The sequence below is a fragment of the Equus caballus genome, chromosome 16 (genome assembly GCF_041296265.1).
Source record: "Equus caballus isolate H_3958 breed thoroughbred chromosome 16, TB-T2T, whole genome shotgun sequence".
NCBI lineage: Eukaryota > Metazoa > Chordata > Mammalia > Perissodactyla > Equidae > Equus > Equus caballus.
This window is the reverse complement of record NC_091699.1, coordinates 6,558,158-6,702,336: the sequence shown is the minus strand read 5'-3', so window position 1 is coordinate 6,702,336 and position 144,179 is coordinate 6,558,158. Positions and strand designations below refer to the sequence as shown.

At 44.0% G+C, this 144,179-nt stretch overlaps 1 protein-coding gene and 1 long non-coding RNA gene across 7 annotated transcripts; one reads left to right on the top strand and one right to left on the bottom strand.

The window, feature by feature from the left end:
• Window positions 1–69,912: 69,912 nt before the first annotated feature.
• LOC138917975 (uncharacterized) lies at window positions 69,913–140,547 on the top strand. Of its 6 annotated transcripts, XR_011426693.1 has the most exons (14): window positions 69,913–70,029; window positions 71,117–71,288; window positions 71,436–71,640; window positions 72,194–72,249; window positions 89,693–90,165; window positions 91,006–91,058; window positions 91,882–91,961; window positions 93,309–93,403; window positions 93,570–93,752; window positions 102,639–102,908; window positions 128,153–128,308; window positions 129,556–129,681; window positions 134,154–134,203; window positions 139,586–139,977. It is a non-coding gene; the product is annotated as an uncharacterized lncRNA (long non-coding RNA). The 6 variants fall into 6 exon arrangements; XR_011426691.1 differs by lacking the exons at window positions 91,006–91,058; window positions 139,586–139,977 and adding an exon at window positions 140,505–140,547; XR_011426692.1 differs by lacking the exons at window positions 91,006–91,058; window positions 139,586–139,977 and adding an exon at window positions 135,646–135,662.
• LOC138917968 (spermatogenesis-associated protein 31D4-like) lies at window positions 120,619–126,955 on the bottom strand. Its single transcript, XM_070237021.1, has 4 exons — window positions 126,684–126,955; window positions 125,895–125,940; window positions 125,245–125,305; window positions 120,619–124,966 (listed from the first exon to the last, which is right to left on the bottom strand). Exons 1-4 carry the CDS (start codon window positions 126,879–126,881, stop codon window positions 120,760–120,762), a joined length of 4,512 nt encoding a protein of 1,503 aa, XP_070093122.1. The 5' UTR covers window positions 126,882–126,955; the 3' UTR covers window positions 120,619–120,759.
• Window positions 140,548–144,179: the final 3,632 nt, after the last annotated feature.

Below are 144,179 nucleotides of genomic sequence, written 5' to 3'. Positions count from 1 at the left end.
CTATTTCCTTTGTGTATTTTTTTTTATTTTCCAAATTTTCTATAATGAATGTGTTATTTTATATGCCTTAACAAAAAATTGTGATTAGAAAAATTGCCATTTAAAAAAATTGTAGAGGCTGACCTGGTGGTGTAGTGGTTACATTTGCATGCTCTGTTTCGGTGGCCCAGGGTTCACCAGTTTGGATCCTGGACGCAGACCTACATACCACTCACCAAGCTACGCTGAGGCAGCATCCCACATAGAAGAACTAGAAGGACCTACAACTAGGATATACAACTATGTATCGGGGAGCTTTGGGGAGAAAGAAAAGAAAGAGGAAGATTGGCAACAGATGTTAGCTCAGGGCCAATCTTCCTCACCAAAAAGCAGAAAAAAAATTTTTTACATTTCTGGTCCTTAAATAACTTGTAATAGGAGATCACTGACATATTCAAAATTATAGAATCACATGAAATTACCATAATGATAATTTTAGACTTAATGTACCCAAACCAAATGCTTAGTTATTTGTTCCTTTCTCTTCCCAAACGTCCTCCAACACTGGCTTCCCCATTTCAGTAAGGAGCTGCTCCCATTCACCCCGTTGCTCAGGTCAGAGGCCTGGAATCATCCATGACCTCTTCTCTCACCATGTGTATCCAGTAACACAGCAGTGAATCCTGTCTTCTCTGCTTTTGAAAAATATCCAGAAGACTTCTTTCCACTGTAACCACACTGGTCTGAGCCAGCATCATTTCTCCCCCAGAGTATTGTGTAGCCTTCTAACGGGTGATCTGCCCCGCCCCCAACTTATTCTTTGCATGGCGGGGAGAGAGACTTTCTAAATGTCCCTTCTCTGTCAGATCTCTCTATGGATTCTGATCTCACCCAGAATAAAACTCACACATTAAATAGCTTCAAAAACATGATTTTAAAAAATGGCTACGTGGGCTGAGTAGTACGATATAGGAAGATAATTTATTTTACTATGAGTGGACCACCTGTATTTATTAATAGCATTCCATGATTCGCATAAACAGTGTCTTTCTTTACATCTCAGATCATTTATCGAAGATGGATTCTTAGAGGTAGAAGTGTTAAATAAAGGGAACTAAATAAAAGAAACTTGTCTGGTTTCATTAGGGAAGAAGTTGAATAATGCTGCCAGTTTAATTTCTGGAAAGTTTGTTCCAGTTTATATTTCCACCAAATGTGTATAAGGGTATCTGGAAAACCATACCCTCAGCAGCAGTGAATTTTACAGGTTTGTCCTGTATTCCAACGTCATCATTTAAAATCTTAACTTCATAATTTAAAATATTATATTTATTTGTTTTAATTGCATTTATTTTATTACAAGTGGCTCATTTGTCTTTTTTACAAACCATTATTGATCGTTTGTGAATTATCTGTTGGAGTGTCCTGCCTGTATTTCCCCAGGAATGTCAGTTTATGTCTCGACTGTCCTCATCACCGAATCTTCAGAAGAGTTTTGGGGCGTCCTGCAAACATACATGGGCAGGGGCGGTCGGTGGGAGGCAGTGTGGGGGCTTATTTAGAATGGGGTGTCTGGGATCCCAGTACTGGTTTCTAACCACCGTTCTATTGCTTACCAGCTCTGAAACACAGCCAGAGAGGGTGCTCCCTAAAATTCTGTTTCCACCAGTAAACTGGGTCTAACAGGAGTGCATACCTGTCTCCTGGGCTAGAGTCAGCAAATTCTGAAGGGACAGGAGATAGTAAATATTTTTGGCTCTGCAGGACGTCTGTTCTCTGTTGCAGCCACGCACCTCTGCCGTTCTGGTTCTAAAGCAGCCACAGACATGTAAACAGATGAGCGTGGCTGTGTTCCAATGCGCTTTATTCCATGACACTGAAATTCGAATTTCATGTATTTTTCCCATCACAAAATCTCCTTCTTTTGCTTTTAGTTTTTTTTCCAACCACTTAATAATGTAAAAACCATTCTTCGCTCACAGGTGGGGTTCGGCCCATGGACTGCAGTGTGCATCTGACCCCTCATTCAGGGTCTTGGGCCGATTGAATGAGCAGATATTTGCAAGTAACTTGGCCTGTTGCTTGACACAGACTAAGTGCTTAGCATATATCATTATCATTATCATCATTATTATTATTATTATACGAACACGATTTTGTAATGTACTGTCCGAGTTGTCATTTTTTAAATGAGGGCTAATTCTCACCTCACATACTTGCTGGAGCATGACTAGGATGATCAATCTAATTTGTGTGGACATCCTCAGTACATCATAGGCATTTAATGCATTTGTTTCTCTTGCCCTGTGTAAATACGAATAATTTGTCTCCCACCTCATTCGTTGCTGCTCCCTACCTGTATTCTGTGCTCCAATTGACTGAAACTTTTTAGTTCTCTGAACACACCATGCTCTCTTTCACCTTTAAATTCTCATCACATTCTGTATCTTAATTCTTTCAACATGGCCCAACCGGTTTCCTGTCAATACTGAGACGATAAATGATACTAACAGAGCCCCAGGACCTAAAAGGTCTTTACACCCAGTTATTTATTATCCAACCCAAAGTCTCTTTCTTTTTACATAGTTTCCCCCAGAGAATCACGTCCAAGTTTTCTGAACCTGCCCTTGAATGATTTTGAGAACCCCATGCCCAAATTGTTAACACTGCAGCCAGTTGCTGGCTTCTTTGGAATTTCAATCCCCAGTCCCATGATACTCAGCCTATAAAGGGAAAGTGGAAGGACATTGTGTATTCTTTAATGAAAGCAGGAGCAGTTACAGCTGTTGACAGTCTGATTCAACTCCTCTGTGGAGAGGAAGTGGAACTCCAAGCTCTTCTAGGCAACGCCCTGCTGTGTCCACTGGCGTCAGACACAGAGTGCTGCCCCCCAGCCTTGAGCCCTCTTTCTTGGAGGTCAGCAGATTGGAGTGGAAAAAGCAAGGCTTTTGAAGAGCGTCTGACCCAGGTGTGTAATTGGCCTCATCGCTTACTAGCTGTGTAACCTCGAGCAAGTACCTTCAAAGTTTTGAGCCTCTATTTCTTCATCTGCAAAATGGTGAGGAAAATGTCTACCATGCGAGAAGGTGGGAGGAGAGTGAGGCTGCCCTTACTGTGTCTGACGCACAGTAGGTACTCAAGCCTGGTAACTGCCAACTAGTACTGTGTCAGCCAAAGCTAACTTTGAATTAAAGATGGGAGAGTGGATTGCCATATAATGTGCAGTAAGCTGGGACAATGACAGTTGGTTTTCCCAGTCTCAGGAGTTCCAGTCATTGGAAGAAAGAACAGAGGTATTTTCTAGAGAAAGGGTCAGCAACCTTTTGTATAAAGGGCTCAATAGTAAATATTTTAGGCTTTTCAGGCAATATAGTCTCTGTTCTAACTATTCAACGCTGCCACTGTAGTACAAAAACACTCATAGGTAATACCCTATGCATGGCTGTGTTACGATAAAACTTTATCACTAGATGGCCACTAGATTTGGCCTGGGGCCGTAGTTCCCCTCAGTGATGGTTAAGTTTACATGTCAACTTGACTGGATCATGGGGTGCCCAGATATTTGACTAAACATTATTGTGGGTGTGTCTGTGGGGGAGTTTCAGGATGAGATTAACATATTGATTGGTAGACTCAGGAAAGAAGATTGCCCTCCCTAAATGTGGGTGGGCCTCATCCAGTCCATTGAAGGCAGGAATAGAACAAAAGGCAGAGGGAGAGAGAATTTTCCCTCTCTGCCTGTCAGTCTTCCAGCTGGGATGCTGGTCCTGTCTTGCCTTCGGACTTGCGTTGAACTTACACTATCAGCTCTCCTGGGTCTCAGGTCTTCAGACTGCAGGTCTTAGGGCTTCTCAGCCTCCATAGTCATGTGAGCCAATTCCTTATGATAAATAAATATATATACAGATGGTCCCCTGACTTACAATGGTTCAACTTACAATTGATCAACTTTACAATGGTGCAAAAATGACACATATTCAGTTGAAACCATACTTGGAATTTTGAATTTTGATCTTTTCCCAAGCTAGCTCTAGACAGTATGATGCACGTGATCCCGGGGCGAAGACTGAGATACTCACAACAAATTGCACGAGATATTCAAGACTTTATTATAAAATAGGCTTTGTGTTAGATGATTTTGCCCAACCGTAGGCTAATGTAAGTGTTCTGAGCACATTTAAGGCAGGCTAGGCTAAGCTATGGTGTTCGGTAGGTTAGATGTATTAAATGCATTTTCAACTTACGATATTTTCAACTTATGATGGGTTTGTCAAAATGTTAACTCCATTATAAGTCAAAGAAGATCTGTGTATTATATACACACACATATATATAGGTCACATCTCATGTCTTTTCTTGGTCCAGTGGGTGGTTCTGACCTGGCCAAACCTCAGTTTCCTCATCTGAGAGCATAAAAGTCACTATTCTCTTTATGAATCTTGTGCCAAAATTCAGATCAACACAGGCAAGTCTCAGCATTCTCATTATGTCTTGCATGACTGACTTCCTCAGGATTAGAAACAGAAAATGTAGAAAAAAGGCAGAAAAAACCACAGCAAGGCTCAGGCAAAGCCGGGAAGAAGTTTTGAATGAGATACTTTAGGACCTGGAGACATACGTACCAAATGATAGTGATGGAGAGAGTGTACAACTGTGTCTAAATGAGGTCTCCGACTTGCCGTCTTTCTTAAGCTCTGGATCCTGCTTGCAGCTTTGCGTGGGGTATGTCTTTTTGGATGTCCTGTAAGACTCTGAAACTGAACTTGGCACTTCCCCTCTCCTCACCTGCGACTGGCTTCCTCTCTTCTGTGGCTCATCCCTCGGTGGACGGTGGTACCACCTTCCAGAGGTGCAGATCATAACCCCATGTCGTCCTTGACCCTCTTCCTCTCTCCAGCCACTCTCTTGAATCTGCTTCCTCCATTCCGTTTCCATTGCTGCCACTTCAGGCCCCATTAACTCTCCCTTGGACCATCCCACCTGCCTCCTTCCTGGTCTTCCTCTCTGCTGTCTTGCCCTCCTCTGATCCGTTCTCCACACAGCAGGTGTTTCTAAAACAAAAATCAGACTTGTTCCTCCTTGCCTAAGACTTCAGTGGCTCTGGGTTGTCTCCAGGATGCAGTCTAAACCACAGGTGTGATGTTCCAGGCCCTGTGTCCTCTCCAGCTTCATCCATGTCACTCCGCCTGTGCACTTTGCCCACTAATTCCCTAACACGTCATGCTGTCTGCTCTTGTCCTGGGACACACCCGTCCTCACCTTTTCCTGCTTCTCCTGGGTAACTTTTCCGTACCTTTTGGAACTCCATGTGGGTGTCATTTTGTCTGGGAGACTTTCTCTGATACTCTTTTTCTCCTGTGAGGCAGGATCAAGTCCCCCTCTTTTTGCACTGTGAACACCGCGTACTTCCTGACTACACCATTTATCACAGTGTATTAAACAGTGGTTCCACGAAGCCAGCCGCTGCTGGATGCTCTTTGTACCCGGCATGGTGACCATCTCCTGTGGATCCTGGCAACAGAAGTTCAGTGGAATGGTCAGAACCATCCACCAAGGTTTAGGCATCCCTGAACCATCTGCCATCCCACGATAGCTCCCCATTTTTGCGCATACCCACCTGACAGACCCCTGCTGCTTTAAAATGTACCCGGGATTTATTTTAATCAGGTTTGGTAAGACCCACAGACATAGAAATGACTGTCATGAAGGAAGAAGTTTTTATCCTCACAGATCCCTAGAAACAGGAGGCAGGGCACACCACGGAGGGCCACACAGAGCAACATCAGTGTGGGTCAGGAAGCAGAAGGAGCGAGGGGAAAACGTGGGTGAGAGCCTTTCTTGTGGATTGCACGGGGAGGAAGGAATGAGGCAGGCGGGGTAGGCAAGCTTAGCAAGTTTGGGATTGGCTAGTTTGAATCCTTTCGGCAGGACTGTCCCTGGTTGTCTGGTACCTGGCCTTCGAGTCATTAGGGCAGAGGGATAGTGGCTGGGCATGTAAGAGGTAGTGGGGGGCTGGGGGGGGCCCATGTTGGTTTGCATATGAAAGATGTGCTCCAGGGTGAGTCATTTGCTAACTCTAGGAATTAGCCGACCCCTGGAGGGGCAGTCCCTTCCAGCGTCAGCAAGGCCCCAGGATGTCAGAGCAGTAAAATAAAAAAAACACATATTCAATTCACCTCCCCATACTTCACACTTGAGCTTAGATCGCTTCCTCAGGCTAGATTATTAATCATACATAGCACGCTATGCATCTTCATCATGCAACTGATGTAATTATGGGATTATTAGGATAAATGTCTGTATCCCACATTGGACTATAAGACAAGTGGACAGAGGCTCAAGGTGTATTTCTCTCCATTGTGTTCCCAGCCTGGCATGTAGGAACCACTCAATAAATATTTGCTAAATGAATATATGAGATTAATGGCACTATCATTCTTCTATGAAAAGAAAAGTTTATTGAATTTTGCTTCTATCTTGCTTCTTTCTTCTGCTTTTATTTAGCCTATTTATATCTATATTCATTCACATGGGAAGAGTTCTGTAATATATTGTTCAATGCAAAAAGCAGGTTACAAAAGAGCATGTGTAGCATGATGTTATTTATGTAGAAAATATATATACACACACATACATGTAAATCTATACACATATATACATGTGTCTATGTGTGTCTGGAATGGTGTCCAACAAATTGTTAACAGTGTTTATCTCCAGATGGTGAAAATTCAGATGATAAGTAATTTCATATAAACGCACACTCATATATATATATATACACAATATCAGTTTTTTTAATTTGAATTTTCAACATGGAATTTTATCAGAATAGGATTGTTGCTTTTGCTTTGGGTAAAAGAAATAAAAACTCTCTTAGGAGTTTTTAAAGACATAGCAAAAAGTAGGTACTCAAAAATACTGGTTCCTTCTCTTCAACCAGCCTGAGGACTATCCAGTAGATTACAGATTGGCAAATTCGTCTGTAAAGGGCCAAATAGTAACTATCTTAGGCTTTGCTGGCCATACAGTCTCATAGCAATTACTCAGCTCTGCTATTGTAGCCTGTAAGCAGCCATGGATGATACAGAAATGAATCGGTGTGGCTGTATTCCAATAAAACTTTATTGACACAGACAGGAAGTGGCTGGATTTGGCCTGTGGACTGTAGTTTGCCAGCCCCTGTAGTGGGGAGTTAAGGGTGGCACTGTGGTGGTGATTGTTCGCAGATGACAGGTCAGAGAAGCTCTGTTCCATGAGCACACCCCAGGCCCACAGAGGGAGCCAGGTAAATGCCAGAGCAGGGGCCCATGCAGCAGATGGCTTTCACCTGTGGTCTGTCCAGAGTTGCTGTATGGAGGGCACAGAGTCCACAGGCTTCCTCTGCCACCTCATCCTACAGGTGACAGTGGGGCTTTTCATTAAAGACTGAAATGAAGGGGCCAAGCCCCCACGGGGAGGCAGTCTATGCAGGACAGCTCAGCTCCCAGTCTTGGTTCTCCATGTAGTAACTGCCCAGTCTTGGAGCCTCAATCCCTTATTAACAAAATGGGGATAATGATAATGACGCCTGTCTCATAAATGGAACGTGCTCAGCCTGGCCGTGGCACACAGTTAGTGCTCAACAAGTGACCCTTGGTATCATCACCTCATCAACAGCTGCAGTCATGTTCCCCTGGGAATTTAGAAGAACGTACATGAGTGCACACCAGCATGTGTTTGTATATTTGCACACACACATGCCCACACATGCACGGGGTTTCCATCCGTCTCCCCAGTGGCCCTCGTTTGTGCCTACACACCCCACCTTCTGGAAAGCTTTGCTAGAAAAATAAGGACCATCCTGCTTGGCCCAGGACACAGCTGAGGCTGGAGGAGGATGTTAGGGGAGATGAACTGAGGGTATCCCACTTTCATTGTGTTCTGTGCTCTTCACTCACCCAGCTGGGTTCCCGATTTCCTGGTGTTCTTTGACAAATAGCCATCCCTCTGCCTTCCAAAACCCCCAGAAAAAAGTCAGACCATGTGTGCTGATAAGGCCTTGATTTGGAGCAACATCTGGCAGCCTGCGTAGGGTCACCTTGACTCTGTTGCCTCAGCCACCATTCCCTTGTCACAAACAGGTGCCTGGCTTTACTTTCTGGAGCCAAATGCCTCCCCAGCCACAGCTCTCTTATTAAAATAAAATCGATCATGGCCCTTCTGTTTAAAACTTTCAGTCTCCATATAGAAACCTGTGTCTACCTGAAAGTCCTAGTTGTTAGTCTGCAACCATCTCTTCTTTATTCCACAAATATTTATTGAGCACCAGCTGGGTAGCAGGCACTGTTCTGGGCACTGAGGATACAAGAGTGAAGGAAACAGGCAAGAACCCTGCCCTCACGGAGCTCCATTCAAGTGGAGGGAGGTCAATGATACCAATAAATGATGAAATATGTACTGCGTTGCGTGATGGTAAGTGCTAGAAGAAAAATGCGCAGAGGAAGGGAGAGGGAAGGACAGGACGATGAGGCTGCTGTTGCAGTCCTTTCACCGTCAGCCCAGCTTCCTTCTTTAGGCTCTCTTTCCACCATAGCCCCCTGTGCTCCAGCCTCACCAACCTTTCCACCCTTCCCTAAGCATGTCCAGGTTTCAGAAAGAGGTGGGACTGCTCTCCCTGCTTTACGTGACCGTTGGCTTCATCTCAGCTGTAGAAGGAGGATGATAACAGGACCTCCATCCCAGGATTTTGTGCAAAATGAATGGGATGAAGCATGTCAGACCTGCAGGGCGAGGCTCGACCGGCAGTTTGCACGCAGTGCACGTGTGTTCATAATGCACATCCTGTGCCTTGAATCCTCCTCTCTCCTTTTCTGCCTCCTTCAGCAGCCTTCCTCTGCTCCCTCAGGTAATCACTCCCTTTTATGAGCTCTCTAAACAACCTTTTACTGCTTTTCTGGCCACAGTCACCTGTGTGTGTTATAATTCGTGGTGGATGCCACAGTCCCTGGAGAGCAGAGACTCTTAGTCAGCTCTGACTGCCCAGTCCGCAGCAGAGTCTGGTATATATGTAGTCAGGGCTCCGTCAAAGCGTGTTGACTGAATGAATGAAAGTGGGACGTACATACTGTGTGACACACAGGATTCACCAGCCTGTGAGTCAGGTTTCTGGAAATCCGGAGGAACAGACTCACACAGATGGTGCTTTCAGGGCTGGAGGTTCATTAAAGGATGACATGGTGGCCTGGGGGTGGCATGGCTTCTGTTATCTTCAGCCTACAGTGACTCAGGATCCTAGTGAGACACACAGCATGTTTCATAGAGAACTGGAACAGCAGTTCAGCTTTGGGCCAAGGTGGCAAGGTGTACCAGGTAAATTCTGCTAACTGAACTCCCAGCCTCATCAATTGAGGGGGAGACTCTTAATCTTGGGATAGAAGGTCTTAGCGCAGTGTAGGCGTCATACTGCGGAGGTGGAATGTAGCGGTGAAGAGTGTTGGCTCAAATTAGGCTACTGGGTTTACGTTCCTGGGCCACCAATGACCAGTTCTACAAAACTGGGCAGTCACTTGAATGTTCTCTGTTTCAGTCTGCTTGTTTACAAAATGAATATCTCGTGCTTACATGGCATGGTAGCTGTGGGAATTCGATGAGGTGACACACGTGAAAATACCTACTTAAGTGCCCGGCACTTAAGAGTCGCTCAGTACAGGTGACCTGAGACAATGTGAAGGAAGAGTCTCAAAGAAGCTAGAGTAGCAGTGGTTGGGGGAGATAGGAAGTTCAAGGAGAATGGGAGATGTACCAAGACTGGAGGTCCAGTGTTGAGATGCATGCTTGTAGTTCTGCAGAGAGTGATTTCAGGGAAATGGCGGAGCGTGAAAAATGTTCCAGAGACACGAAGCTGTTGGCCTGAGATCGCCAAATTGGTCATGGTGGAGGTGGAGCCTAGGGAGGAAGCGGGTCCTCCTACTTCAAGTTCATTTCTCCCGGAGCTTCCATAATAAGACACAACTCTTCTGTTTCTCCTCGTACTCTCTGGCTATTCTTTAGGTGTCCATTTGTTTCTTCCTTTCCTCTTAGAAGCTCCGTTTGCTAAGGCATAGTTCTCCGTTTTCATTCCTTCATGTCGTTTTCCTAAATTTTACCCATCATCTTGGTTTTATTCTCTGCTCTGAGAGTGAGCCACAGATCCTAAGCCTAACCCCTCATTTCTTTCTCGAAGCTCCAACTTGACTCACTTTCTGTTGAAAAGCTTTTCTTGGGGAGGCAAAGTGTATAGGGTGAATCACACAGTCTGTCTGTCAGTGAGTGGTTCTCAAACCCCAGCATGCACCAGAATCACCTAGAGAGCTTGTTAAAACACAGATGGCTGGGCCCGTCCTGCTGAGTTTCCGATGCAGTGCATGGAATGGGGCCCAAGGACTTGCATTTCTAACACGTTCCCAGGTAACACAGGTGTTGCTAGTCTGGTACCACATTTTGAGAACCACTGTGCTAGAGTGAGATTGACAGAAAACAGTGAGAGAAGAGAAACCTTTCTCTCCACTGTAGCAGGGGAGAAAGCCTGATTTCACATCACACTAGACTCCTGGCAGTTATCAGAGATGTTATGTGTTCATGAGGAGGGAGGGTGGGAAACAGGGACGGTAGTGCTACTAAGATTAGGTCATTGTTGTCAGTTTCCACAAAAGATAGTCTAAAGTCTGGAGAAGTTAACCATTCTGAGTTCACAGAAAAGATGACCCAAGGGTAAGTAAGCCCAGGGCAAATAGATACTTACATTCTGCAGTTTGGGACATTTCAAGAAACAGGTGTTTAAGGTGAGTCCAGGAAGACTCCTTTCTGTGGCTTCCAGTTTATCAAGAAAAGGGACATTTTAGGCCTGAGGAATGCAGTGCTTTTATGTGCAAGGGTTACATAAAGATCCTAACTCTTCCACTGCCTGAGTCCAAATCTGGCTTTGCCATTTATCAGCATTGTGATCTGGAGTAAGTTACTTAAGCTCTCTGAGCTTCCTCATTTTTAAAATATGGTTGCCTCATTCATTCAGTACCTATTGAGTGCTGACTTTGTGCAGCCCTATTGAAAGGGCTGGAGAAAAATGGCACACCAACAAGGCATTTGCAGTGTTCAAGGAAGAAGGCACCTATAGTTTCCACCCTCATGGGGTTCAGGGTCCAGGGAGGGAGATAGAAATTCATCAAAGAATCAACAAATAAAGAAAGTCAGCTCTGGGAAAGATGCTGTAAAGAGATGTATAGGGCTTGTGAGAGTCTGTCACAGGCCTTTTAACCTGGGGTGGGCAGATGTCAGCTGAAGCCACGCCGAGCTGAGAGCTGGAGCAGAGACCTCAGAGGTGGAATTCATGAGACAGGAGGCACAGGGAGGGAGGGGGCACTGCACACAGGGCAGCAGGTGTAGGGAGCCTGAGGCAGGAGGAAGCAAGGGGCTTTGGAGGAACTCAAAGCCAGCGGCCTGACACAGGGAGAGTGAAAGGATGCCTAGAACGAGTCAGGGATTTCGATGTACATCATAAGACAACTGGAAAATCAAGAAGATGTTTTAGCCAACATGGGGGCATTGGAGTCAGGGGTCAGATTTGCATCTTGAAAAGATCAGATGTGAGGTTTAAATATGATAATGTAGGTAAAGGGCTTGTTACCCGTAATACACAGAAGCTTCTTCACAGTAATGATTGTTAAGTAACAACGGTGATGATGATGATGTTGATGATAATGATGGTGTTGATGATGGTAGGGCCAAGGTCTGAATGTTTGTGTCTCCTGAAAATTCATATGTTGAAACCATAAGCCCTAAGGTGATGGTATTAAGAGGTGGGGCCTTTGGGATGTGATGAAGTCATGGGGGTAGAGCCCTCATGAATGGGATCAGTGCCCTTAGGAAGAAGCCTGAGAGAACTCCTCACCCCTCTGCCCCATGAGGACACAACAAGAAGTCTGCAGTCTGGAAGAGGGCCCTCACTCGAGCATGGTGACACCCTGATCCTGGACTTCCAGCCTCCAGGACTGTGTGAAATAAACTTGTGTTGGCTATGAGCCAGCCAGTCTGTGCTATGTTGTTAGAGCAGCCCAAACAGACTAAGACAGGTGGCATCCAGTACTTCCTGAGCACTTCCTTGGCACCAGGCATTGTAGTGTTAATGGAAGTGAAACTGGGAGAAGTAGAACTAGCAACAGCATTAGATGTGGCACTGTTCGCCTGGCCATGTCAGGTGGGACGACACTGAAGATTATGAGAAGCATCTATATTAGTTATCTGTTGCTATGTAATAATTATCCTAAAATTTCTTAAAACAGCGTGTATGAATTAGCTCACAGTTTCTCTGGGTCAGAAATCCAGGCACAACTTACCCGAGTCCTCCATCTCAGAGTCTGCAGGCTGCGTTCTGGGTCCAGCTGGGGCTGTGGTCATCTCAGGCTCGAGATGGGGAGGGGCCACTTTCAAGCTCACTGCCATGGTTGTTGGTGGGATTCCATTCCACGCAGGCTGTTGGGCCGAGAGCCTCAGTTCTTTGCTGGTTGTTGGCTGGAGGGTTGCCCCCAGTTCCTGGCCACAGGGACACCTCCCCAGGGCAGCTCTCAGTGTGGCTTTCCTTAGAGTGAATGAGTGAAAGAGCCACAGTGCCAGCAAGAGGGAAGTGAGAGTTTCACATCCTCATCTCAGAGGTGACATCTCATCACGTCTGCCGTGTTCTGCCAGAAATGAGTCAGAGGGTGGAGTCTACACCCAAGGCCAGGGGATTCCACGCGGCATGAGGGCATGAGCACCAGGAGGCGTGGATGACTGGGGCTCTTAGAGGCTGCCTGCCATAGCAGCAAGCTAGTTCCAAAGGCTCACTGTGGGTGGAAACGAGGCCGCTCAAGAATGACCCAGAAGTCGGGTGCGGCTGGGACTGCAGAGGAAGGACAAGGCTGGTGATATGCCCTGGGAGAGCCTGGGAAGACACTGAAGACACTTGGGAAGACTCTGGCTTTCCGGCTCTCTTTCTTTTTAAACCATGTTCTTATAACCCCCTTGAGTTGCTTCCTCCGAGCTATGGGATCTGGGGATAATATCCGCCTTCATTTCTGAGGTAATGATCCGTGTCATTGTCCTGAGTTAATATTTATTGCACGGCGTGGGTCAGCACTTGGCACTCAATGGACCTCAATACATATTAATAAAGATGAGCCAAGTGTATTATTCACCCCTTGCTGCTACTTGGTTTCATCTGTGGTAGCGACATGGGCAGTGTGCCAACACTGGAGTCGATGGTGGAGAATGCCAGGAAAGATCCTCCTGTCAGAGCTGCCCCCGGGGTTTGCCGAGTGTGCATGAAGCTCCATGTGAACCCCAGCATCCAACTAGAGAGAGTGGGGGAAGCGTGCGTGTGACCTTGAGCCTCAGTTCCCTCATCTATGAAGCAGGCAGGGTGATTCTTACCTCACCGGATGTCTTACTTCGGGTTGTCCCAGTGGCTGACCCTGAGACAACAACTTAAGTGCAAAGAGTATATTCAGAAAGTGTTTCCAGGAGACAGCGATAGGGGCGCACGGCCAGGGAGGGCATCTAATAATGGGTAGGTTGCCACTGTGGGTTCATCATCCCACTGGGAGCTCTGGGAGCCAATGGAGAACTTGATCTTCAAGGTGATCCCACCCAAGAGGCGAGGGAGCTATTTGTATACCACCTCCCTTCAGCCACTGGTACGGCTAGTGTGTCCCAGAGTGTGGACAGGGACTGACGGCGTCTGCTACCTGGGGCGTCACTCAGGACCCCGGACGGCCTCTCTTGGTGCAGTTGTGTACAGCCTCCTCCTCTAGTCTGAGCTTCCTGGGGCCATTTCTTTAGCCTCCTCCCCCCGGTGAGGCGCATCTAGCCAGGACTGAGTGCATGTCTTTTGAATAAATTGTGACGGTTAGAAACATGTATTAAATGTTTAGTGTCGTTTCCAACACTTAGAACGCACCCCATGAACTTTTTGGCATTTTATGGCACTTTATTGGGCCAGTGAAGAAGAGTGTGTACTTAGGTTCCTTTGACCTTTGAGAAGGATCCGTAGCCCCTCGCCGACCTACAGAAAGCTTATCCCCTTTAATTCCCTGATTGTCTGAGGCACATCCATATAGTGATTGGCAGTTTCCAGAGGGGTTCCCTAAGCATCATGCCCTTGAACTCTCGCAGGAGCCCTTGTGGGAGGGGGTGATGGTGCTTTTCCTCTTGTGCGACGTGAGCCAGTCCAGCAGGCCTCCATTGTGTTTCCAAGCAGAGCTGACATGTCTGCTGGCAGATTCATTCCCACTCGTTCACTTGCCTGGAACAGTAGGTACATTTGCCTGTGTGGATACAGACAGACTTGGGGACCAAGGAAAAGGGAAGGGAGAGGGAGAAACTGCTTGCCTTTCTCAAGAAATGAGTGTGATCACTTCACTTTTACACGCAAAGTCCTGGACATTATTATTTTCTCCAGTTTATATGAGGACACTGAGACTTAGATGGATGAAAGGACTTTGCCAAGGTCACCCAGTTAGTAAAGTGTAGAATCAGTATTAGAACCTGACTTTATATCCCCATCTCTGTGCATAGTGCCATAGGTGCTAACCAGGTTGTTTTAATTAACGTGATCAGGCACAAAGTACCCTGAACTCTCTTATAAGTTCTTGGTCCCTTAGAAAAGGAATCTGCTGCTGTCCTTAAGGAGCCTATAAGATCTCTGGGGTAATAGAATACATTCTTTGTAATAGGAAATTACGAAAGGGTGAGTCTGCAGGGCTAAAATGTTGAAGAATGTGTGTGCATTAAGAGTCTTTTAGTTGCAAGTGGTAGAAACTCAACTCAAAATGGCTTCAGGAGAAAATAATACATGTATTGGAACACTTAACTGATTCAGATATGGCTGGATCAAGGAGTTCAAATAATGCCATTGGGTATATATCTCCTTTTGTTTTATTCTTGATTCTTAACCAGTCTCTCCTCAGTAAGGGAAAAGATGGGCACAGGCATCTCCAGGGTCTACACCCTACCAGCTTGTCCACCCCAGAATAAAAATTGTGTCTATTTCCCAACATAGGTTTAACAAACATCCTGAGGTACGGTAGTTGGCCCAGGTTGGGTGGTATCTCATTCTTGGAGCCTGGGGTTGGAGTTGAGCTTCAGATAAATCACCTGGACTGATAATTTGGATGTGCTGGCTCCCTTAAGAGAAAATTGGAGGTTACTTCCAGAAGGAGTGATTAATGACATAGGCAGGCAATAAAACAAAAAACATACTCTCCCTACAGATAGAATATTTGGAGTTTCAGATTAACCCATTTGTCCCGTTGTGATCCCTGTGGGCTTCCTGGAGGAAGTAGATCTTCCCTTTGGCCTTGATAAACATGGAGGGTATTGTGGTGAGGAGAGAAACAGGAAAGGTATTTCAGGCAGGGAGCCCCTTCTTCGCAAAGACCTAGCTGTGGGAAGAGGATCAGTGTGCAGGGGCACTGAGGAGAGGGTTTGCCCTCAGAGAAAGGTTAGGGCTAGTGTCTCTTGATTAGGTCCCTGCTGTGTGCCCACAAGTGATCGAGCTCCTCGAAGGTCTATGGATAGTCGAGAGTCATCGCACAGTCTCTGGAGGCGGATGCTTGAGTTTCATCGTCATTTTCAGGCTGTGTGATGGGCAAAATCTTCACGTTCCAGGGCTCAGTCTCCTGTTCTGAAAAATGGGAATAATAGTACCACCTCGCTGTAAGAATTAAAGCCAGTGGGGGCCGGCCCAGTGGCACAGCGGTTAAGTGCATACTTTCTGCTTCTCGGTGGCCCGGGCTTCGCCAGTTCGGATGCCAGGTGCGGACATGGCACAGCTTGGCAAGCCATGCTGTGGTAGGCGTCCCATGTATAAAGTTGAGGAAGCTGGGCAAGGGTATTAGCTCAGGGCCAGGCTTCCTCAGCAAAAAAGAGGAGGATTGGAAGCTCAGGGCTAATCTTCCTCAAAAAAAAAAAAAAAAAAAAGAATTAAAACCAGTGATGCCCAGAGAGTGCTTAGCATTGTGTCTGTCACATTAATATTCGATAAACATATTATTTTTATTTCCCTCAGTGACATGAGGTTAGTTTGACTCCCCCCTTTCAGATGAAGGTAAGTAACACGTGTAATGTGCTCTGAATCCAGAGACATGGCCCTCCTCTTATCAGAAAGCTCTTTGTTGGGGGGAAAGACAGTTAGATAGCTAAGGCAGGGCTGAATCGTGTGGAGTCTTACCTTGTCCTAACAGAGCTGTGCTCCCACCATCCCAAATCCATGTCAATGTGGGGTTTTTAGTCAGAAACACTTGCTTTTAGGTCCCACTTCTACCCTGTACTGGTTTTGTGACTCATGAGCTACTCTCACCATGCGCATTTTAGGATAAGTGACATCTTTCAATATCACACAGTTAAGAAGATTCAAAACCCAGATTTGAATGTTGGTCTTCTGATTCCAGACAGGGGAAATCACAATCCAGGATGTTTAACTCTAGGAATCTCTAGAAATTCAAGGGCTAAAATGACATGGTAGCAACCTCCTCCATCCATAAAAGCCCTTAGGAATTCAGGTAGCTCTTGGGGAAACCAAGGCCCCTCCTTGTCTCTCCACACCCCTTGGCCTCGTTCAGTCTCTGGGCCAACAGCTGAGCGCCCACCACATGTGGACGCTGTAGGAGGTAGGAGGCCGCCTGTTGTTCAACACATGACTCAGGACCCTCTGGCCTTCCTGGGGTCAAACGCAGCTTTTCCTGCCCACGGCATCCATCTTAGGGTCGCTCTTGATTGCAGGATGGGGTGTCAGAAGTCTACTCAGTCGTTCACACACATTAACCCACTGATCTGGATTATACAGGTCTGCCGTTTTGAAAGCTCTCTCATATATGTATTTTCGTACCATTCTCCTGGGAACAGCAATACCTACCATCTATTGGATATTTACTGTGTGAGTCTGGCTCTCTGCTCAGGTCCTGATGTATGTAGACCCACCAGGTTGTTTAAATGTCACCTTCTCAGTATGACCTTCTTGACCACTCTATTTAAAATTGCCTGCATCCTCCACCGCCCATTAGCATCCCCAGTCTCCTTCTTTCAGTTAATTTTTCTCAGTAACAGTTACCTCTCCCTAACGTGGCATCCAACGTAATTATTCATTTCCTAGTGTCTGTCTTCTCCCACTGGGATCTAAGTTCCACACAAGCAGTTGTTTCTGTTTTGATTACTTCCGTGTGCCCAGAACCAAGCCTGGAAACTGGCATTATGGATGAATGAATAAATGAGCTTAATATTCACAATATCTCTGGGAGGTCAGTTGTATTATTACCCCACTTTACAGACGATGAGGCTGAAGGTTAGGGGGAGTGCTTTGTTTTCATTTTCGTTTTTAGTTAATTTGCCCCCAATGTCACAAAACAGGAGAGACCAGAAGAGAGACTCACAGCCAGGGTCTCTGGTTCCCAGTCCCCTGCTGTCTGAGCAGCCACGCGGAGGGAAACAAGTCAATTCAGTGGCAGTCCTGTTTGAGTCAGCACTGCTGTTTATGCTTGCAGTGTCCATAAAAATGTTATTTTAGTCCTTACACTGATGCTTATGAATAAAATTTAGTCCTCATTCAAAAGCACATTAGCTGAAGCCATTTGGTGTCCTGTTACAGCGTTAATTTTTATGGAGAAGAATACACTGGCGAGGAGTACCTCTTCCACCTTCAAACAGAACAAGCACCTCGAAGGCCAGGCCTGGTGACGCTCCCTCTGATCATAAGGCATTCCGGCATGTTGCTGCCGCTTTACTTATGGGACCCGGGATGTAATTTTCAGATGCTGGTTTGTTTTGCCGCCGCGTTACATCTCGGGCTTGGCAATTACATTTCATTAACAGGGAAACATCAGCCGTAAATCATTGATCAGAAACAGGCTGTTAATCGGTCTAGTTAAAGCGGCTGCCGGCTGGTAGGGCGCGGACTACAAATTGATGGATGCCTGGGCTCAGAACTTGCCCAGGTAGCCCATTAAAGCAATACTGCTAATAATTTTCACTAATATTTATTGAGCTAGATTCCTATGTGCCTGTAAGTGCTTTATCCTCACAGCAACCCTAAAAGGACTATTCCCATATTACAGATGAGGAAATTGAATTCCAAAATGGTTAAATGATTGGCGGCAGTTTACACACCTTGCACGAGGCAGGGTTTGGACTCTGAAGCTGGTGCTCTTAGTACATTCCTCCTTCCTGAAGTTCACCATTGGAGGGGGAAAGGGGACCGCATTTGAGGCCACTGGCCAAATGTCTGACTTGCACACTGCTCCCCGTGGCGGCCCCTTTCTGGGGAACAGACCTAAGGCAACCACGAGGAGGTTTTGGGAGAAACGTAGAATTTGCAAGACTGAATTTTAATTTGTGCCTCCAAACAGCTGAAGTTGAGCACCACGGCCAGGCTGCAGGCTAATTCGTCTGACTTCGTCTCCACGCCTGTCGTCCGCGAGCAGAGTGGTGGCAGCTGGGCCCGTTCACATCCTATTAACTTTGTCTGTTGGAATGACACCTGGCTGTGCTGAAGCCTTGGTTCCTGTAATTAGGAATGTAAACAACTCCAGCTTCCTCCCATCAGCGCTGGCTCTGTGCCTGCCTCCAGGTCTCCCAGCCCCAGGCTGTGCCTCCTGAAACAGGTGCCCTCCCCAAGCTGAGGCCCCATGGAACTGTGGGTGCCTTTTATTTTGGGTCTAACAGTGACCTGTTGGTCCCCTTACCCTTTCTAAGGCATGACCTCAGTTAAACTCATAGAGACCTCACCTGGGTTATTTATTCCCATTTTATGGATAAGAACATGACTTTGGGAGAGATTGAATGCATGAGCTAAGGTGACACAGCTACTTGATCGCTGGGACAGGTTTTTTTTTTAATTATCAAAAGTCCAGAGTATACATTAGTGTTCACTCTTGGTGTCGTACATTCTGTGTACAACATAAATTTGTTTGGACACATTTCTAAAGACATATACCCACCATCGTAGTATCATACAGAATAGTTTCACTGCTCTAAAAAATCTCTATACTCTGCCTGTTTCTCTCCTGGTCCCCCAACCCTGTGGAACACGCATCTTATTACTGTTTCAGTAGTGTTCCCTTTTCCAGAATGTCATATAGTTGGAATTATACAGTATGTAGCCTTTTCAGATTGGCTCCTTTCACTTAGTAATATGCATTTAAGCTTCCTCCATGTCTTTTCATGACTTAATACCTCATTTCTTTTCAGCACAGAATAATATTCCATTGTCTGGATGTCCCACAGCTTATTTATCCATTCACCTGTGGGACGACATCTTGATTGCCTACAGGTTTCGGCAGTTATGAATAAAGCCGCTGTAAACATCCACGTGCAGGTTTTTGTGTGGACATAAGTTTTCAGCTCCTTTGCATAAATACCAAGGAGCACAATTGGTGGGTCCTTGGTAGGAGTATGCTTAGTTTTGTGAGCAGCCGCCAAACTGTCTTCCACAGTGGCTGGACCATTTTGCATTCCCACCAGCAATGAACAAGAGTTTCTGCTGCTCCTCATCCTCACTCGCATTTGTTGGTGTCAGTGGTCTGGATTTTGGCCAGCCTAAAAAACTTTTGAACCCAGATGTTTTGGCTCTTAATCCAGTGAACCTTCTAGTGGGATAATAATGCGTATCTAATAGAACCAGTGTGAAGATGAAATGACATCACACATGTATTAGGAAAAGGAGAATATCTAACCTTTGGCATGTGCCTGGCGCTGTGCTAAGTGACAGGTGGACTTCATCCTCACAATAACCTCAGGACTCAGGTGCTGTTACTATCTCCATTTTTCAGATAAAGACAGCAGCTCAGCGAGATTAAGTGCTGTGCCCAAGGATGTGTAGGGAGTGGCAGAGCCAGATTGAAACCCAAAGCTGCCTGACTCTGGAGTCAGTGCCTTTAACCACTGGGCTCTGCCTTGCCTCGTATATAAGATAGGTGTTCAATAACAGTGTTGTTCTCCCTCAGGCACACAGCAGGATCAGTTTCCATTCATTGCAGCAAAGGATCCACTGTGATGCCAGGGTCTCCATCAGGTGGCCTGTGGTGGTGGTCCTTGCAGCTTTTGTTATAAGACCCTGCGGTCAGCTCGCCAGCACACCCCAGCAGAGCCCCGAGTCCGTGCCTGCGGAGAATACGGAAGCCCAGAGCATCACCCTCCTCACAGCCTCAGCATGCGCTCTGAATGCTCGTATCATCAATAACATTGATACCAACTAATTTAAACCCACTGAACCAGTGAACTTGGGCTGCAGATGTGTTTATGAGCAGGATACTAAGTAGCTATTTTAACTAAGTGGAACATTTCTTGCTTCAATTAATGAAAAGGTAGCAACTCTGAGGAAATATTAGGGGCATTAAGTTTTATATTGGCGCCATTGATTATATATGATTTTTAACACTTTTAATCACTTTATTCCATGTTGACAGCTACTGAGAGAAAAAGAGCTTTCCACAGTGAGTGTGACCCAGGAATTACTGTCAAGCTGAGATTGACAACCCCTGAGTTGTCTTGGTCCTTTGAGGAAATAGTGAGGATTTTATTAGTTTTATTAATGGCACTCAGGGATATCAAGTTATTGATTAGCAAAGAATGAGTCCTTAACACGCACATTTCTTGGAAAGGGTAAACGAAGTAGAAGGGAATTAACATTTATTCAGCACCTACTGTGTGCCAGGTGTGTGCTGGGCTATCTATATACTGAATTAAATCTCCAAGCAGTCCTGTGAGGCTGGCTACAGTGATGTCCATTACACAGAGGAGGAAACGGAAAGACTGAGATACTTACTCATTCAGTAAAACTTTTGCACCCTGCTAGTTCACGACGGGGCTTAGATCGTGAATACTATAGTACACTCCCTGCCCTCAGGAAGCTTCTATTCTGGTGGGGGAACTAGATATTTATGATTGTTTTTGATGATTATAATAGTGAAACAAGTGCTGGGACAAGAAGAGAATGGAGGTTCTCTGGGAACCTGGAAAAGGCAAACTTAGTTTAGACCTTAGGGTGAGAAGTTAAGGAGGGCTTCCTGGAGGAAGTGATGTCTAAGCTGAGATCTGGATGATGACCAGGCTCAGCCAGGCAAACAGGGGAGGTGGAAGAGGGGTGGAAGCGTGTGCCAGGTAGAGGGAATATTATGTACCAAGGCACAGCAGTAGGGCAGAACCACTAACTTCCCAAGGCTCGTGTCTCTAGTATGTGACAAAGCTAATGTCTGAATCCAGGTTTATCTGATGCTTTCTATTGAAACCCAAAACAAAAGGGAACCCGTGTTCTTCTTAGCCACATAATTAAAATATCTAGTCCTCAAAGCAAGCATCCAAGTAGTCCGAGATATGCCAGCGGCTCCTAGTTCGTGCCTTGGTGGTCTGACAGTGACGTCCGTGGTCCCAGAGAGTCAGCATCTTAGGGCTTTGAAGCTAGGCGTGAGAATTGTTCTTGGCTTCCTTCATGGTTTCTCACACAGCGATTTAAGGCTTCAAGGGGATGTCTCTGTAAATGTTAGGTTGTGAGGAAGGAATCCCCGGGCTCGCCAGCTCAAGCGCTTGTAAGGTGCGGGGAGCATTTTGCCTTCGCGTTGGCGTGACTGAGGGTAAAGCAGTGCCAGCAGAATGGTGGTTCTTTCTCCACTGCCTGGCTCCGTCTTGCACCCTATGTGGCCCATTCCCAGGCAGGTGCTCCCCCTAGTGGGGTGGATGGCTCTCGCCGTTGTGATTCTTCATATTGTCGGTTGAAGTCCCGACCATACACGCAGGATGGGGTGGGATGCGAGTGACAACCTAAGCTCAAATGGAAGCCCTGCCATCTGAGACCCCTGGCTCTGATTGGCCGGCTTCAGCCGTCTGCTGTCCCTGGAACACTCGCTGTTGTGAAGGGAATGCGATAAGCTGATTGGCTGAGGCCGGGCTCGGGCACTCCACGCCAGCTGCACAGGGGCTGTGCGTGTCCAAGACACGGTTCCGGTGGGGGGAAATGGGGCTGTAACTGAAAGGATGGGTGGTGGATCCCTGGCTCTTGCGAGACTACCTCATGCCCTAAGGATATCAGTCCTCTCTGAAATCCCAGTGACACCCACGACAAACACCAGCCCTGGGGAAACGCTGAGGGGGAGCCCCAGCTGTTTCAGGGGTCGCGTGGAAGGAAGCCAGTCTGCTCTAGAAACCCCAACACCGGCGTTCCCGTCGAAGCTGCACTTCCACACACTGTGACACCTCAGGCACATCTTTTAGTCACTCCGGGCCTCAGCTTCCCTCTTTGTGAAATAGGAATGTTGATCCTGGTTTGCAGTGCTATTGGTAGGATAGATGGGTTATGGGACATAAAACCCCCGGTACCTGTCACACACCGTCCACGCGGTAACCGCCAGCAGATCCAGTGAGCTGCCTGGCTTTGAGTCCTTCTGCTCCTCTTAGTACGTTATTCAACTCCGTTAGCTGTATGATATCTTCCTTTTTCCTATTATTACCTTATCATATTTTTCTTTCTGTTCTATGTAGTCTTGTTTGGTATTTTTAATCTTTTAGATTTATTTTTTAAATCTTATTATAACTTATTCTCTCTATTTACCCATTTTATCTTATGTTATCTACATAGCTTACCATTTCGTACGATATTGTAAAGAGAACATGATATACAGTGTTTATTTTCTAGTCACCATTTTTATCTTTCTAAGACTGCCTTTGAGCGAATTTCTTCTATTAGTAAATGCAATTAAGTTGATCCTACTTATTTATTTTTTAACCAATATTCGTTTCTTTAAATATCTTATTTGTTTTTAATGCTGGGTCTAAATGCTTGATGATTATCTGTTGTAATAATGGCACTGGAACTCTAAGCTGTACCCAGATACCCCAGCAACATTTAACAATATTACATTAGAGCCCTTTGCAATTAAAAAAATAAATAAAAGTACTGTAATAGCCAAGATCTTATTTTCGTCTCACAAAAGCTCTGCCAGGAGGAAGAGAAAAAATTAAAGTTCAGAAAAGTACACCCTCTTGACTCAAATTGCATAGCTGAATGGTGGAAGCAGAATTCTGTTTCTTTTCTTTTGACTCAGAGCCCATTGTTCTTTCCATGTTAACATGTTCTTTTGCTTCAGGACCATGCACCTGTTGAATAAAGCCAAATCCTTGGGAACTGGACTTCACTGTTTTTTTCAGGACAATTGAAATCTCATTTCCATTAAATTTCCCAGAATGTTCTTCACTAATCAAAGACAGTGTAGAGTTCACAGCAGGCTGAGGACGTGTCAGGTATCACAGCAGATTCTTGAGTGAATTATACTATTTTCCTCCAGCTAAGAGTGTTTTACCAGGAAACAGGGCCTTGTAGAAAGATCATGACCTTTGGAGTCAAGAAGAAAGACGTTTATATCTTGGCTTTATCATTTCTTAGCTCTGTGGTGACTCGGTTAAGCAAGACATTTTCCATACCAGGGACAGCAGCCCAATGTAAAGTGGTTTAAGTAAATAGAGGAATTTATCAGTCTATGTATATGCAGAGTTCAAAGGTAGCATTTGCTAGGTCTCGTGCCTATCTCTGAACCAATCTCTGTGTCCAGGGAGGGAAACACAGTGATTGGCTCTGCCTCAGCCATGTGCGCATCCCTGGATGCAGAAGGACTCAGAATGGGGGTGGATAGTTTCTCAAAGAGAAATCAAGAGTCCTGAAAGGAGAGAACAGTCAGGAAGCTTCATCAAGAAAGTTATCACAATGACCTTGAGCAAATTATTTCACCTTGCTGAGCCTTAGTCTCCTTATTTATGAGACAGGAAGAATGACATACTTACTCTGCTTGTGGTTTGGATGAGATGTCAAAAATATTTTGCATGTAGTAGGTGAACAATAAGTGTGAGTTTTCTTACTCTCTTCTGATGCTTCCACCTCCATTTTTCCCAGACTCTCCCAGGAGTATGTATTGGAACAGCAATGCTGTGTCACCTTAGTAAGAAGCGTAGTTGCTTTAGTTGATTTGTTCTTCCTCCTTATAAAAAATGGTATATTTGTAGATAAGATGGAGCAGGAGATAACCAGTAAAAATAATGATACAGGAAATTCTTTCCTTGCTGAGAACCAAAAAAGAAATGTGATCTGAGACCAGATAAGATTTGGGATGAAAATGCTTTCTAATTGTTGTTTATAGCAATTCTCTGCAGACATTGGTGGTGGTAACATTCTACCCTGATAGTATGGTAACATTCTTCCTAGGTTCTCAGGAGAATCCTTAATTAGTTGTGTGACTGATTGCTTTATACCCGTCCTCTTCTACCAGAGGGCTGGGATACGACTGAGGACAAGAGAAAGTGCTAGGAGAGAATTTTAGAGCTGTTTTGTGTGGTTTAAATATCTAGAGAGATGCATATCATTTAAAATTATAACATAGGATTTAACTATATTATTTTTTCTTTACATTTAGATTTTTAATCTATCTAAAATTTAATATACAGTATAAAGTAACAGATTTCATTTTTTTCCCAGATAAAAGGCAGTTGTGCCAACACTATTTGTTAAATAAAAGTATGCTTTGGTTACTGGCATTTTTCATTATTTACAATTGTCATCTATAATGCAGTTTATCTCAAGGTTCACCCCCCCATCTATTTATTTATTTATGTTAATACTGCATTGTTTTTATTATGATAATTTCATTATATGTTGTAATACCTTCAAGGCATGTCATTCCTCACTATTCTTCTTTATTGTATTTTTGGTTTTTTGGGGAAATTAGTTCTCCAAATGGAAATCACCATCACTTTATAAAATTGACAAAAGTTTGGTATCCAAATTGAAATTATATTGAATTAATATGATAATTTTCAAATAGTTGATATTTTAATACGTTGTCATGCCATCCATGGACATTTATCTTCCCACTTACTGTATCTACATTCATATTCTTAAATACAATTTTATAGATTTCTTCATTTAATTCCCATATCTTTGCGTTTAATGCATTTCTAAATATTTCCTAGCTTTTATCATGTTTATGAATATGTTTTTTCCATTTTTATTTCTGAGTGCTCAATTCAGAAATGTATTGATTTTTGTGTATTTATATTACACCCAGCCACTTTATCAAATTAAAATGTTTTTGTTTTTTTTGAGGAAGATTAGCCCTGAGCTAACTGCTGCTAAAATGGTTTTTGTCTGTAGACTCTTAGACTTTCTATATTTATAATCGTATCAGCAAAGATAAAAAAATTTTCTCTTCTTTTACAATAGTTCAGCAAGCATTTATTTTTCTTGTCTTATTGTATTTTATAAAACCTCCCCCAAAATGAAAAATAATGCTCGTGTGCAGAGCATCTTTACCTTGTTCTTGATGTCAATGAAATGGTTTTTGAGAGTTTAAGGAGAGCAGTCATGATGTCCATGTGCCATTTCAATTTCAAAATTAACAGTTCCTTTACTCGTATCTCATAAGACATGTTTTAAGGTTGAATTAGGTAGAAATCTTATGGCGGCAAATGGCAGAAACTGAACTTAAACTAGGTAAGGAACATTTGTAAATTCAAATAATTGAAAAGTTCATGTTGGCTTCAGGAACGATTGGACCAAGGTTCTCATTCATGACATCAGGAACCTCTCTCTCTCCATCTGTGATATTTTCTCCACTGGCTTCATGGCCACACTGTCCTCTAGTAACCCCGGACTTACGTCCCATCAATGCAGCAAGCCAAACAGAAAGTGCACATTTTCCTAATAGTTCCAACTGAAGTCCTGACCTGATTTGGTGATCATGAGCCTCAAAACTAATCAGTCGCTTTTGCCCAGAGGATAAAACTGTGACGGGACATGCCTGGATTATATGCCTATTGCTCTGGCTGATTTTAAGGCCCAGCATGGGCTAAGAATGGGGATGGGAGAGATGATTCCCTAAGGAAAAATGAAGTATTCTTCCCTAAAGAATCAGAATCGGCAAAACAACACTTTCCACCGAGTGACTCCTCATTATCCTAGTCTTCCTCTGGATATGTTCTCTCTCTTTTTAAGAAATTAATATTCCTTTAAAACTGAGTACTATATTAAGGTGTACTGACCAGAACACTGTGGAGGGAGACTATCATCTTCTTCTTTCCAGACAGTATACTTTTGCAGTATAACCTAAGATTCTTCACGTTTTTGCTAACCACATCATATTTCTGAGTCCTTTTGAGTTAGTGTTGAATAACTGACATCACAGATGTGACTACTTTCCCCATCTTATCTACCAAAGTTTAGTACCATATTTGGTATTTTTAGAATCAGCTCCATCACTCCAGATTATTGGACTATTTTCCATTCCTAGTCCTGACATTTAGTCCTTTTTTCATTCTTTTCAGGCTTGTGTCATTTGATGAATATTTATTTCCTCCATGTATTCATCCCTCCGAGCCTTTGCCCTCCAGATTCCCATTGCCTGGGATGAAAGTCCCTCTCCCATCCATTTGATGAATCCATAGTCTAATTTTGAGAACTAGAAAAATGCTCCTGCTGAAGTGCCCTGATAAGTTTTTAATATTTCTCTGTGAGCATTTATCACATTATGCTTTAAAAGAATGTTCTATAACAGATTAAATGACATAAGACTTTTCTATTTCTTGAAGATTTGACAGAATTCACTTCTGAAGCTTTCTAGGCATGTATTTTTTCTTGCAAGGTTGGATTGCCTCTGTGTCTGAGACTCTTTCTCCATTCTTCAATATTGAGAATTTGAATTTTGTTCTTCTTCTCTTTATTAAGTGAACAGATTTTTTTTTCCCCAGAAAACCATGTTTGGAGTTGTATTCATCATTTCAACTTTTTTTTTTCTATTTCCTAATCAGGTAATTTCTGCTTTGATCTTTGGAAAGTGCTGCCATCTGTTTTCCTTGAGTTAGGTATAATTTATTTTCATTTGTATAATTTAAAATTCATAACATTGAGAACTATGAATTTTCCTCTGAGACCTCCTTTGATACATCCTAGGGGTTCTCAGGAATTCATGTTGAACTTTCTGTTTAAAGTATAATTTTAAATAATTATGTACTTACATCTTCTACCTGACTAATCATGAGCAAAGCTGAACAGTGTTTACAGAAATATGTGAACGCAGAATCTAAGAAATGTTGATCTGTTCTGTAGATAAATGTGCACAACGTTGAAGAGTAAGTGTGTGTATTATCATCTGAGTCTGTTACCATGCTTGGACTTCAGCAGCACAGGCCAGTATGAAAAAAGAGCATCAAGTCAGATTCTTGCAGTTGACAAGTTAGCTTAATCCACACGAGAATATACCCACTCATGCAACTGAAAAGTCCTGGCTAATGAAGGATTCAGGCATGACGCAATCAGCTGCTTAAATGATGTCATCACATATCTCGTCCTCTCTTTTTCTCTTTCACACACACTTCAAGTTGTAGCTATGTTTTCCCTTATTATCCTCTCTCTCTGTATTGTAATAAGCTGCCCTTCCTCTACAGATCCGCACATGCACTCCTTATAATTCACAAGGCTTGAGGAAAAGAGGTACGTCCTGTGAAGTCCGGAGAAAGCCCAGGACAGCTCAACGTGGGATATGTGCCCATCCTTGCATTTCTGTGGCTAAGGAGAGGAAGGACCTTGATTGGCCATTCCTGGTCCCTGATGATATCTCTAGAACCACAGAAGTGGGATCTACCCCATGGAAAAAATGAAGATTGAGCAGCATTAGTAAGGAATTCAGGGTTGGGGGGGCGTTCCCCAAAGTAATGGATGTTGGACAGGCAAACAGATTCCACAATGGCTGATCCCTAGGTGTTCAGTCAGACAGGGTTCATGGGTAATATCAAAAGGAGGAATGTGTGGACTCTAGGAAGAGTCAAAATTTAGAGACCTTGAATGCCACATTGAAAATATCTGGGCTTCCTAGACATGTCACCCTAAGGAGGACAGGGTTTTACTTATGTGGCATCCAGTCGGGGAATGGTTCATTTAAATCTCATCATGAGGAAACATCAGACAAACCCAAATAAGGAAAGTTCCATTTAAAAGAAAAAAATGGACTCTACAAAAAAAAGGTCAATGTCATAAAAGATAAAGAAAGGTTGTAGGAATGTTCCAGATTAAAGGAAACCAAAGAGACACAGCAACTAAATGCAATCTGTGATCTACTACGTCCTGTACTAGAAGGAAGAAAACTGCAATAAGGGACTTTATTGGGTCAATTGACGATATTGGAATTCAGACGGTAGATTAGATAAAAGTATTGAATCAGTGTTAAATTTAGTGAAGAGGATAACTGGACAGTGGTGACATAAAAACACCTCTTATTCTCAGAAATACACACTGAACTATTAAAGGTAAAAGGCCGTGATATATACGACATACTCTAAAGTGGTTCTGGAAAATAATTGTGTGGTGTGTCTGAATATTTACATAGAGCAAATGGTAACATAAAATGTTAGCAATAGGTAAATCTGAGTAAAGCGTATACAGGTATTCTTCGTAATATTTTTATTCTTTCAATTTTTCTGTAAGTTTTAAATTATTTCCAAATAGAACGTTTAAAAATATATTGGGATTTGTCTTTCTTTAGGCAATAGCAAAGTAATTGAAGTTTTTCAACAAGCTTGTGATATACGATACGTTTTTAAATCTATTTCAAAAGACACTGCAATTAAGGTCAACTCAGCCCTGATTCAGAACGTGATTGATTTCATCCTGTTGGCAGAGATATCACACCATGCTCTTATTGGTTATTTGAGGGCATTTTAAAGGGAATTCAGGAAAGGGTTTCCTCACTGCTTGTATCTGCTGTGCCCTTTTCTCTAAAAATCGAAAACACCTTTCAAAGAGAGATTGTGCTGTTTACGATGGCGAGGGCACATTAGAATGGAGATGACCTGGAGGTGGGAGGGTATTTAGTGGGCTCTTGGCAATAGTTCTGCCGAGAAACAATGAGGGGAAGAGAAGAGAGACTGTCACTGGGAGATATTTAAGGGAGTGTTGTCAGGACTTAGTAACTAATTGAACATGGAAGCCGGTGCAAGGATGATGAAAAAGCCAAGTCGTCTGCTGTCGAATCCTGAGTGAATGATAATGCCGTTAGCGGAACTGAAATAGAGGTAGAGAAGTGGGTGGATGGAGCTTCTGGAGCAACGTGGAAGAGAATGAGGTTGTTTTGGCGTTGTTGCCTCTAAGGGATTTCCAATTGCACGTATTGAGTAGGAGATTGGAATGAGAGGTATGGTGTTGAGAAGAAGAGTCAAGACGCCCTGTGAAGTTTGCGGGTCCTCAGGGCGTAGGTGGTCATGAAGCCTTGGGGACGGCTGGAATTCCTCAGGAAAAGTGGAGGCATGAAAAAGGAGAGGACTCTGGGATCATTGTTTTTTATGGATCACTCCAGAGCTCCTGGGACAATAAAAATTTACCACGCTTGAAATATATCTCATGAAGCCAAGTGGGACAAGTTGGGCAAAGTCCTAGTTTGTTTATTATCGAGGAAATAACTCAGAAATAGTGGAAGAGGTTAAGACTTAAATTCCTTGCTGACCAGAAATCTGAGTAGCTGGCAAATCCAGGCGAATGGTGGAAAGGTGGGCCTAGGTGTTGGGGGCTATCCAGAAATAAGAGCTGTTGAACATATGCCTTTAGAAAGAACACAAGAATTGGATTATTCCATTTCCAGAGAAAGGACTTTAGCTGCCCAAATGCATTGCTAGAGTTCCTTACTTGAAAACGAGTCACAGAAGTGTTTATTAAGGCTTTTACACAAATAGTCTTTCTCTGCTTGTCAGGTTCCCATCAGTAAAGATTTCTGGGTAGACGAGATAGTTGACTGGTTAAGTCTGTCTCTAACAGAAGGGACAGAAATCCACCTCCAACTGACTTAAATGAGTGTGTTGACTCACGGAACTCACCACCAGGGATTATACAGTATAATGTTTAAACTTTTAGGCTCTGGAACCTGACACCCTGAGTTAGAATCTTTGCTCCACTACTTACTTATCCAAACAGTTTTCTCCTCAGGAAAACAAAGACAATTATAGTACCTACGTCATAAGGCTGCATGAGGGTTAATTGATTTAATATCAGTAAATCTCTTAGAACAGGGTCTGACAGAGAGTAACTGCTAGTAAGCGTTGGCTAATTTTATCCCGGAGTAACTGGTGTTCCAACAATGCCCTGCATGAATCTGCCTCTGCTAGTTTTTGGACTGGCTCTCCTGTTGACATTGATCTCAGGCAAGCTCTCCCCTGTGCAAAGACCACCACCAGAAGCTGCAGGCTCGATGCTACCGGGTTAGCAATCCCGGCAGAAGGAATGTGTCTTTTGCTTAATATTTCCAGCAAAAGTTCCGAGGGGCCGGCTCTGTGGCTGAGTGGTTAAGTTCGCGCGCTCTGCTGCGGCGGCCCAGGGTTCGGATCCTGGGCGCGGACATGGCACCGCTCGTCAGGCTACGTTGAGGCAGCATCCCACATCCCACAACTAGAAGGACCTGCAACTAAGATATACAACTGTGTACAGGGGCGATTTGGGGAGATAAAGCAGGAAAAAAAAAAGATTGGCATCAGTTAGCCCAGGCGACAATCCTTAAAAAACATTAAAAAAAAAAAATTGGCAACAGTTGTTAGCCCAGGTGCCAATCTTTAAAAGAAAAAAAAGAGTTCCGAGGGTGACTTTCACTAGAACTAGGTAAAACGGCCATCTCTGAACTGGTCACTATGGGCAGTGGAATGAACTAGACTAATGTTCCCTCTGGAGCCAAACACTGTGTTTGCTTCTCTTTCATCTTGAAGGTATTTTCATCGTGACACTTGAGAGGGTAGGTTGGAAGCGGGTGAAGGGATGGCCTGGCAGTGCAGGACGAGAAAAGTAGACTTTTAACCAATCCTGCTGTATTTAGCTTTATGCCATGCACTCACCTCTTGCAAGTGCCTGGTACCCCCAAGTCCCAGGCCTTCCACGTTCCTTTGGAACAAATTTGCTTGCTCCTTTTTCGTGTCTGCCAGTGTGGATGCTTAGTTCCAGCTTTTTGCATCCTGCCAAGTCAGTTTTGTCACCCACTCTTGTCCCCTCTCAAGTTCAGTTTATCCGTGTATATTTACGCTACTTAACGTGTATTTACAGTCATGTTAGTGGACTTTCTGGAGAGAAAGGAGAAGAATGCACCTGTTTATTCCACCTTGTAATCTTGATGCCCTACAGAAAGTTTTCTTAAGGCGGTGATTCCTGCCGTGCTGACAAATACTGTTCTTGAGTTTAACGGTTTCCCTCAATAAGATGTGTTGGATAAATAGGAGAGACTATGGATTCTGCCTGCTTCCCTGAGCAGTGAGGACGCTTCATTCTCTACCAGTGATAGGAGGCACAGCAGAACTATGCTTTAAGAGCAGCTGGTGAAGAAACTGGTTAGTAAGTACCCTTAAAGATGCTGTGGTAAGGACAGCATTTGGTAGAGAGATGGTACAATGGTTAAGATCATGTGTCCAGTCTTATTAATCATAAATAAAGGTAAAAGAGCCCTTAAATGAGATCTGTGGGGAAACTCAACACAAGAAGCAGATGCTTAACTTCTGTGGGCACTTCTGGAAGCATCCATTTCATGGCCAATGTCTCTGCGTTACATATGCAACAGTGTTTCTAGGTGCCAACACCTTGGGCCAGCATGTGGGATATGAAGGTGAATAAAACAGAGCATCCACGGGGGCTTTGTTTCCCATTAGAAGGACTAAAATATGTGGGTAAAATGTGATGGCTGCCAAAATAGTAAAATGCCCACTGTGGGATATGACATATAGCATGTTATACAGAATAAATTAAAATACCTGGTCAAAGTGATTTCCTGATTACGTTTTTTCAGACTCTTCAGTCAGTGGTTTCCACCTGAACTGGGAAGATATTTCTGTTTTTTTGTCCATAAGCATCAGCTCAGTGCCTATGGTTAATGTTCAGAGTTAACCCATTTTTATTATAATGCCTGTGGTTTTTGTATTTGTTGTTGTTACTTAATATCCGAGCTCATCTTCCCATTTAATGTCTTTTCTTTCAAGCATAAAATTTCCCCGCCTATGCTGAAATAGCATTTTAAAGAAAAAGGGTTCCCATATGAGTGTGTATTTTTAGGGCTAAAAGCAAAGATCCTCTTAAGGTGAATACAAAAACTCCACTCTCTAAGTTAGCCTTGGGGCTGGTTAAGACCCAGAAGGTGGCAGGTAGAAGGAAGTGCTCAGGCCGGTTTGGGAAATCAATGGGAAAGTGTAAAAGTGGAATTTCTTAATAATACCCCATCCTGAAAACTAAGGTGACTTTGTTTTTACTCAATAATATAATGAGTTTTATTTTGAGTGATGCTGGATTTAATGGCTAAATCAATATGTGTATTTAGCCTTGGGCTTTATTTCCACAGTAAGTGACAGGAGATAAGCAGCCTTAGAGTGTGTTAATTGGTTTGTGTTTAGCATTTAGGCTAATCAGCAGTAGCAGAGGTGCCCCGGGCCACTTCGGGCCTGGTAATGGGCTTTATCTAAACCAGGCTTTGTTTACGTTATTGACTGGAGTTGAATTGCTCCTGTTTCTTATACACTTGAATGTTAAGCTGGATTTGCAAGTGTAACTCAAGAATTAGCCCAGGTCTGGAACAAGGCAAACCGAATGAAAAGCAAGTATCATGCCATCCCTGGCATAGGACAGCTGTGAGGGGTAATAAGAGCTGGAGAAGACTTAGCTGGGTGAAGAAAACTTTAAACCAGTCATCAGAGCTCGAGGGACCACATGCGAAACCAGGATTTCTCAAATTCAGCACTATTGCCGCTTGGGGCTGGATAATTCTTTGGTGGGGGTTATCCTGTGCATGGGGGGGATGTTTAGAAGCATCCCTGGCCTCCTTCCAGCAGAGGAGAGTAGCACTCCTGCCCCAAGTTTTGACAAACAAGTGTCTCCAGACATTGCCGACTATCTCCTGGGAGCCAGCATCACACTGGATTGAGAACCACTGGGTTAAATGAGGGTCAGACATAGCTTTGGTCCCTGCAGAGGTAGGCATGTATGTATGTGTGTATGTATTTCTATTAGATGCTAGAATTTTAATAGTTTGGAGATTTCACGTAATTATCTGCATTTTGGGGTTCACCTGAAATATGAGGAGATCTTTCCTCAGTGCCACATGGTAATTACCAACAGGAAGTGGTTAGTAGCTGTCCCTTTTCAAAAAGACACATGCTGTCCAGGCCCCCCTCTGCTGTGTCTCTCCCAGGCTGCTTCTCTCATTTGCCTGCACTGGCTCCTGGAGGCATTTGCTTTTCTAACTCCTGCTTTAACTTTTGCACTGTCAGAAGCTTATCCCTTCACGCCAGGAGGATTTGGGATCAGATGGAACTGAACTTGGGTCTTGGCTTGACCATTACCGCTTTTGAGACTTCTCTCTGTCTCAGTTTCCTTATCTGTTGTATGGTTTAGCCTCAGGAGCATCTGCAAAAGGGGAATGTTAACATATTCAATTTAGAGAAGTTAGAGACTTAAAAGGGACCATATCTGAAAGCCCTAGAACTTAATAAATGTTGCTCCCCTGTCTCATTTTTTCAAATGCCCCTGGGCTTCTGTTCCAAAGGTGCGCAGACTCATAAGATTAGGCCATTTCCTCCCTTTCTCATTTGCATCTTTTCAGGCCCTGGCGACCGGAGCCTCTATCCATCAGCTGACAATGGCCGTCAGGGCCGCCACACTTTGTTTTTATGAACTATGAGGGGAAGTGGGGGTTAATGAGGCAATATCAAGGGAAGCTGCTTCAACACTGCTTTTCTCTCTTTCCCTTCAAGGACAAACTTCTGGGGACCAAGGCAGTTAGATACGGTGCCCCCGTTACACACACACACACACACACACACACACACACACACACACAAATCAAGCAGGAAGTCAGGCATTCAGGACATGCAGCACGGATTCGGACTCAGCTGGCATCTGTGAATTAGCTCCTATGACCTTGAGGCCCTGAGTAATTTCTCCTGTACTGTCTCACTTGGCAGCTTCCGTCCTGTTGGTGGTCAGAGAAAGTGGGACGTTCTGAGTTAGTTTCGCTGGTGCTTCACTGGCCTTTACGCAGCTCCTTAAACCGTGGGGTCTTGTCCTGGAGTCTTTGCACATGCTGTTCCCTCTGTCTCACGTGTGCCTCTCCTCTCCCCCAAACCCTTTATCTAGTTACTTGTTCCCTTCCTTCAGCTCTCTGCTCAATTGTGAATTCCTCAGGGAAATGTCTGCTGATCACCTGATTCTGTTAGTTTGTTTCATGGCCTCATGCTCCTCCTCTCAAAGCATCTGTCATTGTTACGCTGTAGTCTCTTTAATAAGTATTTGTCTTCCCCAATAGACTTGCACTTCTCTCAGGTCAAAGGCCATATCTGATTTTGCACACTTTTATATCCTTAGCTCCCAGCATAGTGCCTAGAACATATGAGGTGCTCAATAAATATTTGTCAAGTGAATGAGAGAACAGGTTTTCCTGGAGTAGCAATCTCCAGATTCCAGTGGCTTAACACAGCAAAGGGGTCTTTCCCCTTCAGGCACGCTTCTTGTCCACAGCAGTAGGCTCCAGCCTCTGCCACATGTCATCCTTGTTCAGATCTGTAGGCAGAGGCAGCCTCTGCCATCTGGACTGTTGCATGGTCAGTGTGGCCAAATGTGCACCAGCTCTTAAATAGCCTTCCACCCAGAAGTGACATATTTCACTTCTACTCACATTGTATGGGCTAAAGCAGGTCACATGTTCTTGCCTAACCTCAGTGGGGTGGGAAGTGCAATGCTCCTGTGTAAAAACCAGTTTAACCATCTTGGCTATAAGACCTGTGTGAACTACAGCCACTGACCTTGGGGAATCAACTCTGCCAAGTCAGCCTTTCATTTTAGCTTAATTTATCCTGGCAGCGTGGGCCACATCTCCCTTGTTCTTAGGAAGCCCACATTAGCATCCGTTCTTCCATTCCTTCAACTAACATTTTCAGAAACTGCATTCTGGGCCAGGCCCAAGGTGAGCAATGAGGCCAAAGATGAGTAAGGCGTGGTCCCTGCCTTCAAGAGGTCTATAGACTAGTATGGGTGGGAGTTTTTAATGTGTTTATAGTCTAAGTGGCTTTACAGTGTGGAAAGTGTAATTTTTAAATATAGTTTGTTTGTTAAGGTAGGGCTTTTAAATTGAGGTTCAAGGAAACCTGGCAATCTCTGGATATATTCTTGGATGTCTGTCACTGTCAAGTCTGAGAAGTATTCGTCTAGGGGGATATTTACATGGAATCAAATAAATGCAACAAAGTCTGATGACTTCACAAAGACACATTATGTATAGTGCTGAGGGAATACTCAAGAGGGAATGACTGATTCTGCCTGTGGGAAGTGAAAGAAGCCTTCAGAGAGGAGAGATTGTCTGAACTGGGTATTGAAGAAGAAGGCAGAATGACTAGATAACTTGTTAGAAGAGAGAGTATGTTTTGGAGCTGATAGCTGATTCCTAGTCTGGGATTTGCCATTGATCAGCTACATGATATTAAACAATTCTCTTAATCTCTCTAAACCCGGGTTTCTCTTCTGTAAGAATGGACATGACAACACTCCCTGTTGTGAGAACGGTTAGCACACATACCACATTCGCAGCTATCATTAACAGCTTGAGAAGGAAAAAAGAGTCCAAGTATGGAGGTACGTGTGCAGTGGCAGAAAGCTAAGACACAGCTTGGCATGGTTAGGAAAGTGGAAGTAGTTCAGTGTGACTGGAGCTATGGATTGCTAACTCAAATTCCTCCAGGGGCCAGGCAGGTAAGATCAACAAGTGAAACCAGAGAATAAAGATGGGTAGAGACTATGGCAAACTGGAGAGTCCACCTATTGCCTAAAAACATTGAAATTTAACTGTTTAAAACATACGAGCAGGTACAATAAATCATGACTTCAGGCTGGGTTTGGCTGGTGGACTGCCAATAACAGCCTGATAACAGGTATGTGTGTGGTCATGAGTGTGTGTGCTTGTGTGCGTGTGCATGCAGAAAACGGGCTTGGACTGGAGACAATGTGAGGGATTATAATAGAAAGGGAGGCAAAATTACAAGGGCTATATGAGGTTGAGATCTGAGTTACAGAAGTGAGGATATGAAATCTATAGATTCCAGGCTTCCCTTCCCATGTGTTATTCAAACCAAAATTAATGAAAGCCGGGCCAGGGTCAAAGAGCCTTTGGAGTTTCTGGAAGAGATTGAGAGGGCTGTAAAGTTGGAGAACAGAGTAGATTCTAGACCTGAATAATCAGTTAATGCCTTTCTGATGATTGTGAAGGAGATATGTACAAGTTCCAAGTCAGTCTCAAGGATTAATTAACCAAGGCAACAGGGCCTGTGTCTCAGCAGATAAGCCAGCAGAGAGTGGCTTGCAGACAAGCCCATTTTACCGTCAAACAGGAAGACACAGATTCACGTCTTACCTCCTCTCACGTGGCATCTGCGGAAAGGACTCAGCATTTTCCTGTCAAAGTGTATGAGTTTGAGGAGCAGGGAGAGGAGAAATGATATGCAAGAACACTAAAAAGAATGGAAGGTTTGTTCCTCATCCAATGAGCCAAATCTAATAAAGAAATCTCGAGGGAGAAGAAAATCAAGATTCAGGCAGCTGAGAAAACCTGGTTAGCGGAATCTTTTCTAAGTGCTATTGGAGATTTCCTGAAATTTGTAATTACACTACCATAGCTTTTTGTTTCTCAGAAGCCACTAATATTTTTTCCATTGTTTATGAAAATGTCCAGGTACCCTAGCAATAAATTTTGTACATCACAGCCTCGGCCGACATGTCCCTGTTGGGAAGACAAGCTGAAAAGCATGAGACAGTTAAATGGCATTTCGAGGCTTGAAATAGTACATTATAATTTTGCCCTTGTCTCTACCCCTGCACTCCAGGAGGTATAGAGGCTGGGCCACATTCTTTATATTCCCTCTGCCTGTTCAAGGGCCGGGAACCTGGCAGGTGTTTGATCAATGCTTGTTGAATAAATAAATTTATTAAATAAGAAATTCACAGTAAAAGCCCAAGTGTGTTTGGAGAGGTCGCAACAAAGAGACCAGATCTTAGATTGGAGCTATTGTTAAAACGTGCAGTTCAGCAGAGTGGTCGGGGGCACGGTCATCGAGAGCCAACTGCCCAGTTCCTATTCCTAGTTTTACCACTTAAAAGCTGTGTGAATTTGGGCAATTCACTTAAGACACTTGCCTCAGTTTCCTCTTCTATCAAAATGGTGAAGAGAACATTATCTCCCTCAGGAGGTTGTTGTGGGCATCACATACATTAGTTGATATTAAATCTATGGGAAGCACACAATAGAATCCAATCAGTATTATTCCTGGAGTGTTTTCTGGTGACATTCAACACACATTTATGCAGATACCTAAAAGATCCTTGAATTTTCATTTAAGTGCCAGGTACTGAGTTCATTAATTTTGTAGGCTTAATTTTCTTTAATCCTTGATGACTGTGTTTATCTGTACTTCAGATATGCCAAACTTGTTCCTACCTAAGGACCTTTGCACAAATGATTCTCCTCAGGTGTTCTCGAAGGGCTCTGTTGAAAAGAACATCCACTCCTACTGTCCCTTTCTCTTCTCTTACCTGCTTCATTTCCTTGGTGGCACTTTTCATCATCTGAAGTTGTTCATTTGTGGTCCATCTCTCCTACTGGAATGTGAACTCCCTGAGGGCAGGGACCTCGTGTTGTTCACTGCTGTACCCTGGGGGCCAGTTCAGTGCCTGGCACATGGTGGGCACTCCCTGAATACTTAGTGAATGGATGAATGAAAGTTCTGTCATCACCATTTTACACATGAGGACAGCATGTCTCAAAAAGGTGAAGTCACTTGCCCACTATATATAAGCAAAGGGACAGAATTAGGATTTATAGTCATGATTCCGAGGTCCGGGCTATTTCCACCACACCTATGTGACTTAATGTGTTGGAAACTACTCCTGGCTGTTACAGTGAGCTAAAGCTCTTGAACACAGCCCTTCCCCCAAAGGAGCTATGCTGAGCCACCAGAGAAAAGATTTTTAAGACAAAATTAATAAAATTGATGGTTAAAAATAGATGACCCTATTACACCTGTACTTGGAGTTAGCCAAACGGGAAGTTAAGGATATAGTCTTCTAGATGCCCAGTCTGCCCAAGATTTCTGACTCCAGCCCCAAGTTCAGGGATCCTCAGGGCCACTCTCACTTCAGACCAGCTGGTTACAAATTTTGGGGTTCCCACGACTACCCTCGGGTGCAATATTTCACTAGAATGACTCTCAGAGCTCAGGGAAGTGCTATACTTATGATTGTGCTTTATTAAAGCAAAAAGATAGACATCAGAACCAGCCAAAGGAAGAGGCGTATAGGGCAGAATCAGGCAGGCAGTTCCAAATGCAGAGCTTCTGTCCTCCTCAGAGATGCCTCATCCTCCGGACATCAAGTGTGGCCATTCACATGTGATATTACCAAGGCAGGACGTTCCTCCAAGCTTTGTTGTCCAGAGTTTTCATTGAGGCTCCATGACTTCGGCATGACTGATTGAATGATTGCCCATGTGGTTGAGCTCCATCTCCAGCCCTCCTCCCCTCCACCCATGTCAGGCTGCTGCTGCGAAGCTCAAAGCCTCTGAGCACACGTTGGTCTTTGTGGTCCGGGCAGGGCCAGCCCCCTCTCAGGCAGTTGGGTAACAGTTTATAAACTATCTCTGGGCCCCCTTTGAGGAACTTCATTAGCATAAACTATTCGGGTGCAGCCCCTCATGAAAAACAGAGACATTCCAGTCACTCAGGAAATTCTCCCAAGAGCGAGGACAAAGGTCAGACCTCTCTCTAGAGGCCAAATTCCTTACTCCTCAAGCTGCCTCTCCAATTTTTTGGATTTAAGTTAAACCAACATTTCTCAGCTAAGAGTTCTTGGAATCCCACCCAGGAACATTGTCAGGTAGGAGAGACGTTTTTGGTTGTCACAACTGTGGTGGGAGGTGGAGCGACTGTTACCAAAATATGAACAGACCAATTTTGCCCTCTCACACGCTGTCTTGCTCCTGCAAACACAGCAACTCTGATGAGGCTGTCCTTATAGGTAAGGATATAGGAATCTGCCTGCAAATGTGGCGGTCAGACCAGGCCCCAAATATCTGATTCTGTTCACCTAGACGTGCTCTAGGTCAGAGTAGCTCACAGGTGTGAGTACGGCTGGTATATACTACATCATTCTAGAAGCTACGTGGACAGGGCATTAAATAACACCGAGTCACATAATTAGGACGTTACTCACATTTTACTTCTCTTTCTGTCTGATTTTGCCAAGGAGAGTGTCTGAGTTTGGGGCTAGTGTATCTTTAACACCTCTCTTTCGTTAGCTTACCTCCTTGTTTTTTATAAAGAAAGAGTGGTTTTCCACTTGGACCCTTTATCGACAATGTCTATGTAAAATTTTAAAGTGTACTTCGTTTCTGTTTCTGATATATTTGTGCTTACCATCTATTTTTGGCAAATGATACCAGCTATGTTAAGTTTCCTTATACATATAATTTCTCTCAAGAAGTACAAGTTCTAATTTAAATGAGAGCTTTTTATGTAAAAGTCATTCAATTGAAAGACGATATTAAGTAAATGTGGTAGAAACTTGTGGTGCTCACTCATATCTGGTCCTCCCTTTGGGCATCCAAGGGGACTCTGTCCTGTTTTCCTGCAGGTAGACAGGGCCAGGACATTAGTCCTGGCTCAGAGGCAGGCTGAGGCAGGGAGTAGCCCGCGTGATCTCCCCACTCTCACTCAGCCACCATCCACCCAGAAGCCATGTGCTGAGAGGACCGTAAGCACTTTCTGGTGGAGCCTCCCTGAGGTGGGGGCAGAGCACAGCTCCTGCCAGCCAACACTGGGCACGTGGCATGAGCAAGAAGTAGGCATTGTCTGTATTAGACAATTGACACCTGAGGATTCGTTTGTTATTACAACATAGCCTAGCTCTCTTTGCAACACAGAAATTAGTACCAGGAGTGGGGTGATTTTATAACAACAACTGAAAATATGCAGCGTTAGCTTAGCAGTTGGAAGATGAGGCGCCTGGAAACTGCTGTCAGAGGCCACTGGCATGGTTCTCCCTGGTGGGCAGCAGCAAACATTTGGTCACACTGTCCCTTGTGATAACTTGGGAGGCAGACCATGCACCTGATTGACTGATGGCTCTAAGAAAGAATTGGAAAATAAGATATTAGGAGTGTGTGTTGGCTGCATGTGGCAATATATTGTGTGAAAGCAATGAGCTAGGAAAAAATTGGTCAGTTTGTAGTCAGAAATAAAAAAATAAATGAATAAAGAGATTCCAGCAATTGTTTGCATAATCATAGTCATAGAACAGGAGGTATGTAGTTCTGGCCAAAACGGAAAGCCTTCATGGCAGCGCTGTCCGGAGCTGACTCTTTCTGTTGAGGAGTTACTGTTTAAATGAAGTCCCCTGTGTCAGGAGGGCACGTCTCCAGGATCAGTCATCAGCAGAATCATGGAGTTCATGTGAAATCAGAACTAGGGTTCTTCAAGTTGGAAAGAGTCTTCAAGGAACTCCCTTGATGAATAAGGCTAAGATATAGGTTTAGGATATTTAATGCTGAAGGGCTGAGGGAGGCAAGAGCCTTGAGAAGAAAACACAATTTGGAAGGAAAGGCAGGCTCCATGGATGGTACCCAAGGGAGATTGGGACAGCCAGGATTATGCTGAGAAGGACTGTCAGGAGGGAGCAGAGAGGGACTTCTGACATGAATTTTCAGAAGTCAGGGAGCAGCACCAGGATTCTAGAATGTGTTTTCTAAGGTCGGATTATGGGTGAGTTAGACAGCTGAGTCAAAAAGATACGCCAAAATGGCTCCTTGCACACATCTCCACTAGAGAGTTGATCACATGGCATTCCTCTTCCAGGCTCACTTGTTATTCGACCTCTCTAGTTTGGGTGCTGCTTGAGAGCAGAGCTAAGGTCGTTGTCTCTATGCCCAGTGCCCAGCACGGGACCTAACCTAGGAGAGTGGGACTACGTTAAGATTTCATAGATGAATGACTAAATGAGTGAAAGTGGATAAAGGGAAATATAAATTGAGCAAGCAGCAGAGTTGGGGACCAGGGTTTATGTCTTGGTCAACAGGACGAGGATTTGCAGAGAGAAGACTGGTCAGAACTGACAGTAAGGAACCAGAAGACTGGATGTTAGGACCCTCACTCATTCTTTCATTTATTCAGTCATTCAACAAACATTTTCTGTGCACTAGCTATGCTCCCGGCATGTTGCTGTGCTCTGGGGGGATCCTGGTGAGCAAAAGAGACATAATAATTGCCCTCAAAGTGCTTACAGCCTAAAAGACTCTATTTTATGAATGAGGAAACTGAGTCCTAGAGAGGGAAGGGTAATACAGCCAGCTATTGACAAGGTCAGGAAAGGACACAATATCCTGACCTCTGCTTTTAAGTATTGGAAACTACACCAAAGACCGTAACTAGTGCCCCAGGAGCCATATCTGGTTCTCAAAAACATTGTATTTGGCTCACATAGTGTTTGGAAAATTGGGAAATTTAGACATACATCAGGTTTTCGACTTTCTCTTGAAAATCAGAAGATCTGGCAACGCTGGGCCCATGCTTCCTCGTGGCAAAAAACTGACAGGAGCTGAATAGCAAGCAGGTGTTTACTTTCAACACAGTCACCCCATCACCATTCCCTTTGTGGTGCCACCTGTCTCCCGTAGTCATGTGACTTTGCAACCCCTGCTCCACACTATCTTTAATTTCCACATCTTGGTGCTAAGGATTCTTCTAGCCGTCTAACAAAGGGTGGCAAACATCACTTTCTTATCCTGCAAGAGGAAGCTGCCAGCTACTCAACTTTTCTTTCTCATCCGATCTCCCCTCCATCTTGCCTCTCAAGCCTGACTTCTACTCGGGCATAGGAGCAAAATGGCGGGGTGAGCTGACCTGGGATTCTCTCCCCTCCAAAATATAACAAAAGATTGGAAGAACTGAATTTCAGAAAATAAACATAATGCCAGCTCGTTAGAGACCTACAGTACCAAGAAGGTGGAGATCATAAACCTTGCTTACACCTTCGGAGGCAGTGGAACGGTAGGAGAGAACATCGCTCCCTCCCCTAGAGTCTGCGATCGCTGCGGCGCGGGTCGGGAAGGAGCAGGGGAGGGGCCGTGCGACCGGGGGATCATCCAGGACTCCTGCCAGTGATTCAGTGGAGACCCGCTGACGGGGGCAAAGCTTCCGTCCGCGGGGACCCCATTAATCAAGGGCCTTGGGAGACCAGAGAACAGAACAGATCTGAACCAAGACCGGCGAGTGTGAGTAACAGCCTCTCCCCTCTGGCAAAGCCAGTGGGCACAGCCATCTTGCCCCAAGGCGGAGAGCTCATAACACGCGGATCTTGACCCCCATCTAGTGGGGACAGGCTGTAACTGCAACTGAATTCTACCACCATGCGAAAAAACCGCTCCTCTACCATCCAGCAATTTATAAAAGCCCCAGACCAGAAGGAAAACAATAAAAACACAGAATTAAGTCCTGAGGACTTGGAATTAGGTAAACTAAGTGATAATGAATTCAGAGCAGCTATAATCAAAAAACTCAATGAGGGAGAGAGAAAGATAGAGAAACAAGCCAAGTTCTGGAGTTACTTTACAAAAGAGATTGAAATCATAAAGAAGAATCAAACAGAATTACTTGAGATGAAAAACACAATCGACCAGATAAAACAGAATACGGATTCCCTGAATGCCCGTGTAGACAACATAGAGGAGAAAATTAGCATAATCGAAGATAGTCTGAATGGCGCCAGACAGAGGAAGAAAGAGAACTAAGAAATAAAAAAAATGAGGAAAATCTCCGAGAGATAATGGATTCAATGAGGAGTAAGAACATAAGGATCATAGGAATTCCCGAGAATATGGAAAAGGAAAATGGAGCAGAAAGTGTGCTTAACGAAATTATTGAAGAGAACTTCCCAAATCTAGGGATCAACGGAGAAATGTGTGTAGAGGAGGGTTTTAGCTCTCCTAGATTTGTCAATGTAAAAAGACCTACTGCAAGGCACATAGTAGTAAAGTTGGCAAATAGGAAAGATAAGTAGAGAATACTCAGGGAAGTAAAGGAAAAAAAGAGAATAACCTATAAAGGAACCCCTATCAGACTGTCAGTGGATTTCTCTACAGAAAACCTACAAGCTAGGAGAGAATGGAGTGACATAGTCAAAGCTTTAAAGGATAAAAATCTTCAGCCAAGAATACTCTATCCAGCAAGAATTTCCTTCAGCTATGAGGGAGAAATTAAATCTTTTCCAGACAAATAAAAGTTAAGGGAATTTGTAAGTAAAAGCCCTCCATTACAAGAAATCCTCAAGAAGGCTCTCATACCTGAAAAAAGAAAAAAGGGAGAAAGGGGACACAATCCACAGACTAGAGAGACCGATGGATAGAACCAGAACAGGATAGCAAATATTCAACTATAGCATTAGGGTAAAAATAAGGAAACTACCAAAACAAGGACGATCTTAGCACTCTAACTACAAATTAGTAAGACGAGTTGGAATAAAAAATGAAAATAATTATTTAGGAGGGGAAGAGCAAAGGGTCTAAATCAGTATTGGTCAAGTAGGTAAGAGACCGCCAGAGAATAGACTATATTATACACGAGATTCTAAATTCAAACTTCAAGGTAGACACTAAAATAAAGTACAGAACAGAGTCACAAATCATACATAAGGAAAAATGTAAGAAACCCAGCATAAGAAATTGCAGTATTAAATGGGTAGTCTAAAGCAAACAGGAAAAGAAACACAGGAAAACAAGATAATGAGCGACAGATTAACAGCATTAAGTCCACATGCATCAGTAATCACTCTCAATGTGAACGGATTGAACTCTCCAATAAAAAGACACAGAGTGGCAAAATGGATTAAAGAACATGATCCAACAATTTGTTGCCTCCAGGAAACACACCTCAGCCCCAAGGACAAACACAGACTCAGGGTGAAGGGGTGGAGGACAATACTTCAAGCAAATAGCAAGGAAAAAAAGGCAAGTGTTGCAATTGTCGTATCAGACCAAGTGGATTTCAAAATAAGACAGGTAAAGAGAGACACAGAGGGACAATATATAATGATCAAAGGGACACTTCATCAGGAAGAAATAACGCTTATAAATATCTATGCACCCAACACAGGAGCACCAAGATTCATAAAGCAACTATTGACAGACCTAAAGGAAGATGTTAAAAACAACACAATAATAGTAGGAGACCTCAACACCCCACTCACATCAATGGACAGATCATCCAGACAGAAAATCAACAGGGAAATAGTGGAGGTAAATGAAAAACTGAAACAATTGGACTTAATAGACATATATAGATCACTCCACCCTGAAAGAGCTGAATACACATTCTTCTCAAGTGCACATGGAACATTCTCTAGGATAGACCATACGTTGGGAAACAAGGCAAGCCTCTACAAATTTAAAAAAATTGAAATAATAACAAGCATCTTCTCAGATCATAGTGTTATAAGGCTAGAAATTAATTACAAGAAAAAAGCTGAGAAAGGCACGAAGATTTGGAGACTAAACAACACACTGCTGAACAAGCAATGGATCAATGAAGAAATTAAAGAAGAAATAAAAAAATACCTGGAAACAAGTGAAAATGATAGCATGCCATACCAACTCATATGGGATAGAGGAAAAGCTGTGTTAAGAGGAAAATTCATCGCAATACAGGCACACCTTAACAAACAAGAAAAATCCCAAATAAGCAACCTTAAAGCACACCTAACTGAACTAGAGAAAAAGAACAAATGAAGCCCAAAGTCAGCAGAAGGAGAGAAATAATAAAAATCAGAACAGAAATAAACACTATTGAAACGACAAAGGCAGTAGGAAGGATCAATGAGACAAAGAGCTGGTTTTTTGAGAAGATAAATAAAATTGACAAACCACTAGCCAGACTTACAAAGAAAAAAAGGGAGAAAGCTCAAATAAACAAAATCAGAAATGAGCGAGGAGAAATAACAACAGACTCTGCAGAAATACAACAGATTATAAGAGAATACTACAAAAAACTATATGCCAACAGAATGGATAACCTAGAGGAAATGGATAAATTCTTGGACTCCTACAATCTCCCAAAGCTCGCTCAAGAAGAGGCAGACAATTTGAACAGACCAATCACAAGGAAAAAGATTGAAACAGTAATCAAAAACATCCCAAAGAATAAAACCCCAGGACCAGATGGCTTTCCTGGGGAATTCTACCAAACTTTCAGAGAGGATTTAATACCTATCCTTTTCAAGCTATTTCAAAAAATTAGGGAAGATGGAACACTTCCGAACACATTCTATGAGGCCAACATCATGCTGATACCAAAATCTGACAAGGACACCACGAAAAAAGAGAACTACAGGCCAATATCACTGATGAACATAGATGCAAGAATTCTAAACAAAATTTTGGCAACCAGAATTCAGCAATTCATCAAAAGAATCATACATCATGATCAAGTGGGATTCATACCAGGGACACAGGGATGGTTCAACATCCACAAATCAATCAACGTGATACACCACATCAACAAACTGACGAATCAAAACCACATGATCATCTCAATAGATGCAGAGAAGGCATTTGACAAGATCCAACAGCCATTTGTGATAAAAACTCTGAACAAAATGGGCATAGAAGGAAACTACCTCAACATAATAAAGGCCATATACGACAAACCCATAGCCAACATCATACTCAGTGGGCAAAAACTGAACGCCATCCCCCTGAAAACAGGAACGAGACAAGGATGCCCTCTATCACCACTCTTATTTAACATAGTACTGGAGGTCCTGGCCAGAGCAATCAGGCAAGAAAAAGGAATAAAAGGAATCCAAATAGGGAGGGAAGAAGTGAAACTCTTGCTGTTTGCAGACGACACGATCTTATATATAGAAAACCCCAAAGAATCCATTGGAAAAGTGTTAGAAGTAATCAACAACTACAGCAAAGTTGCAGGGTATAAAATCAATTTGCATAAATCAAGCCTGACTTCTAAACAGTGATAGGAATGTCCAGGGGTCCTGTGGTCTTCACACATCCCTCCATCCCCAGATCCTGAGGCACGGCGTTGGTGTGTGAGGAAGGGCACCATCATCTGTCCTGTCATAGAGCACCATCATTTTTATATCCTAATCCTTCTGGTCTCTGAGTTCATTCATTATGTATGCAAAAATGGTAATATGCTGGTACTTTAATGCTCTTAAGCATAAATATTATTAAAACAAGTGCCGTTTTTTCATCCGTAATTGAATGGTTTGCTTTATTATTGCTTTATAGTAGTGACTTTCCATTTCCATTTTCTATAGAGTGCCTGATTTTACCAGGAGGGCACCCAGAATCAGGAGGGCTGGCTGTACTAATTGCCTTCATTATAAGAGCAGCTAGCATTCAGGCACCAGAGCAATAATGTTCCTGGGACCAGAGTGACAACACACAAGGAGGGAGGTGGATCCCTCTGGCTCCTGGGGATCCAGTATGCCATTTCTTATCAAAACAGATCCTGGATCTGCAAAATCTTTTCCTCAGTGGTGACAGTTTGAACATTAACAGGGATCGAGGGTTATTTATATCAGCTTGTACATTTAATCAGGTTTTTTTTGCAGTTTTCAGCGAGATGTGAACTCTATCTCTGTCCAAGGCGTTTGGTTCAAATCAGCTGAGACAGAGAATAATCAAGATTTATGATTCTCATTCTGACTCCCATCACACAGTCACTGCAATTGCTACTTGCCAGCTACACCCTCCCCACACCATCCCCAGTCTGACTGACACCCACTTCACTTTCTCTCCAGCAAGTGATTTAATGTCCATCTTGAAAACTGTCAAAACACTTCTGGTGCTCCAGATAACAGCTGTGTGGTTTCTGTGGTCCCCCGACACCCCGCCTCCAATTACACCCAGCTCCCACCAATCTTCCCTTCCAAAGGCTATGGACATCTGAAGCCAGGGCATGGGGGCTTCTGAGAGTGGGTGTCAAGCCCAGAGCACACGGTGGCAGTCACCTTTGATAGGTGGTAGTGGAAACAAACAGGTGACTTGAGTCAAACCAGGATAACTTCCTCTCGCTTGATCTTGGCCTGAGTGGAGGGTAAATGTGCAAAACAGAGACATTCTAAGGCCACAGCCCCTGCTTCTATTTAAGGAAGTGCTGCTCTTCATGAGGCGTCAGGAATTATAGATACACTAAGAGCCATTGGCACCCTCTGCTGTGTCTGCGCTACCCAGGCGAGAGTCAAGGTCCTAAGAGAGGGAGATCTGACACGGGTTACTTCCACAGGCAAGCTGGGCTCATCTGAAAGGGTGGGGCTGTGGGAGCCCTATGACTGAGGCTTTGCATTTCTAAGCACTCCAGCTTGCATCAGAACCATCTGGAGGGCGTGGCAAACAGATTGCTGGGCCCCACCCCAAAACTTCAGGTCTGGGGTGGGACCTGATGAATTGCATTTCTAAGGGGCTCCCAGGGAGCGGAATCTGCGCTTAACTAGATCTTCAAATGATCCATGTCCACATTAAAGGGGGAGAGTTTCCGCTAAGAACACAAAGTCTGGACCCACGTTGCCTGGGTTCACACCCTATCTCTACACTTATGGGTTTTGTTATCTTTGGTGAATTACTTAACCTGTCTATGCATCAGTTTCCATGTCTGTACAATGGTGTTGGTGAAGATGGCCCTTGCCTCGTAAAGGAATAGATGTGTTCACATATGTAAAGCTCTTACAACAGTGCCCAGCATGTGACAAGCACTCATTAAACGTAGTTGTTAATATTTATCTGAGTGTCTGGAGCTTTAATACTTTGAAGTAGACCTTGTGTAAGGTCGTGAATATCCATCAGGTATTCAAATCTATGTCTGTCAGGTATACGTCTGAGATCGTTGCGAACTCACACATTTGTGAATTTAATTTTAGCAGACTTGGACAACTTTTCAGCCTACGGACCAAACTGGTCTGGCAAATTTCTATTGTTCCATGTGGTGATTTAAAAAAATAGTTGCCAACTTTTGAATATGGGGAGATTTTGTGTCGCCTAATATCTGGATTTTCAGCTTCCTTAGAAACATTAAAAGATCTGGCCACTCTGGCTCTTCATTCCCACCGAACAGTGACCAGCCTGGGGTGGGCAGCAGCCTCCGTCATTAGACGGATGGGATGGGCATTTTTTCCCATTCATCTCTGTGTCTATCACTGCCTGTTGTCTTACAAGCAGCCCACTTTCCTCATTTGCATGATGTGTCTAGCGCCTATAGACATTTGAGTTAGCAGTGCCTGCACTTTATTATATGAGTTTCACTGACAGTGATATAAAGTGGCCATTCCTGAGTCTGCAGCAGAAACCACAGAGCTGCAAAGCGGTGCTCGAGGCCTCTGAACACAACCCATGGAGGTTCTCATCTCAGTAAAACTGGGAATACACACCTCACGGGTGAATCTCGGCTAGATTCAAGAAAGCCAAATCTAAATGTGTTAGTGGGAGGTGATTTCTAAGGTACTGATTTCTACTCTTTATCTACTGTTCCCACAGGACTAATACTGAGCAATGGGCAAGGGGACATGTTTATAATTGCAGCCCTCTAAGTCTGGGGTCAGCACACGTTTTCGGAAAGCACAGATAGTAAAGATTTTTAGGCTTTAGGGGCTAAGAGGCCTCCTGCTCTAAACCTTTGTAGCATGAAGGCAGTGACAGAGTATACGTAAAGGAAGGCACGTGGCTGCATTCACACGCTCTACGAAACAGGCAGCACGTCAGACCTGGCCTGTGGATCTCAGTTTGTTCATCCGCTCTAAGTCGATAAGAAGGCCCTGTTTGCAGAGTCCTTTCTAGTCTATGAAAATGCTTTCTAAATCACTGTGGTCATTTCAGTGCACATACCTCTTGGTATTTTTTCTTTTTCGTTATCTCACTTTATTTCTCAAGCATTTTCCTATGTTTTTAAAACATCTTAATGATTTTCATGGTTTATGGCTACAGATTATATCATATTGATGTAAGATTTGTGCCACGTGCTTCCCTATAAAGACAATGTATATCCATGGGTCATATGTATGCGGACCAGATATATATATGTGAGTTTTTCTCCTGCCTCAAACATTGGCACAGCTGTTTTGATAAAAGGAAAGGTATTTAAATGAACAGAAGGACAGAATTTTAAAAAACAATTTTTTTTTAAGATTTTTTTTTTTCCTTTTTCTCCCCAAAGCCCTACAGTACATAGTTGTATATTCTTCGTTGTGGGTCCTTCTAGTTGTGGCATGTGGGACGCTGCCTCAGCATGGTTTGATGAGCAGTGCCATGTCCGTGCCCAGGATTCGAGCCAACGAAACACTGGGCTGCCTGCAGCGGAGCGCGTGAACTTAACCACTCGGCCACGGTTCCAGCCCCTAATAAACAATTTTGATTGCATTGAAAGTCTAATATGCGTAATAAAGGAGCCATCGGACTTCCTAGTTGATATGGCTCAATAGAGCAGAATGAACATGAGGTTTGCAGCCGGACATGTAAAAGTCTGCACCCTGGCTTTGTCACTTACAAGTCGTGTGATCTCAGCCAGTTGTTCAACCTGAGTCTCCATGTCTTCATCTGAAAGTGCTTTTCCTGCAAGGTCATTCTAAGTATTAGAGGCAGTGTATAGAAAACACTTGGCTCAGTGCATGGTATCCAGAAGGTGTCTATAAATGAGATCTCTGAGTATTATCATAGGTCACTCAGTGTTATATCATGACCCAATTTAATAGTCTATCTTCCCTTTAGAACTATGACACAGTCACATGTAAGAAGAGCGCCCTAGAACTATTTTGTCTGTTTTTGTTTTTTTAAAACAAGTCTTGTTTCACATAGCGCTTCATGGTTTATAAAACACTCTCAATACCTCTTTAATTGATCTTCGTATAATCCTAGCCTTAGCCAATTGACAGAATATAATCTAGCACAGGCCGCAAGTCAAGTGCAGCATTCCCATTTTTGTGGGTAAACCAAAGGCCAGATTATCTTAGTGACCTGCTTAGAGTTGTGTGGCCAGCTAGGAGCTTATCTGTAGGATACGACTTATCTTGATTTTATGGACCCCTCCTTTCCCCTTCCATTAGTAGTAAAGTTGCTAATGGGTAAGGTTCTAATTTTATTTTTTTGCTTAATTCCATCCTATCCATTCCAGACCGTGGGGTTCATGTTGCTCTTTATAGATTTGCAGAGAATAAAAGTGACACTCCTAAGCCACCTCTGATATAAGAAGCTACGTATAGTGTTGCTTTTTAACAAAAAGGTCAAATTTTTCCAACAGGAAAGTACTACCCTATCACCTGGTGTTCAGATCGACCCCACTTGTGGGTGTGGTTGGTCACCAGGTTTCTCTGATTGTCTCACTACCTGTTACTATTTCATTCTCACCCCGAGTTCCACATCTAATATCCAAAATGCTCCCCAGGACTCAAAGTGGTCTTTGGTCACCTGGCGATGTGCCATTGGGTCTTCAACTGTTAGCTAGCAAAGAGAGGGTGGTGAAGTCAACTCTTTAGCAAGAGTTTAAGGCTAGGATTGACTACTACTGCCTCTGTAGTATGGATGGCTGTCACATGCAGGATGGGCAATCACAGGGAATCAAGTTTCCTAAGTAATGAAAGGCTTAGAAACAACAGTTTTTGTTGATAAACTTCCTTATCTCTCCTTACATTTACAGCCAGGACCAATTCTTTGATTTCAAAAGCTGCTATATTAGAGCTTCATCAGAAAGCGTGCTTTTAGCCGCACATAACAAAGAGCTTTGATTCTTTCAGGTTACACAATAAGAACAGTTCGTTACTGCACATAAGGAGAAGTTGGAAGGTAGGGTGGCACCAAGGTTGGATAATTCAGCAGCTCAATGATGTCACGGGTGATCTGGTTATTCTTGGCTTTCTCCTCTCCTGTTGTGATAGGTCAGTTTTCTGTACAAGCTAGCTTTTCTTCATGGTCGTGAAGTAGATTCAGCAATATCAGGCATCACACCCAGAATCAACACCATCCAAAAGAACAAGAATGTGAAAAACAAGATATGACACCACATTTCTGGTGCCATTGTTTTTTTTTTTTTGTCAGAGAGGAAACCTTTCTCGGAAGCCACCCAGCTGATTTCTGCTCAAGTCTGTTCTCCAGAATTGGGTCACATAGCTCCCCTGCATGAATCACTGGCAAGAGAAATGGGATCATCATAATTGTTTTGGATTAATCAGATGTGTCCTCTAAGGCAGATGGGGAAATGGACACTGGTGCTCAAGCCATCAAAGAAGGAGCCACAAGAACCTGCTGCCACAGGGCAAAGGGGGGAGTAGATGTCGTTATGGCTCACTTAAATGATAAATGACAAACCTTTTTATGTGCATACATCTGTGGACTAAGCATTTAGAAAATATCCTGCGACACGTGATAGAATCCTTACTCCTAAGTCATTGTCTTCCCTCCTCGTTCAAAGGGCCCCTGTTTATAAATTTCTACTGCCTGAGTCCCAACTATAGACCTTTGGAATATGAAAAAATACCCTTTTTAATTTCAGAAGTAAAATCTGTTTTACCTTTTCAAAAGTGAAAGTCAAACTCTGAGCTGGAGAATATTTGCATGCAGCCATGCCGTCGGGGAACTATAGAGAGGTCCATTCTTAAGAAGTAGTGTGGCTTTCATTGGCCGGTAATTGAAACACTACCTACTGAGTGCTTACTGTTCAGTCTAACAGCCCAGCTTAATATTTCCTCTTCCAAGAAGACTTCCTTAGTTCACCCAGTCTGAGGTCCTGTTTCCAGTTCTCTGTGAACATTGTCTTCTCTGTAGTCTAGTTATTTAGGTCCACATTTACCTCCTCCTTGCTGACTAGTCTGTGAGCTCCTCTGGATCTGGGCCTCAATCTCATTCTGTTTCTGCAAACTGTGGTGCAGAGCTGGACATAGGAAGTATGCAGCAATATTACTATATGTTGATAAATGAATGAATACGTGACTGAACCAGCAGAGGAGTTAGCTGAGAACGACTTAATAACACTACTGCCAATCAAGCCACTACTAATTGTTAACACCCATGAAGCACGTTACCAATATGCTGGGAGCTTAAGAGTCGCAACCTTGTGAACTGGGCATTCCTTTATTACATGATGAAGAAACTGAGGCTTAGGAGAGGTTTGATACTTGCTCGAGTTCACACATCTGGTAACACGAGGGGCTGGGCCTAAACTCAGTTATGCCTGACTCCACGGTCTTAAGCACTTTGCACATCTAAGGATGTGGTTGGATTATGCTCCATCACATGGGAAAGAAATGACCTGGATAACAGAGTCTTCTTAACTTTGGTCTAAATGGACTAAATAGGGTAAAAGAGTGAGTGGGTGTGAACTTGGGGTTCTGTTTTTAAACCCCCTTAAAAATTGTGATAATTGAATAGAAAACTCTGATGTCTTGAATGGATGTGTTTGGTTATCAAGGAGAGAAGCTTCTCGATCTGCTTGTTGAGTGCAGCGTGGAGGCCTGGTCCCTGGGATAGCCCAGGGATGAGGTGGGCTCGGCAGCAACAACAGTTTGTTAAGAAGTTCAGGCTACCCGGCGTCTCCACTTGGGTTTCCTCTCTAGGCTTTGGGAAGATGTTCATGGCACTGGATGGTTGTTGACATGTGTTGATTCCATCTCTCGGCAAAGCCTAACTGGTCCAGGCCCTTTTTACAATCCAGGCACAAAACTGTCTGAAGTCGGGATTAGACACAGAAGCCCTGAGCTGTGGGCAGGAGGCACAGTAGCAGACTGTGTAAGAACATGGGCTTTGGCGTCAGAGGATCTCAGCTTTGAGCCCCGGGACTCCACAAATGTTATGCATTAGTTGTCATTTCATTATTATTCTGATCTTGATATGGTTACTAATTCCGAGAACTTGATCAAGTCATTCTTGGCCTTACAGATTTAGTTTCCTCAGCTGGAACTTGGGCGTGACAATACTCAGTTCCCAGAATTGTCATGAAGAAAAAATGAGATAAGGGAGGTGACGTCGTAGCTCAGGGAGACCAGGGGCAGGCCTGGCTTTGTGGGCATGTGGCCTGTGCAGTTTCACAGGGCCCTGTGCTTAGGAGAGCTCCACGCTTGGTTTAATGATCTACTGTCACCATCTTGAAATTCTTAATAATTTCTGAGCAGGGGTCCTCACGTTTTCATTTTGCACTGGGCCCCACGAAGTCTGTAGCTGCTCTGCCTGGAGATCCCCTGGACATGTTACAGCACCAGTCCCAGGAGGAAAAAGATGCTCCCCAGAAGGAGCTGGCCAGGGAGGGGCTCTTCCTGGTTGGGAGAGCACCGTTTCCACATCTGGTGTCAAAAGGATTGAGTGATCATCTGGCCCATTTTTTGGGGAACCAGGATGTGCTCTTCCTTACCCCTGGACCTTTGCACACCCTTTCCTCTTGCCAGTAACACTTTTACCCTGCATGCCTGTCAAGACTGAACTCTTAGTCCTCCACATCTTTTGCTCTTTATGAGAAAAGACCTTTCAAACTTGCGAGCAAGTGGCATGATAGTATAGCCCTGGGGACGTTTGGGAATCTAGGCTTCCTTTAATGAAAGATCAATTTGTATCTCATCTTTGAGGAGTGAGTAGACATAGTGGGGAGGAATTGGACCCGGCACCAGCCAGCCTGGGTTCACATCCCAGCTCTGCCCCTTCCTAGCTCCATGACTTTGGGGGAGTTTCATAAACACTCAATCCTTCAGTCTCCTCATCTATAAGAAGGAAATAATGCTAAAATTACCTACATTCATAGGTCAGCTAGGAGGAGCAGATGAACCCATGCAGACACAGCAGCTGGAGCCATGCCTTTGCAGAGTGGGTACTCTTGTCCATAAGCTAGAATTATGATGTTTTTCCACGCTCTGTGACCTGATTAACTGAATGACCTTTAGAATTCGTAAGAACCAGTTTGCAACTGCCCCTGGGAACTTGCTAGCTGTGCAAACCCAGGCACAAGCTGTTATATCTTGATCTTACCCCTCCAATCATAGGAATTCTGGGAGTAAGACCTGCGATCAGCTGCAAGAGGTAGGATGTAAGGGAAGGAGCATAGGTTCGGGTCTTAGAAGCCAGCGTGTACATTTCATCTCTTCTCTTTATCAGCTGTGTGAAATTCCAAGTTATGAAAACTCCCAGAACCTTATTTTTCTCTTTAAAAATGGGGGTAGCAGTATCATTTAGAGAGGTGCTCCTCCACAAAAGAACACGAGTTCCACAAGGAGAGGGGTTTGCTTGCTTTGTTCTTTGCTGCATCCCTCGGACAGTGCCTAGCACTCAGGAAATGCAAAATAAATATTTGAAGGAAGAGATTGTTGAGAGAATTAAATAGCATGATTTATGTAAAGTACCTAGCATGGAGACAGGCCCCTACATAGCAGACGCTCAGGAAAGCAATGGCTGTGGATATTTTCAAGTCAGGTGTGTGGGAACACTGTGGGTCTAGCCAAGGGCTCCATTCGGAGCAGGACTGCCTGTCCCTGCTCCTGCCCAGGTGTGCTGCTGGGATTGAGAAGAGGGATCTGCCAAAGCAAGGATGAGCAGAGTTGCTGAAGTGAAAACCAGGTGCATGGACCTCTCCAGCAGAACGAGGGGAAGGAGATGGCTGTAGGTCACGTGGCAGTTTCCACTTACGCAGCAGCAGGAAGAATGCCCCCCGACTCCGTCAGGCAGAGATGAGGCTCTCATCTCACTCTTTTCTATCAGAGTAAGCTTAGAATCGTGGTAGAGCTTAGCTTACCTGAGGAAGGTGTTTGTATTCCAGCCAGGGAGGGGCTGGGGAAGGCTGGCACCCACTGCAACACGCTGCACAAAAGCAAGCTCTGATTATCACTCCATTTGTTTTGATTAGGCAAGCGTTAGATCCTAATCAAGCAGAGAGGAGCAAATTGGTTCCAAATTTAAAAAATGAAAGAGAAGAATGATCATTTAGAAAGCGTGTCAACAAGGGGCGCTGGCCTGATTCACCGGCAGCATGGCCCAGCGGAGAGTAAGGTGTGGTTTGAGTTCTGATTTCGACTCTAAGCCAGAGTATCCTCATAATACGTTAGGAGAAAGTGGCTCTAGCTCAGGTGTTCTCTTTACACTCACTGGAGAGTGTGTATGAGGTGAGACCCCCTCATCAAGACCTTGAAGAGAGGCTGTGAAGTTGAGTGGAATGAACACAGGCTGTGGAATTGGGCTGGTCTCGATTTGATGCATGCTCCACTGCTTGCAGGCTGGACAATCTCAGCCTCTCTGAGCCTCAGTTCCCTAAGCAAAAGTAATAAGAACGCCAGTGTGCAGTGAGAATTAAGTGGACATTACATATAGTCTTGCTTAATAAATGTTCCCTGGGTCCATACCCCCGCAATCCAGAATCCCCGGTTCCACAATCAGATTTCAGCTCTGGCTGATTCTAGGAAAGCCAATGAGAGCTGCAATAAATGATTGAGAGAGTCTCACCCCTGATCACCTCTTCTCTAGGACCTTCCTGGAGTCTCTGGTGTCTGAATTCCACAGGTTCTTGGGAGGAGGGTAGGGTGAGGGAGGGACGGCGGGAGGCAGGCCCATGGATATCTTGATATCAGGGGCAAGACTCTGCTGGGTTCTAAGTGCAGATGCCCATCCACTGAGGCAGCACTTAAGGGTAATATATGCCAGGATGTCTGAATGACATCTTCAGCATCCTCAGCCAGGCCTCATCACTGCTCCGTATATTCATCATCTGCAGAGTTATTAACACACATTTATGGAAGCCCGCTTTGTAACAGGCCTGTCCTGGCCCAAGAACACAAGAGGTGTAAGTCATGGATCCTGCCCTTATTCTTGGGACCACATGGAATAAGTCAGATAATATCCCCAAGTTACCTTGCTCCCCATCCTGCATGGCTTCCAGCCTGCTCTCTGTGCCGGACCCTTGTCCACAGGACATAAACTAGTTCATCCATTCCTGTCCTAATGTGTAATCTCCCAAACTGGAGATGCTTCATGAAGTATGGAATAGGAGGTCTGGACGCATAGAGTACAGGGTTTCAGATTGCAGATGCCTGGTGTCTCCATTTCAAGAACAAATAAAAGACAAAATAGAATTAGCCTCATCGTCTGCCCAGATCTCTTTTGCCATCTCTATGCAAGGCATTGCTATGATTCTGCCATGAAAAATATTTAACATAGTCAAAATACCATCTGCAGAAATTAGAAGGGGGGGAATATTGGGTTTAAGTAGGAACAAGTCATGGGTGCGTGCATTTTGAGAGGTAGAAAAACCAAGAGCATAAATGTAAGATGGAAAGAGTTGTCGGAGGGAACACAGAGGGGACAGTTATGCGGTTGGTCTCTGGCTCGCTCTTCTCCCCTCACTGATATAATGCACGTCTTTGGCTTTCTACGTGGACTGGCAAGTTAATATCTCCAACTCAGATACATCCTCAGTGTTCCATATTTGTATATCCAATTGCCTCTTAACACTTTCTCTTAGGTGTTTCAAAATACTCCAAACTGAAGCCATGCTCTTCATGACTCCCTTCCTCGAGTCTGCTTCTCTTTCTGACTTCCCTCTATCGGTGAAGTCACCGTGATGCATTCACTTGCACAAAGCGCAAACTTAGGAATCATTTGTGACATCTCTTTCTCCCTCCATCCCCCATATCCAATTCATCACCAGCCTGTTGACTTTAATTCCTGAAAGTCACTTGAGTCGATCTACTTCTCTTCCACCTCCTGCCAATATGCTAGTCCAAACTGCCATTTCTTTCCTCAAAACTCCCCACAGTCTTCCATCTGGTCTTCTTGCATGCAGTTTCTTCCTCACCCTGCACCCAGAGGGATTCTACCCAGATGCATCTCTGATCACATCATCCTGCCATTGACTCTGTCCTCATAGGGACATACTAAAACTCTTCAGTGGCGGCTCCTTGCTCATATGATAAAGATAGGCTCCTAGAGCTGGAGACAAAGTGAGCTCCCCCGAGCTGAGCACGGAAGTGGGAGTGGAGGAAGGGTCCTTTATCAAGGCCAGATACGAAGCTGTTACACAAGGGGAAGTGGATGCTGGTCATGGAGAGACAGCAGACATCCACCCCAAGGGCAGTCTCTCAAGGGAGAGTTTTCTCAAGGAAGAACTTTTCAAGAGATTAACAGGATTTCAAGACCCTGTACAGGTGGGCTGAGATAATGGTTTCAGCAAGAGACTAAGAGACCTTATAGGCTTAGGGAAAAGCTGACTGAGTGGAATCAGGGCACGTATATCAAGTTTAGGGCAGCGTTAGTAAGACCACACTAGTGGTGAGGCCAAGGTACCTAATGTGCATCTGACTGCTGAAGACTTCCAGTTCATGGAGCTATACAGGAGCAGGCTGGGGCTGACAGGAGTCTGGCATGACTTGGTCATACTGAACCTCCGTTGGCTTCTCCCTGCTCAGAAACCATCTGTTCTATAATGTCTTCTAGAATTGAACTGGGATTTGATGTTGTACTGCCCGATCTCTAATTCCTGGGAGTCGGCCTTGAATCTTTGTTCTTGCCTGAAAATGAGCTCAATTGCTCATCGCCAGTCTCCCGGTGTCTCTCTCACCTACCTACCCTGAAGATTTCTTCTTTCCTTCTTGAAGTTGAACTTATATTTCATAATAGGTGCCTCTGTTTAATCCACCGTTTGAAGTGCTGGAGGAGCAAGGAAGGCCAGACAGAGTTTCTTCCCTTTCAGCCCATCTTCTGTGTCTCTCTAGAGACATTGAAAAAAAAAAAAAAGCCAGCTCTCTGTTTAAAAGCCTCCAATTTTCTGCAGACTAAAGTTCAACCACCCTAATGTGGCACATGGAATTCTTTGTAACACAGCCTGCATCTTGTGGGGTTTCTTGGTTACAGGCACAGTAACTATCTCTGAATGGTGCAAGCCTTAGAAAGTTCATGGAATGGAAGGCATAGCTGATCAAAGAAGCCTAAGAAAGGACTGGAACCAGGAGACCTCCAATAATCCAGAGAATAGGACTTAAGCGACAGTCTCTTCAAGACCCTGTGGCTGGTACAAACCAGCTCCAAGACATTTCCCTCAGCCCCTCCGTTCATGATTTAAATTCCTAAGAACCGCCTCCCACCACCATTGTGTGGCTTCTTAGAGGAAATACCAACCAAGGTGTCCCACGTCCCTTGGGTAAGCAGCAGTGACCTAAGCTCAGCCAGCTTGACTGAGGAGGGCAGCGCCATTCTTAAGCCCATGCAGAAAACATCCCTGCACTGAGTCATCCACCCTAGAAGTCTCCACTCTAGTCCTTCTCCCATCACGTCTTCCCAGGGGATAAGGAGGCCACAAGCCAAGGGCACTTGCCCACCTCAACATGCACCCTCCCTTCTGGACCATTCTTTTGGTCACAGAGACCCTGGACTTCCCTGCCCAAGTTGGCTCTTCCCTGGATCTGTCCTCCCGAGGGCACATGGCACATGAAAGCCAGAGGGGATGTAAAGACTGCTGTCCACCCATTTTCACTGTGCAGGTTATGATGTACTCACACACGTACAAAAAGCCACTACAGTGATGGGCAGAGCTGGGAGTAGGAAGAGAAGTGGGGAACAGGCTGAGGGTAGGGATCCGGGAGCCATAAGCCAGGAGCCAGCTCTCCCTATGCTGCTATATTCTGGCAAGAAAATCTGAGAAGTCAGAGGATTCCAAATTTGAACTTGGCCTTCCGAGTCATTATGAAGATAGGAGGATAGTACATATTTTAAATGACACTTTAATAGATTGCTTTATAACTTTCAAATCCCTGGGCATGTGGTATATGGCCCTTCATTTGTACTCTTCCTCTGGGTCCTGCAAGGGTATAGGCAGGTCGGTCAAAGAGCATCAGGATGCTGCTACCCGAGGAAGAGGCCAGTGATGTCCACGTGCTGTTTGAGATTCCGTGTTCCCACCCCTGTATGTAGTGACCCAGCGCCCCGTGACTCAGCTGCCCAGGCCCTGAGCAGACCCTGCAAATGCCGGAGGCTCCCAACTGTCTCCCTGCCTCCGCGTTAGCCCCCTGGAGTCTTCTCAGTCAAGCATCCAGAGGTATCTTTGAAACATATAATGAATCAAGCCACTTCCCATTTTAAAAGCCCACGGTGACCGCTCCCCACCCCACCTACCCCGCCCAGAGGAAAAGTCAAAATCCTTTCCACATTTCACAAAGCTTTGCACGACACCTCCCAGCCTCCATCCACCATCTCTCTGTCCTCTTGCTGACCCACTCCAGCCAGGCTGTCCTTCTGGTGGTCGCTGGGACACGTCAAGCTCAGCCCTGCATGGGGTCCTCTGCACCTGCTGTCCTTGTGGCTGGAACATTCTTCCCTTGGTTGTCCCCATGGCTAGCTCTTTCAGCTCCTTCAGCTCTCTGTTTATGCTACTTCCTAGCACAATCTTCTCTGGTGACCCCAACTAAAGTAGGGGACCCCGTTCCCACCGCAGCATCTCCCACCTCCTTTCCCTGCATTATTCTCCACACAGCACTCCCTGTCACACTATGCGTCTTGATTGTTTCTTGCGTATTATCTATGTAGACAGACTAGAAGAGAAGCAACGTGCGGGCAGGGACTTTTGTCTGTCTGTTCCCTGCTGTCTCTCCAGCACCTGAAACACTCCTGAGCTCAGAGGTGACACTCCACAAATGTTTGTTGAGTGAATAATGGGATGAATGAATGAAAGCATACATGCCATGCCCCTGAGCCCCTGCATATGGTCCCCTCTCTTTCTGGGATGCCACCATCATCTTCTCCTTCAAGGCCTTGCTCAGCATTACCCTATCTCTGCGGCACCTCCTCCTCTCCATCCCACCCCAGCAGCATTGTTTTTGGTTCCCCCATCATACTTTACACATACTTCTCTAATAATACTCACTACATTCAATTATTGTCTGGTGGTTTTTTTCTTTTAAAAGATGTACATAAGCAGTACATGAATACATTCACTTTATTAAATATTCAAACAATATAGTAAGTGAAAGATCTCCTCTAGGCTACTCTCAAAATCTACCTTTCCTTTCCAGAAGGAATCTTGTCTGGGAATTTACATACACATACATGGATAAAAAAGTAAAGTTTTGTTTTGAGTGTGCATGTGTGTGCTTTATTATACCTATGTTCTGGCATTTTCTATGATTTGCATCTTTGACACAGAGTACTTTGTGTGATTGTCCGTTTTGTACCGGTATGCATTTAAATCACTTTAAAAAATACTTTAGCATTGAATTAGATAGAATGGAGGCAAGAAGATTTAGTTGGCCATTCCCAATCTTATGGGTATTTAGATGGTTCACATTGCTGCAGCCATGCCACAGTGAAAGTTCCTACACAGGTCTGTTACAGCATATGTGTTTCTCCAGACTACATACCTAGAAGGGAAATAGAGGATTTGAAAAGTGTGCAGATTTTAACCTGCCAATTCACCCTTTAAAAAGCCTGTAAAAATTTTGCTTCTGTGAAGGTGGGATATTTTTAATATTTGCCTATTTGCTGGGAGAAAATGTCTCATTCGAGTTTTGTTTTTCATTTCCCTGACTATTGCTGAAGTTTACATGTTTGTCTATATTTATTAGAATTTACTTTCTCTTTTGTGACTCGTTTTTCCATCTTCTTGGCCCGTTTTTCTTTTCTCTTGCTGTCACTATCTTACGTACCTGTTTGTTTTACTTGACTGTGAGCTCCTTCAGGTGGTCATCACATCTTATTTATCAAGGTTTCCCCTTCCAGAGCACACAGACAGTGCTTAATGAATGTATATCCAATTGCATTATTGAAGCCATAGGCATTACCCTCTATCATGGTTATCATCATTATCATCCTCCTCATCACTGCCAGTACCATTTATTTAGTCTCACAGGATGCTAAGCCCTGTCTCGGGAGGTGTGTGTATATTGTCTCTCATCTTCCTAATACCTCGCCCAACAAAGTGACTATTGGTAGCTCTGTTTTACAGATAAAGCAGTTGAGACTCACGCAAGTTACACGGGCTGCCCAAGGACACTCAGCCGGATTATGAAGGGAGGGATTATGGAGCAGAGTCTTTTCAGCCTGGTTCCAAAGTATGTGCAGTCTCCCTTAGAGCAATTGGCCTCTTCCTGGCCACGCATTAGAATCACCTGAACAGGCTTTTAAATGATAGCTATATCCAGTCCTACCCCAGGCCAATTGATTCAGAAACTCTGGGACTAGGTCTGGGGAAGTGGTGTTATAAAAATCCCTACATGATTTTGATGTGCAGAAATGGTTGAAAACCTTTGGTCTACATTGGGAGTGAACCAGCTTTTTTTGTAAAGTGCCAGATAGTAAATATTTTAGACTTTGCCTGCCATACAGTCTCTGTGGCAACTGTCCACCTTTGCTGTTGTAGGGTCAAAACAGCCAAAGACAAAAATGAACGAACATGACTGTGTTCCAATTAAAACCCATTTACAAAAACAAATGGCAGCCAAATTCGGTCCATGGGCTGTAGTTTGTGGACCCCTAGTCTATATCATAATACTTTGAAGATCTTGGAATTTCGGATTGTCCCAGTCAAACCACGACATCTGGTCACATTAATTACCTTGCTAAGTCTCAAGGACAGTGGCATGAGAATCCTTGCCCCACCTCAAGAGATTCCGCTTCAGTAGGTTGGGGCCTGGGTGTCTGCATTTCAACAAGGGATGCAGCTGATTCTGATGTAAGCAGACTTCGTGGGTCCTTACTGCAAGAATCACTGGGCAACCGAAGCATAATGTTCTTGGCAAGTAGCGAAAGCTTGGCTGGAGAAGCAGAACTGGTTCTTATCCAAAAATTCTTTAAGCTCATGGATAGACATTTTGTGCGTCCCTGCCTGCCTTATGTTCCAGCATCCTGCCTCCAAGGTTCTGGAACCTTTGGTGCCCCAGCATCAAATCTTCCCAGTCTGCACGTTGGCAGAGAAGGAAGCCGTCCTGCCTCTTCAACTCTGAAATTAGTAGAAGACCAAAGTCCTTGTATATTTCAAAATATTGAAGAAGAAAGTGACTGTTTAACCACCTACGTGATAAAACTGATACTGGCATTTATCAGTCTGTGTGTGTGTGTTTTAATAGTTCAGTAGTTAGAAAATGGAGCCTCCATTTTCCCCTCATCCGCTTTGAAGCTATGTAGTGGGTGAATGCCATCATTTCTGTTTCCGACCTCTTTAGCATCCATTATTTCTCTGTTGTCCATATCTAATAGTCTGGATCCTTTTAGTTGTTGATGGCGCAGTGATTACTGGGGCTGATGCTTTAGGATGACATCCAAATGCCTCTGAACAGTTGAATTTACTTACTGCTTCCCTCCTGAAAGCTTTTTAGCATGATCCAGCTGGGGTGGTTTCATCGGGAAAACCATTATTTGTGGCTCTCTTTTTTTGAGGAGTAGAAATAAATTTCCCAAAAGATGAAAGTGGACGCTGTTCATTGTGGATCTGCAATCTTACTTTTTCTTCTCTCTCCTTCTTACATTTCATTTGCAAAGTTTTTCTCAGGAATGACTTCTTTCTGGGGAAATGGAATGTTCTAACTTGCACGATTGAGTCAAATCAATGTTTAGAGTGGTTTGGACTTTTAAGCCTTTTGCTGGATTTTGGCAGTATCATTTTATACTGTAAAACCCCTTTTTCCCAGGTAACCTATAATATTCATATTGAACATTATTCACAGCTTTCTAACACCCCCTCATTTCACTTAGCTATCAGCTAAGCAAATAGTGCTCAAGAGTTAAAAATATGCTATTCTTCCTCTACAGCACATTCACTTTTATGTGAAAGGGGAACCGCTCTGTGTTCCTAATTTCTATATACATATCTATCTGTGCATGTCGTAGCTTTCAACACTGTAAATAGACACAGAAACCACACCGTGCCAACACAGTGCACACATGCAGGTTTATAGAGCAGCTGTGACAAATATATAATATGGTAAAATACCTTTTCACTAGCTGGGACAAATTCTAGAGTATACAAGGAGAGTTTCAAATGAAAATTAGGTAGAAGAATCTGAACTATTTCATGCAGGAGGACTGCACAGATGAAAATATCTAGGACGCCTCTCTGGAAGAGTGTATTTGAGAGGCAGTGTGCAATACTGGAAGGCTGATAGCTCAAGGAGTCCAATCCTCCTGGATTTAAATCCCAGCCAAGGTGCTGTGTGATCTTGGGCAAGTTGCTTTACCTCTCTGAGACTCAAGTACCCTGTTACGTCACAGAGATAATAGCAGCACGTTTACCTCATGGGGCTCGTGTGAGGATTAAGTGAGGTAACAAATGTCAAGCTGCAGACACACTTTCGTCATCTGAGGATCAGAACCACAGTGTGGTGATGAAAATGAAAGGAGACATGTCATCATTACAACAGAACTCTCTGGAATATGCCCCTCCCTGCCACACACACAGCAAATATGAGTCTCTTTTGTGAACTGTCAATGTTAATAGCATCCACATTTACTCAGCTACCCTAATAAAAAAATTAGGAGCTACACTTAAATGGTTTCTCTCTCCTCCTACCTGTCCCCTTCTTCTCGTGCCTGATCCCCCATGGTCACTTGGTACCAAATTGTGCCATTCAGCCTCCGAAATAACTTTCTAATTCGGTCTCCTCAGCTTCATCCTCCCTGTCACTGCCTCAGTTCAGACCCTTATTGTCTTTTGTCTGGATTAATGCAAGAACCTCTTAACCACTTTCAGTATCTTCGGCTTGGATCCTCCATGATCCATTAGTAGCCCCATTTTACAGATTAGAAAATTGAGACAGAGAGAGGTTCAATCAAGAGCCCCAAATCACACAGCTAGTAAGTGGTGTTATAGGGATTCCAACCTCAGCAGCCTGGCTCTAGGATCTCTGCCCTTTCCTACCTTGGAGCTTGGTGCAGTGCATTATTTGGTTGTGAAAATCGGCAGTACCTCCTACGTCTGGTAATTGCCTCGAGTGAGTCCTGTTTCCCCCTCACCAGATGTTTCCTTAGAGCTGCTCTAACTGATACATCGATCCTGCAGGAGCTCCAAGGAGCAGCCAAGCCATTCTGCAGGAAGAGAGCGGGTGAAGGAGGAACAGGCAGAAATGTACAAATGAGTTCTGGTGGGAGACCATCAGTGCATCGTGGATGCTGTCCAGAGGCTGACGTGGGCCACGTATAAAAAGGGGAGGCTGAACTAGGGATGGAGAAAGTAGGGATTCAGGTCCATTTCAGCATTTCAGGAGTCTGGTCCAGTGGGTGGGGCCTGGCATGAAGAACTGCCAGGGGGGATGATGCTCGGATTCTGGCAGTAACAGAGGCTGCTGGTTTAGAGCAGGATCGCAGGCAGACGTGATGCTGTGGTACCACAGGGACAGATCATCCATGTTCCCGTGAAGCCACAGCCACTCTGAAGCCGTGGCCAGGGCTTTCCCACACCCTGTGGTCATAGGCACTAGAGTGGCAGGAAAAGTAAACTGAGAAACTACAAGTTTCTCCTTGTAGAAACCTTACTCATTCTTTAAAGCTCACTTAAAAATTAATATTTATCTAAGGAATCCATACTTGTGCCTTTAAAATCAAATAGTACTGAAGGCTTTATAAAGAACTGTGACAGGCCCTCCCCAACCTCACAACCGCAGTCCTTTCTATCCCCCCAGTTCCATTCCCCATGGAAACCACTTTAGCCATTTCTATCATAGCTGTTCTTGTGTTTACCTCCATTTATATAACTAGTACGAATACTTGTATTTAAAAGTAATTTTAAAATATTAGATACTAACTTCTTGCCGTGGTAGATAAAATTTGAGTAGGTAAAATTGCAGGTGGATGAAATTTGGTCGACACCCCATTCCCCTCTTCACTCTTCTCAATCTGTCCTCACTTAACTCTTTATTCATGCAAAGTTCATCTTGGCATGGAAGGTGACCCCTTTCCTGGAACGTGTTCAGAGAGTGCTCCTCCCCTGCTCCCACAGAGCTGTGTATCTCTCTTAGTGCACTGTTCCCCTTGCCCTTCCCCCTTGGGGTTATCCATAGAACAGGTCGCACAACTGTGGTCTTTACTGCTGTGTGCCCGATATTGGTAAACCCTGCTCTTCTTCCCTGTCCCTAGCCATCTCTATATCTCTCTGCTTTGCCAGTCTCTGGGTGGGGGGAAACCAAAGTGGGTACTTCATGTGTGCCCTGAAAGGCTGGGACGCTGGTCGTTCACTCTGCTCTCTCTTTCCCTGAAAGGAGAGCTCTTTCTAGCTGAGGAGTTCCCTCTTAGCACTGAGTAATGCCAGCTTAAAGGACGGGGTGATGCAGGCAAAATGAAGCTGTTCTTCTTTCTCTTTATGTGTGGTTATTCTCACATTTTTTGTTCTGCTATGTTGCTAAAGTTTCTTAAGAGGGATTTAGAGCTCTCCCAGAACTCTTTTTGATCGTGGGTAGGTAGCAGTCTAATTGTTGATCTTTCTGGGAGGACAGAGGCTAAGATCTCCTACTCCCCCATCTTGGTGACATCACTCACTAACACATCGTTAAGGATTTTTCATTTATATTCATGAGGGATAGTGGTCTTGTCTTTGCATGTGATGTCTTCACTTGCCGTTGAAATCAAGGTAACTCTGGCCTAATAGAATGATGTGAGACCAGCTCTCTCCTTCGATATTTTCTGAAATAGATGGTGGGAGATTGGGATTATTTGCTCCATTAATAGTCAATGGAATTCACCAGTTGAGTCATCCGAATCTGGGCTTTTCTTCCCTGAAAGGGTTTTAATTACTAATTTAATTTTCTTGTTTGTTACAGATCTATGGAGATTTTCTATTTCTCTTTGAGTCAGTTTTGGAAATTTGGATCTAAGAATTTGCCAATATCTTATAAGTTGTCTAATTTGTGGCATAAAGTTGTTCATAATATTCTCTTATAATCCTTTAATTTCTCTGTGGGTGGCCCTTTATAATTTCTGATTTTGGTAAATTCTATCTTCTCTCTTCCTTGGGGATGCTAGCTAAGGGCTAGTCAACTTTATCTGGTAAACAGCCAATTTCTGGTTTTATTGATTTTTGTGTTTTGTATTTCACAGACATGTGTTCTAATCTTTTGTATTTCCTTTCTTTTCCTTGTTTTCAGTTTGGTTTATTTTCATTTCTTTCCTTTCTTAGGGTGGGAACTTAAATTATTGATTTGAGACTTTCCTCTCTTCCACTATAGGTGTTTAATACTATAAATTTCTCTCTAAGTACTGCTTTAGGCACATCCCATAGACTTTGATATTCTATTTTTTAAATTTTCATTCACTTCAAAGTACTTTCAAATTTTGTTCCCAATTTATTCTTTGACTCATGTGTTATTCAGATGGATGTCATTTAAGTTCCAAATGTTTGTGGATATCCCAAATATATTCCATTCTTGATAGCTCACATTCCATTGTGGTTGGAGAACATATTTTATATTATTTCATTCTTGCTAAATCTGTTGAATTTATTTTATGGCTGAGTACACGGTCTATCCTGGAGCATGTTCCATGTGCTATTGAAAAGAATGTGTGTTTTGTAGTCATTGAGTGCAGTGATCTATACATGTCACTTAATTTAATTTGGTTGATAGTGCTGTTCAAGTCTTTTATAACCTTGCTGATTGTCTTTCCTCTTTTTAATCCATTATAGACAGGAGGCAGTTGAAATTTCCAAGTATTGTTGTTGAATTGTCTCTTTCTCCTTTCATTTCTGTCAAATTTTACTTCACATATCTTGAAGCTCTGTTGTTAGATTTGTAAGCATTGATAATTTCTCTATCTTTCTGATGTATTGACATTTTGTCATTTGGATATGTCCCTCTTTGCTTCTAATGATATTTCTTGTTTTAAAATCTACATTGTCCAGTATTAATACAACCCTCGAGCAATCTTTTGGTAACTATTTGTATGATATGTCTTTTCCATCCTTCTAGTTTCAACTTCTGTTTGTCTTTGAATCTAAGATGTGTCTTTTGTAGATCACATAGAGTTGGATCTTGCTTTATTATTCATTTTCCCAATCTCTGTCTTCTAATTGTTTTTTTTAGACCATTCACATTTAGTGCAGTTATTGATAGGATCAGAGTTACATTTGCCATTTTGCTATTTGTTTTCTATGTCTTCAGGCTTTTTTGTTCTCTGTCCTTCCTTTATTAACTTCTTTTGTGCTAAATAAATCTTTCAGTATATCATTTTAATTCCTCTATTGAATATTTTTTACTGTTTTTGAGCTATTTTCCTAGTGTCTGTGCTAGGGATTCCAATATGCATTTTAACTGACTATGGTCTATTTCAAACGAATATTAACTTAATTCCTATGAAATATAGAATGTTTCCTCCAATGTAACTCTATTACTTTCCCCTTTTGTGCTATTATTTTTATATATATTATATCTATATATGTTACCAAACCAATACTACAATGTTACAATTATTTCTTTGTACAATCTCATGTCTTTTAAAGAATTTAACAGAAGAAATGAGAAAATATATTTATAGATTCTTTTTTTTAAAACCCAGAAATTTATTACTTCTGGCTCTCTTAATTTCTTACAGCTGATTCGAGGTACTGTCTGATGTCATTTTCTTCCAGCGCAAAGAATTTCCTTTAGTATTTCTCACAATTCAGTTCTGATATCAAGAAATTCTTCCAGTCTTTTTAAATTTAAGAATGTCCTTATTTCACCTTTATAATTAGTGGATAGTCTTGCTGGATAAAAAAATTCTTTGTTACCATTTTTTCTTTCAGTATTTTGAATATGCCATTTCTCTGCCTTCTAGGGTCTATCTTCTCTGATGAGCAGTTAGATATTATTTATGTTGATGCTCTCCTGTACATGTTCAGTTGTTTTTCTCTTTCTTCTTTTAAGATTTTCTCTTTGTGTGTGGCTTCCAACAGTTTGACTATGATGTGTCTAGGTAAAACTATATCTTTGTATTTATCCTACTTGGAGTTCAGTAAGCTTCTTGGATGTGTAAATTAACATTGTTTCATCAACTTTGGGAAGTTTTGGACATTATTTCTTCAAAAAATTACAATAGCTATTAGATCCACAATTTGAGGAGGTATATTAGATGAGATTTGGGACATTTACTGGGAAAGTCTAGGAACCTGGAAATTGGAATGATTACATGTATTTGGATTCAGATATAGCTGAACTCATTGGGCACAATGAGTCTCCCTTGATTTCATAAGCAGTTGTTTCTCCCTGTGTGAGGCTGTTCCTTCATTGCTGGTATTCAACTATAGGATGAATCTCAAAATCATTATCCTGAGTGAAAAAAAAGCCACACAAAAATACACTGTATGATTCCTTTTGCATGAAACCCTAAAAAGATAAAACTAATCTAATATTGACAGGCATAGAGAGAAACAGTTCCCAGATGGAGGTGTCTGAACACTTTGAAAAGTGATCCAATATACTGGGGCTCTCAATAGATTGCCTCAATTACTCACTCAGATAAGGCTTGAATACAAGAATATCTTCAAGAGGGACATTAAGTTCCTCAATATTTTATAAAATGATCACTACCCATATGAGGGTGAATGCCAGGTAAGTACACCTCCCCCAATTACTGCTAGAATGGACTCAGTGTGAGGTCAAGATTAAGGTGAATAAATTGTATTCCTTCACTTACATGGATTTACTGAGCATCTAGGAAGCCCAAAGTTATTATCAGAGGAGAAGGATATGGTCAAACATATACTACTACTTGGTCAGAACAGATATTCTATACTCTGTGCACTTTGCCTGGCAGGTGTACACTTGCCTCTGCACAGCTTTGAGGCTTATTAGACAGTTCAAGTTTGTTGTACCTGCCACACTCTCTGCAATTTTAAGGCCTTTAAGGTATACTAAAAGTCACTGCTTTGAGCAGCTTAGGAAAAGAAGTGAAGAGTAATTGAATTCTGACAGTGTCTCTCTCACTTCTCTCTCTCTCTCCAAATCCTAAGGGGTGATCCTAGTATAAGTTACCCCTGAAGGAGATACACACTATCCTCAGGCCCTGTCCAAACTTCCTTACTGGCTCCAGGCCCATAATGGGAATAAAAAAACAGCTATGTTCAGAGTAGAATTGCAAGAAATCCAGAAATTAAAAAACCAAAAACACAAAAGGAACTCAAGATCTTGCCCAGTAAAGCAGAAACTAGGTAGCACATAAGGGGGTGGATCCTTACCATATTAGATTAGGAAGGATGAATTATGTTTGGATAGGCTCAAATTAATCAATATGAGTATACTCCCTATGGACTCAGGAGCAGCCCATGTTGCATTTCAAAGCAATGAAATATGTATTTCCTCTAATGGGATACTGACAAATGTTTTCTAAGACTCTTAGAGTGTTTCTCATGTGCAGCCATCTTTTGTGGTGACATGGAGCACCTGTGCAGACCCTCAGTAGAATCTGCACGCTGGGCCCCAGGCGCGCCAGGATGGGGCTCAGGGGTTGGTGGGTCCGGCGGCTGTAAAGGAACAGGGTGGAGGTCCCAGGTTGAAAAATTGTAAAATTATAATTTTACAGCTATATAATTTAACTACTTCAGTCATCATGTCTTTTTCTTTTTACAAAGTCAATTTTCCTACATAACTCCAAATTTTCTTCACACCATCTAAGTAATATTTTAATATTTTCCATATCCAATCCGTATTCAAATTTCCCCAATTACCTCCAAATCACTTATGAAAAAAAATGCTATTTTAATCGGGAGCCAATAGCGGATTACCCTTTGCATTTGACAGCAGAGTTCAGGCTTAACCCTTAACCTCTTCAGGCTCGGAGGACCCTGGGCAGGAGAGATTTAAGAACACCGTCCTCCCGCTTTCGCAGAAAGGCCAAGAGTGACTTGAAATGTAGACGCGGAGGCCTATGGGAAAAGTAGTTTTAAATAGGTGAGGTTCACCGCCTGGACTCTGGGAAGGGGACGCCACGCTCCTTCTGCGCATGTGCAGCCGTAGCCTCCTCGTTCGTCTTCTCAGGACTCCAGAGAACCGTTGGGGAACTTTGGGGTGTGCTCGGAAAATGCAGGGTGCGCACCTAGGGCGAGGGACTAGCTGGGAAGGGTGTGCCTGTGCTTGGGGATGGGAGCAGGAAGTGTCTGGGACCCCGTCGCCCCCCGCGGCGGTGTATAAACCCGGGCGGGCCGTCAGAGCGGGTAAGGCCGATGGGGGAGACCCCGGCCCTCGGGCTCCTGGGGCACAGGTGTTCGGGGCGGTCCGGGGTGCCCGAGGATCGTGTGACCAGCCCGCCTGCAGCCCGACCGGAGAGAAGCCCGTGGTGGCGGCGGTGGGTGCGGGAGGGAGGAGTGCGTTTATCAGGCGGACGGTGACCGTTGGTCTGCGGTGGAGCCCGAGCTCTGGAGCACTACAGACCCGGTCACTGCCAGCTCTGTCACCTGTAAGCAGGGGCGACAGAAGGAACCTGGGCGAGAGTCAGGGTTCTCATCTATAAATATTAATAATGATTGTTTCACGGCGGCGTTTGGAAACATAGATCACTATTTTAGACAAGTGCCAGGTAGGAAGCCTTAAGTAAGTGACAACTGCTGTTATAGTTAGAGGATGCTTTGTTTTTTTACTGGATAGTTTAATGTACCCTGACAACCACTTCACCAGAAACCGAGGCTCGGGTCGGTGGCCCGATGTGCTCGAGTGAGGAGCTCCCAGCCAGGGAATTTGGATTCGAGGGCAGGTGTGCTTCGCTTCAGTCTCAGGCTTTGTCTGATTGTCACACCTGCCCAAGACTGGCATTACAGCCTTCACCGCATTTAGGAACATGGCCTGTCCCTGTGTCCCCAGGGATGTAAAGGAAAGGATGTGGATGGAATCCCACCGTATGTCACATGTATCCTGGGATCTCTAGTGTCTCTTCAGGTCCCTTGGGTCAGACAGAGGTGCCTGGCCCCCTCTGCATTGTCAGGCTTTCTGTCCTTGAAGTCTAACGTTATAATGAATTCCAAGAGTCAGGCTTTTTGCCCCTAAAGTGAATTTATTTCTCAGATCCATGTCCCAGTTGCCTTGAAACAAACCAGCCCTTGTGGGGCAGGAAGCAGGGGGCCTCTGTGAGGGAGTCTTACCTGGAAGAGAGCGCCCCTCTGACCTTAGACCTCTCTCCAGAGCTTCAGAGAAGAGACAAGAGCCCAGAAAGGAGCAGATGCTAGATTTGCAAGATCAGAAGCAGGTCTTGATCCTCCTGCCCGGAATGAACCAGACTTGATGATGATGCCACCTTCAGGAGCCACCACACTGTGTGACAGTGGGGCATTTGGGCCGTCCCTGGGAAGTACAGGTGAGCTGGGGTGGCCCAGGGGCAGGCTGCTCAGGAAAGGCTGCTTTGTTGGAGAGCCGTGAGGGCAAGGTCTGGGGGTAAGGGACAACCAGGCAGAGGGAGGAAGTTCTGTCTCCAGTCCCCTTAAATGGCCCCCGCTATTTACAGATGCGCTGCTGTCACACATGTCCACCAACACATGTGACATTAGTGACGTTATCCTGATGTCACAGGATCCAAGAACGATGATCTGTGAAGAGTTTTCCGAGGTCACCTACTTCTAACTCTTTTGAAAGATTTAAAGACATTGGGCCTGAAAATTTCAGTGACTTGTCCAGGGAAACACAGTTTGTGACAGTTCACTCTCTCACAGGTAAGTTACCAAAAGCATCTATCAAAAGGGCCTTTTGAGAAATACTTCCCAGCTGAAATGAACAATTAAAAATTCCTGCCTTAAATCCTCCCATCTCTTTTACTAGGCTTTCCGTGGATTGTGTATACCAAGGGTTAAATAATATTACTGAGAAAAATAGATAAATGATGCATACTGAGTATTTTTCTGCTAAGTTAACTTTAATGAAGGAATAGTGTCTTGTCGTTTGGCGTACTTTAATTCAACTAATCGGTTGTTTTTATTTCTTTCTGTTATTCAGAAGGACGCATGCGTTATTGTTAAATCAATCGAGTAAAGTTTATGTTCACTCAGTAAAAAACTGCAGATTTCGGCTCCATGGTCATTTCAGAATCACACAAAGACAGGTGTTGCTGCCTGTCCAGGATCCTTCTTGTGCCTTTTCAAGGCCCAGAGGGCCCTGTGCCTATGGGGAGGATGATCCCCAACTGGGGTGCTGAAATTTGAGAAGGTGAATCTAAGAGCTGTAAGACAGCTAAATCTCAGGACCCCTGTCTTCTCTCTGTCCCCTCAGCGGAACCACAGTCCTCTGTACTCGCCCAGGAGCCACAGAGAGTGAACATCCCTCAGGTGAGCTCTTTATTCATTCCCCATTTTATACTGTAGTGGATTTATAAGGTTTAGCAGGATCCATGCATTAAAGGAAAAGGAGAAGTAGAAATAGTAGAAATCAAGTCCGTCTTGAGGAAAAATATACCGTGTTTTACTATTAATTGTGATGTTGGCTGTTAGCTTTGAGTGGGTAACCTTGTCAGGGTAAGTAGTTTCCCACTAAGCTACCTGTTTCAATCTCTTTACTTGTGATTGGGCTATTCAGATTCTCTGTTTCTTCTTGATTCAGTTTTGGGAAGTTGTATGAGTCTTAGAATTTATCTGTTTCTTCTAGATTGTCCAGTTTGTTGCTATATAGTTTTTCATTGTATTCTCTTATAATCCTTTATATTTCTGTGGTATCTGTTGTAATTTCTCCTCTTTCATTTCTAATTTTATTTATTTGAGCCTTCTCTCTTTTTGTCTTAGAGAGTCAGGCTAAGGGTTTGTCAATTTTGCATATGTTCTCAAAGAACCAGTTCTTTGTTTCACTGATCTTTTCTACTATTCTTTTTTCTTTTTTGGTTTCAATTTAATTTATTTCTGCTCTGATTTTTATTATTTCCCTCCTTCGGCTGACTTTGGGCTTTGTTGGTTCTTCATTTTCTAACTGTATTTTAAGATTGCTTATGTGAGATCTTTCTTGTTTTTTAAGCTGGGCCTGTATTGCTATGAATTTCCCTCATAGGACCACTTTTTCTACATCCCATATGAGTTGGTGTGGTGTATTTTCATTTTCATTTGTCTCCAGATATTTTTTGATTTCTCTTTTAATCTCTTCAGTGATCCATTGGTTGTTCAGTAGCATCTTGTATAGTTTCCACATATTTGTCACTTTCCCAGCTTTTTTCCTGTAGCTGATTTCTAGTCTCATAGCATTTTGGTCAGAAAAGATGCTTGATGTGATTTCAATCTTCTTAAATTTATTGAGGCCTGTCTTGTTTCAAAACATATGGTCTGTCCTTGGAATGCTCCATGTGCACTTGAGAAGAATGTGTATTCTGCTATTTTTGGATAGAATGTTCCATATATATCTATTAAGTCCATCTCGTCTAGTTTTTCGTTTAATTCCACTATTTCCTTGTTAACTTTCTGTCTGGATGGTCTATCCATCGATGTAAGTAGAGTGTTGGGGCCCCCTACTATTATTATGTTGTTGTTAATATCTCTTTTTAGGTCTGTTAATAGTTGCTTTATGTACTTTGGTACTCCTTTGTTGGGTACACGTATATTTATAAGTGTTATGTCTTCTTGTTGGAGTGTCCCTTTTATCATTATATACTGCCCCTCTTTGTCTCTCATTGCCTTTTTTATCTTGAGGTCTGCTGTGTCTGATATAAGTATTGCAATAACTGCTTTCTTTTGTTTGCCATTAGCTTAGAGTATCATCTTCCGTCCCTTCACTCTGAGCCTGTGTTTGTCTTTAGAGCTAAGAGTGTTTCATGGAGGCAGCATATTGATGAGTCTTGTTTTTCAATCCATCCCACCACTCTGTCTTTTGATTGGAGAATTCAATCCGTTTACATTTAGAGTGATTATTTATATATAAGGGCTTAATGCTGCCATTTTATCACTTGTTTTCCAGTTCTGTATTTTCCTTGTTTCTCATCTTGTGTATTTTGGACTGCCAGTTCAGTTTGGTAGTTCACTATGATGGTTTTCTCAGTTTTCTCTTTTTTGTGTGTGAGGAAGACTGGCCCTGAGCTAGCATCTGTTAGCAATCTTGCTCTCTTTTAGCTTGAGGAAGATTGTTGCTGAGCTAACATCTGTGGCAATCGTCCTCTGTTTTTTGTATGTGGGATGCCAGCACAGCAGGGCTTGATGAGAGATGCATAGGTCTGTGCCTGGGACCAGAAGCTGCAAACCCTGGGTGGCTGAAGCAGAGCATGCGAACTTAACCATTATGCCACTGGGACAGCCCCTCAGTTTTCTTTTTTTTGTATCATTTGTGTCTCTGTTCTGATTATTTGTTTAGTGGTTACCATCAGGTTTGTATAAAAAATCTCGTAGATGAGATATACCATTTTCTGATAGCCTGTTATTTCCTTGGTCTAAGCCAGTTCCATCCCTTTCCTCTTCCTCTGATTTGTTGGTCATAACATATTCTGTTTTGTGTTGTGATTTTGTGGTTAAAATCACAAGATTATAGTTATTTTTGATGTTTTCCTTCCCTTTATCTTTAATGTCATAATTAAGTTTTTGCTAACCTGTTCTGGTAGAGAGCTGCAATTTTCTGACTTTGGCTGCCTACTTATATCCTTGCTCAAGGCTTTGTGAACTCTTTTTGTTCTTTTTCAGGTATGAAGGTCTTCTTGAGCATTTCCTGTTTGGGGTGTCTTGTGGCGATGAACTACCTCAGCTTTTGTTTATGTGGGAAAGTTTTTATTTCTCCACCATATATGTAGGATATTTTTCCCTGGATAGAGTATTCTTGGCTGAAGGTTTTTGTCTTTCAGAATTTTGAATATCTCATTCTACCTTCTCATATCCTGTAAAGATTCTGCTGAGAAATCTCCTGAAAGTCTGATATGGTCTTTGTAAGTTATTTTCTTCTGCCTTGCTGCCTTTAAAAATATTTCTTCTTTGTCACTGACTTTTGCCAGTTTTACTACTCTATGCCTTGGAGTAGGTCTTTTTACATTGATGTAATCAGAAGTTCTGTTAGCGTCTTTTACTTGTAATTCCAGCTCCTTTCCCAGGTTTGAACAGACTTTCTGCTCCTTTCTCCCTCCCTTCTCCCTCTATAATACCCATAGTTTTTATGTTGCATTTCCTAATTGAATCAGATATTTCTCAGAGAATTTCTTCGTTTCTTTTTAGTCTTAATTCTCTCTCCTCCTCCATCTGAAGCCTTTCTATATTTCGGTCCTCCAGATTGCTAATTCCGTCTTCCATAATGTCAGCTCTGTAATTCAGGGTATCCAGATTTTTCTTTATCTCACTGTGTTTTTCATCTCCAACATTCCTGATTGGTTTCTCTTTATAGGGTCAATCTCTTTTGTGAAGTATTCCCTCTGTTTATTAATTTTATTCCTGATTTAATTGAACTATCTGAATTTTCTTGTAACTCGTTGAGTTTTTTAATGTTAGCTATTTTGAATTCTCTGTCGTTTACATTGTAAATTTGTGTGCCTTCAGGATTGATTTCTAGGTGCTTTTCATTTTCCTTCTGGTCTGGACTATTAATATATTTCTTCATACTATTTGATGGGGTTGGTTTATGCCTTCACATAGATAGTATCTGGTTTCAGATTCCACCTGCCACCACTGGAGGAGGTTCAGGAGCTGTGTATTCTGAGCCTGCTGTGATCCCTGGTGTCTGTGCTTGTCCTTTGGAATCTATGCTGAGAGGACCCATCTGCGATTGCCTGCTTGTAGCTGCTGCTTTGCTAATGTACGCACGGGCACTCTAGACGGGGTCCCTTGCTCTGGCTGACTGGCTGAGCTTGTGAGCCCAGCAGGGGGAGGGGCACTTCTTTTGCATGTGCCATCCCGTGGGTGTTCTCTCTTTGCCCTCGCTGTCTGTCCTCCTGGCGTGCTGGCTTCATGAAGACAACCCCACAATAGCTTAGCCTCCTCTGTGGAGCTTTCCTATGGGATGTGAGGGAACTTGGAGAGCGAAGGCATTCCCACAGAGTCTCCCCCCAGGCCCCTCTTTTCTCAGAGCTATGCATGGTCCTGTGCCCTAGGTCATTGCTGGGGAGGGAGAGGAGATCCCCTTACTTCCTCCTTCTTCCTCCTGGGGGGTCCAGCACCTCCACCTTCAGACATATGGCTGCATGGGTCTCTCAGATGTCTTTTGTGTTGTGTGCCTGTCCTCTGTTGGTTTATGAATGTCCTTTTCATTGTTTCTTAGGGAGGAGAGTCTAAGGGAAGAGCTCACTCCGCCGTGATGCTGATGTCATGCCTGGACATTCTATTTTTAAGTTTTTGAGGAATCTCTGTACTGTTTTCCACAGTGGCTGCACCAATTTACATTCCCACCAGCAGTGTATGAGGGCTCCCTTTACTCCACATCCTCTCCAACACTTCTGTTTTCTTTGTAAAGATTGGCACCTGAGGTAACATCTGTTGTCTATCTTTTTTTACTTCTTGTTCTCCCAAAACCCTCCCAGTACATAGTTGTATATTCTAGTTGTATGTCCTTCTGTCTGTGCTGTGTGGGATGCCACCTCAGCATGGCTTGATGAGTGGTGCCGTGTCCAGGCCCAGGATCCAAACCGGCAAAACCCTGGGCTGCTGAAGTAGCGCACACGAACTTAACCACTCGGCCATGGCACTGGCCCCTCTCCAACACTTCTTATTTCTTGTCTTTTTAATAATAGCCATTCTGATGGGCATGAGGTGATATCTCATTGTGGTTTTGATTTGTATTTCTCTAATAATTAGTGATGTTGAACATCTTTTCATGTGCCTGTTGGCCATCTGTATATCTTTGGGAAAATGTCTGTTGAAATCCTCTGCCCATTTCTTGACAAAGTTTGTTCTTTTGTTGTTTAGTTCTTCATATATTTTGGATAGCAACCGCTTATTGGATAAATGATTTGCAGATATCTTCTTCCAATTGCTAGGTTGTCTTTTCATTTTATTGATGTTTCCTTTGCCATACAGATGCTTTTTAGTTTGATGTAGTCCCATTAGCTTATTTTTTCTTTTGTTTCCCTTTCCTGAGGAGACATATTCAAAAAGATACTGCTAAGAATGATAGCAAAGAGCTTACTGCCTACGTTTTCTTCTTTGGAGTTTTATGGTTTCAGGTCTTACATTCAAGTCTTTAATCCATTTTGAGTTAATTTTTGTGCATGGTGTAAGATAATGGTCTACTTTCATTCTTTTGTGTGTGGCTGTCCGTTTTCCCAAAAGTGTTTATTGAAGAGACTTTCCCTTCTCCATTGTATGTTCTTAGCTCCTTTGTTGAAAATTGGCTGTTCCTAAATGTATGGGTTTATTTCTTGGCTATCCATTGATCTGTGTCTGCTTTTCTGCCAGTATCGTGCTGTTTTGATTAATACAGCTTTGTAGTATACTTTGAAATTAGGGAATGTGATGCCTCCAGCTTTGCTCTTTTTTCTCTGGAGTGCTGTGGCTCTTTGGGGACTTTTGTTGTTTCCAATAAATTTTAGAATTCTTCTTTCTATTTCTGTGAAAAATGTCATTGGGGTTTTGATAGGGATTGCATTGAATCTGTAGATGGCTTTAGGTAATATGGACTTTTTCACTATGTTAATTCTTCTAATCCATGAGCACAGAATATCCTTCTATTTCTTTATGTCTTCTATAATTTCTTTCAACAATGTCTTATAGTCTTCAGTGTATAGGTCTTTCACCTCATTGGTTAAATTTATTCCTACCCACTTAATTCTTTTTGTTGTGATTGTAAATAGGATTATATTCTTGATTTTTTATTTCTGCTAGTTTGTTTTTAGTTTTTTGATGGATTCTTTAGCGTTTTCTATATGTAAAATCTCATCATCCACAAGTAGTGAGTTTTATTTCTTCCTTTCCAGTTTGAATATGTTTTATTTATTTTTCTTACTTGATTGCTCTGGCTAGGACTAAGAAGGGTGAGCGTGGGCATCCTTGTCTTGTTCCTGCTCTTAGAGGGATAGCTATCAGTTTATACCATTGAGTATAATGTTAGCTGTTGGTTTGTCATATATGGCCTTTATTATGTTGAGGTGCTTTCCTTCTATAATTATTTTATTCAGAGTTATTATCATAAATATGTGGTGAATCTTGTCAAATGCTTTCTCTGCATCTGTTGAGATGATCATGTGATTTTTATTCTTCATTTTGTTAATGTAGTTTATAACATTGATAAAGAATACTGTTGTAATCCTTTGTATTTCTGTTATATTGTTTGTGATTTCTTCTCTTTCTGATTTTATTTATTTGAGGCTTCTCTCTTTTTGTCTTATTCTACCTAAAGGTTTGTCAATTTTGTTGATATTTTCAAAGAACTAGCTCTTAGTTTCGCTGATCTTTTCTATTTTCTTTTTACTCTCCATGTCATTTATTTCAGCTCTGATTTCTAGTAGTTCCTTTGTTCTCCTGACTTTGGTCACTTCATTTTTCTTCTTTTCTGATTCTTTTGGATGTATTGTTAGATTGTTTATTTGAGATTTTTCCTGTTTCTCAAGGTAGGCCTGTGTTGCTAGGAACTTCCCTCTTAGTACTGCTTTTGCTGTATCCAATAGATTTTGGTACACTGTATTTTCCTTTTCATTTGTCTCCAGATATTTTTCCATTTCTCCTTTAATTTTGTTGTTGTTCCAATAGTTAATGAATAGCACGTTGTTTAGGCTCCACATATTTGTGACTTTTCCAGCTTTCTCCTTGTGGTTGATTTCTAGTTTCATACCATTGTGGTTGGAAAAGATGCTTGATATCTTTTCAGTCTCCTTAAGTTTATTGGGAGTTGTTTTGTTTCCCAACAAACAGTGTATCTTTGAGAATGTTTCATGTGTACTTGAGAGAAAATGTATATCCTGCTGCTTTGGGATTGAATATTATATATGTATCTATTCAATTCATCTGGTCTAGTGTTTCATTTAAGGTCAACGTTTCTCTGTTGATTTTTCTCTCTAGAAGACCTATCCATTGATGTAAGTGGGGTATTAAAGTTCCCTACTCGTATGGTGTTGCTGTCAGTTTCTCCCTTTAGATCTGTTAATAGTTGTTTTATAGACTTTGGTGCTTCTACGTTAGGTGCATATATATTAATAAATGTTATGTCTTCTTGATGGATCATCCCCTTTATCATTATATAATGCCCATCTCTGTCTCTTGTCTTTTTTGGCTTGAAGTCTATTTTGTCTGATAGAATTATGGCTACATTCACTTTCTTTTGGTTGTCGTTTGGTTGGAGTATCGTCTTCCACCCCTTCACTCTGAGCCTATGTTTTTCTTTAGAGCTGAGATGGGTCTCTTGGAGGCAGCACATTTTTGGGTCTTTTTCTTCTTTTGTTTTTTTTTGGTTATTTTTTGTGTTTGTCTTCATCTTTATTTTTTATTTTATTTTTTTAAGGGGCCTTCCCCCCCTTTTTTTTTATTGAGTTATTGATTAGTTACAATCTGGTGAAATTTCAATTGTACATTAATGATTGTCAGTCATGTTGTAGGTGCACCACTTCACCCTTTGTGCCCAGCCCCTACCCCACCTTTCCCCTGGCATCCACTAAACTGTTCTTGGTCCATAGTTTTAAATTCCTCATATGAGTGGAATCATACACAGATTATCTTTCTCTCGCTGGCTTATTTCACTTAACATAATTCTCTCAAGGTCCATCCATGTTATTGCAAATGGAATGATTTTGTTCTGTTTTGCAGCTGAGTAGTATTCCATTGTAAATATGTACCACATCTTCTTTATCCATTCGTCTGTTGATGGGCACTTAGGTTGCTTCCACGTCTTGACTATTGTAAACAGTGCTGCAATAAACATTGGGGTGCACAGGACTTTTGGGATTGCTGACTTCAGGCTCTTTGGATAAATACCCAGTAGTGGGATGGCTGGGTCATATGGTAGTTGTATTTTGAGATTTTTGAGGAATCTCCATACTGTTTTCCATAGTGGCTGCACCAGTTTGCATTCTCACCAGCAGTGTATGAGGGTTCCTTTTTCTCTGCAACCTCTCCAACATTTGTTGCTATTAGTTTTAGATATTTTTGTCGTTCTAACGGGTGTAAGGTGATATCTTAGTGTAGTTTTGATTTGCATTTCCCTGATGATCAGCGATGATGAGCATCTTTTCATGTGCCTATTGGCCATCAGTATATCTTCTTTGGAGAAATGTCTGTTCATGTCTCCAGCCCATTTTTTGATTGGGTTGTTTGATGTTTTGTGGTTGAGTTGCGAGAGTTCTTTATATATTAGGGATATTAAGCCTTTGTCAGATATATGACTTGCAGATATTTTTTTCCCAGTTAGTGGGTTGTTTTTTTGTTTCAATCCTGTTTTCATTTGCCTTGAAGAAGCTCTTTAATCTGATGAAGTCCCATTTGTTTATGCTTTCTATTGTTTCCCTTCTTTGAGAAGGCATGGTGTCCGAAACTATCCTTTTAATACTGATGTCAAAGAGTGTACTGCCTACGTTTTCTTCCAGAAGCCTTATGGTTTCAGGTCTCACCTTTAGGTCTTTAATCCATTTTGAGTTTATTTTGGTGAATGGTGAAAAAGAATGGTCAATTTTCATTCTTTTACATATGGCTTTCCAGTTTTCCCAGCACCATTTGTTGAAAAGACTTTCTTTTCTCCATTGTATGTCCTCAGCTCCTTTGTCAAAGATAAGCTGTCCATAGATGTGTGGCTTTATTTCTGGGCTTTCAATTCTGTTCCATTGATCTGTGCACCTGGTTTTGTACCAGTACCATGCTGCTTTGATTACTGTAGCTTTGTAGTATGTTTTGAAGTCAGGGATTGTGATGCCTCCCGTTTTGTTCTTTTTTCTCAGGATTTCTTTAGCAATTCGGGGTCTTTTGTTGCCCCCTATGAATTTTAGGATTCTTTGTTTTAATTCTGTAAAGAATGTCATTGGGATTCTGATTGGGATGGCGTTGAATCTGTAGATTGCTTTAGGTAGAATGGACATTTTAACTATGTTTATTCTTCCAATCCATGTACATGGAATGTCTTTCCATCTCCTTTTGTCGTCATCCAATTCTCTCAGAAAGGCCTTGTAATTTTCATTATATAGGTCCTTCACTTCCTTAGTTAAATTTACCCCAAGGTATTTTATTCTTTTTGTTGCGATTGTGAATGGTATTGTATTCTTGAGTTCTTTTTCTGTTGGTTCATTACTGGAGTATAGAAATGCTACTGATTTATGCAAATTGATTTTATACCCTGCAACTTTGCTGTAGTTGTTGATTACTTCTAACAGTTTTCCAATGGATTCTTTGGGTTTTTCTATATATAAGATCATGTCGTCTGCAAACACCGAGAGTTTCACTTCTTCCCTCCCTATTTGGATTCCTTTTATTCCTTTTATTCCTTTTTCTTGCCTGATTGCTCTGGCCAGGACCTCCAGTACTATGTTGAATAAGAGTGGTGATAGAGGGCATCCTTGTCTCGTTCCTGTTTTCATGGGGATGGCGTTCAGTTTTTGCCCATTGAGTATGATGTTGGCTATGGGTTTGTCGTATATGGCCTTTATTATGTTGAGGTAGTTTCCTTCTATGCCCATTTTGTTCAGAGTTTTTTATCATAAATGGCTGTTGGATCTTGTCAAATGCCTTCTCTGCATCTATTGAGATGATCATGTGGTTTTTATTCCTCAGTTTGTTGATGTGGTGTATCACGTTGATTGATTTGTGGATGTTGAACCATCCCTGTGTCCCTGGTATGAATCCCACCTGATCCTGATGTATGATTCTTTTGATGAATTGCTGAATTCTGGTTGCCAAAATTTTGTTTAGAATTTTTGCATCTATGTTCATCGGTGATATTGGCCTGTAGTTCTCTTTTTTCGTGGTGTCCTTGTCAGGTTTTGGTATCAGTGTGATGTTGGCCTCATAGAATGTGTTAGGAAGTGTTCCATCTTCCCTAATTTTTTGGAATAGCTTGAAAAGGACAGGTATTAAATCCTCTCTGAAAGTTTGGTAGAATTCCCCAGGAAAGCCATCTGGTCCTGGGGTTTTATTCTTTGGGATATTTTTGATTGCTGTTTCCATCTTTTTCCTTGTGATTGGTCTGTTCAAATTGTCTGCCTCTTCTTGAGTGAGCTTTGGGAGATTGTAGGAGTCCAAGAATTTATCCATTTCCTCTAGGTTATCCATTCTGTTGGCATATAGTTTTTTGTAGTATTCTCTTATAACCTGTTGTATTTCTGCAGAGTCTGTTGTTATTTCTCCTCGCTCATTTCTGATTTTGTTTATTTGAGCTTTCTCCCTTTTTTCTTTGTAAGTCTGGCTGGTTTTGGGTCTTTTTCTTAACCTGTCCAGCCTCTCTGTCTTTTCATTGGTGCATTCAGTCCATTTACATTTAGGATGATTATGGATATATAGGGACTTACTATTGCCATTTTATCTTTTGTTTTATGGTTGCTCTATGTTTCCTTTGTTTCTTTTTCCTTGTGTTTCTCACTGGAATTTCAGCTTGACGGTTTTTGGTGATGTGTTTTTCACTTTCCTCTTTTTTTATGTTTCGTGACTCTGCCTTAATTTTTGTTTTGTGGTTACCATGAGGTTTGTATAAAAGGTCTCACAGATGAGATAGTTCCTTTTCTGCTGATAGCATTTTTCCTTCATTTGACTAGGCAAGTTCTGTCCCTTTCTTCTTCCCTTGCTATTTTTGTTGTCAAAATTATTTCTTTCTTTATTGTGAATTTGTTACCAAATTGGAATGGTTAATGTTATTTTTAATGCTTTCTTTCCCTTTAACATTTGCATCACAATTGTTTACTAACATGTTCTGATACAGAGTTGCAGTTTTCTGATTTTATCTATTTATCAACTTGTTTAAAGCTTTGTATCCTTTGCCTTTTCATTTCAGACAGGAGAGCTCTTTTTGACATTTCTTATAAGGCAGGTCTAGTGGCGATGGACTCCCTCAGTTTTTGTTTGTTCCTCACACTTTATTTCTCAGCTGCAGCAGTGGACCCCCAGCTGTCGCAGCACCCAAGGACACAGAGCTGATTATTACAGTGTTGATTAATACAGTCCCTAAGTAGCTCTCAAATACTTGTACTTTTTTGCATCCTTTCTGAAACCACCCTAGTCGAAGTAAGCAACTAAGTAACTGGATGACTTTAATGACCTCATGTCTCTGATCCTCAATTTCTTGGTTTGTGAAATGAGGCAGTTAGAAGGAACACCAAGTTTCTTCCTTCTCTTTCTTCTGTGATTATCAGAATCTACAACTATGGAGAGACTCAGGGAAAAATCAATTCCAGTGCTTTGGGAAACCATCTCACTTTCTCCATTTAAATTAACTCTTGGGGTGACTGAGATTGTGCCTCATATCCTCTCATAGCACTGCTCTTAAGGACAGTCTCAGAATCTTCAAGACAACTTAAAAGAAGGCCCTTTCTCTTAAATAGGAATCTGCCTTATGCCATGTTTTGAGCTGTAGAAAATATTTTAGAATGAGATTCTAGTGTTGGTAACAAATTTATCTACATTGTTAATTCATCTGAAAGCTCCTATTCTTGAAAATGTCCCATGTGGAGGTAGAGAAGTTCCATGCAAAGGTTTAGTCCATTTTTGTTGACAATCTCTTGAGTGTATGTTAAAAACCTGGATAACAGGATAATGTTAATGGCGATTGGGGGAGGGCCAGTGATGAATGAGTTTGGTTGACTTTCAGCAGTAGTAAGGTCAAAATGAAAGCATTATAAAAGAAGAGTAGAGATTTAGGTCAGGGCTTTCTATGAAAAACAAGTAAAAACCATAAGCAGATGGAAAAAGTTTAAGTGACACAGTATGGCAGATTCCACTGATGAGTTTAATAGGCAGCCATTTTAGTGGCAGAGAGAGTAGACTGAAAAGTGAGGAGAAGTTTGGAAAATTCAAGGGACAAGAACCAGAAAAGCAAGGGGTCCCATCCTGCCCTGAGGATTCTTTTGCTCTGAAGTGTGTTAGCCCAGCTGAGTGAAGACCTGGGGAGGATGTTGTAGATCCTCTAAAAGGGGCATCCATCAGCTGCAGGAAGATGTGCCATCTCTCCCCAAAGCTCATTAGCAGATTGGAAGTGGGATGCTGCATTACTCTGATTAGCATTAATTTTATAATTCTAGGCAGAGAACTTTCCTCCACATGAGTCAGCCTTCACACAAAAACACAGACTCACATGGTGTGGATAAAACACAAGTATCCTTACTGCCGCTTCCCATCTTCCAAGGACCCAGTGGGAAGGAAAACGTGGTTCCCTAGCAAAGAGGGGAGTTAAGGGCTGGAGTTTTCCAGCTCTCCAAGCTGGGTGCAGGTCCCACAAATCAGGGAGAAGTGCAATGCCATCTTTCTGGCAGACCAAGACTTTGGGAAAACTGGGTCCTTCTGATCTGGTTAGGGAAGACGCAGTATTTCCAACAGCCACTGCAGCAGGGCAACAGCAGCATTACAAGTGAGATGAGGAACGTTGCCTCAGAGCCTCCCAGGGAGAGAGCATTTAGGCCGCTACCATTTATTGGGATAACTGGTTCCTGGCCCTTTGGAAAATACCCAGTCATCCCAGGGCTAGACTTCTCAGGAAAAGTAACTTGCCAGTCCCTTTTAAATTTGCAACTAAAACCTATCTACACTTTTATTTGTTACATATATTGTTGGGGCTTCATTTCAAAATGCTATATTACAAAACTGTTTCAGATAACTTTAAATCCATGGCAGTGACTTTCAAATTCTTTTGATGGCAACTCACAAAATAAATCTATAAATTACTTTTTATCATAAATCAGTATATACGCACACACCAAAAGAATATAAAAATTTTATGAAACTGTTCTTACCTTTTTACGTGTAATACACTCTAATATTATCTATTCCATTTTGTTTCATTGTTTTTTAAGTGCTTGTCACACCCTCTAGAATTATTTCATAATCCACTAATGGGTCAGGACCTGCAGTTTGAAAAACACTATTTTAAAATTATTGCTTCCAGGTACCCTAGCCAGTAGTCTGGTATCCAGATTTTTAAAAGGCTTATTAAAATGCATCATCAAAAAGCAATATTTGCTAAAGGACCCTCAGTCTCTATAAAGAGCACTGTCTTGGGGATTCCAACCATAAGTTACCAGATAAATAACCAGCTTTCCTTTGCAGATCTGAGATGTGAGCTCAACACCAAGTAAAAATTGCATAAAATCAGAACAAAGTTGGAAAAGGAGGACCACCTCCAAATGCAATATGTGGTCCTTCTGGGAAACATGAAGCAGCCTAGAGTGAGGTGAGGGGTACAAAACAGAAAAAAAAACTTTAATGGAGAAAAAATCAAGCTTGTAACTGCTGTCTCCAGGCTTCACAAGGTGCACTTGTACTTCCAACCCTAAGAGACAGAGTGATGTTCAGCATGACTCCATAATCCTGTGGCCTTGAGAACCTCAGCTGACATCAGTTAAGTCATTTAAGGATAACTGCAAATTAAATTAGTTCATCCTAATTATGCAAAAATGATAAATTCAAATAAGCAAGGTAATTCAATTCTGAATTAAAAATTTTTTCAATCACTTGACATCTCAAATCAAAGCAAATGGGTAATGTTACCAATTATATCAATTCGACTCTATATTTCAATACATAGATATATGATGAACAATTAAAATTCTTATGTGATATGCATTTAACTTGTTAACATTTATGCTACAGTAGGGAACCACACTCGAGAAACAGGGTCATGTCCTTGAAAACCAAAGAAGGTTATCACAAAAGAGTCTTTGTAAGAATCCAGCAACAGAATGAGTCCCCAAAATCTATTAAGTAAACTATCCCACAGGAAAAGTGAGGCAGATCACACTAGTAAAGGCAACACTATGGAAGCTTATGAAATAGTTATCAAGGGAAATACTTGATACATAATAAAAATATTTAGTTTTAGGAAGCAGTATGATAGGCTCTGATATGGTTGCACTTATGAGTACAGGACTTTCATAGGAAGGAAAGAAATGGAAATTCACTGAATGTCTGTGTTTTGTCATGCATCACTAAATACCTTCGATTACATTATAGCATTGGAAACTAGGAAGCAGAAATGTTAAATAACTTGTTGTAGGCCACACAGTAATAAATGACAGAACTAGGACTTAAACTCCATCTTCTAATTACACATCCATTATTCTTGTCACATCAATACCACTTTATCCTGAGCTAGTACTCAAAATATGATAGTGCTTAAACTATTTGCTTAAGCATTTCTTAGGATTTCTGATCAAGGCCAATTCAAATTCCAATTTCAAGGCTAATGAATAAGAAAGTGACCTTTAAAAGGAAAAAAATACGTAAAACATATACATGCATTCCGGGTGGCATTATGAATCTTCAGACTTTCGAGATTCTTTGTGTCTCATGTAAGGATGAAAAAAGTTATCTATTGCTGTATAACAAACCACAACAAAGTGGAGTAGCTTGAAACAGTAACTTATTCTTGTCTCTTATTGTTCTGTGGATTGGCTGGGATTCGCTGGGCAGTTCTTGCTTGGGGTTTCCTAGGAAGTACAGTCAGATGTCATCTTGGGCTGAAATCCTCTTTGCCTCTATTGTGCTGGATGTCAAGATGGTTCATTTCTGTGTTTGCTGAGGATGCTGGCTGTTATCTTATTCGGGGCTGCCAACTGGAGGGCCTGCATGTGGCCTCTTCATGTGACTTGGGCATCTCTCAGAGTGGTGGCTGGGTTCCAAAAGAAAGCATCCCAAGAGGAAATATTCCAAAAGACCAGGCTTCTTACAGCCTAGCCTCAGAAGTCCCAGAAAGTCACCTCCACAGCATCCTATTGGTTGAGCCAGTCACTGAGGCCTAGGGGGAGGGATGTAGACTCCATCTTTTGATATGAGAAGCAGCAGGCAATAAGGGAGGGAGGGAGACTGCCCATGTCACCTTAGTCTTTAGCCTCCCATCTGGCATCTCTACTTTACCCAACTGAGTTAGAAGGGGAAATAGGTGATACAACTACAATAACACAAATTATTGTGTGGTGTTTCTCGATCTCTTTGGCACCCTCTCTTTCTCTGGAAACACAGCACTTCTTGAATGGATGGATAAATGAGTCTCTCCCTTTTCCTCTCTACTCCTTTTTTGCCTCCTCACCTTTCTTTTCTTCTTTTTAACTGCAGATGAAAGGTTAAAAAAATGTTTTAAGCAGCAACATACTCTAATTAGTAAATCTTATAGTTAGTTTCTACTCAGATCTCCCATTTGATGTCTACCTGCCTGATTCAGTCATCGTCCTATCAGGGAAGGTGATAAGAACGCAAGCAAAGGAGAGAAGAGAGGGAAAAATGGGAAAGCAAAAGTAGATTATCAAGGGAAGAAGGAAAATATAAATGGGAAGGGAAATAAATCAGGAGCACTGAACACCGTTAAGCCCAAATGGCTGAAAAGACAAAGGGAAAGAAGCAAATTTTTCCCTTATGATGCTGCATCCATCCTTCCTTCCTTTCCAATCCATGGCCGCCATCGCCAGCCTAGTCTAACCTTATTTCTTAATGCCTGAATTTTTGCTATATCATCTTACCTAATCTCCCTGCCTAGTTTTTACCCCTTAGAAATCACCAAAAATGGGGCCAGCCCAGTGGTGTAGAGGTTAAGTTTGTGTGCTCCTCTTTGGCGGCCTGGGGTTTGTAGGTTCCCATTCTGGCACAGCCCTATACACTGCTTATCAGGCCATGCTGTGGCAGGTGAGCCACGGATGAAATGGAGGAAGATGGGCACGGGTGTTAGCTCAGGGCCAATCTTCCTCCAAGAAAAGAGAAAGAAATAAAATAGATCATCAAAAACACTCCTTTCCTCCTGGTGCTCTCAATTACAAAAAAAGAAAAGAGAACACTAAATGACTTCTGAAGGATTAAGTCCAATATAAACATTTTAAGAATTTTCATAATCTGACCTAACTTTTCTTGCCACTCTTGTTTCTCAAGTCTCCCATATGTGAAACTCTTTACTCAGCCAGAGCACTCTACTCAATGTATCCAAATACACAGAAAAATGAGACTAGATCTCACTATTACATCATGAAAAATACAAAACCTGAATCAAGGAAAATAACAGACAACAAAAATATTACATTACAGAAAGCAGTGTGGTGACATTATAAGCTTATAATTATAGCGGCTATGGTCCAGCTCACTTCTCACGAATACAGCCTTCTCCTTTTGTCTTCTGTCCTTTGCCCTAAGGATCCTATCACCAGGAGCATTCCCCGCCGCTCTCTGCCTTCCTAAATCCTGTCTCATCAGGACCCACAATATTAACTGACTAATTTGGAAGAAGTGTGATTAACAGAATTATTCTGGACCTGAAGTCCCTTGTTAACACTACAGCATCAGATTTGATTCTCGATGGACACCAAGTCACTCAAATTCCATCTCAGTTTTTACTCTGTAGATTTGTTCAGTATACGGTTGATTAAAGGACCATTCACCCCAGTTTGGTAGATAATTCAACCAGCCTCCAATCCAAAGTTTGTATAACTTTGATTTGTAGTAATTACAAACAGTAATTACAGAAACAGTTAAAACATTCATTGCTAATATTGTAACTCTTTGGGAACCTCATATAAATGCAGTTTTAAAAAAACAGGATATTTGAAGATAGTAACATACACCGTGATTAACAAGATTTTGTGGTGAGAGTAGTTTATTGTCAGGTATAATTAAAGCTGTAGATGCTATTCTGAAAGTACAGACTTTAGGGGGCAAGGGAAGAGAGTTTTTGAAGCAAAGTACAAATTAGGAATAATTACAATGATGGTTATGGAATGTCAACATCCATTTCATCATGATGAGCTCAATCTCCTTCAAAATTCACTTGAGTCCGGGAAAGCATTAGTGTAAGACAAAAGGCAGCTTTGGGAAAAATACCTTTGAAGTATTAAGGAGTAGAGTGATTGGCAGTCAGCAAACATAAAAATGGACGAAAGAGTAAATGTCTTGATCACCTACGGAAAGTGTACACTTCAAGTATCTTATTAAAAAACCAGTTTTCTTTTTCATGTCCAATGTTGAATGCACCTGCACTTGTTGGTTTTTAATCTATTTTGATCCCCAAACTGGATATAACTAAATGTTTTATGGGAGTCTATAAAGGTGATGAAATTATAAAGAAAAGTAAGTGAAAGATTATCAGACAGGAGAGTGGAGGCTTCTGGGGTGATATCAACATTGTATGCTTTGACATGAGTGGTGGGTCTGTGGGTGCTCACTTCATTCTCCTTGTTTATGGTTTATGCGTGTTGCTCTTTACAAAGCAGTATGTAGAAAATCCGCTGACACTAATACCTTCGACAGTTCATTAGCCCAAGGGTGTCTGTTATGCTTTAACCAGGGCTTTGCTCACGTTCCCTTTTGCCCACATGAAGCCAGTTGTGCATTAAGAGATGACACAAACATCTCTTGAAACAAGAGATTTCTTCTTGTTTTCTAGAAGAAATAGCGAAGCTGGTCTAGCGCTTGGTGATATTTCCAAACAGTCCTTTTGTGAATGGCCGTGAGAAGATGTCCTTCTTCAGCCAAGGATGAAGTCTTATACTTTGTATTATTTAAAGTACCTGATGCCATGCTACACAACTAGTGTGTGTGCATCCGTTCATCTGACAGATATTTATTGACTCACCTACCAGCTGACTCCCTGGGAAGCCAGAGCAGTTTGCCAACTAATATGGTTAATTGGGATTTGATAAGTGCTATAAAGACACCAGAGATTCAGCAGTTTCTCCCAGCTTTCGAACTTATTTTGGCTAATGGATATCACTCCCACTCCCATTTCAATCTTACACAGGGATGCTAGAAGAGGATTGACCAGTCAGAAGGTGGAAACTTAATAAAAATTGAAAGTCAGAGACGGGAGGGAATGAAAGCAGCAGAGGAAGAAGGAGGCAGAGACTGGACGGCCAGCAAGGCCTCAGTGCCCTGCACAGTTTAAGCCGAGCCAGGTATTCTTCCTGTTTCCTTGCTTGATCTTTGCTTGATCCTCCCTCTTGCCGACGCCCTCACCTGGAGGAGTCAAGCCCAGCACAGATGCCACTGAGACAGGTCAAAGCCAGGGAAAGGTCCTGGGATCAAAACTTGGCTAAGTATGATCCAAACTTCCAAGCAGTCAGAAGTAAAAAGAGCCAGAAGATAAACCTAACCCATTTTTGAAGGGGTGCCAAAGGTGAAAAGCAGGAAAACCAAAATTACTCATCAAGTCTAAAGGGGGAGCACAGAGCCAGAAGCTGAGAGGAGAAGAGGAGTCAAGCAAGTCAGTGCCAGGTAAAAACAGAAATAGAGAGTTGAAAAAAAAAAAAACAAAGCAAAGCAAAATGAAGGGTCCAAGACAATAATTGGGAGCATTCCTTGGGGTTTGATAATGGATTTTATGGGTTAGCTTAAGTTAAAAGCAAAAGATGTGAGCGGGTACCTTCCTTCCTTCTGACATTATCTCCCACCTTATCAACAGTCCATTGTTACCAAGGCATTAACAACACTTACCAAACAAAGTCTAGAAGCCCTTTGGGCAGTCTTGCTAAAAACCATCTTAGTCTAGACTGATTTGGCCTTGAGGATGACCACATCTCCTCAGGACAGTTCTCCCTGGATTCCTTCATTGGCTGTTTTGGGAAATGACGCACTTGGACAAATGGTCTACCTAAATGAATGATTCAGGTCTGAGCAGCATGAGACACTGGCAGATAGGAATGCCTCCCTTAGCAGCAGAAAATTTAGCACTTACCACGTCCCATGCGGCATGCTCTCCCAGAATACTTTTAACATGATATCCCAGTGTATTTAACATTTTAAAATTACTCCATTTGGTTAAAATCAATTAGATTTTTTTGAGGATCTTGGTCTTTCTCCAGCCCCTTTTAAACCATAATTTCCTGAAGACTAGGATTATCTCGCCATGTTCTTTTTCACGTCCCCGTCGTTTCTAGTCAAGCCTCAAAACATGAAGTCTGCACTGTGGGTTCATAGCACCTCAGAGATCATCTCGATTCTCCCCATCCCACAGTGGGAAAGTGACCTCAGTCAACGTGGAGTAGAGTGTTTAGTCTCAGCATTAAAATAAGTGTTTTCTTTTTTTATTGTCTTTTCTTCCTGTCTGCTTTTCAGAGTAGAAGCAACAGTAATTTAAACTTTTCTGCTATGTGACCTACACTCCACAGGTACCTTATAATAGCTGAGCCAGGGCTTAACAAAGGAATTGGGTGTGTGTGGTATTTGTGTGAGCATGTGCTTGGGTGTGTGTGGTATTTGTGTGAGCATGTGCTTGTGTGTGTGTGTGTGTGTGTGTCACAATCTGATTGCCGATGTGGGATGGGAGATGGGAAAGAATGTTTAGGCACTTGTGTATTTATATCAAAGAGATGGTAGGACCCACAAAAAAGAATTCATTTTTTGTGATGTTAATGTTATATTTTGGGGGGAGGTTTTGGGGGAGGAAGATTTGCTTCTAAGGGGTGGACTCATATCTCTGTGTGGGGAGGCTCAGTTATAACGACAACTGAAGTCTCTCCTGGCGTTGGGATATTTCATTCTCATAGGGAGAAATGCAATGCTCATCCCTCCTCCCTCACACCCCCCCCCACCACTTCCTTGGTGCCCTTCCAAGGTAGGGCCCTTGGTGCTGGCTGGTCAGTCCTCCCCGAGGGGTGGCTTTCCAAGGCCAAGAGGGCCAGAGAGGGCTGCTGCCAGAGATGCTTCTGTTCTGGCTCCTTCTCACTCCCCTTCCTGTCTGCTGGGGCTTTTGGTGGCAGCACCTAGTCCTGATGGGGTTAGAATACCACCCTGGAGTGGATGGTGTGTGCACCAGCAAGCATCCAGTCAATTCATGAGTTATCCTCTGCGTGAGCTGGGCTGTGATGTGCCGTTATCTTCCTGCTCCCATTGTACACTTCACACACCAGCTTTCTCTCCAGACAGTTGTTTGATCACTAACTACTTCGAATATCATGACCATAGGCTCATTTATTTTTTTCTGTTTTAAAGGATGGTGCTGGTGTGCACAGGGAGCAGCCACGTCAATTCACACATTTGCCAAGGCATCCGATTGTGAGCTGCCTGTCAAGGTGCTGACTTTAATAAAAGCTTATTACCGTGAGCATTATTTAGCATTTATGTGGCTCCTCACAATTGTTTACCCATTATTTCTCAGCGCTCCCCTGTCCAGGTGATCAGTGTTAGCAACTCACATTGTAGAGGCAATAAATCCGGGGTCCTGGAGAGGTTTTAGTAATATCCCCAAAAGGACACAAAGTGAATAACCACAGAACAGTGACTTTCCTGGAACCTCTTGAAACTGGCCTGGACCCCTCTCCCTCTAGCATATTTGGCCAGTTCACTCATTCCATCATCTGGTTTGCAGACCTGCACAGGGTGGGCTCTTCTCGCAGATTGCAGCTCAGATACCCTGAGGCCTTCCCTGGTGACCTTATCTACAACAGCATCCCCTCCCCAAGGCTCTATCACATTCCTGTGTTTATGGACTCCACAGAGCTTAGTGCCACCTGAAGTTATCTGTTTATGTGAAGTTGTGTGTCTTTGTGTTTGTTGTCTGTCTGCACCATTCAGGAAGGTCATCACTATGAAAATAGCAGTCTTGCCTGGGTTGTTCATTGCTGTGTCCATCCTCTTTGTTGAAAGCACCTGTCATTACAGTAGGCACTCAATAATGCTTGTTGAGAGAATGACAGAGACAGACCCTGTAAATACTGTTACTCACACGTCATTTTCTTTGCCTTTTCATCTCTTTCTGGATTTTCTGGCCATAGTCACACATACAGTCAGTTATTCTCAATTACGCTGGAGCTAATGATCCAGGCTGTGGATGGCCCAGGTCCTTGGCTTCCTTCCCTCTCTGGCTTCCTCTCCTCTGGAGATTCCTCCAGATCTTTCGGTCTTTTCTGGCCTTAGTTGAGAGGGGTCGAGAGGAGAGTAGGGCAATGAAAGTCCTATTAGACAATTTTGCAAGTTCTAATAGCTTTTGACAGGTACAAAGTTGAAATTATCGATCTTAAGATTTATTTTTTACCTTATTTGTGGATTTAAAAAAATGCCTCTGTTTTATATATGCAGTACAGTGAAAAGTGCTTTGAAGAAGTTAAAAGCACTGTATAAATGTAAGAGAGAATTATGTATGCATGTAGTCCCATTAACCTTGGTAATTGAGACTTGGTTGTAGATTTAAAATATAATTAGTTTTGATAGAACAGTAGCTCACACTTTTCTAATGGGTAGAGCCAGACAAGGCTTAGAAAACGTGCCTTTGGTAGATTTTATTTTTGAGCCATCAAATCAAGACAAAGCTTACAATCCCTTCAGAGGCTAAAAGGGTGGCAGTAGTGGTGATTTCTCATCAACAAGTCAGAATAGGCAAATGGTCTTAAATGATTGAATTTTCTTGCTTCAAATTTCAGGACAATGAGAATACAGTTTCCTCCAAAAAAATCTTAGGCTGATCTTGGAAGAAAGACCCCCTGGATCATCTAAAAATAAAGTTTTCTATTTAAAGGTTGGTTTTAATGCTCGTTATAGCCCTATGTGCTACCAGAAAATGGTTTGCCTTTTTGTTTTAAACATAAGGAATCAATGTAATGCCTTATACCTGATAACCTGTGCTGTTGTATTTGGTCCTCCCTACAACTCTGTCCATAGATATTATTGTTGCCACTTTATAGGTGAAAAAACGGAAGCAAAACCATTAAGTGCCTTCCCCAAGGTCTTAAAAGAAGTCACCAAGAAGGTGGTGTGGCTCAAGTCTCCTGACTCTAGTTTACTATTCCCCACAATAATGTTGGAAAACCACATTGGAACGGGAAGACTCATTCCAAGTACTGCTGTCACACCAGCAAGCTTCAAAGGTCAGGCAGATATTTTACTTTATGGTTAAATTGGCCACGTTTGCTCAGTGTGTACTATATCCCAGGCCCTGTGCTTTGCCCTGGGAGGATTCAGAGAAAGTAAAAGACGGATTAGACTTTCCTGGCTCTTACAAGCTGGTGGGAATGGGAGACACATACATACAAACGTGGAAGGGCAAGGGGGACAGTGCACTAAGAGAGATACACAGCTCTGTGGGAGCAGGGGAGGAGCAGTCTCTGAACACGTTCCAGGAAAGGGGTCACCTTCCATGCCAAGATGAACTTTGCATGAATAAAGATTTAAGTCAGGACAGATTGAGAAGAGTGAAGAGGGGAATGGGGTGTCGACCAAATTTCATCCACCTGCAATTTTACCTACTCAAATTTTATCTACCACGGCAAGAAGTTAGTGTCTAATATTTTAAAATTACTTTTAAATACAAGTATTTGCGTATTAGTTATATAAATAGAGGTAAACACCAGAACAACTATGATAGAAATGGCTCAAGTGGTTTCCATGGGGAATGGAACTGGGGGGATAGGAAGGATTGGGGTTGTGAGGTGGGGGAGGGCCTGCCATGGTTCTTTAGAAAGCCTTCAGTACTATTTGGTTTTAAAGGCACAGGTATGGATTCCTTAGATAAATATTAATTTTTCAGTGAGCCTTAAAGAATGAGCAAGGTTTCTACAAGGAGAGGGAGGAGGTGGGTATTTCTAGCAGAGGACCCAACATTAACAGAGAGAGGCGGCAGGAGAGCAGAGGGAAGAGCAGGTAACCCATTAGGATGACTGTGGAACACACCTCCCTGCGTGGGGACACATGAGCTGGTGCTTGATTGCAGAAGGCCTTGGATAGAAGGGCGCGCACAGACACACACACACACTCATGTGGTTGTCGGCAGGAAAGCAATAAAGGGTATTGGGCAAAGGGGTGATATGCTCAGAACTGAGCTTTACGTACAGCAGTGGTTCTCACCTTGGAGATTACCTTGCTTGTTAAAATTGCTGGGCCCCACATCAAAGTTTCTTCTTGAGTAGGTCCAGAGTGAGGCCCGAGAATCTGCATTTCTAATAAGTTCCCAGGCAATGCTAATGCTGCTGGTCTGGGAACCACAATTTGAGAAGCAATAATAGAGTAATCTAGCAACAAGGAGAAGTCGAGACTAGAGTAGTGGGAGAATGAAGGTCAAGGGACAGTTCCACTAGGACAGAGCAGAAGGAATGGGGCCCTGATGGGGAGTGATGGCGAGAAAGTCCAGAACAGCAATCAAGAGAACAGACTGACTGCTTCAAAGGATAGAGGACCACTGGGCCATGTTCTGGGTCACACCAAATCACAAATCACTGTTAAATCTCCAGTGCTTGGGCCAAGTATGCCAAGAAGCACCTGAAATTCATTTTTAAAGCAGCAATCCTGTCTAGAAATTAAGCTGTGAGTTTTACCTTACTTTCCCTTTCTTCCCCATCTCTAACCTCATTCTAGTGCAATTTAGGTTACAAAAGCATCTTCCAGGGAGAGCATTCATATCTGCACGTGGTCAGAAAGTGTATCTGTCTGTATATATAAAATCGTATTAAAGCTGGTTTCCTTATTATTTCATTTTAGAACATCCCTGTAGCTAAATGGTGTTCAAAGTAAACATGGAGAACAGAAAGCATCCATCTCTACCTAGTGGGGCAAAAAATGACTGAATTCCCATACCATATAAATACCCCATGAAAACACAGAGGAATCCTTGTTCCACCCAGCATTCACTGAGTATCTGCCTCGTGGCAGGCACCGCGGATGTGCTTGGAAACAAAGATAAGTAAAACGTGGGCCCACTCCCAGCAGTTCAACATCTAGCAGTCTTTGTCCCATGCTCTTAAATCTTGCTAAGGATTGGGTTTTGTTTGTAATAGAAATTCTAAAGCAGGGACAGAAGAAGTTATCTTTCCTAAATTGCCCACCTCTGTTGTCTAATTATTCCACTGAGGAAAACACTTGGTCCTGGTCTTGGTCCTTCGCTGAGCTCAGATATGTTTTGCTGACACACAGAGTCTGGGCAGCGTCCAGCCCCCCGTTTACTCCCTGGTCTTTAAGTCTAGTAAGTATTTTGTCATTTACACCTTTCGATGTCCAAAGAGAGTGCCGCTCGGGGTTTAAAACATGTAATTTCCTTTACTACTTCCCCAAATAACGGGGTCATTTCAGGACCAGGACAGTTTGGCACTGGGACGTGTTTCCCAGCAGTACTAATAGTTCGAGAGAGGAGCAAGTGTCTTCACATCTGCAGGTCTGGGTGCCGAACTTTCTATTGTCGGTGAGAATCATGTCCCAGTGAAAATGTAGAAGTGAACCAACCCTCAAAGGGATAAGGTGACAGGGAGTGGTGTTTACTTGAGTCAGAGAGTAACTGAAAATGACTTCTGCAGCTGGAATGAAACAAAGGGTTGAAGGTCAACTTCCTCTTTGATTTTGGCTAGTCAGCAGTTCAAGCAGCCTTTTCAAATGTTTCGTGTCTGCTGACTTGTCCAACTCTATAAAAGACCCCACATCTTGCACCAACCTGTACCTCTTGGGCACTGGAGCGAAACAAAAGGAAAAATGTTCCATCTTATTAGAATTAATGAAGTCATGCCACTCACATCCGTCCACGTTACTCCACTTTGCTCACCACCATTGTGGTCCATGCTGACATCATTTCTTTCGTAGATTACTGCAGTGGCCTTCTCACTGGTCTCTCACATCCTGTTTACCCCATCCAAAGCATTCTTCACATTAAATCACTGTAATTCATTAATTCACAGTATTAATTCACAGTAATCTTTTGGAAACTCAAATAATACAACTAAAATCTGAATACCCTACACATATAAATAAATCCTAACTTAAAAATTTCCCCTGGCTCCCCATTGCTCCAAAGACTTAACTAGTTGATTTGGCCCAGAGAACTCTGCTTAATCTGTGCCTCCCACGCTTTTCCCTCTTCTTGTTGCATCACATTCCTCCCTCCTCACTCTCTCTGCTCTCATCACCCAGATTCCTCTGCCTGGAACACTTCTCCCTCCCTGCTTTGCCAAGTTGTCTCCTACTCACCTTTTACCTCTTAAGCCTTATCAGCTCCTGAGGGGTGGGTGAGGAAGACCCTCTTCTCCTTGGTTAGGCCAAATCCCCATGTTTTAAACTCCCTTGGCACCGACAACCAGCTCATGAACCCTTCATAGAATGTAACATGGGACATTTACACAATCTTGTATAATTAATTTCTGCCTGATCTCCCCTCTAGACTGTAAGATCCATGAAGGCAGGGACTCTACCTTTTTGCTTACCATTGTATTCCAGAGCCTGGCATAGTGTCTGGCACATGTTAGGTACTAAATAAATTCATTCTGAAGGAAGGAAGAATGAATGAGTGGTAAATTGATACTTCTAAAATAATAAAGAGGAGGCCTAGCATTTTAAATGAGTGATAATAATGGGTAGCACATATTAAACTTCTAGTGTCAGGTAAACACTGTTTGAAACTCTTTACTCATTCATTCCAGTTCCGAGGACCAACCCTATCAGTACACATCAGTATCTGCGCATAATAGATGAGATCTGAGACTCAGGCTACTTGTGCAAGGCCAGGCAGCCAGTGTAAGGTGAAGCCTTAACAGTTGTCAATATTGTTACTCTATTTATTACTATTCTCACCTTGGTGGAGTTCCTAAGAGTGCCATCGTCAAAGGGGGTGGTGTTGGGCAGGCACAGCCCTGCCCCCAGGCCTCTGAGCGCCTTCTAAGGCTGGGCCTGGAGTGAGAGTTTGGGGGCCCAGGGGCTGTGAGGGCCTGCCCACCGTAATGGAAATGGCAGATGGAGGAAAGGATCCTTCAGGCTGGGCAGTGGGGAAGGTCACTCAGGCATCCAGAAACCTTCCTCAGAACCTGTCTTTGAATTAAATCTCAACTCATATCTTCCAGAAGCCTGAGGTGAGATGTCTGGCCATGTTGCTGGTGCCGTCGCCCTCAAGAAGCCAAACAGGCTCTCAGAGTCTCTCAGGCCCTGCCCCCAGACGTGGCCCCGCCCCAGAGCATGCTGGGCAGGACCTCCCCATAGATCCCTCCTATTGCCAATGTATTCCTCCAGAGGATTCTGAGCTCTGCTTGGTGTTTCCAGCTGTGATGAGGTGAATGTAGTCTTGGTCCTCTGGAAGAGTAGATAATTAAGGCAGATAGTCCACACATGTGAAAGTGTTGTGACTTGGAAAGGGCGGGCAGATCCCAGGTGGGGAGGATTAAGGAAAGCATTGAGGGAAACCTTTCAGTATGGTGGGAAGGAAGGAGGAAAGAAGAGATGGAGGATCTCATTTTGGTTTTGGTTTTGTTTTGTTTTGAAGTTTTTATGAAGAAAAGTTCCCATCTGATGACTTCTCTGTTTCCCTCTGGTGGTCCAGCACATATGATCAATGAGCGGGGAGTGTGGACAAGGTGTAGGAAAGTGGAATTGTTTTGAGAACTTAGGCAAGCGAGTTGACTGAGAAAACAATCACAGAAGCTCCCCCGAGACAGGGCCTCTGTTTGTTGCCTCCACTGGGTGTCCCAAGTGCTTGGAAGAGCATCTGGCACATGGTAACACAGGAGGAATGACTGGATTCTGAGGCAGTGGTGGAGCTGAGCAACAAATGTAGAACAGAAGTTTATGGGGCACAAACACACTTGTGTGATTTTATCCAAGAGGAAGCAGGCCCTTATTTGAAGGCAGTTCTAAAAAAGGCAGAGTTGGATTTTGCTAGACAGGACGAATGAAAGAAGGGGGTAGGCTGTTTAGAGCAGAGCAGTATATTTAGGTTTAGGATTAAGTGATGCCCCATGAAGTTTTGCTTGGAGAGGGAGGAAATGAAGACAAAGGTTGTCAGGTGAGCAGGGGAAAGTATAGAGTGGCTTGTAGTTCCTGAATAGGTTGAGGAATTAGCATGCTGAGGGCATAAGCTGAGTGGATAAAGGGAGGAATGTCAGACTGTATTTTTTCAGAACACACAAGTGTTGCTGGTGATAAGTTCTAGGATATGGCCGTAACTGAACTGGAATGAAGGTAAAGGACTCTAAGATGAGAAGGAGCAGACAGTGAGAGATCAGATCATTGGATGGTCTATCCGCATGGATGTTGGGGCCTCTGATTGATTCCTTCCACTTTGAGTTCCTTTCCTGTCCTCCACAGAATTGGCATTTCCTCTAACTCTAACCTTCAGTCCATGGCATGACTCTGGACAAGAAGGCAGAAATGGGGTGGTGAGAGAGAGGGCTGAAGTAGACATCCGTTTTGTTTTTGTTTTTATTTTGACATTCAGCATTCACTCACCTTCTAAAAATAGTCCTTCTTTTGCCCTCTGGGGATCTAACCCCGTTGTCAGTTTCAGTCCATGTCAAGTGGAGTTGTTTATCACTAACGCTCTTACTTTAAAGGAGGGCATTGAAGTCAGGCTTGGCCAAAAAGATTGGTCCATGCTTTTGGCAACAGCGTTTGGTCAGGGATGGGCATGTGACCCAACCGGAGACAATAAGGCACAGTGGGACTTTTGAAGGGACTAGTGGGAGAAACAACCCATTTTTGGCTGTGCTTTTAGTTTGGAAGATGTAGCTACGAACTTGCCAGACAGACTTACAAGGTAGCCAGTCCAGAATCTAGAGCAGAGAAATGGATAGAAACTGAAACTTGATGACATCAGCTGAGCCCCAATATGAATCCTCCTGCCTGAGGGCAGCCTTACTCCCAGACCTTTTTCAGGTGCCTGAGTCAACAGATCCTGTTTTTAAAGTCAGTTGAATTGTACTTGCCATCATTTACATCCAAAGAATCCCTCACAGCGTAAGGGGGCTCTCCATCCCTGGCTCCCTCTTCTGTGCTAGCACTCTGAATATATATTACCTTCTCTGTCCTTCAGGTCGTGCCCTTCTATAAAAGAGGGTAAAGAAACCTACTTCAAAGCATTGTAAAGTTTAAATGGGATAATATACATAAAAAGCATAAATTTGTTTCACAAGATTGAAGTACAATAAGCAGTACTTAATTTTTCTAAATTAAATTAAATCTGGCTCAAAGACCCCATTTTAAAGGATAGGAAGCTATACAATAGTAGTCATTAATGGGAGCTTTTTGCCTATTTAGTTAAGTATTCACCATCAAATATGTAGGTAAGAGCCTGTGATCTTGAGTCCATCTCGGTTGCCCCTGGGATTTTCATTGCCCAAGCCCTTCAGGCCCATTGAAAGGCCAGTGGCTGCACAGCCTCTGTGCTAAGTGTGAGCAATGCCGTGTCTTGCGACAGCTCTCAAGATGATGGGGCTTGATGATTAGTCATCTCAGCATCATCACTTCATCCCTTAAAACATTGTGCTGTCTCCTAGAGGACTTCCACACAGAACCCGTCCACCTAAGGGACTCGTGTCTACATCCTGATTCTCAGGGTCTTGGAGCCACTGCTACCTTTAGGCAACTCTCCTTCTCTCACCCCAGCACTTGTGTCAACCCCTATCTCCTCTCTCCTTGGAGCAGCCAGCTAAAGTCTCCTCCCACATGAGGGTCTGGACAGGACTGTACGACAGGTGTCTGACAACTTCTCCTTGGGTTCAGGAAACATGAAAGCCATTAATAACTCCTGAACCCAGAAGCCCAGAACTTCCTGTAAGACAAATGAGGAAAGGTAGCTTTTATTCCTTCTGGAGTCCCCTCAGGTGGAGGGTAGAAACAGCATTATCCTGCTTCAAATGAAGGTTGCCTCAAGCTGGGCAAGAATCCCTGCAAAGGAAAATTACCTACTCTTGTCAGCCCAACCCCCTCCCACAGTGAAGCATTGCTAAACTTGCATAATACTCAGTTCCTTCTCTATCTCCTGGCCCCCATAGAAGGAAGGAACAGACCCCGAGTCTCCTGGGAGAGATAGGGAGGCAGCCTCTACAAATCTCTGAGCTTCCACTTGGCCTCCCTAAGGAAGACCAAACGTGTCCTTGTGACCCCAGGAAAATAGCCTAATTTAGGCTCTGATCCAGGGCCAATGGAAGTTCCAGAGGAAAGGCCTCAAGAGGAGCCCCGGGGCAAGCCCCGTGGCCTAGTGCTTAAGTTCGCACGCTCCGCATTGGCGGCCCAGGGTTTCTCTGGTTCGGATCCTGGGTGTGGACATGGCACTGCTCATCAGGCCACATTGAGGCGGCGTCCCACATGCCACAACTAGAGGGACCCACAACTGAAATATACAACTATGTACTGAGGGGATTTGGGGAGAAAAAAGAGAAAAAAAGAAGAAGAAGATTGGCAACAGTTGTTAGCTCAGGTGCCAATCTTTAAAAAAAAAAAAGAGAGAGAGAGAGAAGAGCCCTTTCTCATAGCCTTGGCCCCTTCATTGTGGCTGCAGATTAGGGCACAGTTCTGAGTGTTAATCCATGTGAAGGCTGCCTCAAGAAAGCTGATTCCCTTAGGCAGCACCTGGTACCAGAGAAATTCACAGTACCTGAAGCTGGGATCTGGGGTTCCCATACCCAAGCCACATCAAGGTACCAGTCAATTCATGCATTTTATTGGCCCTGACATTAGGTTTGGAGTGTGGGCTTGAGGGTATAAAAATTCAGGTAACCCATTCCCATCACATTCTATGTCACTGAAAATTCTTCAGGCGCCACAGAATATCGTGTAAATGAGACCCCCACCCCCACCCCCACCCCCCATGCCCCCCAAGCTGCACAGCACTGATCTCTGGGTATAAGCAGCAAGCCCATGAAATCTGTTTGTAGAGAAATTCATCCTCATCTCTCCAGTCACTGTTCAGCTAATACGTTTTCCTTCTTTTGGTAAGAGTCCTGCTTTCCCATAGGAACTGGAATCTGGGAAAAAGGAAAACAGTACTAGAAGCAGAATAAGAGTGTGGGATCACTCCTGGGTGGTACTGTCACCTCATTTGGACAGTTCACTGCCTAGATGTGCTGAGTGTGCAAATTCTGTCTCGTTGCCTCATCCAGTGTTTCTCTGAATAGAAGCAAATATCTGGGCACCAGGTATGACTTGTTTTGTGACCCCAGCCAGTAAGTCAGCCCTTTTGAGCCACCACCTCTCCCTTGGTTAGAAGCTCTTTGGCAATGGGTTCATGGAAAACATCCCAGAATGGGAGCTACATGCTGAATTCCCTAGTACTGGCTTTGCCATCGATTGTGTGATTCATCCTCTCTGATGTTCAAGCTGTGAGAAGCAAATTTGAAATGATGGATGTGCTATATTAAATATATCAATAAGAGCAGAAGTTAAACCTTGCAAGCTGTAGGGTTTGCTTCCTCTATAAGCCTGGCTATCTCTATGGGAACTGAAGGTTGCTTCTTTAGGCCTGTAGTCGGGGAGATAGAGCAGAGTGGAGATACGGTGGCGGAGTGAGGATGAGCCGTCTTGCACCTAATTTTTCCTCCCCTCTAAGTCTGAATACTGGCAGTGGTGAGGCAGGTGGTTCTAAGGGCTCCTTTCACTTTACCGTTCATGATGACCCCACACCGCCTTTACCTCCATGCCACCTTTCCCTCCTTCTTTGGATGCTTCAATCTCTTTGATGTTTTTCTTACCAGACGTTACTCCGCTTAGCCATTAAGCAGCTTTAACTTTGATGACATGGATATGGATGAGCACAAGGATCCACTTGGTCCCTTTGGTCACTTTTGCTTCAGTGAACTCAGTGGGATGTCCAAGAAGAAACCCTTGTGTTAGGAAGAGTTCTAAGAAGGTTCCAAAGATCCCTTCTTTTGCTAGTCACACCCTTGTATAAACTGCTCCCCTTGAGTGTAAGCTGGACCTCATGATTTGCTTCTGACTAATAGGATAAGGGAAAGGTGATGGGATATCATTTCCCTCATTAGTTTACAAGATTGTGACTTGTGTCTTGCTAGCAGACTCTCTCCTGGCTTTGATGAAGCAAGCTGCCATGTTGGAGAGGCCTACATGACAAGGAACTGAAGGTTGCCTCCGGCCAACTCCAGCCAACGGCCATCCAGGAATTGAGGCTCTCAGTCCAACAGGCCTTGAGGAACTGCATCCAGCCAGCAGCTATAGAAGTGAGCGAAGAAGTGTGTATTTCCCCAGGCAAGCCTTCAGCTGAGACCCCAGCCCCAGCTGACACCTTAATTGCAGCCTTGTGAGAGACCTTGGAGCAGAGAACCCAGGTAGGCCTTGCCCACATTCCTCACCAACAGAAACTATGAATTAATAAATACTTGGTTTTTTAAGCCACTAACTTTTGGGGTATTTGTTATATAGTAACTAACACACCCCTAAATTACTGTAACCTTGGTGTAAGATGCAGCATAGCTGGGAAGGCAGGCACCAAATGAGAGGACGACCTCCTTGACAACATTCCTGGAGATACTGTCTTCAATCTCGAAGACTATCCCCAATTCTCTTAGCTGCAGTGGTATCATTGTGCTCCCCCCAGCCCTGATTAGTCTCCAGGAGGTGAGGCCTAGGTAAGGTAGTGCTGGGTGGAATGGATGGCCAGGATGTGGGGTGTTACTCTGTCTGGAAGGGACATTGTGAGCTCGAAGTGACCCTCAGGGATCATGAGGAGTGATGATAAGGTCATTCTTCCCCTCCTCATTTTTTCCTTCCTTTTCCACTCACTCCACCATTCCTTTTTCCCTACTTGTTTTCTCCTTTTGCCCCAAATTCTGGGTGGCTGCCCGACGACCATTCCTACAAATGATAGCCAGGTGATCTCTTGGTCTTGCAATAATTCTACCAAGCTGGGCCTCCTGAGGAAGTTTCCCTCGGGAGCAGCTCCTCCCATTCCTTGAGGTGTCCTCACATGCAGGGAGACCTCATTGTTGAGCTCAGAATGTGCCTTCCAGACAGATTAACACCCCACATATAACAGATTCTTCAGCGGGACCCACCCAGTTCCTGGACCCTGCCCTGGCCACTCCAGTGTCCACAATCGCAAAACCCATCCATACGCACACCTGCACTGACTGCTCACCTGTGAGATACTCAGGAATCAGCAACTTTTTCTAAATGAAGGTAAGCTACCGTTTTCAGGAAAAGATTCATATCTCTGGTCCTTTTCAGAGCTGCGAGTTCTCTCCTCCCTTCTGCTCCAGGAAGGGTAGAGGAAGGGGAAGGGTGAACTGCTCCCCATTTCCGTTAGGGTCAGCTGAGGCGTGGGGACGTGGCCCACCACCCAGACCTCCTGAGGGAGAGAAAGGCTCTTAGGAGCAGGTGACATTCATTCCTCACCAAGAGATCCAAGAGCAACATTTCCCCCTGCCACTCACCTCAGGGCCTAAACACCCCCACACTTCCAATTCCAAAACTTTCTGAGGCAACAAGGGGAAATTCTGGCTGTATCCTTCCAGAGGAACGCATCCCACCCTGAAGCTGTGTATAGTTCAGGATAGTGAGGGAGCAGATGGAAAGACAAGTTGAGCCAAGTTCTGGACTTGAAGGGTTTTTCTCATTTTGAAAAGGCCCGGAAGTTTTTAGAGTAAACTTTTTGTACTTTTTATGAAAAAGTAAAGTGTTTTAAGTACAGGACATCTGAATAAGGTCAAATACAGGACCCAAGATAAAACTGAGAAAGCCACTGTCAGGCCCCCTACAAGGGACTGGTCATCTTGCAGAAACCGAAAGAGGAAATCAGTCAGAGCTGACTTCCCTCCTTCCTTTCCCTGAGCATAAGCGCTGGGAACCCCAAATCCACTCCCCCAAAGCACCACACAGAGAACACTACTCTCTCCTAGCAGAAACATTTATTGAGGACGATCAGTATCCTTGGTTGTGTTAACCATGGTTCTCATCAGAGGATGTGTTCTCGTGAAAACTGCAATGCTTTCTCAACAAGGACTGAATGATTTCTTTGGGGACATTTTTCCTCCCTGGAAGTGTTGGAGAAGCATTTCCTGTTTGAATAGAAGAGTCAGATCTCTGAACACAGTGCTTTCATTAGAGGTGAGGGTGGCCGGAGGGACGTGGCATACATCATGCATGCAGGTGGGTCTTGGATGGGGCACAGACTCCCTGTAGGGTGGGGAAGGGGGTTGACTCTGGCATAAATGCTGGTCCTTGAAGGCCACAACTTTCCAGGGCTGTCTGATCCTGTCTCTTTTCTGTCTAACCCTTGTACGAAAACTCTTGTCAGGAGGGACAGCATCTTGGCTGCAGGATGTGGTCCTTGCCCATTCCCCTGGCTGTGGGTCAGAGAGCCCCGTAGTTGGAGGGATGCCCCTCGTCAGGCTCTACCTGGGCCTGCAGTTCCCCCTTCTGCTGACTTAACTCTGCAGCCTCAGGTTCGTATCTACATGCCAGTTTCTCCTCTAGGATCTTCCCGTTGGCTGCCATGAGCTCATGAGCTTCAGGAGGCCCACAGCTCACGAGAGCTTCACTTTGAGCTGGGTCTCAGAGTGGTGCAAAGGTTGACGTGAACTTGGCTTTTTGCTGGGGACTTTCCTGCCCTGTGATTTTTTCCTTGGAATTAATCCACTGAAAAAACTGCCTCATTATTTTTCTGAAGTAACTTTCAGGAGGAAACTGTTCATTCTGTGACAGATACGGGGAAGTGCCCTGTAATTCTCTGTCCTCAATAGAGTGGCTCTTCTTTCTGGCTTTAGACGTCCCAACTCCTGAATCCTCGCTTCCACATTCTCCTGCTCTGGAGTCCAGAGGTCTCACTGTCTTTGCAGCTGGTGGGAAATTCCTATCCTGGCATTTCCATGAGACATGCTTAGAGGCCCAGGGTTCCCGCTAATCTCCAATGTCCTCCAAGTGGACTTGCAGCACCTGGGAAGCTCCCATGTCCCCACTGGAGACGCTCTGGGACTGAGTCAGTGAGGAGTCGAAGGCAAGCTATCTGAAGTAAGGGATATGTCAGCGGGAGAGCCTTTAGGCTGGCTATGTTCCTTGCTCTTCAATTGAAACTTCAACTCGGTAGGGAGCTGTTTTTTAATGTGTGATGGTTTGGAATCTTGGGGAACTGGTATTTTTGGTGAGGGACATTCACTGGTCAGGGTAGTTTCTACTTTGCTCACATTGATATTTACCATTTGGGAGCTTCCCAACTTGTTGGTTGTCAAGATGTCACAAGATTGTGATGTAAGAACGCACAGCTCCTCAGCCTTGAATATCTCCCTGAAGTTCATGGTGGACGTGGAAAAATGTTTTCAATTCTTCTCCACTATCTTTTGGCCCTGAATCATGTCCTCTCTATCACTGGAACTCACATTCTCATCCCTTGGCACATGTCCAGCCCCAGCTTGCCTTGTGGGCACCTCTCAGCTGCATCTGTTATTGTCTAGTGCAGTCTTACTGTGACTCACTTTGTCTACAAAGCTGTGTGTGAGGATCTCTGAAGTCTGTCTGCCATGCTCGATTGCCTGGATGTCCTTGGCAAGCTCCCGGTGGATATCAGAGTGGGATGGTTTTAGGGACCCCTGTCCTTCGTTGCCCACAGATGAGGTAGCAGGGAGTGGAAGATCCAGGATGGGGACTGAATTCGTTGTTTTCACCTTATTTCCCTGAAAACTTTTAGAGCTTCCCTCAGGGGGCTTGGAAACCTCAGCTTTGGAATCCACCTCAGAAATATAGGTGGCTGAGGAGAGAAAGTCAAGTTGGGGAAGAGGCCATGTTTTGGCTTCTCTCAACTTATAGGATTTTATGGATTCAAGAACTTTGAGGGGTAGGCCCCACCTCTGACTCACACGAAACCTTATAATATGGGCTTCTAGCACCTGTCGGGTGTTGGGATCCAGAAAAGAAAGCTCTGGCGTGGTCATCTGGGGGTGGACCCCACCTACTGTTATGTTTTTCAAATTTCTGTTTTCCATATTGTTCTGGGAACTCCCAGAAGGAGGGAATGGGTTGTCCTCAGCCAGCCATGAATGACACACCCCAAGGGGGCTCCTCCCCGCAGTGATCTGCCAAAACTTCTGGCTTAGATGTAATCTAAGAATGGTTTTCATTTCATTCTGGTCTGTGTCCTTCCTTGAGACATTTAAGAGTTCATTCCCTGAGTAATTTCTTGAGTGACACACACAGCTACTTTCTGTCTCTGAGGCAGCCCTCAGACTCTTTAGTAGGTAGCATTCTGAGACCCTTGGAGGACTATCTTCTGGGCTCTTCTCTAGGATATATCCAAGATTCCTCTTCATGTCCTGCCTTAGTTGAAACTTTGTTGAGATCGTCTCATGGAAGCTTCCTGGGAAACTCAATTCAGTCTCTGCTCGATCCTTGCTACTCTGGCCCTGAAGCTGACGGAGCTGTGAGTGAGCATGTCTGCCTTTTTGCTGAGATGTTTCTGTGCATTTACACAGAGACTCTAGATTCCTACTGGCATAGAGGCAGCAGTGTGAGAATAGCCTCCTTGGAATGTGGAGCTCCATTTTATCCTGGGGTTCACTGGTGATATGAAAATGGCCAGGAAGGACAGAGACTGGTACATAGGCATGGGAGGACTGGCTGACCAAAGGAGGGGTGAGAGCTTGAGGACAAGTGGCTTCTTGAGATTTTTGGAATGCAGGGACTAAACCCCACAGACTTTCTTGTTGCTTCTGCAACATGTGCCATTTCAGGTGTTGATTTTCAGTTGAGATATGAGAGTCTGACTCAATCTGGGATCTATGGAAAGACACTCCATGGTCCCTAATCTGGGATGGAGAAGAAGATGGTAGGATTGAGAGTGGGGATTGAAGGTGGGCATGGGGCTGGACCTGAGTGAAAGGTGGGGGCTGGGATTGGGGGTTGGTCTGAGAGAAGGGTTGCAGATGTACATCGGGGAGGGGAGGAGGGTGAGAATGGGGAAGTGGTGGAGATTCTTGATCCCACATCTTGACTGCAGAAGCATTACAGATTCCATTGAATAAGACAAAATGAGACCCTAGTGGGGCACTACTACTAGAAACCAGGAGAGTGGCCAGCAGGGACTCACTGTGCAGAGAGGGAAGACCCCAAAAGAGCTGGGTATATTTCTGCTGCAAGTTTTCTCCCAAAGTCTTGACATACAGTAGCTGTTGACAAATGCTCAGCTGCTCTGGTTTGCCTGTGATGTCCCAGCCAGTTTAGGGGGCTGTGGTGTCTTGTACGTCAAGTGGCTGCAATGAATTCCCTGAAGACATCCGTTGGTTTTCTGAGCACATTTGTTTTGAAAATAGTCCTTCCTCCTTTTCTTTCTTCTCTAATATCTGGAAATCCATTCTCTTTTTTATTTGTCTTGCCAAGAATGCCTGGCCGTTAAGGCCAAGGAAAGAATGGCTGCTGGCCTCCATGTGATTGGTAGCAGAGTCTCCCCAGAGACAGGTCTCTGGTAGACGGAGGGAAACTTGCTCTCCTTGAAAATCAGAGTGTGATAATGTGGGGAGGAACATGTTCTTGGCAGGAGCTTGACAACAAGAGAATTCTGAAATTGACAGACTTGAATGGTCAGTGCCTCTGACTGTTGGGACATAAGTGGACAACCCACCAGGGCTATCTGGAGATGAGTTCTCTGGAACAGACTTCAATAAGATGGAAACCGATTTAGATTGAGTCACAGTTAAAGGGTGGTCTGTCGGTGGTGAGACAGACAGGCTTGGTGCTGCGTGATGACAAACCAGTGAATCATTGGGATTGATTATCTGGGACAAATTTGGTAAGGCGTTAATATCTTGGGAAAGGGTGCGGTCAAGAGAGAAGATCGTATTCAGAGACAGAGTGGCCTCTGGTTGGAGAATAGGCCCTGTTGCCTGGGTGTCATGTGGTGGGAGAGGGGGAAGGGCAAGGGGTTGGGGTGGGGAACGGTCTGCTGGGAAGTTGGACTCCAAGGGAGGAAAAGGCTCTGGTGGCATAGAGTGACCCGGTGGTGAGGGTGAAAGAAAGTCAGCTAAGGGTGTCGTTGGGTTAGGTGAGAGGACGGAGGGGTGCGGTGGGGAAGGGTCAGGTGGAGGGGATGGTGTTAGGTCTCCTGGAGGGACTTCTGAGAAGGCGGAGGACAGAGTGAATGATGACTCAGTCCCAGAAGCTGTGGAAGCCGGAGAGGACACAGAGGCAGTATCATCTTCCAGGTCCTCCAGGAACAGCAGCCGATTGACCTCCATGGTTGTGTTATTACACACCTCACAGGAGGGGTCTGGACATAGCAGTTGACGAAAGCAGGTGGTATCGTGATACTGGCCCCGGGGACTGAAGGAGACAGGATATACATAGCTGCAGCCAGGACCAGAACAAATATATGGGGCCCTGGCAGGTCTGACAGAGTTAGGGGCACCCATTGCATACTGTCCTTTCACATCCCCCCACTTCCTTGAGCTCACAATCTATGTTATTTCCTTCTCCCTAAGACTTTCACAATCTGGATTTCAAAATCTGAGGATTTTCCCTCCCTTATCAATCTCACGTTTCACTGAGGCCCTAGAAATTCTTAGACCCTGCTAAGAAGCGGGATACAGGAAAGAAGGATTGTATTTAGTCACCTTTGCAGCAGAGAAAGCACCTTCCTTGCCTCCTCTGCTTCACTCTGGCAAGCTCTCCAACCTGGGAAACCAGGAAAGTGATGAAGACAGAAGCAAAGAGATATTTTAGGAGGCAGAGTAGAATGTCCTGTATGGTACCCTTGGTAGATTGGACTTGGAGAGCTCCAAGAATTGGGATTCAAGATCACACGGTTAATGATAATAATAAAGCTCACGTATGTATGTTGCTTTATCATTCACAAAGGGCTTTCATTCATATATGTATGTCATCCTATGTGAGGCTCAAAAACACCATGTGAGGAACATAGGTCACTGGTTACTTCAAGGAAGAATCTGATCATCCAGGAAGTCAAAGTAGTTTCACAAGGTCAGGAGACAGAAGTTCTGACTCTTGACATCTCATACGGCCACTTATTGGGAAACGCCCATTGCCCAGGTCCATCACTGCTTCATGCCCAGATGTGGGCAGAGCAGGAATCTGAGAAGTGTTTCAGATTCTGACTGCTTTCCCATGATCCTCTCCTCTGAGGGCTCTGTTTTCTGAGAGGGACTGTATCTAGTGACTGACATCCTCAGAGACCATGGACCTGGGACCTTATGGAGAGGACAGGAAGGGTCACCCTTGGAGAGCTCAGGTGGGATAGGTAGAACCTTACCACTTGGTGTTCCACCTTTTCTTCTCCTCTTGGCTCTGCCCTGACACTGAGAACGAAAAGAAAAGAAGGAAGGGCTGGGACTCATTGGTCTCACTTCTCTGTTTAGGAAAGTCAGATATTTGTTATCCAAGAATAATATGACTCTCTATTTTAATTCCTATAATTTTGCATTCCTTCCTTTTATTAATTTTTAAAGGTGATAAAATACTTTCAGTTTTTCCTGCTTTGAAAACCTTGAAGGAGGATTTTTGGCTAGAGTCCACACTTGATGTTCTCAGTCACAAGTCCTCTGCTCAAGGAGGGCATAGACTCTGAGGCCCAAAGTCACATCTGTGCTTCCTCAGATAGGCCCCTGTATCCTGGGACAGAGCTCACACTCCAGTGTCTGCTCAGAGACTCAGCTCTGTTCTCCTGATCTGCCCAACACGAAGGAAGGCTTGGCAAGTGGCGCCTGACATGGCAAGATGACTCATGATCAAGTGCTGGGAACGGTGTTCTCCTACACAGATCTGAAACGCTAAATAACTGAATCAAGGACTACAGAATCACTGTTTGGGATTTTATTTGGGAACCTACCAGCACACCCAGATGGTCTGTGAGCTTTAAATGGAATCCTTAGTCCTCCCTGAAGCCCTAGTTCTGCCTGTTCTCTTCCCCTAAAAGAGCAATGGTCTGTCCTCTCCTCAGACTTCCCATTTTAGGTGTCTCTCTGGCCCAGCCAAACTCATTTAAAAATGTGAGAAAGGGAACAGGAAAATAAAGAATTATCCTTTGAGGAGCGACTTTTGGTTCCAGCTCCAACACTTAAAGATCTTGGGAGTCTTTACTACGGTCCTTAGGAGAAGCAAAAGCTGAGCAAACTAAAAATCAATGGCTTTTCTTGAAGTCACCAGAGAATTGAGGTTGCAGGGCAAACTACTACCCCAAATCTTCAGAGAGGGTGAATGCAGAGAATCACAGTTAAGATCAGCTTACCTGGAGCAGAAGCCACTAGAGCCATAAACTGTTAGAAACACGTAAAAGACACTGACAAACTGCTGAGGATGCATGTGGGCTAGCATGAAAGTGAGAAACTCCTGGAGGACCATTTAAGGGGAGGCCCCACCTACTCGTGAGTTTTACTTCCAGGAACCCTACTAAGTTTTCACAGTGAAGAACCCTGAAGAAACTCTGATGTTTCTGGCATGGGAGGGTGGGGGAGAAAGGTTACCATTTTGAAAGGACTTTGAAATATCCCCTGAGTGTGCTCCGTAATAGAAGCCTCCTCAGCAGGGGAAAAGAGTACCAAGCCTTATCCCACGTGGGTGAAGGGCAATTACCCAACTGCAGCCCTCTGTAGCCTTCCTGTCTCATCTAAAGAGTTCAAAGAAAAGAAAAAAAAGCTTGGAAACACTTGTGAAGGTCACAACCCAGGGACACAGGCCCACTAAAAGATTTAATTATATCCCCTCCCTTAACACCTTCCCACCGCGTCCCCAGGGCTGCAGTATAGTGATGGGATCATAGCTGAAAGAGTTGCAAGGCATAGGCTCTGTTTAAGGAGGAGATTTAGGGGAACCTAAAGACACAAGAAACACAAAAACAAGGACACTGAAGAACAAGGAAATTGAAGCCTCTGACATGCACAGCTACGGTAAATATTAAACACAGCCCAACACCTAGCCAGATGAGCATAAAACTTCACACTAAAGGTTTATTTATTTCAGTTCCTATTTCCTAATACAGCATGTCTGGCTTTCAACCAAAAATTACAAGGCATGCTAAAAGGCAAGAAAAAACAGTCTAAACAGACAAAGCAAGTATCAGATGCACATTCACATTGACACAGGTTTTGGAAGTATCACACATAGAATCCAAAATAACCATGATTAGTATGTTAAGGGCTCTGATGGAAAAAATAGATGGCACACAAGAACAGATGAGGAATGTCAACAGACAGAGGGAAATTCTAAGAAAGAATCAAAAAGGAATGTTAGAAACCAAAAACACTACAAGAAATGGAGAAGGCCTGTGATTGGCTCATCTGTAGATTGCATACGGCCAAGGAAGGAATATGTGAGTTTGAATATATGTCAATAGAAACTTTGCAAACTGAAATGCACAGAGAAAAAGAAAAAAAATTTTAAAGCCCAGACTATCCAAGAACTGTGAGACAGTTTCAAAATATGTAGCATGTGTAATTGGCATACCAGAAGGAGAAAAGAGAAAGAACAGAGTAGAAAAATATTTGAAGTAATAATGGCCAAGGATGTTCCAAAATTAATGACAGGTTAACCATAGATTGTAGAAGCTCAGAAAAGACCCCAACAAGATAAATACTAAAAAAGTCTATACTTGGACATATCGTCTTCAAACTGTAGGAAACCAAAAGATAAATCTTGAAAGAATCCAGAGGAAAATAAACACCCTACATCTAGAGGAACAAGGATGAGAGTTGTGGGATTCTCATCATAAACCATGCAAGCAAGAAGAGAGTGGAGTGAAATATTTAAAGTGTTGAAACAAGAAAAAACACTGCCCACCTAGAATTTTATATCTAGTGAGATTATCATTCAAAACTGAAGGAGAAATAAAACCTTTCTCAGACAAACAAAAACTGAGGGAATTCATCAGCAGCAGACCTGCTCTGCAATAAATATTTTTTAAAAGTTCCTCAGGGAGAAGGAAAATGATAACTTGGATCTTCATTAAAAAGAGGAAGAGAAGGAATAAATTAAGGTAAAATGAAACTTTTATTTTTCTTATTCTCAATTGAGCTAATAATAATAGTGACGATGTATTGGGTGATTATAGTATATGGATAAGTGAAAGGAATGAAAACAATGTTACAGAGGACTTACATTACTTATAAACGTATATTACAAACTCTACAGCAACCGCTGAAATTTTTTTTAAAGAACAATTGATATAGTAAGAGATGAGAGAAAATGGAATCATAGAAAATGCTTGTCTAAAACCAGAAAACGCAGAAAAAGAGAAGAAAAAAGAATAGATATAATGAATAGTAAACAGTTATAGACATTGTAGATATGAGTCCTACCGTATTTTAAAAAAATCGGTAAATATAAATCGTGTAAATTCACCAATTAAAAAACAGAGACTGTCAGTGGATTAAAAAACAAGACCCAATTAAATGTTGTATACAAAATGCCCAGTTTAAAAATAAAGATACAGATAGATTACAAATAAAGACAGAGAAAAATGTACCCTGCTAACACTAACCAAAAGAAAACAGGAGTAACTATATTAATTTCAGACAAAGCAGACTTCAGAACAAGGAAAACTATCAGGGATAAAGAGGGGTATCACATAACCATAAAGGGTCCATGCTCCAACAAGACACACAGTCCTCAACATGTATACATCGAACAGCATAGTGTCAAAATATGAGGCAAAAACTGGTAGAACTGCAAAGAGAAATAGTTGAATCCATTGTTATGTTTGGAGATTTCACCCTCTCTCTCAGAAATGGACAGATTCAGCAGGCAGAAAATCAGTATAGATGCAGTTGACCTGAACAGCACCATCAGTCAACGTGATCTAATTGACATTTTGTAGAGTACTTCATCCGATAATACACATTCTTCTCAAACTCTCATGGAACATTCACCAAGATAGACCACGTTCTTGGCCACAAAACACACTTTAACAAAAATAAATAGAGATTGTACAAAGTATGTTTTCAGACCATAATGGAATTAAACTAGGAATCAATTACAGAAGGATAGCTGGAAATCCTAAAATGTTTGGAGATTAAACAACACGCTACTAAACACTTTGGTCAAGGAAGAAGTCTCAAAGTATTTTAAACTAAATGAAAATTAAAATAGAACTTATTAAAATTTATAAGGTATAGCAAAAGCAGTACTTAGGGGGAAATTGATAGCATTGAATGCATCTATTTGAAAAGAAAGATTTGATATTTCTGAGGGACCTGATTTACTTACCTGATTGATGTCTCTCTCTTTCTGAAATATTGGGAAACATGGACTCCTCTTTAGGTAGCAGTGTGACAGAAGAAGGAGCCCCACCCCACACAGGAAGGCAGGGATGGGAATACCTAGGAACTCAAGCTGGAGCTCAGCCATGGTGCATTAACATTCCTCAGACAAAGAGGGTGATCTGCATCACCAGAAGTGCATTGCCACCTCAGGCAGCTGGGCGTTAAGAGTGCACATTCTAGACTAGAGTTCCAGGCCCACGTCACAGAGCTTTAGCATAGACACCAAAGGTTCTTGATGGTCGGGGAGGGGAAAACACAGAAGTGATGAACCCACAACCCTTCCCCCACCATCCAGGCCAGCAAATCAGTCCACCCCTGAGGCCCTTTAGATCCTTCCAACTTACCTTCCAACTCCACATATTCACCATAGCATATATTTCACCTTGGTGAAATTTTCTATTTATTCTGTTACCCAGCTATTACCTAAGAGCCTTTTATTGCTTGGTGATCTCCTTTTGGACCCCCACGTCATCTTTGAAAGTCGGTCCTGTGCCCAGGGATTTACATCCCCAAGATCTACTCGGCCTTCAACTAAAACTTCGCCTCATACACAATGTGTTTTTACCTGTATGAAACCAGAAATACACTCAGCGGCAGCCCCACCTCCCGTTATCTCCTCAAAAGAATCCACTATCACCAAAAAGCATGAGAGAACAGAGTAGCCTGTATCAACCAACAGAAAGCATGAGAAAGAGGGCCACAAGGGCGTGGCACATCCGTGGACCCAGGGCAAACAACTTGAATATGTTTGGTAGTTCTTCTTTTCCCCGAATCCCTCTTAGGCTAGTCAGCCTCTAAAGGTTCTCAAATCTGGCCCCCTCCACCCATACGGTGTCTCCCCCTGCTGCTCCCTCTTTTTCTCTGCCAAATCCCCTCCTCCCAGCAAAATTTTAAACTTTTCCATTATTTTACAGAGCAATTGTGCTGGACTAGGCTTCTCTTTAGCATAACTTCTAGTGAGCACAGTTGTAATCATATTTGACAGTACCTTTAGATTTTTTTTGAATCACACCTGTGGTTACTTCTTCCATGAAAGGTTTTATGATTTTTTTCCCCATCTACTTTCTATCTTTTCCCCAAAATTCCCATTGACGTCTCTGTACCTTTTTAAACAATAATGTCATTTTTGTTGATGGTGGATATATGTTTATTTCATCTTCCCCCACGCTAGCTAGTCATTTAATAGGTATAACTTTTACAGCTTCATTGTTTAGTGCTAAACTGCTGGAATGAAGCCCTGTGTCATGTCCTCCCTTTGCCTGCCCGCATTCCCTCGCTGAGTCTGATGAATCTATCTTGGCCGCAGACACCCAATCCTTTCCCTCCCATGTGAGAGGGTTTACCAGTAATGACAGCTCCTTTCTTTCCCTGTCTTCTCCCTCATCCACAGCTTCACCATCGTCTCTACCCAAAAGGAAGGTACACTTCAGGCCCACCCCTCTCATGTACCCTCCCTCGACTGCAGGAGGTCTCTGTTCAGACAAATCCCTCTATGTATCTTTGCTTCTCTGGCATTGTTTTTTTTATAGCAAGTCTGGTCCTGACTGCCCCTAAGGTCCCCAGGACTCATGATTGTCAAATCATCCTTTAAAGTCTGAGCAAGATCAGCTCCACCAGCAATAGTTTCAGGTGGGGCCGGCCCCATGGTCGAGTGGTTAATTTTGCACACTCCGCTTTGGTGGCCCAGCGTTTCGCCGGTTTGGATCCCGGGCGCGGACATGGCACATTCATGGACATCCATGTGTGTGTGTGTGTGTGTGTGTGTGTGTGTGCTGATATAGAGAGAAAGGGGAGGGAGGGAGCGGAGACAGAGACAAAGTGGAGAGATATCGAAAATGGGTCAAAATACTAATGGGTACACCTGGATAAAGGGTATATGGTTGTTTACCATCCATGCAACTTTTCCACAAGTTTATCTTTAAATAAATACATTTTAAAAATGGACCGTTGGCTGTTGTCCCAAATTTTGCCTAACCTTTGAAATTTCTGGCTTTGATTCCCGCACCTGCCATCGCTAGCCTACCCAGACCCCAGAAGTGTGCAATGGTGACTTTAAAACAGTTGTCGCAGGTTCTGTCCCAGGCAAGAAACCCTGGATCCTCTTTCCACATTTAAAGTGTGCTAACATTTCAACAGGTTTTCACAAAATACTGGAAAAGAGCATCCCCCCCCCCAAATTTTTTTTAAAAAAATTATACATAATATAAAACAAGAACCAAAGGAAACAACAAAATATTCAACGTGTGTACAGCATGAAACCCTTAATTTCTTCCTTATCTGGTGCCACTGGGTCATCCGTATGCTGGGGTTTTGTGGTGTGAGTTGGTTTGCCGGCACTTCCTCTGCTCTGCTAGTCAGTTACCACTCCTGCACCGGATTTCCGTCTTCAAAAATTGTGTTGACATCTTTTGTCATATCTTCTCCCCTTCTTGTCATCCTCAAGGGCCTTATTCTTTTTAAATCCTTTACTTGTTTTAGCAGCTTTATTGAAATATAGTTCACATACTATACAACTTACCCATTTAAAGTGTATAATTCCATGATTTTTAGTATATTCACAGATGGGTAACCATCACCACAGTCAATTTTAAAGCATTTTCATGACTTCAAAAAGAAACTTCATAGCCTTTAGCTGTCATGCCCCTGTCCTCTCATCTCCCCAGCCCTAAGCAACCACTAGTCTACTTCCTCTCTCTCTAGATTTCCCTGTTCTGGACATTTCGTATGCATGGAATCATATGAGGTTATTTGTGACTGGCCTCTTTCACTTCTGCATAATGTTGTCAGGGTTTGTGCATATTGTAGCATGTATCAGTACTTTTTATTGCCAAAAAATATTACATTGTGTGGATATACCGTAATTTATTTACCCATTCGTCAGTTGATGGACGTTTAGGTTGTTTCCGTCTTTTGACCGTTATGAATAATACTGCTGTGGACATTTGTGTACAAGTTCTTGTGTGGACATATGTTTTCATTTCTCTTGAGTGTATAGCTAGAAGTGGAGTTTCTAGGTAATATGGTAATTCTGTGTTTAACTTTTGAGGAACTGCCAGACGGTTTTCCAAAACAGCTGCACCATTTTTCATACCCACCAGCAGCATAGAAGGGTTTCAGTTTCTCGGCCTTCTAACACTTGCTATTATCTTTTTGATTCTAGCCATCCTGTGTGTGAAGTGCTATCTCACAGTGGTTTTGATTTGCATTTCCCTGGTGACTAATGATGTGGAGCATCTTTTCATGTAATATTTTGCTTTTGGGGAAGGAGAGGAGATAAAAAAGTGTTTGATCTCCTGTGTTTAACTCATCATACAGTAGCTCGTTTTAAATGTATTACAGGAAAGAAACTTTCTTCTAAATCTTTGAAAACACTTGCATGGTGATGTGAAGTCCTTATCACATGTACAGTTTTCTCCTTCTGTGCTCTCTACGTGCTGCAGTCACTGTGTGACTGAGGGACTGCAACACCGTGCACTGCATTTGCTTAGGAAGATTCCTTTCTGCGTGGGGTGGAGGGAGGAGTTAACTCAGTGACTTCTCAGGCTTGACTACAGGGCTGAGCAGAACTGATGGCCAGAGCATCTGAAGCTCAGTGCGTTTCCTCCCCATGGCTCTGTCCATCTGTTTTGCATCAGTGAGCTCCACAGGTAGTAAATGTCAAAGAAACGTGAGAGCTGTGACATGGGCACAAAGCATACACCTGAGAGACGGATGGCAGGATGTTCCCATGGGCTTTTCCCCTTAACCGTAGTGTAGGAGACGGGCCGTATCACACGTGCCAGATGATGACTGTGAAAGTGGGGTAGGGGTACATGGGAAGTTCCACTGCTCTCGTGCTTGTTTAAACATTTCTGTAATAGAAGCTTAAAATAATGAAAGAAGCTGGGTGCCTCCTAAAGAGAGGGAGGGGACGAGAGGATACCTGGCAAGGGGGCTCAGTCCGTCAAGACGAGGGTTTAGCTCTCTCAATAGGGACATTTCAGGAAGTGTAATCATTGACGTTAGGAAGGAAACCTCTTTTCATATAACAGGAAAGAAGGAAAGGAGGAACGGGAAAAGGTTTTTGTGAAGGTTTATTGACGGAAAGTTCCTGTCTCATGACTTCTAGTTCCTCTGTGATCAGTGGTCCAGCACATCTACTGAGCAAATGGAGACAGCCTAAATTTGAGGAAAGTTGAGGAGATTTGAAATACATTTGAGTGTCCCTGGAGAGAGAATGGAATAAGGAAACAGCGACCTAAGCTCCATTTGTCTTGTTCTCATGTTAGTAAGCATGGGATAATTCTTTGTGGAATGAGTGAGTGATTTCCAGCTAGTGCTGGGGCTGAATTTACTGTGGCATCGGTAGACTCCATTGTGAGATTTAATCCAATAGTGATCAATTAGTTATAGGAAGGCATTTCTGGGAAAGGCAGAGAGATGGGATTTTGCCAGACAGGCAGGATTAAAAGGGATTGGATGGGGCCCATTAGTAGCAGAGCTTTTTAAATGTTGGTTAGCTGACAGACCATCGAGTCTACCCCGGAGAGGGAGGAAATGTAAACAAGAGCTTGACCGACAGACAAGGAGTAAGTGGAAAAATGAAGGGCCTGGAGTTGAAAAGTTAACAAGGGGCATATGAATCAGAAGAATGAGAGACGAGGCCAAGGGGTGGAATGTCCGACTGTAATAATCTGGATGGCTGAAGTGTTCCTGGTGATAAGCTCTGGAGTGTGGCAGTAACTACACTGGAATGGAAGGAAAGGACCCTAAGATGAGATGATGTAGAAACTGAGAGGCTGGTCTTTGGCTGGTCTATCCACATCGATGGTAGAGCCCTCCATGGCCTCCTCACCTCTTCAAGTCTCCTGCCCTGGGCCCCATCCCCCTCCCAGGACCTCCACAGAATCTGCATTCTTTCTTTGACCTCAAGTTTCAGACATTGTGGGTTCAATGGCATAACTCTGGACAAGAAGATACAAGTGTGGAGTGAGAGAGGCTGTAGTGGACACCGGTTTTGTTTTTGGTTTTTGTTTTAACACCTAGCATTCACAAGCCTTTCTGGGAAAACTACCTCCAGTGCCCTCTGGGATACTCACCCCATTTGTGTAGTGTGTGTGTGTGTGTGTGCGCGCGCGTGTGCGTGTTCGGTTTTGTTACAATAGTTACCATTATACTTGTATCTTTTCTAATGTCCTCAGATTCCTTTCCCTTACTCAGAGTCTTATTTCGTTTGTCACCTATATCTTGACCCCCTCTTATTACTTATAGATCATTTTATTCTATTTTTCCCTTTTTCTCCTCCCTTCCATTTTTAAAATCATGTTGTTTTTAGAAAACAAAATTGGTATTTTATTTTTCCACCCTTGTAGCCATCTTTATTTTACTTAGACGTCTACAACTTAATGTATTTAACACTCACCATCATAATGCTTTTTGAATTTTGCCCCAGTTGACACTCAGCCAATTTTTGAGTCCCAGTCTGTCTAAGTGCAGTTGCCTTTCCTCCAAACCCCTATTGTAAGGGTGGGTATGTGTGCAGTCCATGGTGAGACCCCCATATATCTGTAACCTGGTGCATAGTCTGGGACTCACCTCTGGTTCATGAGCTGCAGGTGTTCTGGGGGAGACCAGCCATGGCTCCACCAAGGCCGTGAATATCAGAGGCGGCACTTCCATCCCGATAGGTGAACTGTACACACTAAGGGCAAGATCTTGTATATTCCTATTAAGCATAGATGGAAGGAAGGCAGCAAGATCACCTTCCCCAAAGAGGGGGATGCCATGCCTGATGACCTCCCTGCAGATATTGTTTAGTATTCAAAGAACAGCCCAGTGCCTTTTTGGAATAAGGCATCAGTGTGCTGTGCAGTGCCTGGATCAGCCTCAAGGTGGTGATGCCTGGATCAGATTGAGGAGGGGGCGGGGGGGACAGGACAGGGTCACCATATGGATGATGAGGCATAAAGCTTTGTTCTACCAGCAAGGTCCTTCTTTCCCCTCTTCATTTTTTCTTCCCTCCTCGCTTACTCCAAGTCATCTTTTCCTCACTCTCAGCTTTATTTTATCCTGGGAGGTAGGTGGCTACCTGGTCAACATTGTTACTACTGGCAGCTGAGTGATGCTTTTGCTCTGCAACAAAATATCATTTGGCAGTCTGAAGAAATACCTACAGAGGGGAACCACTTCCCCCAGGTGACTTTCCAGTAGGGAAACCTCAATGTAAAGTTTAAAGTATTCTTCCCTAACACATTAATATGACTCGCATGACAGATTCTTAAGGCGCGTCTGTGCTGTTCCTAGCCCCTCCCCCACCAGCCCAGGATCCACTGCAGCAATACCCTCCCCCACCCCCCAAATCCCATTCAGGGTTCACCCACCTGTGGGGTCCTCTGGTCACTGACCTCTAAATCATGATGAAGCCACTGTTTTTTCTTCATTGTTGTTTTATGAATTGCATACCTATTCTTGACCCTCTTCGGATAGAGAACACCTGTCTTCCCTACTCTCTGAAGGATGTAAAACATTCAGTGAGCGGAAGGTGTGGGCTGCTCTACACTTTCGTTAAGGCTAAGCGAAGAGGCAGGAGGCAGAGCCCACCTCCTCAAACTTCATCAGGGAGGAAATGGGCTTTTGGGGGCACGTGATATCTCTTTGTCAACAAGAGCTCCAGAGCACTGGTGACCTTTTAGAAGCCAGAGGAAGCAATCAGTAAGAGCTGAACTCACTCCTCCTTTTCCCTAAGCACAAGCCCTGAGTTACCTGAAACCCATGCCCCCAACACAGGACACAGAAAAGACATCACTATTATTAGAGATTCATTTATTGGGGAGAATTAATATTCTCCACAAGAAGGAATTATTTTGCGGTGGGAAATTTTCCGCTCTCGAAACGCTGGAAAAGCGTTTTCTGTTGACATAGAGACGGATCCCTAAACATAGTGCCTTTAGCAGTGGTGAGAACAGCTGGAGGCCCCTGGGCCGGCTTGACGCCTGCAGGTGGAGCTTGGATGGGGCACATGCTCCCTGCGGGGCACAGATAAGGGACGCTTCTGATCCAATAGCTGATCTTTAAACGCCATGACTTTCTGAGGGTGTCTGTTCTGGTCTCTGATCCGTCTAGAACATGTAGGATAATTCTGGCCAGCAAAGACAACTTCTTGGTGGCAGGACTTGGTGCTTGGCACTTTACAGGAGGGAGCCCTGTAGTTGGAAGGATGCCCCTGGACGGGCTCTGCCTGGGCCTGCTCTTCTGCCTTCTGGTCAGTTTTCACAAACTTCCTCAGGGAAGGAAGGGGCTCTTGAGGGCGGGTGACCTCTGCTGCACACCGCTGCCCCAGTTTCTCCACTGGGAACTTCCCAGGAACCGTCCTGGTCTTCTGAGCCGTGGTGGTCCCAGTAACGGCAGCTCTCCCTTTAACCAGGCCTCTGCTCTGTGCAGATGATATGGGGCTGCCCTTTTCCTGGTGATGTTCTTGGTTTTTGCCTTTTGTCCCAGGACGAAGCCATTGAAAAATGTGGTTCATCTTTTTTCTGAACAGACTTTCAGGAGGAGGCTGTGCCTTCTGTGATGAGGTCTGGGAAGACTTGCTCCCACGCGTCTCCTCTGATGCTGTGATCTGAGTAGGGAAACTCTTTCTTGTAGGTTGGGATGTCCCCAACCCTGCATCCCCTCCACCAAGCTCTTCTTTGTTAGTGCCCGGAGGGCTCACTCTCATTGTAGCTGGTGGGAATTTCTTATCCTCGTACCTCTTTCGGTCTTTCTTGGGGACCCAAGGCTCCTGCCGCTGCTTCCTGCTGATCCCAGTGTCCTCCAGATGGACATGCAGCACCTGGGAAGCTCCCATGTCCCCACTGGAGACACCGTGGGCATGAGTCAGTGAGGCCTTGTAAGTCAAACTCTCTGAGGCAGGGGACCTGTCAGTGTGTTGGCCTTGGACCTGGCTCTGATTCCTCATCTCTAGTTTCGCCTTTAATTCCCTAAACAGATGTTCCTTAAGATCCGATGACTTCGGGTCTTGGGGAACTTGTCTTTTTGGTGCAGGGCTTTCAATGGTCCCAGTAATTTCTATTTTACTGTGATTCTCACGTATCCTTTGGGAGCTTCCTGGCTTGCTGGTTGTCAACACATTAGCAGTTTTTGACTGCAGAGCGTTGAGCTCCTTGGCCCTGAATATGTCCCTGGCCGTGCTGTGCACGGAAAAGGGTTCCGACTTCATCTTTTTGTCCTGTCGCCCTTCTCTTCTATCACTGGGACTCACTCTCTCATCCTTTGTCTCATGTTTGGCACCAGCTTGCCTTGCAGGCAGCTCTGGGGGGCATCTGTTGCCTAGCTGAGTAAATTTCTGACTCGCTTTGCCTGTGATGCCACATGTGACAGGCAGATGAGTCTGCCTGGCACCCTTACTCCTCTGAACAACCTCTGCAATCTCTTGGTTGATACCAGAGGGTGATTGTCTCGGCACCCCTTGTCCTTGCCTGCCCATAGGTGAAGTAGCAGGGCAAAGACGATCCAGGACCAGGGCTGAATTTGTTGTTTCCGCTTTTTCTTGAAGAACAGATTTAGAGCTTCCTCTATGGGGCTCGAAGCCCTCGGATTTGGAGTCCACTTCCAAAGTTGGGTTATTTGAGGGGGGACAGTAGAAATAGGTCAAGGACTGGGATGCAGCATCTTCCGATTTAAACGCCTGTATGGATTCAAGGACCCTGCAGGGAAGGCCCCACTCCATTCTCATACGAAAGCTTTTAATATGGGTTTCCATCATCTGTTGTGCACTGGAATCAATGAAGCAAAGCTCCTGGAAGGTATTCAGGGAGGAGTCCCCACCCACTGAAGGTGGCAAACTCCTCTGTGTTATTTGGGTGCGGGATTTGTCAGAAAGCAGCAATGTCTGCTTGCTGGCATGCCATGAACTGCGCACCGTCCCAGGGAGCCGAGCCTCACTGATTTCCTCAAACTTCTTGCTCAAATGTGCTTTCAGGACATTTTCAAGTTGTTTCTGATCTAGACTTTCCTCCAAGGCCCTTGAATTTTTCCCTGACAGACTTGCCACGTGACTATTTAGGTCTTTCTCAGAGTCATATGCCGGATCCTTATCTGAAGAGCTCTCTGGGTCACTCAACAGATGAGCTTTTGGGCCGTTCTCTGGGCTATGCCCCTGATCCTTCCCCATCTCCTTCTCTACCTCAAGCAGTTCTGAACCCCTCTCATGGAAGCTTTTGGATTGGCTCAATCCAACATTTAGATCTTTGCTCACCGAGATCCATGAGAGTCCACGATTGCTCTCTGCCTTAGCTATCTCTGAGAAATCTCTTGGAGGCATCATCAGTGACAGACACTCACAGATCCTGCGGGGTAGGCCCCACCGGTGTTGGATGAGCCTCTTTCGAAGGTGATGTTCCAGTTTCTTCCTCAGCTCATCACTGAGAGGAAACTCTACGGGAAGGATGGAGATGGAGGCATGGGCCTGGGAGGCCTGATGGTAAGGAAAGTTGGGAGCTGAAGAACAAAATTCTTCCTGAGATCTTTGGACTACAGAGGGGGAACCCCACAAACTTTCCTGTTGCTTCTGCAACACTTTCCATTCCAGCTGTTGAATTTCAGATGAGGTGAGAGACTCTGATTCATCCTGGGGTCTATGGTGACACACTCCACAGATCCTTATCTGGGGTAGAGGACCAGATGGTAGGATTGGGAGTGGGGATTTAAGGTGGGCCTGGGATTTGACCTGAGTGAGAGGTAGGGGCTGGGATTGGGGCAGGGTTTGAGGCAAGCATTGGGGCTGGATCTCAGGCAAGGATGGAGGTGGGCGATGGAGAGGTACTGGGGATTCTTGGCCCATGGAGGCATTTGGGATGGTATTAAAAAGGAAGATTGTGGTGCAGTCACTTGAGTCATGGATAGCAGAGGGCAAGGACTCGCTATGCAGAGATGGGAGACCCCAGAAGATCTGCATACATTTTTCCTGTAAATGGTTCTCCAAGATTTTAGGATATGGGGGCTGCTCATGCATGTGCAGCTCCTTTGGTTTGCCTGCACTGCTCCAAAAAGGAGGGGAGAATGCTAAGTCACACTCATCAGCATTTGACTCTAACATTTTCCCCGAAGGATTTAGTTGGTGGCCTGGCCTAAGTTTTTTTGGAAAAGAACCCTTCTCCTTCTCCTTTTCCTTCCACATCAGGAAATCCCTCCTCTTTTGGACTTGTCTCTCCAGGAGTGCCAGGACACGAGGGCTGAGAAATGAGAGGTTACCAGGCTCTATAAGGTTAGCTGTAGGGTGTCTCTCCAGAGAGGACTCTGAAGAATGGAGGGCAAGAAACAGTCGATTAAAATCACATGGTGCCAAGGTGGAAGGTGCTAAGAACAAGTCTTTGGCACAAGCTTGCCACCAGGATAATTCTGAAATTGACAGGCTTGAATGGTCAGTTCCTCTGATTGTTGGGACATAAGTGGACAACCCACCAGGGCTATCTGGAGATGAGTTCTCTGGAACAGACTTCAATAAGATGGAAACCGATTTAGATTGAGTCACAGTTAAAGGGTGGTCTGTCGGTGGTGAGACAGACAGGCTTGGTGGTGTGTGATGACAAGCCAGTGAATCAGTGGGATTGATTATCTGGGACAAATTTGGTAAGGGGTTAACATCTTGGGAAAGGGTGCGGTCAAGAGAGAAGATCGTATTCAGAGACAGAGTGGCCTCTGGTTGGAGAATAGGACCCGTTGCCTTGGTGTCATGTGGTGGGAGAGGGGGAAGGGCAAGGGGTTGGGGTGGGGAACGGTCTGCTGGGAATTTAGACTCCAAGGGAGGAAAAGGCTCTGGTGGCATAGAGTGACCCGGTGGTGAGGGTGAAAGAAAGTCAGCTAAGGGTGTCATTGGGTAAGGTGAGAGGACGGAGGGGGGCGGTGGGGAAGGGTCAGGTGGAGGGGCTGGTGTTAGGTCTCCTGGAGGGACTTCTGAGAAGGCAGAGGACAGAGTGAATGATGACTCAGTCCCAGAAGCTGTGGAAGCCATAGAGGACACAGAGGCGGTATCATCTTCCAGGTCCTCCAGGAGCCGATTGATCTCAGCAGTTGTGCTATTACACACCTCACAGGAGGGGTCTGGGCATAATAGTTGACGAAAGCGGGTGGTATCGAGAGGCCGGCCTAGGGGCCTGCGGGAGACAGGAAGTAGAAAACTGTAGCCAGGACCAGAACAAGGAAAGGAGGACCTGCTGGCCTGTCAGGGGAGGGGCCACCTGAAGCCTGCTGCCCCTTCACAATGCCCCACGTCTATGACTTCACCATACACTCAGCAGCCCTCACCCCAAGGCCTTCATTCACATACCCGTTCCTATGGCAAACCCCTCCCATGACTACTGCAGGCTGTACCGAATCCCTGGAATTGCAGAGAACATGTTAAAGAGCGATCAGGAAAGAAAAGACTAGTCACCTTTTCAGAATAGAAATTAGCCTCCTTTTCTCCTCTGTTTCCCTCTGGTAATTTCTCCAACCTGGGAAACCAGAAGAGTGAATTACATGTAATAAAGGTAGAAGTGTAGGTGTTACACAGGAGTCCCTTTATGGGAGACCCTTGGGATATTAACGGGCTGTTAACTCTGAAAGCCCCAAGAATCAGTAGATGTGGTCAAACGGTCAATGATAATAAGGTTCACATGTGTTTGTTGCTTCATTTATAAAGTACTGTCACATACATTATCCCATGGGATGTTCAAAACCACCATGTGAGGAACATAGGTCAATGGTTACCTCATGGAGTCTGATCATCCAGGAAGTCAACATAGTTTCACAAGGTCAGGAGACAGAAGTTCTGACTCTTGACGTCTCCCACGGCCACCCACTGGGCAACACCCATTGTCCAGGCCCATCACTGCTTCATGCCCAGAGCTGGGCAGAGCAGGAATCTGAGAAATGTCTCGGGTTCTGACTACCTTCCCATGAGCCTTTCCTCTGAGGCCTCTATCTTCTGAGAGGGACTCTATCTAACGACTGACATCCTCAGAGACCATGGACCTGGGACCTCATGGAGAGGACAGGAAGGGTCACCCTTGGAGAGCTCAGGTGGGATAGGTGGAACCTTACCACTTGATGTTCCACCTCTTCTTCTCCTCTTGGCTCTGCCCTGACGCTGAGAACAAAAAGAAAAGAATGAGGAGCGAGGACTTAGTTGGCTTGCTCCTCTCTCTAGGAAACTCAGATATTCATCCAAGATTAATGTCACTCTCCATTTTTATTACTAGCACTTTGTGTTCTTTCCCTTTCTGAATTTCTAAAGGTGATAAGATACTTTCAATTTTTCCTTCTTTGAAAAACTCGGAGGATTTTTGGCTAGAGTCCACACTTGATGTTCTCAGTCAGAAGTCCTCTGCTCAAGGAGGGCATAGACTCTGAGGCCCACAGTCACATCTGTGCTTCCTCAGATGGGACCCTGTATCCTGGGACAGAGCTCACACTCCAGTGTCTGCTCAGAGGCTCAGCCCTGCTCTCCTGATCTGCCCAATACCAAGGACGGTTTGGTCGAATGACGCCCGACATGGGAATGTGACTCATGATCCAGTGTTGGGAACAGTGTTCTCCTACACAGATCCCAAACTCTCTAAATAACCTAATGCAGGGCCGTGAAATCAGTGATGGGATTTTATCCAGGAATCCTCCACCACACCCAGATGGTCTGTGAGTTTTAAATGGGAAACAGTCCCAGCTGAACCCCTAGTCCTGCCTGGCCTAGTCCCTTAGAAGGATGATGTTCTATCCTCTATTCAGACTTGCCATCTTAGGAGTCTCTCTGGACCAACTCATTTAAAAATGTGGGACTAGAAATGGAAACAACAATAAAAAATCCCTGTTGGTGGCTTGCCCAGGGATCCTTACCTTTTGGTAGATTTTGGTTTTCCAGAAGGTTGGTAAAGATGGAATCCCCACCAGGAAGCACAGGAACAGAAGAAGCAACCACAACCCACACACGATGGTGAGGTTGTGGTCACTATCTAAGAATGTTGAGCAGATGCTCAAAAACAACTCAATATGGCTATTCAGAAATGAGAGAACATTCCATTGACTGAACTCCATTTTCTGAATCGCAAGGCTGCCTGAGGCAACTGAGCTCTGAGAGTGTCCACACTTGCCTATAATCCCAGGCCTGCATCACAGAGCACTGAAGAGTCACAAAGGGTTTCAGAGGGTGGGGGAGGGGACATGAAGAGGGTGTGCCCATGGCCCCTTCCCCCCACCAGCCCAGCTGATCTCTCCATCCATCCTGGGCCCTCCAGGTCCCTCTGCCCTACCCTGCCATCCTATTTTCCAACTCTGTCCGTTCATCATATCATACAATTACATTAATGGAATTTTCTGCCTGTTCCGCCTGTACTCCAGATATTACCTGGGCCCCCTTTACTGTTTGGAGAGCTTGACTTTGGTTTCACCAATTCCACTGCCTCGAAAGTCTGAAATGCTCCCTGGAATTTTTGCTTGTAGCCAGACATTTACACTCAGAATCATATATGTCCTCAAATCCATCTTTCCTTTAGAATGTTTTTGCCTTACATGAACCCTGATATAGAACTTAAAGTTCTTTACTCATTTGGTTTTGTGAATGTTGAATAACAAATTTTAGTTTTTTGCTTCAGTCAGCCTTTACCGTCTTCAGCCAGTGGGGCTGACTCAAATAATTGAAATGAATAATTCATTATTGAACATTCACAAGACTAAAATCAGTACGGGCATACCTCACTTAATGAAAGGGACATGTTTTGAGAAATGCATCATTAGGCACTTTCACTGTTGTGTGAACATCACACAGTGTACTTACACAAACCTAAGTGGTAGAGCCTACTACACACCCAGGCTATGTGGTGCTACCCGTATGGGACCACTGTCATATATGTGGTCCATTAGTGACCGAAACATCGTTAATATTGTTACGTGGTGCGTGACTGTGGTGGATGACAATGACAAAATGGAGTACCATTTTCAAGGCTTCTAAAATGGAGCTGGGAGGCCATTAAGGAAGTGGGGCTTATGCTTGTACACCACATCCACCACCAGATGTTAACTGAACTTTTGAGCTTTACCTGACAGCAGAGGTCACATCTTGAAGTGTTTCCTCATTCCAAGAAGGGGCAGTCTGCCTGGGACCAACTATGTTCTAGCAAGTCAGCTCACCCCATGCCAGAACCAGTCATTAACTGTTCACTGTAGACCTTTGTAAGCCTGTGTCCTTTCCTTTTATCTACCCCTGCCTCCTTTGTCTTCCTAGGAGCACATTTGAGCTTCTACTCGAATCTACATCTCCTGAATTGCAATTCTTGAGACCCCAAATAAACTTTTTGGTTCTTTTGCAGTTTATGCCTCTTATTTGCTGACTTTACATGGTGACAGAAGTGGGATCCCTAGCTACTGACCTTCAATTCTGGTGCCACTTCACAGACACAAGCAAGGTGCCTGCAAAGAATCTTTTGTGCTCTGTCGTCTCCTCCTGGTGGCTCTGGTTCCTGGTGGTAAGTCCTCCTGGGCCTGGACCTCCCATTTTTGGTAGAGGTCCAGACTCTTTATGTAGGCGTCCTTTGATAGAGGTTCTGGCCATCCTTCCATGGTCAGCTTTGTTAGAAACTTCTGTTTCTTTCACTCCTTTTTTGGGCCTTTGATCCTTTGGTAAGTTCATACAAATGAGAAATCCATTTTCTAAGAGGACCACCAAAGAACAGCCCCACTCTGGGACTCCTGCTGGTTTTGTCTTTAAAGAATACAGACCTTCTACATGTAGATTTTTGTCCCACTGGGCTCAGATTACTCAGGGTGACTTAAAGCTTCACTGGCCTAAATGGGGCTCCTTTGAAATTCCTAAATTGGTTTATCTGTGCACTCAATTGGAAAAAGCCTATCAAACCAAACAAATAAAATGGGAAACTTTTTAAAATTGGTATCTTGAGGCCTCTAAATGAAACACTGAAAAGGACACTTCCTTGCAAGCCATAACAATGTCATAACTAAGAATTTCAAGTGATTAAATGTAAATGCCATCGATAAAAGAATATTAACTCCTCCTGTATTTGTCAGGGTTCTCTGGAGAACCAAGGAGATTATCTATATATATATAATATATATTAATAGTGATATATAATAGAATATATAATCCATTGTATCTATATTTAAATTCATTTATTTAGTTCTATAAATTACATATATACACATAAAATTTATATATAAAAGAAACTTTGGCCTCGCCCCTAACTGCCTAAAAGAATTTAAGACAGAAGGCCTGTTCCAGGAAGGAGCTGTCAACGTAGGGAACTCTAGATGTGGTAGAGAAGAAGGTACCTAGCCGGGCCCATTTTACACAAGTTCTCTCTCATTTGTTTAGAGATGGCCCAGCAAACATTTGGTTTTCTGTCTCCTTGTGAATTGGCTTCCTCCTCTTTGAAGTCCCAAACCATGACCCCCAACCCCGCGCCTTTGTAAAATATCTAAACCCTAACCATAGACCTGGCAGACACGCTGTAGACTGAGCAGCAGCATGAATACCAGGGTCAACCTGATGACATTGTGGCTGGGACTACTGGCTGTTTGTCCACATCCTTGTCCTGGGTGCCCAGGAAGGCAGTCACCCAGCAACTTGCAGTGAGGTGTGGCGTGTGACTATGTTTCAGCCAATGCAATGGGAGTGGAAGTGGTGTGTGCCATTTCCAGGTTGGAACTTTTGAAAGCAGGTGTGTCTTCTCCGTGTTCCTTCTTTCTCCTTGTGCAGATTGGTTGCAGACAATGATACAGGCATCAGGAATGGCAGAGCCAAGAGACGGGAATTCATGGGTGACTGACACACCCTGTGGAAGAGAACCACCTGCCCAACACGAAACCCACCTTGGCCTGTAAGGTAATCACACATAAATTTCTACTCTCTGGTTATTCTTTTTCGGGATCTGCTTGTTATTTTCTTAACTATTATGGAAATATTTCAAATATGCAGAAGAGTACATAGTATGACCTCTATCTCCGGCCCTAATACCCAGAAAGAACAGACGTTCAATTCTGCCCTATTTGCTTCCGATGTTGCATTCATTTGCTGGGGCTGCCATGACAAAATACCACACGTAGGGTGGCTTAAACAATAGAAATTTATTTTCTCACGGTTCTGGAGGCTGAAGTTCAAGATCAAGGCATTGGCCAGTATAGTCTCTTCTGAGGCCTCTCTCCCCGTCCGCTTCTCCCTGTGTCCTCACACGGTCTTCCCTCTGTGTGTGTCTGAGTTCTAATCTTCTCTTCTTACGTGAGTATCAGTCACATTGGATTGGAGCCTACCCATGTGACCTCACTTTACCTTAATTACCTCTTTAGAGGCCCTCTCTCCAAATACAGCCCTATTTTGAGGTCCTGGAGTTAGGACTTCAGCATATGAATTTTCAGGGACATGATTCAGCCCACAACGATATCTCTGTTTTTAAGAAGCAAAATGTTGCTGTCACACCTAAAATTCACATTTCCATCCCGTTCTCCTCCCTCCCTCATCATAGGTATCAATATCCTAAAATTAATTACATTCTTTATGATTCCAAGAATATCCATGTGCATGGCTCCATTAACAAAAGATTACATTTTTATGCATAGTCAAGACATAAATGTGTATGTCTCCGTTAACAAATTCTTACATTGTTATGCACTTAAAAAATGTACAGGAACAGCATCACACTGCACATGTCCTTCTTTGATTGGCTTTGGGCTATAAATGGGGAAGGAAAAACAGCAGCCGAGGGTAAGAGAATAAATAAACGGCTTATGCATAAAAACCCAAAAGGACAGATTTCCAAGAGCATCCAGGTTGGTGACCATGTGCAGGTTTTGGGAGAGTGGTTACCTGGAGAGGGCGTGGAAGCTCAGTGCCCTTTCCCCATGCCTTGCCCTGTGCGTCTGTTCCATCGAGCTATTCCCGAGTCATATCCTTTTCTAATAAGCAGGTAATCTAGTAAGTAAGAGGTTTCTCTGAGTTCTGTGAGCCGCCCTAGCAAATTCGTCGAACCGGAGTAGAGAGTCTTGAGAACCTCTTACTGACAGCCAGTTGCTCAGAAGCATAGGTGACAGCCTAGACTTGCTCTTGGCACCCGCAGTGGGGGCAGTCTTGTGGGGCTGAACCCTTAACCTGTGGGATGTGATGCTGTCTCTGGGTACATAGTGTCAGAATCGAGTTGAATTGTAGGACACCCAGCTGGTGTCCCAAGAATTGCTTGTTGCTGTGGGGGACTCCCCTGACCCCCAACCCCACACACATTGGAATTGGTACCAGAACCTAGGAACAAACTGTGAAAGATAAGCGTCTTAGCTTGGGTTCCCATAACAAAATGCCATAGCGTGGGTGACTTAAACAACAGAAATTTATTTTCTCACCATTCTGGGGGCTGGAAGCCTGAGAGCAGGATGCCAGCATGGTCAGGTTCTGGCGAGGGCTCTCTCCTCAGCTTGCATAAGGTCCCCTTCTCACTGAGTCCTCAGATGGTGGGGTGTGTGTATGCGTGTGAAGAAACAGAAAGAGAGATCTCTTCCACTTCTGATGAGGCCACAGTCCTATCTGATTTAGGTTCCACCGTTATGACTTCATTTTCACCATAATTACTTCCTAAAGACCTTGTGTCTGGACATGGTCACAAGGGGGGGTCAGGGCTTCCATATATGAATGGTGGGGAGAGAGAATTCAGTCCATAGCAATAAATAAAGAGCAAATAAATAGAAACAAAGGTTTGGCATTTCTCTTTCTCATTTCCTTTCTTCCTGACTTTACTGTCTTGCTCTTTGTCTAGCTTCTTGAACAAGCAGCTCATTGGTTTCTAATTTTTCTTTTTAGATACGTATGTTGAAGGTATCTTTCTTCTAAGTATTGTTTAATTCCATCCACCAGATTTTGTCATGTAGTGCTTTCAGCTATAAATATTTCCTGAGTTCCATATGAGATCCCTTTCAATGCAAGGTTCTATAAGTTCCCAGCCATTATTATTATTTTCTCATCTGTCGCTCCTTTTACAAGTATGTAATGTTCCTCCTTGTCACCATGTTGGTTTTGTCTGGAGCTTTACCTCCAGATTTCTATAGATATACTTTTTTATTGACAGGTAAAGGACAAAATGAGGAAATATTTTTGCTATATATAAGCATGGTATCTGTCTACACTCCTGGGACAGTGTAGACTTCTAATCTGTCACTTATCCACCTTTGTGAAAAGGAATTCTAATATTGGCTCACTGAAGTCATTTTGGTCAACAGCACAGGAAATTGGTAATATGTATGTGTGGGGACCTGGAAATGGCCTCCCCAAGATATGTCTCTTTGGCATCAGGATTATTTGAGGCTGATTGCTTTTGATAAACTGGGACAGGGAAGGAGGAATGGAACTTGCCCTTTGTTAGGGCACATTTACATTTGTAAGGTAAATCTCTATCTGTAAAAGTTGCCTCCCTCTCTGTACCAGGAAGAAGAAAGGAGATGACCTTCTCTCTAAAAACTCTTAATACCAAAGGCGCAAGGACTTAAATCTGCATTTTATTGTGCTAGTCTGGTAACCTCCTGTAACTGACTTTCCTCCCCCTCCCAACGTTGGCATTTCTTAAGGATTAAGCATCTTTCCTTAGGCTAGGAACTGATTGCTGAGCTCACCTGTGACCGCCCAGCTCCAGACAATCGACTTGAGTCCTGCCATGCCCACTGAGATAGCAGACCCACTACCTGCTGTGTCCATCAAGTGCCGACAGGGCAATCTTGTGACTATTGTGGGAGGGACATTTCAATCACATGTGAAACACCCCATTTGGCGGTATATAACCACTATGTGCACCCCACTTCTTTGGTGCCCTTTCTTCCTTCAGGAAGAAAGGCACCGGGCCACGGTTCCTCATAAAGCTTTGTTTAATTTTCTCTTGCTTTTCTGTCTCATGTGAATTTAATTCGTTCTCCAGCCAGACGAACCCACACTTGGGAAGAGGAAATGTCTTCCTCCCCTACATATGTTTTCATCAGTCAGATAGTCCATGTTGTGCTGTATTCACAACAAACTCCTAAGTCTCAGCTAAAAATAACCAAGGTTTATTTCTCGAACATGCTCCATGTCATCAGGGGCTGGCTCTGTATTATCCTTGCTCAGTCTGGAGGATTGAGTAGATGGCAGCTAAAAGATGCTCGATCCAACTTCTTGCACAACTGCCAGGCAGGAAAAACACACTCCTACTGTTTGCCAAAGGTTTGTCTGGAAGAGACAGCCTCATTTTTGCTCAAGTTTCATTTGCCAAAGGCTCACAAAGTCACATTTGACTTTAAGGGGCCAAGAAGATACATCCCTTCTGTGTGCCAGAGAAGAGCCGACAATATTTGGTGAACGGCAGTAATAATAACTATACACTGTGCTCTATTGCGTCTTCCAAAGCTTATTTTTGCTTTTTGTTTGTTGATTTTTTCAAAAATTCCCTTCAGTTATGTGAGTTACCGTAAATCCTTCTAGTCAATTTCTTTAATAAGAAAACTGAAGTTAGCCAGAGTTAGCTTCTTTTGCTTAAAAAAAAAAAAAGGTCTAACGCATTAGACTTTGCGTTATAAATGTTACTGAGCAGCTTAGGAAAATGAACTTCAGTTTACACCTTGGGCTGGTTTTCAAGAAAGGGTACACACCGATTTTTGAAGGATAAGGTTTTAATAGGAAAAGAAGCAGGGCATGGCATGAGCCAATATTTAGATCCGAATAATTATTGGTGACTGCAGCATGTCAGGCAGGGAGCCAGCTGTTTTTGCATATGCTCTCTAAGTCAATTTTAATTCTTTATAAGAACAATATGAGGTGAATCTTACTATTCATCACTTATATATGCAGAAACTGAGGGTCAGGGAGGTGAAATGACCTGTGCAAAAGTCACTTAACTAGCAAATGATGGCTTTGTTTCAAGTCCATCATCTGATCAGGCAGAGGTGAAAGAGAAGAATGCAATGTGTGTTTTTGGATAGTGGGTACTGTTCGGTTTGGCAGGACTGTGGGATACATGAAAGGCGGAGGGGCCCTTGAGTGCTAAGGCAGAGAGTTGGAGTCTATCAGGTAGGCAGTGAGAGGAAGCTTTCCGCATCCGAGAGGGCACTGGTGGAGCCATGCCTCAGAAACATTGATCTGATATTGTCCTCTACGATGAAGAGAAATGAGGCACGCTGGAGGCTTGGAGACCAGTTGGAGGAGCATTGTAAAAACTCACATAGGCCTGAATGGGCATGGGTGTTGGCAATGGAAAAAGAAAAAAGTATTCTATCGAGTCTCCAGACGCCCAGGGAATTGCTGAACGAAGTCTGAGTTCTCCCTATGTAGATAGCTCATACTTTTCATTATAGGTTTCTCAAGAACTTGCTCCCAGAAAAAACCTGGATGGAGAACAAAACAGGTAAGTGCCCAAGTGAGAAATCTACAAAGCTCCTCTCCCCCAAAATCACCTCTTCCCCATCTGGCATGTCTGGTTCTGGCATGTCTTGCAGGTGGTCAGTCATGTCCATCACCTGGTTTCGGTGTGTGCGACACCTGTATCTGGTGTATCCGGCAGGTGGTTCTCACAAGACTTGTAGGTGGTTCAGACGTGTCCAGAAGGTGGGTCTGGTGTGTCGGGCACCTGGTTACAGTGTGCCTGGCATGTGGTTCAGGATTCTCCATCTAGTGGTTCAGGCTGGTCTAACAGGTGGTTCAGGTGTATCCAGCCGCTGTTTCAGCTGTTTCTGGAACCTGGTTCTGGCCTGTGCTGGACCTGTTTCTGGTGTATCCATCATATGGATCTGGCATGTCCAGCACAGTGTTTGGGCGTGTTCAGCAGGTGGCTTCAGCGTACTGGGCGCCTGGTTCCGTGGTGTCTGGCAGGTAGTTCCCGTGTGTCTCGCATATGGTTCCAGTATGTTCTGAAGGTGGTTCCGGCGTGTCCGACTGGTGGCTACCATGTGTCCGGAACCTGATTCCTTCGTGTGTGGTTGGTGCATTCAGTGTGTCCAGGTGTTGGTTCCAGCGTGTTTGACAGTTGGTTCCCGCATGCCTGGCGGGGGATTCCAGGCTGTCTGGCAGGTTGCTCTGGCCTTTTCTGGAAATTGGTTCTGGCATATCCAGGACCTGGTTCCGGTTTATCCAGCAGGTGATTTTGGCATGTCCGGCAGGTTGTGCTGGCGTGTTAGGCTGGTGGTTCCGGCTTGTCTGGCAGGTGTTTGTGGCATGGCCAGCACCTGGTTCTGGCGTATTCGGGAGGTGGTTTCAGTGTATCTGGCACATGGTCTCGGCATATCCAACAGGTGGTTGCGAAGTGTGTGACAGGTGGTTCCTGTGTGTCTGGCGTGTGGTTCTGGTACGTTCGGAAGATGGTTCCAGCATGTCCTTTGGGTGCTTCTGGCATGTCTGCAAGGTGGTTCTGGCGTGTCAGTGTCATGGTTCCAGTGTGTCCGGCGGGTGGTTCCAGGTGGTTCTGGCGTGTCTGGTGGGTGCTTCTGGTGTGTATGGCGGGTCATTCAGGCATGTCTGTATGGTGGTTCCAGAGTGTGCAGCAGGTGCTTCTGGCATGTCTGTTGGCTTTTTCTGGCTTCTAAGGGGCCTGGTTCCAGTGTATCCGGCAGGTGATTTTGGCTTGTCCAGAAGGTGGTTCCGGCGAGTGAAGCAGGTGGTTCAGGCGTGTCCAGCAGGTGGTTCATGTCTGTCAGTGATGTGGTTCCGGCATTTCCAGCACATGGTTCTGGCACTCTGAGAGATGGTTCTTTCATGCCCGTCATGTGATTCTGGAGCGTCCATCAAGTGGTTCTTGTGTATCCGGCAGCTGATTTTGGCGTTAGAGTCAGATGGTTCTGGTGTGTCCTGCAGGTGCTTCTGGCACGTTTTGGACCTGATTCTCACATCTGCGGTGGGTGGTTCCACCGTTTCCAGATGATGCTTCTGAAGTGTCCAACAGTTGGTTCCAGCATTTAAGGCAGGTGGGTCACACAAGTCCTGCCTGAATCATTCGGCCGAGGCACGAATGATTGTCCTTCCACATGCTTAGGAGGAGAGAGACAATAGGATTTTAACCAACCACTCTTTGGAAGTTAAGAAAAACTTGCTTCCCACAGTGCTCTTACAGCATACTGGCAACCTCTCATGCCGCCCTTGTGCATGGGTGGAGAGAGTGTTCACAAAGCAGCTATGGAAGAAAGGCCAAGTTTGCTCAGCAGAGTCCTACATTGCCCTAAAAGTGCAAGGCACAAAACACTGCCTCCAACCCTCAAGGGGAGATGAGCAATAATCCATCTTGCTTCCAGCTCTTTGGGAAGCTGAGAAAGAACTCACTTGCCACACTGTTCTTATAGTGTACCTTGAACATCTCATACAAAGGCACCTGAAATGCTGTTTATTTGGAGCCCTTAACTCATTGCTTTAGAACTTCTGCTTTTGGGGCATTTCCATCTTGCCAGCCCGGCTCAGACAAAATGCCTACATCTTCTCCTTAAGCAAGGAGGCTGAGGCCCGAATGATTGTGCATCCACATGCTTAGGAGGAGAGAGACAATAGGCTTTTAACCAACCGCTTTTGTGCACTGGAGGAGAGAGTGTCAGAAAGCACCTATGGAAGAAAGGCCCCTTTGCTCTCAGCCGTGCCCTACATTGCTCTAGAGGTGGAAGGCACAAAGCACTGCCTCCATCCCTCCAGGGGAGACAAGACACAAACCATCTTGCTTCCAGCTCTTTAGGAAGCTGAGAAAGAAGTCGCTTTCCATAGTGCTCTTACAGCATATTGGGAACCTCTCATACACAGGCAGCTGAACGCCATTTCCTCCCAGCCCTTAACTCGCTGCTTTAGAACTTCTGCTTCTGCCACATTTCCCTCTTGCCAAGCCGGCTCAGGGGTAATGGCTACATCTTCCCCTTAAGCAATGGGGGCCAAGGCCCAAATGATTCTGATTCCACAAGCTTAGGAGGATAGAGACAAGAGGCTTTTAACCAACTGTCCTTGTGCATTCGTGGAGAGAGTGTCAGAAAACTCCTATGTCAGAAAGGCCCATTTGCTCTCAACCATGCCCTATATTGCTCGAGAGGTGGATGGCACAAAGCACTGCCTCCGTCCCTCAAGCGGAGACAAGCCACAAACTGTCTTGCTTCCAGCTCTTTAGGAAGCTGAGAAAGAACTCACCTGCTGGATATGCTTGAACCAGGCACCTTAGATGCTGGAAAAACCCCACAGGCATGCCGAAAGCACCCGCCGAACACTCTGGAACCACCACACAGACATCCCATAATGACCCAGCAGACTCACCGGAAGCACCCACCGGACACACCAGATCCACCTGGAACTACCCACTGGACACACTGGAAACATGAGTCTGACACACCAGAACCAACTTCCAGACATGCTGGAAGCACCTAACGGACAGGCTGGAACCGTCTTCTGAACCTACCAGAACCACATGCCACACACTTCGGAACCACCTGTTGGATATCCCAGAACCAAGTACCAGATACACTGAAACCACCTCCCAAATATGCCAGAACCAGGTGCCAGACACGCCACAAACACCTGCCACACAAGCTGGAACCACCATCCTAACACGCCAGAACAACCAGCTGGATACGCCAAAATCACCTGCCAGATACACCGGAACCAGGTCCTCGATACGCCAGTACCAATTTCTGGAAAAGGCTGGAAAATCTGCCAGACACGCCAGAATCACCCACCGGACATGTGGGAACTAATTGCAAGACAGGCCGGAACCAAAGCCAGGACACTCTGAAAGCATCAACCGGACAGGATGGAATCAGGTCCCAGACACACTGTTGCAACCTGCTGGACATGCCGGAACCACCTTTCGAATGTACCAGAACCATATGCCAGACACACAGGAACCACCTGCCAGACACCATGGAACCAACTGTCAGATACACCGGAACCAGGCTCTCAGTATGCTGAAGCCACCTACCGAATATGCCAGAACCATGTGCCAGACACGCTGGAACCATGTGACGGATACACCAGAAACAGGTCCAGCACAGGCCAGAACCAGGTGCCGGACACGCCTGAAACAGCTGCTGGACACACCTGAAACACCTGCTAGACCAGCTTGAACCACTTGACAGACAGTCTGGAACCACATGCTGGGCACACCAGAATCAGGTGCCCGACATGCCAGAACCACCTGCTGGGCACGCCTGAAGCACCTGCTAGTCTTGTGAGAACCACCTGCCAAGAACTCCAGAAACAGGTGTTGCACACGCCAAAACCAGGTGTTGGACATGAATGAACCACCTTAAAGAAATGCCAGAACCAAGTCCCAGACACGAGTGAGTCACCTGCAAGACATGCCAGAACCAGGTGCCTGACATGCTGGAACCACCTGCTGCTCACGTCGAAATCACCTGCCGGATACGCCGGAACCATGTGCTGCACAGGCGGGAATCACGTACCAGACATGCCGGGACCACCTGTTGGATATGCCAGAACCAGGTGCCTGATTCACTGAAACTACCTGCCAGGCACACAAGAACCAGGTGTCAGACAGGCCTCGACAACCGACTGGGCACGTTGAAATCACCTGCATGATACCCCGTAACCATGTGCCAGACAGAACGGGACCACTTGCCGGACACACCGGAGCCACCTCTCAGATATGCCAGAACCACATGTTCGACACGCCGGAACCATCTCCCGGACAGACCTGAACCACCTGCTGGACACGCCAAAATCACCTGCCTGATACGCTGGAACCAGGCACCTTGGATGCTGGAAAAACCTGGTAGACATGCCATAACCACCCGCCACACACTCTGGAACCACCACACAGACATGCCAGAACGACCCGCCAGACACACTGGAAGCACCCACCAGACAAGCCAGAACCACCTGGAACCAAATGACGGACATGCTGGGACCATGACTCTGACACGCCAGAACCAACTCCCGCACATGCCTGAAGCACCCAACGGTCACGCCTGAACCATCTTCCGAACGTACTAGAACCACATGCTAGACACTTCGGAACCACCTGCCAGACACTTCGGAACCATCTGTTGGATGTGCCGCACCCAGGTACCAGATAACCTGAAACCACCTGCCGTATACGCCAGAATCAGGTGCCAGACATGCCACAAACACCTGCCACGGAGGCCGGAACCACCAGCGTAACACATTGGAACAACCTGCTGGACACGCCAAAATCACCTGCCGGATACAGCAGAACCAGGTCCTGGGTACACCAGAAGCAATTTCTGGAAAAGGCCGGAACAACCTGCCGGACACACCGGAATCACCCCTGGACATGTGGGAACCAACGGCCAGACATGCTGGAACCAACACCTGGACACTCTGAAAGTACCAACCGCGCACGATGGAATCAGGTCCTGGACACATGGTAGCCACCTGACGGACATGCTGGAACCACATTCAGAGCGTACCGGAACCACATGCCAGACACGCAGGAACCACCTGCCAGAAACCATGGAACCCACTGTCAGATACGCCGGAACCTGGCACCCAGTACGCTGAAGCAACCTGCCGAATATGCCAGAACCATGTGCCAGCCACGCTGGAACCATGTGATGGATACACCAGAAACAGGTACAGCAGAGGCCAGAACCAGGTGCCTGAAATGCCAGAACCACCTGCTTGACACAGCTGAACCACCTGTCAGTCTTGTGAGAACCACTTGCCAGATACACCAGACGCAGGTGTCACACATGCCAAAACCAGGTGCCAGACACATCTGAACCACCTGCCAGTCTTGTGAGTACCACCTGCCAGATACACCAGACACAGGTGTTGCACATGCCAAAACCAGGTGCCGACATGACAGAACCACCTGCAAAACATGCCAGAACCAGGTGCTGGACATGCTGGAACCACCTGCCGGACACGTCGAAATCCCCTGCCGCATACGCCGGAACCACATGTCACATGTGCTGGAATCGCCTACCAGACATGCCGGGACCACCTGTTGGATACGCCGGAACAGGTGCCTGATTCACTGAAACTACCTGCCGGACACGCCAGAATCAGGTGTCGGACACGCATGGAAAACACACAGGATATGTCGAAATCACCTGCATGATATCCCATAACAATGTGCCAGAAAATAAAGTACCTAGGATGTGTGAAATCCTATTGAGGCATATTCATATAATGCATTTATTATCATCTTTCTCGCTTTTTCTGTTTTATTGTTATAATTTTTTTTTTTTTTGAGGAAGATTAGCCCTGACTAACATCTACCACCAATCCTCCTCTTTTTGCTGAGGAAGACTGGCCCTGTGCTAACATCCATGCCCACCTTCCTCTACATTATATGTGGGACTCCTGCCACAAAATGTCTTCATGAGTGGTGCATAGGTCTGCACCCAGGATCTGAACCGGCAAACTCCAGGCCACTGAGGGAGAACATGTAAACCTAACCACTGTGCCACCAGGCCAGCCCCAAGTTTTCTGTTTTTTTAAAGCAATTTCAATTCTTGCATTTGTTTCACCAGCAGTGGTATCATCATCTTGGACAGTTCCTCCAGAGTCACAGTATCTAAAATTTGGAGCATTTCTGTTGCTTGTTTGGATAAGTGATGTCAGAATGTCTAGTAAATCTTCCCTAGGAGAACTGTCTAAAAGACGTCTCAATTTAGCAACTGCAGGGACATGTATATTCAACATTTCAATCGATAGTAGTTCATTTTTGTAGAACTCTTCTGATAATTCTCCCAGCTTCTCTTTAGTTTTACAGGTGTTGAAAAATCCCTCAAGTCAGTCCAACAGTTCCACTTTAATAGCAGGATATGACTTCTCTTTTAAATCTGTACCATCTGCAAACAGCACAGGCATGTGGTCAACAAAAGTGAGTGGGAATTGGGCTGGGTACTGCCCACAATCTGAACCATCAGTGCAGCTGCCCCAATCCTGTGCAGTGATGGCAGATCCTGAGTATTTCTGGCCAGGTAGGTCATGCTGGGGATGAGACTTAGGATGGTGCTCTGCAGCCCTCGAGCAGGCAGCTCCACACCAGCTGCCAGTTGTAACTCCAGTCCACACTGGGTGCACATGGGGGAGCTTGGAAACAGGAAGCCATCTGGGTGAGCAGCAGCAGGAAGTGGCTGAAGGAAAATTGTGGGAAGATGAGGGGAGAAAATGTATAATAAATAAAGCTTGCCTTGTTATGCAGATAAATCTCTCAGTTAAAAAAATTTTCTAGGGGTTGGCCTGATGGTTCACTGGTTAAGTGCGCACGTTCCACTTTGGTGGCCTGGGGTTTGCCGGTTCTGATCCCAGGTGCAGACATGGCACTACTTGGCACGCCAGGCTGTGGCAGGTGTCCCACACATAAAGCAGAGGAAGATGGGCGTGGATGCTAGCTCAGGGCCAGTCTTCCTCAGCAAAAAGAGGAGGATTGGCAGCAGTTAGCTCAGGGCTAATCTTCCTCAAAAAAAAAAAAAATTCTGTAGGGGCTGGCCTGCTGGTACACGGGTTAAATTCACACATTCTGCTTTGATGGCCTGGGGTTCACCAGTTCAGATCCCAGGTGCGGACCTACACACCACTTATCAAGCCATGCTGTGGCAGGCATCCCACGTATAAAGTAGAGGAGGATGAGCATGGATGTTAGCTCAGGGCCTATCTTTTTAAGCAAAAAGAGGAGGGTTGGTGGGGAATGTTAGCTCAGGGCTAATCTTCCTCAAAAAAAAATTCTCTAAGAGTCATTCTCTTTCTGGTGCAGATGCTTTTACTAATGGAAATTTCCTTTAGAAACATAAATTTCCTTTCCAAAGAGGAAGTCTATCCTTCATTTAAAGCAGTCAAGGTGGAGATCAAGAGTTTTTCCTGCATCTGCTGGCTCTCGATTGCTTTTGGCTCGAAATAATTTGTATGTCAAAGTACCATACTTTGGGCATCTTCAGCATTCCTTCAAGAAGAAACAACTTGTTCTTGGAAGTCTCTGTCTCCTCCCCAACCCAGATGCACTCAAGCTGTTAGGGGCCAACAGCAAACAGCGTTCTGCCTCAAGAAGCTTTGGGGAAGCCTCTTCACCCTGAAAGGCCTGAGACACACTAGAGGGATAGATCACTGCAGGTTCTTCAGCCATTGAAAATAATATGAACAGTTCCATTCTCATAAATTTAACAACTTGAAAACAAGGAACAACTTACCAAAAATTTCAAACTAACAAAACTCAACCAAGATGATAGTATTTTCCTCAATCGGGCGCTGCTAGCCAAGCTTTTTGCCACAAAACTCAAGACTTGGATTCATGCGACACACCTGAAGAAAGCACAAACTCTGGGGGGGACTGCACATCATTTGGTGACTTAAAAATAAAGATTTCTCCAAATGGAAGCAGACAGTATCTGATGCGAAGGTTTCCAAGGTGTCTGGACCAGGTCTGTTGGAAGTTTGTCTGCCAAACCTTTGAGGATGACATGACACTTCAGATCGTCTCCAATGCCTCTGATCTTGATAACATGCAAACTTCAGGTAAAAAGTGCCAGAGAGTTCTCCCTCCTCTCACTCCGTGTTCCTCAAATGTGGCCACAATAGGTTTCCAATCTGTGTGTTTTTCCTCCAACATGGGACATGACTCCCAGAGAAGCTCCTTCCTGGCATCGAGGGACGAGAGGCTACTGAAAGTGGAAAAATCTGACTGCAGATCAACAGTGCTTTCAGAGAAAGATCGCAATCAAAATGGGGACATGTGAAAGTTAATAAACGGAAACGTAGTTGAAATAGTGTTGGAAGGCTAATAGAGGGAGTTCTCATGCCCTATGTCAAAGGCGCAGTGCAACAGGAAGAATAAAGACGTTCTCTTCCTGACCAGTCAGACACTAACCCAAGGAGAGACTGTCACAACTCTGCCGATGAAAAGCCACTGCCCTCAAGACTGTGTCCAATAGCCCCCACAGTTTTCCCCACTCTGAGATAAAAGAGCTTCTCCTCTCTTCCTTGCTGGGTGCTCCTGCATGGCTTGCCATGGTTGCACACTCCAAATGGCTATTCTTTGCTAATCCCAGATAAACCAATTTTTGCCAGAGAAATAACTGGCTGTCTATTTGTTTAAGGGCAAGACTTGTTAATAAGCAAGAGATGTAGAGAAAACATTTGATACAATCCAACTCCTGTTTGTCATAAAATTTTCTAGCAAGTTTGAAATAGATGGAAACTACTTTCACTTGTTGAAGGTCATCTACAGAAAATGCACAGTTGACTTCATGCTTAACAGGGAAAGACTAAATGATTCTCCCCACAATAAGGAACAGGAAAAGGAATACCACTTTCACTACTCTTATTCAACAAAATACTGAAGCTTCTGGCAATAACAGAAGTAAAGGAAATAAAAGCCATAGAGTTTAGAAAGGAAAAAATGTAACCATTCCTAGTTTCATTGTTGTCTGTGTAAAAAAACTCTGGGAATCTCCAAAAAAAAAAAAAAAAAAAAAATCAGAACTAATACGTGAGTACAAAAAGTTCACCAAGTACAAAGTACAAGATCAACACACAAAAGACAATTTTATTTCTACAACTAATGATGAACCTGCAGATGATAAATTTGAAAATGCTGTATTATTTAAAAGCACTCTGAAGAACATGAAATATTCAGGCATAAATTCAAGAACATGTGTACAGGATCTGATGCTGAAAATTATAAAATACCGATTACAGTGATTAAAGAAGATGCAAATAAATTGAGAGCCTTACTATTGTCAAAGACAAATGCAGCAGAAATTAGTTAAAGTGGTGAAAGCAGATTTTATTCAGTAACAGCTGACAGAAGCTGAGCTGCGCTCAGATTTGTACGGAGGTGAATCTAGAATTTTAAAGAGGGAATGAAGGAGCAGGGTTCAGGGGCTCAGTAGAGTCAAAGAAGTGAAAAAGTACAAAGGTTGGTCACCGTAACTGTGATTAGACCCACTGTGTTCGTTACTTTGCAGTTATCAAAGTTAGGATTCTATCCTCACTCAGAAGTTGAGAAAAAGAGGCTCTATCTGTCTTAATGATCGTATTTCAAAGGAGTGGCTCTTAGGTCCTTTAGAGAATTGTGAGAGATACATATCTACAGTTGTAAGCCCTCTTTAGTAAATACTCTAAGAAGGGGGATCAGAGGCCTATAATTGGGTGTTGACTAAAATAAATAGCAAATTTTTCTGTCAGCTTTGAGCTCTCAGGAAGGCATTTTAATGGTGGGCTGGAGTCATTCCGGTTACACAGACTCATGCAGCTAGAAGCCACGCCAGAGTCTGGTTGAGTCTCCTCCTGGTGTGGGGGTTTGGAAGGAGTTGTTATGTGCTGAGAATTCTGCAGTCCTCACCATGGTACTGGATAGAATAATGAGTACAGGTCTCAATTATCCCCAAATTGATCTATAGGTCTAATATTATTCTAATAAAAATTCCACCACAGTTTGT

Coding starts and splice junctions, on each gene's coding strand:
- LOC138917968 (XM_070237021.1), bottom strand. CDS start 126,881: ATGGAGTTCAGTCAATGGAATGTTCTCTCATTTCTGAATAGCCATATT. Junction 125,306..125,894: donor AAGAGGTGGAACATCAAGTG/GTAAGGTTCCAC, acceptor CTGGTTTCCCAG/GTTGGAGAAATTACCAGAGG. Junction 124,967..125,244: donor CTAATTTCTATTCTGAAAAG/GTGACTAGTCTT, acceptor TGTCTCCCGCAG/GCCCCTAGGCCGGCCTCTCG.